A 144,179-nucleotide genomic window follows, 5' to 3' on the forward strand; every position below is an offset into this window, starting at 1 on the left:
GGAAAAGATTTTCTTTAGCCTTTGAAGATTCTTGTGGCTGGTTTAAGAATTAAACTGACAGGAGACTCATTACTTGGAGAAAATCTAATTTAATTTTGTATGTACACAGGAACCCTACATAAATGAGAGATTCATAGACAGAAAGGTAAAATGAGGTATATGCCACCCTAAGCTCAGGAATGGGATAGGTGGCTTAGGACTCAAAGTCCCTGGCCTCACAGTTCCCTCCTCTGCTTCCCTGAAGTTTCACATGTTAAACTTTGAGCTGGGAGGTTGTTTCATGTTATTGAACCAGTCTGTTAGTCCTGATAATAGGTTAGCTTAATCAAACTCATTTCAGGTGAATTCTCAAAGTTAAACCTATGGTTCAAATAATCAGATATTAAATAGGAGGCATTTCTTATGGAAAGAAAAGGTAAAACAATGGCTAATGATCAGATCAAGTGTTAAGCTGGTTTCTGAGTTCTAAGGATAGGCAGTCGAGACTTTTAAGTGTCAGATTCAAACATCTTCAGGTAGAGTGAGGGCAGGTGGTGGCAATCTGACAGACCCTCCTGGTCTATAGTTCAAATGTCTCTGATGTTCTTTGAGTGGCCCGCTAAGCAACAGGAATGGAGATGGTCTATTCGTGAGCTACTGTGGCAATTTCTCTGAAGTTTACATCAAGTCGTTTATATTTAGTTTGTAGGGCAGTTTTAGTTCTCAAATAATTCCAAGTCAGAAAGAAGAGAGAAAAATCAAAATGTTAGGTTGGGGGGCGCCTGGGTGGCTCAGTGGGTTAAGCCTCTGCCTTCAGCTCAGGTCATGATCCCAGGGTCCTGGGATCGAGCCCCATATCAGGCTCTCTGCTCAGCAGGGAGCCTGCTTCTCCGTCTCTCTGCCTGCCTCTCTGCCTACTTGTGATCTCTCTCTCTGTCAAATAAATAAATAAAATCTTAAAAAAAAAAAGTTAGGTTGGAGAATTGTAGCCAGGCATTGGAGGAGACTATAAGAAATCAGGATTTTGTCCATTTTATAATAAATAGTATTAAAATCTAATATCTATAAGCACGTCTTATTGAAGCATATTTTTTTTCCTTATAATCAATCTCATTTTTACCAAAAACAGCCAAATTAACACTAATTTGTCTGCAAAATAAGTTTAGTTTAAAAAGGCGGGGGTGGGCCTGGGTGGCTCAGATGGTTGGGCTTCTGCCTTTGGCTTAGGTCCTGATCTCCAGGTTCTAGGACCGAGCCCCATGTTGGGTCCCCTGCTCAGCAGGGAGTCTGTGTCTCCTTCTCCTTTTGCCTCTCCCCCTGTCTGTGCTCTCTCTGCCTCTCTCTCAGTCTCAAATGAATAAATAAAATCTTAAACTTTTTTTTTTTTTTTTTTTTTTAAGATTTTATTTATTTATTTGACAGACAGAGATCACAAGGAGGCAGAGAGGCAGACAGAGAGAGAGGAGGGAGCAGGCTCCCTGCAGCGCAGAGAGCCCGATGTGGGGCTCGATCCCAGGACCCTGGGGTCATGACCTGAGCCGAAGGCAGAGGCTTAACCCAGTGAGCCACTCAGGTGCCCCGAATAAATAAAATCTTAAAAAAAAAAAAAAAGACTTGGCCTGATTACTTACATAAAAGCAGCAAGAATAATGGTTGACTATATAAACTTTTTAAAACCTGCTTTGCTGGAACTTTTCATTAGAGCTCTAGATTGAACTGTTAACAATCTTGAGACCAGAAGCCAAGCCAAACACTTGTCATCATACTTTGTCTACAATATGAATTTGGTTGAATTCCTTTTTCTTCTTCTTTTTTTTTTTTTTTTAAGATTTTATTTATTTATTTGACAGACAGAGATCACAAGCAGGCAGAGAGGCAGGCAGAGAGAGAGGGGGAAGCAGGTTCCCTGCTGAGCAGAGAGCCCGATGCAGGGCTCGATCCAGGCTCCTGGGATCATGACCCGAGCTGAAGGCAGAGGCTTTAACCCCCTGAGCCACCCAGGTGCCCCTGGTTGAATTCCTTTCTTAAGTTATCCCTAATATCATGAGATTCTTGCATCTGTCAGGAAGTGATCTTTCTTACTTACCTGGTAAGGCTACTGGGAACTCTGTAAACAAAGTATCCAGCTGATATTTCCAAGAGCTTTATTGGCTTTATAAAGTCAGTGTTAGTCACCTAAGGCTGTCTGATCACATCTGAGTCTATGCAGGTCTCTCTCAAATATGACATTCTAGTCAAAGCCTTGGTAATATAACCAACATTTCTGATTGTGTCCTGTCATAAAGAGAACAGATTCTTACTGGCCTTATGTAAATAAATATATTGTCACAAAAATATAAGAATATTCACTGAGAGTTTGTGAATTTTAGAGGGTTAGGGTAGGGAGAAAAGATAAATGTTTCAACTTGTTCACAAAGGTGTATTTTATCAAATTGCTGTGAATCAGTTAAGAGTTTCTTGAATCTGCAAAAAAACCAAAACATTTTAAAAAAAGTCAACAAAAATGTTTCAAATAAGAAGTCATAAAAAGTATAATTATCTTCCTCGATGTATTCAGTCCCCTCCATGTTACTAATTCTTGTTCTGATTGAATCCAATTTTTCTTCTAGTTCTGGAAATTTTTACATAGTTCAGTTTTATAATCTAAGATCTAAAGTTACCCAGAACCCTGTATTCAGTATTTTTTTTCCCATGAGTCTCATAGAAGATGAAGCACATTTTCAGGAAACTTTTATAAAGGCATTTGAATAAAAGTATAACCATCTATAAATGACAAAAGACTTAAAAATGGTCGCAGTTAAAGACCTGGTTAGAGTTTATTACAAAGCAATTGACATGGAAATTTGGTTATTTTTGTGACATACGACCCTTCAAGATAATGACATAATCGGGACATCAGATTTCTAGGTGTTTCATGTAATTTTTACAAACTTATTTTACTAACATATCTATATAAATATTATGTAAGAGAGTTTAATATCACTTATTTGATATACCAAATAAGCTCATTAGCTGAATTTCTCATAAAAAAATTTATTTTTTGAATGTTTCAGGGGCTCACTGGAAAGTTTCAGCTACACTATGGTCAATATACTTCATTTTAGAATTTGATTTTGGGAAGTATGTAAAAGAAATATCAAAAGGTTTGAATATTTAATTAAATAGGATTACAGATCATTATGAAAGAATCATTATCTATTTAACCAAAGTGACAAGGAAAGATTTCAAAGGTAAATGCAGAAGATCACTTAGTTGTGAATAAAATTTGGTTTCTTTAATATGAGACTCAGTTTTCTTAAGAAATCAAAGAGTGGGGCACCTGGGTGGCTCAGTGGGTCAAGCCTCTGCCTTTGGCTCAGGTCATGATCTCAAGGTCCTGGGATAGAGTCCTGCATAGGGCTCTCTGCTTGGCAGGGAGCCTGCATCCTCCTCTCTCTCTGCTTGCCTCTCTGCCTACTTGTGATCTCTCTCTCTGTCAAATAAATAAATAAAAATCTTAAAAAAAAATTAAAGAGCTGATAAACACAGGAAATTATTTTGGCAAACGTAAAATCATTGTTTTTAGGCAGACGACTTAAAAGATAAAGAAAAACTTTTGTTTACAATTTCTTATGAAGAGCAGGTCAATGGTTCCAGAGAAAATTGTACTTTTAACAAAGAGAAAACAAAAACTTTGCATCAGTGTACTTTTGATAATAAGATTCATTTACTTATTTAAATTATCCCAATCTTAGCAAGTACTGAGCACACATAAAATTTCTTTCCAAAGATTTTTTCTCCATAAACCTTCTACAACAGTTTTTTTTTTTACACATTTAGATTGCATCCTAAATTTTCCATCTTTAAATAACCAGTCTTACTTTAGTACAAAACTATTTTTTCCCCTAACAAATATATATTTTTATTCGTTATACTTTCTCCTACCAAAAACATGTATCTTATTTTTCTCACATGCAGAGTTGTTTCCTTTATTATTTCTAATAGTCTTAATTATATTTAGTAGAATTCTTAATGCTTAGCAACTCAATTGCTAGTGAAAACTAATAAATAATTGTGAACCTGGTTACATCAGAATTCTTTAGATTAGCAAATTTATTAATATATTTCATAATTTTGAGAAATGTGTTGTTTTTGTAATACAATCTTTCTTTCTTTCTTCCTTCCTTTTTTTTTTTTTTTTTTTTTTTTTAGGTAGGCTCCACTTCCAGCACGGAGCCCATGGAGGGGCTCGAACTCACTACCCTTAGATCAAGACCTGAGCTGAGATTAAGAGTCAGAGGCTCAACTGACTGAGACACCCAGTCGTCCCAGTGGTACAATCTTTCAATAAAGCATAAAACATGTTTACTAACAAACCCAAATTTCTCTTTAGTTTCTTTATAAGACAAAAGTAGGTAAACATATATTCATTATTTTATCTTCTGTACATCTATTTTAATTAACTTGTTCTTAACAATTATGCTTAGGGGGCGCCTGGGTGGCTCAGTGGGTTAAAGCCTCTGCCTTCGGCTCAGGTCATGATCCCAGGGTCCTGGGATCGAGCCCCACATCAGGCTCTCTGCTCAGCAGGGAGCCTGCTTCCTCCTCTCTCTGCCTGCCTCTCTGCCTGCTTGTGATCTCTACCTGTCAAATAAATTAAAAAAAAATAAAAAATAAAAAATCTTAAACAATTATGCTTAGACCACCCGCAAAACTTCATGAGACATTAGACAAAGTCAACCATTATTCTGGGGGTTTTTTGACAAATTTTGTAACAGAGATACCATGAACTTATGTGACTTTTAAAAAACACAAGCAGAATAAAAGTTTTATATTCAATGCTGATAATTCTACGGACAGGTCTATTTTAATTAAACCAACAACCTTAGATTAGCTTTAATACCAAATATGTTCCCAGATCACGTGAACTTGAAAAACTTTTGGATTAGTTTCCATCTTTCTGAGTTTTAGAATGCCTACCCCTTACAAGTGTGTGCCTTCAAATCAGCTAAATAAAGCTCTTTCACAAATTAATTTTAGCAATACCATCCAGAGGTAGAGAAAATATCTCACATTTATAACATACATGGACACACACATACAATATACACAGACAAGATGTAAAAGAGATCTTAATTTTGTTTCTACTAATATTTCTGGAGAGGACATTGCAGGCCCAGTTTTTAAATACTTTTCTCTTTTTTTCTTCAGTTTCAGGAGATTGTGGGCTGTGTTTACATTTCAAAGATGTGATAAGATTTATAATTTCAAGGGACAGAGAAAGAATGTAAAAACTTTTTTTCTAGAGTTTGCTATTTAAAATTTACTTTTTTTTTAAAAGTAGAGAATGATTTTGTTCCCATACCCTGATCTTTTACAATAGTGACAAACATTTTGAGAGGAATAGTTAAGGTAAGGATAGGTAGGATTTAAGTTTAAGAGTTTCTGGAGTTGTATTCCTGGTTTTGTAGAGATTTGTAAGATAAAGGCCATTGTTTCTAATTCCCCAAAGACCTGGATTACAGCTCAAATATCAAGGATGGCTCATCTTTTTAACTAAATTTGCTCCTTTATATCAGGGAGAATTTTAACTAAAATGGGAACCGAAAGATTTATGCCTTTGTAAAATCTGTTTAAAGCATTTTTAACAAAAGCCTTTTTTCTGGGTACACAATTTAAACTTGGCTTCTATTAGCCCCTGAACATTGGCCTTTTGCCACCATTTCTAGAAGGGCCTAGGAGAAATTGTGGTCATCTATTTCCTCAGGAAAGGGAAGGTTGGAAATATAGTCAAATAATCTTTCTAATTATTCTCTAAATTTGGTAGGGTAAAAGGAGTAAAATGGCTGTATAATTTAAAAGATCTGCTGCTGTCTAGGGGACATAAGTTTTTTGCAGTGGTGATGGGGAGGTCTAGGACAATCCTGCAAGGAACATTGTATAGGGACGTCTAAAACAGGCAGAAGCCAATTACAGAGCTCAAAGGTAGGGGTAAAGCAAACCTTATTACCAATCTTGGATGCTTTGGTTAAATTTATTTTCTGGCTTTCAGCATTTACATGAGCAACCTATATACTTAGAACCTAGAGATAGGCCAGAGTAATCTCTGTAATTCTTGTAGGAAAGGGAAGTTAACACAGGCAGGTGAGTCTGGATTTTTTTTTTTTTTAATTTATGTATTTATTTATTTGAGAGAGACAGAGCATAAGTGGTGGGGGAGCAGGAACAGAGGGACAAGCAGACTCCCCACTGAGCAGGGAGCCTGATGCAGGGCTGAGATCATGACCTGAGCCAAAGTCAGATGCTTAACCAACTGAGCCACCCAGAAGCCCCAGGCTGGATTTTAAGAAGAGGAATTAACATTGGATGTGGATATTTATTTTTGAGTCTTAAGTTTAATTTCTATGTTTTTATCTTGTCAAGGGAGTCCCTAAGTCTAGCTGTTACAAGACAATTGAGAGTTCTTTATAAAAAATATGTATGTAGGGGCACCTGGATGGCTCAGTGGGTTAGGTATCTGACTCTTAATTTTGGCTCAGGTCATGATCTCAGGGTCTGTGTTGATCTCTATGTTTGGAATGGAGACTGCTTAAGATTCTCTCTCTCCCTCTACCCCACCCCCTGCCCCCACCCAGCTCACATGCCCCCCAATCTATATCTATATATCTATATCTATATCTATATCTATATCTATTTAAATACAGCCAATTTAAATGATCGATCATCCGGCCATGACAGATAGGATCTATTAATAGTGACTCAAACCAATAAGCCTTCTAATGGCTTAATCAAAGACAAAAGGAGTGTCCACAAGGACATAGATGATGTAGTCCTCATAATCCAAGAGTTTACTCCCGAGAGTAGTGAAAGCAAAGGTCTTTTTGCACAGACAGTAAGGATGGCGTAGTGAAAATGGTGTCTCTGGTCTCCCATGAAAATACGAGATGCCTCCAGTCATAGGCCCACTCATCTGTGACACTGTACAAATGTTTCTAGAATGAGATGTTCCAGCACTACCAAGCAACACAGGTTGAGACAACAAAAGTTCCCGTGGGCTAGAACCTCTCATGACACACATTCCAGAGAACTGGCACAGCCGGATCCATACTTGGATCCCCAAGTCTATTTGACTGGCCAGCAAGGAGCACCCCAGTAAGTACTCCCGAGTAAGGGCATCTCCACCCAGGTGGTGGAGACCAAAGAGAAATTTCTTGCACAAAGACAAGCTCTCAGGACACAGAACAAGACTAAGAGAAAAATATAACAGTTTTATCTAAGCCTTGGGTCTCTTGGAACCTAAGTAATACCTATGAGTGATTCGCCATGGTTGGGGAATGGGTGTTGCTTTACAATGTACCTCACTGCGTGGAAGTTTTCTCGAAGTTGGCAGGTGACCTAATGTCAATCTAACCCATTCTGTGACAAACTTATCCTACCATAGGAGTCCTCTTGAGGAGGCCAGCACTCTAATAGCTTTTAAGTGTTCAGCCTGTGCCCATGAATTTTGAATTTTGCTGCTTTAACTTCCAAGATGTCCCTTAGCAATGGATGACAAGCAACATGAAAGACACAGACAAAGGAGGGCAAAGGCCATTTCTGGGAGGAAGTGGACCAGTAACTGAAGAGTACGCTAACACATTCAGCCAAAGCACTGTCAGGCCCAAGGATCTAGTGCCACAAATATTTTCTCCTGCAGATTTAAATTTACAAAGAGAAAAAGGACTCTCATCGCTCTTACTCCACTGGACTCGCAGATAGAGATTCTGGGAGGCTGACATGGTAAGAAATCTTACCTTCCACTGGTGGTATGTCCCACATCCCAGGACCTCTCAACTAGAGCAGTACTGGCGCGAGCTATGTCCTGTGACTTAGTGTCTTGCTGAATAGCGTCTTGCTGACGAGGCCAACTGTCAGGAAGCAGGAATTCCTGTCCCCTCAAGGTCTGTCTAGCTGGATGAAGAATCAAATTGACATGAGACAGACTAACAGGAGGAAACGGAACTTGATAGTGCACAGATGGAGAATCCACACAGAGGTGGAAATTCCAAAGACAGTCAGGCAAAATGAGGCCCGTGTGTCATTCTGAACTAAGGAGGAAGGAGCAGTGGTGTGGAATTTTGGAGGAAAGGAATGCCGTTCACAGGGCAGTAAGAAGAGCAGAAGTTTGGTCATTAGATGTTTGCCCTGCCATACAGATGGGTCACTCCGACAAAGCTGATCTCAGCTAATAACACTTACTCTGGGAAAGACCTCCAGTGATGTAGTTTGGAGGGAGTAAAAGTTTCTCTTGAGCCCATGGAGTCTCTATTGCCTTCAGCTCAGAATAATCTTTGTGCCAAAGTGCCCCATCTTGGGGAAGCCTGCCCTCTGCTCCGAGAATAATAGAAATGATCACCTGACTTTATCACAAACTGAGGCTACTGCCATTCGTGTACACTCAGCAGATTCACCGATTTCTCTCTTCCAGGAGACCCTCACCCTGGGAGGACCAGGTCCCTTACGGTGGACCTGCGATCCTGGAGAGCCATTCACAGTGCATCAAGAGGTAACTGCTATTTTACCTGGGGTGCTGCTCCCACGTCTTTGCAGAGATGGGGAAAGTTAGGGTCCTTTCCTTCTTCGTTCATAAAGCTCAATCATGAGAACGCCAGTTCATTGAAGGACTTCAACCAATATGCTTTAAGTGCTCCTCGGTGCCGGACTCTGCTTTAAATTCAGGGTCTGCAGAAATGGTTGCCATCCCAGTCCTCAGCAAACTCACGGCCTAATGGGAGACAAGATCGTTGTCTTCCTAACTACAAAATGATCAGTGGAATCCTAAATTCGTGGTTGGAACAAGATGTTAATTGGAACAATGAGTGGGTAGTAAAACATTTGGGAGGGAAGATAGTGACAGAAAGTTGGGAGGAGGTGATGTGAGCAGCAGGGATTCTGGTTTTACTCTAAAAGCCTTTAGGAAGGGGAGAGCGGAGCTTCTGATGATGTCCCTTGATGAATCCTTCCATGTTTCTGGCTGCTTTCCCCCTGCCTGCGGATTTTTTAAACACTCACGCCACTGGTCTCACCTTAGTTCACCACATTTTCTAATGCAGTGATTCTCAAAGTTTGGTGGGCGGCCCCAGCAAATCATGATTATCCAGGACTCCCTTAGAAATGCACATTGGGGCCCCCAACCTGAGCTGGAAACTGTTGGGATTTCACCTGTCACAGACTCCCTGTTGACCGCCACGGTTCTCACACACGCAGAAGCTTGGTGGGCGAGTGGCGGTGGGGGTGGGTACAGAGGCCGAGAATGACCAGGGCCGTTGCGTGCGTGGGACCTGCAAGGACTGGATGACCCGCTCGGGGTTCCTGCCTTGGCCTCCGGGTCCCAGGTTCCAACCGGACCGGTCGGTCACGTCGCGCTCCCCGGCAGTTTCTAAGGGTCGTTCTGCTCCAGCAAATACGCGCTCCCTCGGGTCCCTGAACTTGACTCTTTCTTCCCCACGAGGCGGTCAGACCGGGAGCTTTAGCTAAGTCAGCAGCCTCGGGCTGGCGGGGGCGACTACCGGCCTCACTGACGCTGCCCCTCCAGCGCTGCAGCGCCCCTGGGGTCGTCGGCGTGGAGCGCCCGGGACAGCAGCCGCTCCCGCGCCTGTGGGGAGGGTTCCTTTGTCCTGACGGCGCGGTCAGGTGACAGCGCCGAGCTTACTTAGCGGGAGACGCGGAAGGGCGCGCGCTGGGAGCCCGGCGCCGACATGAGGCCCCAGGCGCTCCCGGGGCTCGGGCGGGCGGTCCCGCTGCTGCTGCTGCGGCTGCTGCTGTCGCCGCCGCCCGCGCCCGGCGCCGCCCCCCCCGCGCCGCGCTTCGACCCCACCTGGGAGTCCCTGGACGCCCGCCCGCTGCCGGCCTGGTTCGACCGGGCCAAGTTCGGCATCTTCATCCACTGGGGGGTGTTCTCCGTGCCCAGTTTCGGGAGCGAATGGTTCTGGTGAGCGCGCGCCCCCCTCCGTCGGCTCCGACTCCGCTTTTGTGCCCCCCCCTCCCGCGGCCTGCGCCGCCGCCCATTCCCGAGTTGGGGCTGGTTTGTGGCGCCCCCAGGGCTTCGCCTCCCGCGGTTTGGGCGGCGGTCGGCACTTCCGGGTGTTCGGTGCCCAAGTCCCTGCGTAAGTGCCGGGAAGGACAGTGCGTTTCTCCTCCGCGGGGCTGCAGCGTAGTCGGGCGCTTCGGGCAGCCCCGGCTTGCTTCTCAGCGTCTTGGTGGTTGCACGTGTCACGCCGGAGCTCCCGCCCTGGAACCGCCCAGGGACTAAGACGGCAGAAGTGACTCCAGTTGTGTAGGCGTCGGACCAGGAACGGAGAGGCTTGGGCCTAAGCTGGTGTCCATCTCTGTTCAGCCATAAAGTATGGTTAAGACATAAGTTATGAGTCTCTGATGCTTCTGTTCATGTGGACATGCACTGGCTCTTTAGTGTTAAAATGTTACCATGTGTGGCTCTAGGAATTAAAAAGTTTGTAGAGGGGAGCCTGGGTGGCCCAGTTGGTTAAGTCTGATTCTTGATCTCAGCTGGGGCCTTGATCTCATGTGCTGAGTTCAAGCCCCTGTTGAGCTCTGCGCTGCATGGGGAGCAACAACGACAAAAACAACAAACAAAACAACAACAACAAAAGCTTCTAGAATGTTATCCTAAAAAGACTCCCCAATGTTATATGGAAAGCTGCACAAAAAATTGCTCTTTAAACTTTACTGAGATCTATGCCAACATGCGCATGTAATCTCTTGAAACTTTGAACTGTTTTATCTACCTTTCCTGATTAAATACATGAGATATTAAGTTCTTCAAGACAGAAAAGTTACCAAATGTATGCATATATAATGTGCACACATATATAATGTATTCCTGTGTAAAATAAGAAAATAAAGGAGTACTTAACTCTATTTTATACTATACATAATATGCATCAAACTATATACAATATAGAGTAGATATGTCTTTCTACAAAGACATTGACTTTCTGCAAGCAATAACCTTTTTAAATTAAATTAGTCCAACTGATGTAAAAGAATGTGTAGGGTATGGGGCACAATCCATACATTCTTTTGAAATCAACTTGTAAAACAAGGGACTTTTTTCCCATACTGTCTATTACTAGACATATTTACTTCAGGATGTTATAAATCTTTGTTTGCAAGTTTTGTGCCGTAAGGCATTTGAGTTTATTTTTAAAATGTTTCAGATTAGCAGGTACATAAACAGATTTTCTTATCCTCATGTTAGGATGTAATAAATTATATGTTATCATTTTGTTCAACTAGGAATATTAGGTAAATATACATTTGGTGCTAGAAGGGGATTTGATGTTAATTGAGACTAGTGCTGTGCCAAAAATACCTAGTTTTGAGTCCTATTATTCTTTGCAATGGTTAATTTTTCATTTTCTACAAATAAACACAGGGTTGTTTGTTTAACTTAGAAGAATAAAGATACTGCTCATATGGAACTAACTAGAATATATTTCTAATAATATATTTCTAATAATAAGTGCATTAACCCTATAGAAGATTTTTTTTAAGAAAAAATTTTTTTTAAGATTTTATTTATTTATTTGAGAGAGAATGAGTGAGAGAGAGCATGAGAGAGGAGAAGGTCAGAGGGAGAAGCAGACTCCCCAAGGAGCTGGGAGCCCGATGCGGGACTCCATCCTGGAAGTCCAGGATCATGACCTGAGCTAAAGGCAGTCGCTCAACCAACTGAACTGCCCAGGCGCCCTGTAGAAGATTTTTTAAAAAAGATTTTATTTATGTATTTTTTTGAGAGAGAGAGTGCAAGTGGGGGGAGGAGCAGAGGGAAGGCGACTCTGCACTGAGTATGGAGCCCTACACTGGGCTGAGATCATGACCCAAGCCAAAATCAAGAGCTAGACACCCAATGGACTGAGCCACCCAGGCATCCCAGCCCTGTAGAGGATTCTTTAATTATCTGTGGTCTCCCTCTGTCTCCTCTAAACCTCTGGTCCCCACACCATTTTCACTCAGGATAGGCAAACAGTCAACAGTAGAGATGAGTTTATCTGACTGTCCTTAATAGCAATTCAAACCCAGATATAAATGATGGATTCTTTACACTAAGTGCCTCTTTTCATCTCTATTAGTATGGAATTTGAAAAGTAACTCTAAACTATAGTAGAGAATGAAGGTTCAAATTAAACTGTACTGGGGAAAAAGAAATCCCTCATCCTTGTTCAACCTTCTGACTGTCCCAGTTTGTCTTTTGTAGTTCAGTTTTTTTGTTTGTTTGTTTGTTTTTTATTTTTAAATATTTTATTTTATTTATTTGCCAGAGAGAGCACGAGAGAGCCTGTGCACAAGCAGGGGGGTGGCAGGCAGAGGGAGAAGTAGACTCCCTGGCTGAGCAGGGAGTCTGATGCGGACTCAATCCGTGGACCCTGGGGTCATGACCTGAGCCGAAGGCAGAAACCCTTTGACTGAGCCACCCAGGTGTACCTGTAGTTCAGTTTAAAAGGCAGAAATGCATCATGGATTGGTTAGGATACTTTCACTTCAAGGTACAAAAAACCTAAGTAAATGATATAATAATAAGGGTTTGTTACTCAACACAAGAAATGTAGAGGCAGTTGTTTCATTGATGAAATCAAAGAACTAACCTATTTCTGTCATCCTCAGCCTGTTGACTTGTCCTTTCATGGTGACGTGATTGCAGCCAGCCAGGCATTGCTTCACACAACCAAAGGCAGCAAGAATTGCTCAGAATGAATGCATAACAAGTAATCCTTAAAGGCTGAGTCAATATATTAAAATAACAGTATCATTTTAAGATTACTGTTGCCAACTCCCCTGCTTGTTCTTTGCTAGTGAATATAAAAGATGCATGCTGCTTCAGACATGTGATCTCTCTTTTGAAGACTGTCACTTATGTTGCAAAAGACTATGTAAAGATACATACTACATTTTTTTACTTGAAAATGAAAAATTAAGAGCAAATAGGTGGCTGGGTTGTCTAGAATGTTCAGAGGGTTAGATGGAAAGCGAGGAAAGTTTATAGTAAGCTTTCTTTAAGGCTAAGTCAAACTATTGGGGAAGTGAGAAAGAGAATCTGGGTAATATTTGAGTAAGGGGGAATTAGTAAGGGGATCTGGGGCAATTATTTCAAATGTTTATGTGTATGTCATTTATGTATTATTTCTCTTCCTTCCTTTAGGTGGTATTGGCAAGAGAAAAAGATACCGATGTACGTGGAATTTATGAAAAATAATTACCCTCCTAATTTCAAATATGAAGATTTTGGACCACTATTTACAGCAAAGTTTTTTAATGCAAGCCACTGGGCAGATATTTTTCAGGCTTCTGGTGCCAAATACATTGTCTTAACTTCCAAACATCATGAAGGTAAATAAATGCAACATTTGCAAACGCTGACAGTAGTTATGAAATGTAAAGTAGTTCTTTCGGAAGAAGAAACTAAAGCACATGAAATTAATTTTCTCTTAGGAGCAGCAGTTAGTGGTTACTGACTTTTGCCTGTAATTTTAAGGGACCACGTATTGCATCCAGTTGAGAGGCATTAGGTTTGTAGAACGATCAGACACCCCCCCCATGTAAAAACAAACCAAAAAACCCCCAAACAAACAAAAAAGAAAAATAATCACATTTTGTTATGTGCATATTTAACAATATTTCCAAGATTTCATTTTAAGCTATTTGAAGTGAGATGTGGGTTGCAGCTCCAAGTTTATAACTAGAATTGCCTGTTTTTCTTTCTTTCTTTCTTTCTTGATTTTATTTATTCACCTATTGGAGAGAGAGAGAGCAAGCAAGCTCAAGTTAGGGGAAGGGCAGAGACAGAGACTCTGAAGCAGACCCTGTGCCCAGCCCTGAGATCATGACCAAGCTGAAACCAAGGGGCTGATGCTTAACTGACTGAGCCACCAGGCGCCCAGTCTTCTTTGCTTTCATGGCCCCTCTGTAATGCATTCTGGGAAGGCTCCCTCACCATGGGGATTATACTGCTGTAGTTTTGTGTCATTACCCACATACCTTGCTGCCCTTTTGGCCAACTCTTAGGTGGCCAAATGGTGGATGGTTTGCCAGTGATGAAAGAGACACAGATCATCCAGAGGGACAAAGATGATGGGACTGCAATGGTGACCATAAAAGTCAGAGGTGGTGGAAGAATATCTACAAGGAAACACAATGGTTGTATCAGTGAAGCTTCTCCAGAGAAGCAGAACCAAGTGGAAGTATGTTTATATAAGAGATTTATTATTATAAAACACTGGGCCATGCAGTTATGGAGCTGAGAAGTCCAGACCAGGAAAGCTGGCAGTACAGTTCCAGTCTGAGACCAGTGGCCTGAGAACCAGGAGTGTGGATGATGATTTAGGTTCTAATCCAAGTCTGAGTCCAAAGGCAGAAAGTGTGAGCTCAGACAGGCAGAGAGAGTTCTTATTCAGCCTTTTATTCTGTTCAGGTCTTTAACAGATTGGCTGAGGCACACCCACACTGGGGAGAGCTATCTGCTCTACTCAGTCTACCTATTTAAACCTTAATCTCATGCAGAAACACCCCTATGGACACACCCAGAAAATATTTAATCAAATACCTGAGCACCCTGTGGCCCAGTCAAGTTGACACATAAAATTATCCATCACAGGGGTCCTACATTAATAGGATAGTTTCTACCCATTACTGCTCTAGTATCCAGAAGATCAAGGGAATGTCAACAAATTGTTACTATCCCAACCACATTTTAATTCATTTGACAATCTCCTTTGCGTGACCATCTTTGCCTGGTATAAGAAATTTTGCCTCAGTGCTTTCTGCAGAGGTGGGAAGGGGAATAGGAGGAAAGAACCAAAACCAAAAATCTGTAATTATCTTAGAATACTTTTCCCTTTGGCTACATTGTAGTGGCTTAATGACTTTCTCCTGTAGATGTTTCTCCTACTGAGGTAGATATTTAGAAAATGTATTTGCCTGAACATGTTGGTTTCCTGATGTCTAGGAACTCTTTAAGCTGCATGGCACAAAGTATTCCATAGTGAGCTTATTTAAAAGCAAAACAAAATAACTTTTAATCGTACCATGAGGAGAGATAATGAAGCCCACATCTGTAAACTTTCTAGGACTCATGTTTTCATGGCTTTGTGGAAAAAAACCCACTGAGCTTGGTAGGCAGGAAGATCTCTCTGTGAGCTTTTATGGTAGTGATGAAGACCCATGTGGTTTTGGTACTGTCTGGCAACAGAGCCTGTCAACTCAAAACATTTTTTTAAAAAAATATTTTTTCTTATTTTTAAGTAATCTCTACAACCCAACATGGGGCTCAAACCCACAATCTTGAGATCAAAAGTTGCACGCTCTACTGACTGAGCCAGCCAGATACTGCCAACTTGAAACATTTTGCATAGGACTTTAAATATCTACACATTGCTTTGAAGCTTACCACAAACACCTTTGGAACAAGAGCGAGATGTTTTAAACTCTTCCTGAAAAGGAATCCGAAGACCGTGTCCGTCTTAGACTTGTCCTAATTCATGAGAGTAAATAACAGAGTGCCTTATATATGTCTATTCTCAAAGGTTCTTTAGATTTCAGTGGGATAGTAACAATGCATTCCTAGCAACATTCCTAGGCACTAAAATTTTTGAGGCTTTTATATTATTTCACTTTATATAGCATTTCTATTATTTTTACATAGAACAATCTAAATGCAAATTCCTTTTAAAATATGAGTTATTTCAAAGTGCTTATTTAATGGCAGACATTATTTTTCTTACCATTTAATTGGTAGATAATTTCAGTTAGTTTAAAGAGCACCATCTGAATTTATGACTTTAGAGAAGGATGAGATTACAAATCGTGGGAATATTTCAAAGTACAGAGCTACTGGGGAAGCATATCTTTTCCCCTTCTGGTGATAAAGGATGAACGGTGAAGCTCAATGAAGCTCAGGATGTACTGTTAGATATGGATTGCTTGTGTTCTAAGACTCACACCACCTAAAATCATCCCCAACCAGGGAACATACTTTAATCTTTGATTTAGGAGACAAGTAAGAATCTTGCAGGGGTGCATTTCAGGATCTCCATTATAAGTAGTAGCGTCATTGTTAAGGACGGTAGATGTGGAGGAGGTCCCCCTCTTAGCCGTGCTCTGTTTGTGTTGTTGATTTTGTGCTAGATCTTGTGCTAACAGAAGGCTGTAGGCATGATGCTGTCCCTCAAGGAGCTTCTATTCAAGAAGAAAAATACAGGAGTTAGGTCAGACTCCACAGACCTTAAGGAGGCACCCAGAAAGTCACTAAAAAACCCTTTGGTCCCACCTTGTTGAAATTCTCATTTGTTATTCATATAAAAGTAGAATATGTGCTATGAAAAAAAAAACATGCCATAAAACTGTTGTTGTAGACATTTTTATATGTCCCACGTACTATCTAGTTTGTTTTGGCATTATATAGGTAGAAATTTGCTAGAACAAATTCATGTTCTTACAAAGACTCAATATCATTGTGCAGGCTTTACCTTGTGGGGCTCCCAGTACTCCTGGAACTGGAACGCTGTAGATGAGGGGCCGAAGAGGGACCTCGTCAAGGAACTCGAGGTGGCCATTAGGAAGAGGACTGACCTGCGTTTTGGACTGTACTATTCCCTTTTTGAATGGTTTCATCCACTCTTCCTTAAGGATAAATCCAGGTCATTCCAACAGCAGCAGTTTCCAGTTTCTAAGACGCTGCCGGAACTCTACGAGTTAGTAAACAAGTATCAGCCAGAGGTCTTGTGGTCGGATGGTGATGGCGATGCTCCTGACCACTACTGGAACAGCACAGGCTTCCTAGCCTGGCTGTATAACAGAAGGTGTGGGTGCTCTTTAGATTGCTGTCATGACCCTCAGTGTTCCTCATTTGTGTATAGCGTTTTGCTTTGTGAAGTTTCCCTGTCAGGCCCATCTGTGGTGTGGGGTAGGCGGAAATCGTTGTCCATAATGCCTAGTAGATATATCAGTTTTTACTCAGAGTAATCAATGAGCAGGGTTATAACTCAGTAGTCTGATTTTGAAATCACTAAAATCACGAATAATTTAGAATCACTGAGAAAAGATAAAATCACAGAATCAATAACTTTGAAGACATTAATTTTGTGGGTCTCCCTTCTCATCTCCTATTCTGAGACAACAGTTTATCACTCTTTATGATTATGTGCTTTTGAATTCCTCCGATTCCTTCTTTTCATCTTTTGACCCTTTGATAATCTTTGCTGCTCAGGCGCTATCACCCTTGTCTGCCTCCTCCTTTACTTCATCAGCATTCTCGCCACTTCCTGTTCTTTACATGTTGCTTTCTAGCATGTTCCAGACTGCCACATTAGAACAGGGAATTCTGACTGAGCTCCTCTATGAGACTTAAACCATGTGGACCAAATTTACATTGTAACTAGAAAATACTCGGTATTGTGTTCTTTTTTTTTTTTTTTTTTTAAGATTTTATTTATTTATTTGTCAGAGAGAGCACAAGCAGGGGGAGTGGCAGGCATAAGGAGAAGTAGGCTTCCCCATGAGCAAGGAGCCTGACGTGGGACTCGATCCCAAGACCCTGGGACCATGACCTGAGTCGAAGGCAGACCCTTAACGACTGAGCCACCCAGGCATCCCTTGGTATTGCGTTCTGAAGTTCAGGAGTGTTCTATGTGTGTTCCCTGGACACACTTGGGGTGTGCATAAGAACATTCTGGAGAGCTCTTTCTACTTAAAGCAGCAATTTCTCCAGGTACTTCTTCTAGGGGGAAAGACTGGGAACGATCCACTTCAGTTTGGAAAGCAAACTGTCTCTTCTAAGTGGGGAGGGGCAGGAGCTTCACACCAGCTCTGATGATAACATTGTGGGGTTTATTTCGTGCCATTGTAGATTCCATGATGGCAACAGTCCACTTGCCGGAGACTTTTCAACCTCAGACACAACTGTAGGAGGAAGGCTAGAATGTATGTATGAGATTATTCAGTCATAGGTGAGAAGAATATTTTGAGTGTAAATTCAAATCTGGTTATCATTCATAATATGTGGGACAAGGAGCTTCAAATAATAGTATGATAGTCTTATAAGTGCTCTATGTGCTGGTTACTGGGCTAGGTGTTTTACATAAATTATTTCTGTTCTAATAGCAGTTGAGGAAATTGATTCTTCAGAGAAGTTTGGTCCCTTACACTGGGGTAGGGAGCTTAGAAAGTGACAGAGCCAGGATTGCAACCAACCCACATCTATTTGACTTCCAAACCATGGGCTTTGCATTATATTATGCCATGATGATCTTTCAGGAGTGGATTTCAGTTAGACCTCTTTCCAGTGACATTTCCTTTTATGTAAAATATTTTATGTTGTATTTAAACAATTATATTTCAGCCCAGTTCGGGACACAGTTGTGACCAATGACCGTTGGGGATATGGTACCATCTGTAAGCATGGTGGCTATTATACCTGCAGTGATCGGTACAACCCAGGACATCTTTTGCCTCATAAATGGGAAAATTGCATGACAATAGACAAGTTTTCCTGGGGCTACAGGAGAGATGCTGGAATTAATGACTATCTTACAATCGAAGAACTAGTGAAGGTACAGTAAAATGTCTGGTGACTATTAAGGTAATATTCTTAATTGTGTGGGTATGTGAGAATTACATTTTTATAGTTTGTATTTTCTGTGTTTGTTCTTCTGGATGGTGATTACGTATGCAGGTGGAAGCACACAAATACAACTTATTATTAACACACTCACAATGGAATTGTTTCATCTATCTAAGAACTTTATTTATTCTTAACTTTTTAGCAACTTGTAGAAACAGTTTCATGTGGAGGAAATCTTTTGATGAATATCGGGCCCACACATGATGGCACCATTTCTGTAATTTTTGAGGAGCGATTGAGGCAAATGGGGACCTGGCTCAAAGTCAATGGAGAAGCCATTTATGAAACCCACCCTTGGAGGTCCCAGAGTGATGATGTCACCCCGAATGTGTGGTAAGTTCTTCTTGTTACCAAGTACTGTTTGATGGAGGAAGGCATCTAAAATTTCTCGGAGATGTAAAGAGAAAAGTAGGATAAAAAAGGAAATTGGATGCATGCCTATTTATTCAAAGCACTTTCCAGACTTTAGAAGAAGTCAGCATGTATTTGAACACTTGTTTATCAAACTGAGCTTAAATCATCTCTAGAAACTTCATAATAGTGGGGAAATTTTGTGAAAAATAGTTCTTATAAAAATCGTAAGCCATTCAGAAAAATGATAGATGTCGAGTGGTTAATCCAAAAGGAAGACTTATGTTTAGTCATTTAATTCTAATTTTCACAGATGCCCCATCTTATGAAATTAGCAAGAAAGAGGTGCCAAAGGGTAGAAAATATATTTAAAATCAGTCCAAATAATAGCATTATTTTAATTGAAAAAAACCCCAAAACCTTAAAACTTGTTCATGTTATTCTAATAACTCTAAACCTGAAGTTTCCTTAACTTAACTATTTTAACTTGCTAATTTTTCTTTTAACTAGAATCTTCTTTAAAAGCCTTGCTTCATGCTTATGTCAGAGCTTATGTCCAAGCTTTCATATGCCAATGAGTATCTGAACCACACTTTACAAATATGATGGTTTCTGATGTGGGGTCTTAAAATATATAAATAAGAGTAGTATCAGTGAAGCTCTAAAAATTTACCTTTTGTTGTCACCAGGAGAATATAGCCTGATCAAGTATAAGTCAAAAGATTAGACTAAATGTTCTTCTTTGATCTTACTTGACTTATGACTTAAAACTAATTGTCAGCTCACTGAAGAAAATAAAGTAGAACAATCTAGACAGAAGCAACTAACTGTAGAATTTTAAAATGTCTGGGAGAAGCCATAGTGAGAACCTTACTAGCGGTCCTTCATTTTAGAGAGACTAGTTTAAATCTGGTATTGAAATTTGTGTCCAAGCATATATTTGACTACAAGGGGGTCTGATCATGATTTCGCAAGTATTAACCAATATTCCATTAAATTTTATTTCAATAAATAAAATAAAAGCCAAAATATTTAACAAGGCTTGTGAAACCCCTCGTTTGGCTTCTACCAACTTCACCCCACATGGCCCTCCTTCCCCGCCAACCACTGCCACCCCCACAGTAGAAGGTGTTTCCTATACCGTGTGTGCTGCCTGTCCCTGCTGTAGTCATCTGTAGACTCCCTTACAATCCTTCAAGATTTCAGCCCTGGCTGTCACTGTCCCCAGAACTACTTTAAGATCAGTCTTAGTGATTTGAATACCTATATTCACATTTCTTTTAATTTGCTGGCCCCTCAGTTCCTGGACTCTCTCCTCTAGGGACCTCGTCCACTCTCCCTTTGCTAGCCCCCCTTTCGCGTCATGCCTTAGGTCCTACATTACCAATAACCAAACCTCTTCCACACTCTCGGCTTGAAGCATTCTGCTGTGTCCTACCACCTTTTATATCTCAGCTCACTCCACACAGCACTTGGGCTTCTGGAGGGATCTATAATCCATTAAAGATACCATCTGTGACTCGCTCACTTTTTCTCTGTCCCTCAGCCCTCTTCCTGATTCGGGTCAGATTCTGTGGCTCGTCACTCCATTGCATACACTCCTTTTCTCTCTGTCGTACTCACTTGACTTTGATTAAAACCTCAACTTTGGTTAAATTTAGCTCTTACTCCATACCTGCCCTTGGGTAGCCACATGTGACTGAAATACACAGACGTAGAAAGACACACACACTCACAGATATTTCTTGGTGTCCCAGATCCCAACCCTAATTAACCACTCAAAGATATCATTCTAGCAGTTCTCTCCTTTTGCTCCTCATCTTCAATTTTCCCTCTTTAGTAGATCCTTTCCTGTCCACGTGCAAATGTGTTACTTCTTACATCTTAAAACAAACAAACAAAGAGCTCTTTTAACTCTTAGATTTCTGGGCACCTCCCCATTTCTCTTCTCTCTTGTATAGTAAAATATGTTAAAATATTTTATGGTTATTATTTCTTGTTATTATTACTTGTCAATTCCAGTTTCTTGCACCAGTTATCTCATGTACCCACTCTGGTCAGACTTCCACCCCCAGACTTCATAAAATCATTGTTAAAAAGGCCCTTGATATGCTGTCCTTCACCAAATCCAGTGTCATTTCATGGTCCCTATTTTCTGAGTTTATGGCAGCATCTGACTCTGTTGATTGCCCTCTCTTATTTTTCTCCTCCCCCCCTTTTTAAAAAAATATTTTATTTATTTTATTTAAGAGAGAGAGAGAGAGTGTACAAGTGGGGGGAATAGCAGACGGAAAGGGAGATGCTAAGATCTTGACCTGAGCAGAAGGCAGACTTAACTGACTGAGCCACCCAGGCATCCTGACTGCCATTTCTTCTTGTTGGCTGCTCCTTCTTATGTGTCCTTTGCTGGTTCCACTTCCAGTTCCCAAGCACTAAACCTTGAAGTGCCCCAAGGCTTAGGCCTTGGACTTCCATTCTTCCTATTTATTTTTATTCCCCAGGTGATCACATCCGTTTTCACAGATTCAGATGCCACACTGATGACCTCTACAGTGCTGACCTCTTTTCTTGAACTCCAGACTCATAATCAACTTCCTAGTCAACCGCTCCTCATGGAACCATGAGCACCTTAAACCTGGTACTGCCCAAAACTGAGGTCCTCCTAACTTTTAAATTTTGCTCTAAACCAGCTCCATGCAGTCTTCCCAATCTCAGTTAATGGCAGCTTCATCCTTTCAGGTGGTTGCGAGGCCAACACCTTGGAGTCCTTAACTCTCCTTCTACATTTCACAGCCAACCCATCAGCAAATGTCATCATCTTTGTCTTTGAGGTATATCTCGAATCCGACCACTTCTCATCCTCTCTTGTGGCAACTCTCATCTTTTTAGTCTCTTAGTTATCCCTCCCCTGGATTATTTCAGTAGCTTTTTTTTTTTTTAAGCATTTTTTTTTTAAGATTTTATTTATTTATTTGACAGACAGATCACAAGTAGGCAAAAGGCAGGCAGAGAGAGAGAGTATGGGGCTCGATCCCAGGACCCGGGGATCACGACCCGAGCCGAAGGCAGAGGCTTAACCCACTGAGCCACCCAGGTGCCCCATTTCAGTAGCTTTTTGAGTGATCTGTTTCTATCCTTACCCACTTAATCTTTCTGCTATAAAAGCTTTTAAATAATAAAGCCAGGTTATGTCACTCCTATGTTCAAATTCCTCCAGTGGCTTCTAGGCCTAGAGAACGAGCCAGGTCTAATAGAAGTTACAGGGTCCTATAAAAACTGGTTCCTTGGGGCGCCTGGATGGCTCAGTCAGTTAAACACCTGCCTTTGGCTCAGGTCATGATCTCAGGGTCTTGGGATGGAGCCCTGAACAGGTCTTCTTGCTCAGTGGGGAGTTTGCCTCTCCTCCTCCCTCTGTCCTACCCCAACTCATGTGCATACACATACTCTCTCTCTCTCTCAAATAAATTCTTAAAAAACAAAACAAAACAAAACAAAACTGGTTCCTTGCTGTCTCTGATACTGTCTGCCATCCTGCCATCCCTCATTTCTCCTTCTGCTCTCCTTGCTGCTGTGTCAGCAGACTAAGCACATTCTTGCATGGGGACTTCTGTGCTCGCTGCTCTCTCTTCCAGATACTCACATGTCTCTCCCTCCCATTCTTCAGGTCTCCTCAATGTCACCTCCTCAAAGAGGCCTTGCTTGAGTATTAGATTCAAAATAACATCTACACTCCTCCTTTCCAACCTAGCACACTCTGTCCTCACCTGGCTTGTTTTCCCCATAGCACTTAATCATCACCTTATTCTAATTTTTCCCACTACCGTGTGAGTTCCATGAAGACAGGGACTGTGTTCAATACTATGTCTCCAGTTCTAAAAAAGTGATTAGCATTTTAAGATTTCAATAAATATTTGTTGAAAAATTAAGAAAAAGAATGAGAGAGCTCTGTTTCCTTTGTCTAAAGCTTCCACTTCTTACCCTTCTATCTTCTCCTTCATCCTCTAAGCTCGGATGAAATGTCGTTTTCTTAGAGAGGCTTCTTGCTGATGGTCTCATTTAAAGAGATCCCTTTGTTATAATCTTTTAATTTCCTTCTCTTTCATTGTGCTTGTCAAAACCCACACTTTTGACATTATTTGTGAATATTGAACATCAGTCTTCCTCACTCTAGTCTAAGTTCCATAAAAACAAGAACTGTTTTTTTTTTCTTTTTTCCTTGTATCCCTAACACAAGCCTCAGTACTTGGCCTAGCGTTGACACATGCATATCTGTTGGTGAGGGAATATGAAGATTGGAATCAGCAGGTGGAAAGGCATTTACTCTCACAACTTACCTTCTTTGCTGATATTCCCCTGCCTATTTCTAGCTCCATGAGAACTGTCTGATGGAGAGTAATATTAGAAAAATATCTGTTCCTCTTAGTTAGGGGAAGTGGGGGGAGGGAGGTACTAGGATATCATGATTGGCAATAACAAGTATATATTTGGTCTTGTATCCATTTCTGGCACAGAGCTCCTAAAGCTCTTGGAATTTCCTAAGTGATGAGAATCATAAAGATGTCTTTTGTTACGTTACTGAGGTGACTTTTCCACTTCACCAAAGGGTGAGGCTGGTTGCCTGGAGATCCAACCTTGTGACTACAGGGTTAGACCTTTTAGTTCCACTCTCCACCTCCAGGTTGAGGAGAGAGGCTGGAGGCTGAATCAGTCCCCATATGACCAGTGATTTAATCAACCATACCCATGTAATGAAGCCTCCATAAAAACCCAAAAGCATGGGGTTTGGAGAGGTTGAGTGTTGTTGGGAGAGTGTGTGCCTGGAGAGTTCCTGGAAGCTCCAAGCCCTGTCCCCATACCTTGCCCCATGCATCCCTTTTTTATGGCTGTTTCTGAGTTTTATCCTGTTGTAACAGCCTGATAACCCAGTAAGTAAAATGTTTCTGTGAGTTCTGTGAGCTGCTATAGAAAATTAATTGAACCCAAGGAGGACGTCCTTGTAACCTCCCATCTATAGCTTGTGGGTTAGAAGACCAGGAGATAACCTGGACTTGTGACTGGTGTGTGAAGTTGAGAGTGGTGCAGGCAAGCAGTCTTGTAGGATGGAATCCTTGACCTGTGGAAATCTGACACTATCTCCAGGTAGAGTCAGAATTGAAGAATTGTAGGACAACCAGCTGGTGTCTGAGAATTGCTTGGTGGGGTAGGGATCCCCTCCCAGCCCCTAACACACACCCTGGAATTGGGTACCCCTTTTGGGTGCTTTTTATCCTACCATGGAGTTAGTTTTCCTTGCCTCTATTAATGAAGACATTGATAAATATTTACTACATGGAAGTATCTCTGTAAAATAATTCCAAACCTGACCTATAATGAGAAATATTACTATACTTTTTTCCCCTTTTAATCAGGTACACATCCAAACGTAAACAAAAATTGGTCTATGCCATATTTCTTGAATGGCCCACATCAAGGCATCTGTTTCTTAGCCAACCGATAGCTACTCTGGGAGTAACAAAGGTAAGGGGATTTTATTTTTATTTAAATTATCTTTATTTATGTTATTTTATATCTCCTAAGAGTACAGGTTTCTCCTACTTTCTGAAAGCAGAGCATTCCTATGGAGCCTTTTATAAACTGAAACGGTGTAAAGCAAAGATGCAATTATTAATTTACGTGGAAATTTTTTTTGAATAGTTCCAGACCCCAAAAATAACCTTAGGCTCTTCTGAAACCTTAGAACACATCTCGCTAATAGCTGCACAAAATGAACTGCGGACAAAGCACAGGTGCTCACAGACACAGTTGAAAGCTGTGGCAGCTGGATGCTGAGATGCTGAGCGTAGGAAGAAACTTGCTGCTGCCCCGGCTGCTGCTTGGGCTGGGCATGGCCTCTAACCCAGCTCCCTGCAACACAAACACTGACTGCTGGTTTTACTTTTTGCCTTTTTTTGGTAAAAGTGAAAATCCTCTCTAGATTTCTCTCAGTTACAGAAACAGGTACTAACTACTGTAGGTCCTTCATAAAAGTGAAGTGGCATAACACAAACTTTCAAGAAGTGAGGGATACTGTAATTTGAAAATGAACTTCCTCAATGGTAATGTTTGGCCAAAGCTTTGGAAGTTTTAATTTCCCAGAAAACTAAACTTTAAACAGCTATGTTATCTCCCTGCATATCAATGTAAAACAGATATTCTTTCTCACAGTTATTTTGGGTTGTTCAAGTCTGCAAGCATCCAAAATGAATTCTGGAATTCACAAATACATACACATGCAGACATACATAAAATGAATTCAGGTTCTCCCCCAGACATCCCATCCCAGAACACATCTGAATAAAAGTAAGATGTGTGGCGTCACTATTTTAAAGTCATTAAAAAAATGTGGAGAAAGTTAATCTAACAGTTGTAACCAACAGATCTGGCACTGAGTTCATTTTTATATATTTTATAGCTTATTTTTGAGAAACTGACAATTGCCTTGGATGTAAATTTTCCATATGCCTCTCCTTGCATCATTTTCCATGTTTCATTTCTAACAGGCAGATAAGGCAAAAAGACAGAGTTCAAATTTAATGTTTAATTACAGCTTAGTGGCCTGGATATGAGATCAGCTTTTTATTTGATCTGTATTCTGTTTGACTCCCACTAATACTGTTATTTAAAAGTTCATGGGCTTTGTTTATGTGTTGCTCTACATGACAGGCAAAGTTTTCTTATTCAAAACAACTACAGATATGTAGGAAATTAATTATATCTAAATCCACTTAGTGTAAAACTAAGGATATAAAACAATTACAGTAATAATTGATCAGACTTAGGTACTGTTGATTTGTTACTGGAAAATCCGGGGAGGAAGGGTTGCTAGATAAGGGGTTGGGATGGGGGTGGGGGGTGGGGCTTTCTCCAAACATTCTGTGCAAGAACTACACAAGGCCTTATGTTGGGCAGATTGGTTCCAGAGTCCTTTCCCCCAATCCTCTGTTCAGTGTTTTCCCTACTCTGACACTATTCAACCTTATTCTTTTCCAACTCTTAAGTACTTATATATGAGAGGAATACATGAGTAAGATACATGTATGCACTCATTTGGATCAAGGGTTAAAACAGTGTGTGAACCACTAAATAAAACTAAAAGATGAGTCTCCTCTCTACAGTATTTTAAAGAAATACCAGCTACTCTTTCCAAATAAAGTGGGTGAGTCAAAGAGATACATTCGGAGATATTTGTGTGTGCTTTTAATTTCAGATTAAACTGCTGGGACATGGACAGCCACTTAACTGGACTTCTTTGAAGCCAAATGGCTTACTGGTAGAACTGCCACATCTAACCTTGCATCAGATGCCCTGTAAATGGGGCTGGGCTCTAGCATTAACTAAAGTGATCTAATTTGCTGCAGAGAGGTTCATGCTGTAGGTACACTGGAGACTAGAAAATATCAGGTTTCTATAATTGTAGCACTTAGAGAAAACAATTGTAAAACTGGTTAAGGAAAGTCAAGTAATTATTTAGGCAATTCAGACTTTTCCCCTCTTACTCCTTAATGTTTTTCTTAAATTACCCATGTTAACTGTTTTAACTCTACAGTGTACTTTGCCATCAAAGTCTCCTCACATTGAGTTTATTTCCATGTGTGGTTAAGAGGTGGGAATTTTTGTTTTATAGTAGCTAGGAATTGGTGGTGGTAATGACTGACTGAATTGTGTCTCAAATTCATTTGTTGAAGCCCTAACCCACAATGTGCCTATATTTGAAGACGGAGCCTTTGAAGGGGTAGCTAAGGTTAAATAAAGTCCTAAGAGTGAGAATCTAATCCAGTATGACTGGTGTCCTTATAAGCAAAGAAAGAGACACTATGGATGCAAACACACAGAGGAAAGGCCAGGTGAGGACACAGGGAAGAGGCACCATCTGCAAGCCAAGTTAGAGGCCTTAAGACAAACCCAATCTGTCAACACATTGGGCTCTCAGCCTTCGGAATTGTGAGAAAATAAATTACTGGGGTTTAAGTCACGCAGTCTCTGGTATTTTGTTATGGCAGCCTTAACAGACTAATACAGGTGATAGGTATATAATAAATGTGACCTAATACATATTTCCAGTGTACATAGTAATTGTCTTTTTATTAAAAAAAAATCTTTTTTTCCCCTCTTGGTAATAAAACTGATGTATGTTTACTCTAGTATTTTAAAACATACCAAAATGCTCAAAACATGTTAGAAGTGCTAAAGCCATTGTTTAGAACAGCACTGTTAATATTTTAGTACATATTCTTTCAGGGTTTTTGAGGTGGGGTAGAGGGTATATGGGATTGGAGGCATAGGCCAATTTTTGTAGGTGAGCTAATTTGAGCTCCAATTTAAATTAATAAATATGTTTCCTATGTTTGCCTTCAAGCAAATTGGATTTGAAAACCTAGCTGAAAGTTAGGAATTCTACTCAAATCTTACCTAAGAATGAAGCAAAATAATGAAGTAAAACTAATATTGATTTTGATGTAAATTTAAAGAAACATGATTAGAGAACTTGCTGTCCTCAACAAAAGATGTTTAATTGGCCAGATCTTTATTTGAAGTACTGCAGGTTCCATTTGTTACATTAGTCAAATGCAGACATGTCACTGTTTCCAAAAAATGCTTCAAATAGAGAATAAAACCAAAGCACATATTTATTTCCTAAAATCATGCTATCATTGAAAACTTTTAAAAAAATTACTCACTGTTAAAGTTCCTAAAATTACCAAATTTTTGAAACCATGCCAAGGTATTCACATGTATAAATATATTAATAGTTCTAAATTCCAATTAATATTTTATTAGGGATCCAACTTGGACAGATTTATATGATCCCAAACACTATACTAAGAAAAAACAAAAAAAGGAAGTTTAGTTATTTGGTAGCTACGAGGGATCTAAATGACAAAACACAGTTCAGCATTGAACCCAACTATATTAAAAAATACCTGTGATATGAGGACAATAATTATGGTAAGGATAATTAAAAATCGGATCTCTCATTACCTATTTAAGCCAATAATTTTATCCTCCGATCAAATAATCATTTTCCCAGAGTTATTACATAGGTACAAAATGGCCTGATTTGAATTTCAGTAACTTCTGGTTTTCCTTTAATGACTAGAGAAATGTTGAAGGCAAAACAAACTAGATTATTAGACTGAATAATCTAGTCATTGATATTTTAAATATGGATACCACTGTATTAAGATTCTCTCTCTCTTTTTTTATGAGTACCATATTCAAGCAACACAATTATTCTAAAAGGTCAGGCTATTCAACTAAATATGAATCAAGACAACAGAAGACAGGACAGATGTTTTGCCTTCTGTTCATTTCAGTTTTGTAAGTGAAAAAACTCGTTAGATCAAATCTTCTTACTTTCCAAGCAAATAAAATAATGGTCTTATCAAATTTTCATATATACACAGTAACAAACACATTTATACAAGTTTGAAGGAGAAAAAGTAGAAGCAGTTTTAAGTAGTCTCCATTCAGCCAATTTACTGGGTTAACTGATGCTCTCCATCTTCTTGGAAAAGCATACTGATGGTTCCTAGGGCAAGCTACATGCTTTCTGTTAATACACTTCTGTCTGGCACACCCTTCGATTTCTACTTGCTGCAATCAATGCATGTTTCCCAAGCTGAGTTGAGTTTGTTTCTATAGTGGGTTGAATAGTATTTCTCAACAATTCATGTTCACTTGGAAGCCAAGAATGTGATCTTACTTGGAAATGATGTCTTTGCAAATGTAATTGAAGTAACTGTTGAGATAAGATCATACTGTATGTCGGTGGGCCCTAAATGAGAGCATGCTTGTAAGAGATACACAGACACACAGAGAAGGCCATGTGAAGACTGAGACAGAGACTGAAGTTTGCTACTGTAAGACAAGGGACACTTGGGCCACCGGAAGCTGGGAAAGTCAAGAAAGGATTGAAGTCTTCCCTAGAGCCTTCAGAGGGAGCATGGTCCTGCTGACACCTTGATTTTGGACTTCCAAGGAGCAGAAATGGTGAGAGGATAGATTTCTGTTGTTTTAAGTCACTCAATTAGTTATAATTTGTTATAGTGGCTCTAGGAAATTAAAAGTTATCAAACAAACTGATTATGCCAGTTGAACTTTTTATCATGATTATACAAACTGTGATAACGTGAGTTTGAAGAGTTGTAGTCTCTGCAAAAATCAAGCTGAACTTTGGAAAGACTAGATAAAAATGTGTTGCTTTTTTTAGGGGAGTATAGCTGGCTGTCAAAAGAGCACTTGACTCTTGATCTTGGGGTTGTGAGTTCGAGCCCCACGCTGGGTAGAGATTATTTAAAAATAAAATCTTAAAAAAAAAGTATATTGCTTTTAAAAAAAATTAAAGGTATTCATAAATTAATTGTGGGCAAAACAGTTCTAAAAGATTGGAGGAAAATATAGCAAAAATCTACAAAAATTCTGTATCCTGGGTTCCCAACTATAGCATGTAATATGATGTTTGCAATTTGTACAAGAAAGATAATTGGAGGACACCTTTAAGTAGACCTTATACTAAAAAGAAAAGACCTGGGTCCTACATTAAATAACTGACAAAGAATACTTATATTATTAGTTAAAATATGTAAAAATTGTTTTTTTTTTAAAGATTTTATTTTTCTGAGAGAAAGAATGTGTGCACCTGAGTAGGGAGAGGGGCAGAGGGGGAAGCAGACTCTCCACTGAACCGAGAGCCTGATGTAGGGATCTGTCTGACCTGAGCCAAAGGCACATGCTTAACCAACTGAGCAAACCAAGTGCCCCTAAGAATGAGTTTTTGGTGCATGATGCCCTGCTTTAAGTGACCTTTTGGATTAACCAAACAACTAAGGGTCTCCAATAAGAGGGCTCTTACTGTACTAGTTGAAAACAAATTTAGAATGTCTAAGCCCAAATAGCTTCAAATACATGTGGTTTTTACCTTGTCATCTCTAACTGCCACAACTCCACAGATGCAGGACTCCAGGTAAAAATTTTCAGCTGACCAGGTTTTGATTCTTTTAAAAGGCCACATCTGTTCAGTCTAATATTCCTTGAATGAAATCCTGGGTTAATACTGCTGGAAGAGATGCATGCCCTATTACATACACATTCACTAATTTTCTAAAACGCAGTTTTTCAGTTACCCTATTAGAAAATAGTATCACTGTATCCTATCAAATTTCGAAGAGAAGCATTTGCTCTTCTTACCACTTTTACATCTGTTTTTTTCTTTTCTTTTTTTAAAACACTGTAGACATAGAATACCTAGTGGTTGACTTTGGGCCTTGCCTGCCTCTCCTTGGAAGAGACTTCAAAATTAATTTTGTACCTTCTACTACTCAGCTATAATGTTATGCTTGAGGAACATAAGGCTATGTCACTGAAAATATTCTTATATTACTGAAAATGTATCTACTATACTGATGATTCATATATTTCTGTCCTAATTACCCTTATAAATATAGAATATAGATTTAACTAGAGACAATGAAATATTTCTTTTCAGAAGGAAATGTTATTTATTTTTTCTAAACAAAAAAGTTAAAAGAAAGCATCAATTATATTACCAGTTAAAATAAAACTTGAAAACTAGCATATTCTCCCAAAATAAGAGCGAAAAATGCTATGGAATAAATAAAATTAATGGCTGTAAGGTATTAACTCAACAAAACCATATTTTACTAAAATATTTTATTGCAATAAGATATTTACTGTCTCAAAATCAATACAAAGTTATTAAAATTATTTACATAAAAATGAATGAACTATGTAGCTAATAATAGCTGTTGAATAAAGAGCATCAGCACAATTTTAGCCTCTAAATCAATACCTAATTTTCTAGGAATTGTTAACAATAGTAAAAAAAAAAAATTACTGATCACGGTTGTTAAATTCACTGATTTCCATAAAAAGAAAAGTCCTTCATCAGGTTTATTTACAATAAATAATTTATACCTTTGAAGAGTAACTGAAGAAAAGTCTGATTCCCTCATCTATACTTCAGTCCACTGAACTTTATGATTAGTTAAGTACATTTTTTTCTAAACTTCACACTTATTTCTCAAACATATTTTTTTCTCAGTATTAATGTCAATGTATATTACATTTCATATAATAGTAAAAAAGTATCTACACTAGTTTTTAGTCAGTTTGGAATTAATATCCACGGTGTAACAAATATTTGCACTTTGTACACTCAGATATGCCCACAAAAACTAGTCTGTTGGTGACTTGACTTTAAAAAAATATATTAAGATGCCAAATAAAACTCTTTTATTATGAAATGAAGACTTTAAGAATATATTTTTATTAGGCATTTTGGTAACAAATCATTACCCTATATGTAGTTGATTTATTCAGTGTATTTTTAAAAGTAAATGAATTCCATTGTAGTTTTTCTGGAAGCAAAAGAAATCACTTCTCCAGTTGCTGAGGAGTACTAAAAGCTTCATACACATTAGCAGCAAAGTCTTTCACTTGCTCCATCATCAACAGATCCTAGCAAAATGAGAGTAAAACATTACAATTTGTAAGAAGTATAGATCATTTGAATCCATATCTGCAATTTGAGCAATGAATTTATCTCTAAGTTTTATGGCATTAAGGCCAAAAAGAAAATCATTTAAAGAAGGAAATACTTTTTCTTATAATAAAGTCTAGGAGATACTTATTGTTTAGGTTCTTATGTGAATGATGGAATGATAAGTACTCAAGTGTGACTTTGAGAAGAAGACCCAAAACAGTCTACAAATGGACTTTTATATGTGCCAAGGGCTAGATACGTTATCTGTTGAATGAATGATTATAGTACTAATACAAATCTAAAGGTACTTTTGCTAGAAGCTGATGTAACATGGTTGTGAGATATATTACTTTTTTAGAAGATCTAACATAGAATACATGTAGCATGTCATATATTATTGCATATATGTACATAACTGCACATAGACACTTTAGAACAAGGGTTCTTAAGAGATTTGTAAATGTAAGAATAAGAAAAAATTACACATTTTTATTTTCATTAACCTTTAACTAAAACCTAGTATCTTTCAGTTATGAAACTGCCAACCAACTGTGATAGTATTAGCATGGCCTATGACTTTGTCTTCAATAGGAATCAGACATTTTCATGTACAATAGTTGTGGAAGTTGCATGAACTGCTGTTATAGCTTGTTGTTTAATGCATGAACAAAAAAGCAATACTGCTTCTTCATAAATTTGATTTTAAAAAGCATTTTGAAAACTGTTTATAATTGGTTTTCTTTAAAACCCATGTATTTTGTAATACGCATTTATAGATATTTTTCAGAGAAGGGGCCCGTAGGTTTCACCAGATTGTGAAAAGATCCACGACACAGAAGCATTGGAGTGCCCTGGTGAACATCAGAGAAACAGTAAGTGAAACTGTCCTTTGTGTTCTCTCTTAAGTATCAGAAAACCCAAGTGATCTGTAGACAAATCTTGATCTCAATAAATTCATGATTAAATTCTCTGAAGGCAATGTGGCATTTTAACTCACAGAAATTATGGTTAAAAGAACTGGTGGGAGTCTTGTCAATCAATAGTGTGGTATATTAGTTTGATCTACATTCAGTCACACTCAAAAACTTTAAACAATATCAAGGGTGTTTTTATTAGATTGAAATCTTTTGTTTTCATTATAAATTATTCAGATTTTAATTAATGTAGTATATGAATTACTTAAGGATTGAAGCTGGTGGTGGTATATTATGTATGCCTGGTTGTATTTCTCACTTGTTGCCAAGACGAACAGCCTACTGACGAAACTAGAGACTTTTATGAAAGTGGAGAAAGGTAAAGTGAAGGTTTAAATGCCAGAAGTTACAACCTTTTTCTCTCACTGATACTAAAAATTTAAACTAAGTTTTTGATTAAAAAAATTGAGCTGAAATTAAACTTTAAGTGAAAGGAGATCAGTCTCATTCACTCATCCTTCTGCAATCTGAATGTCTAACTGTCACGGGTGAGAAAGATGACACAAAAGACTGAAGAGAACAGTGAGGGAAAATAAGCATGCGAAGGACAAACTGATGAAACTATACACAGAAAGAAAGAAACACAATCTGTGGTCTCAGTGCTTTTCACATTCCCAAGTGGATAGTACAAGGAATATAATCTGACTTGTCTGAGACACAGGTTACTGAGAAGATGCCATCCTGATACTTCAGCCTTAGCGTCTCCTCACTGTCCATTATTGCAGTAGTTTGGAATTGAGGTGTATTGCAAACAAGTTTTACTTTTTTTTTTTTTTCCTTTTAAGTAGTTCCATGACTAGTGTGGAGCCCAACATGGGGCTTGAACTCATGACCTGCAGTCAAGACCTGAGCTGAGATCATGAGTTGGAGGCTTAACTGACTGAGCCACCCAGGCACCCCGCAAACAAGTTTTTACTTCTAATACAAGTTTTAGTCTTTTAAACCAAGTTTTCTAATCCAAGTTTGCAAGTGACTCAGAAAAAAACCCAAAAAACTACGTAGATTCAAAGTTACTATTTCAATAATAGTAGTCTTAATGCATTCCAAAATGCTTTTCTAGGAAAGGATGGAGTTATATGTAGTACTGTCTTATGCCACTTTTCATGAGATTATTGGTACACTATTAACAGTCATATTTATTAAATCTAAAATGTTTTACTTCTCCACAAAATTTTTTTAGTTTTCCTCAAAATTTGTGGAACTGGATTACTGATCTCACAGCTCAATCTTATCACCAATAGTTTAATGCAAAACATTAACACAATAAGTTCAATCGACCACCAGAATGTAAGTGGACTAAAAATGCAGGCTAATTGCTGTTGAACCTAACAAGGAGAAAGGTATTCCCAACCTCATAAATTTGCCATGATACACTATTGCTCTCATGGGGCATTCTACCACACTCTATGTGTGATTTTAGGTTTTTGGTTTCTTTGAACATAAATATCACAGGAGAGAAATGTAATTTTATTTAAGACAAATATAACCACAACCAAAGATACAATTTTTTTTTTATAATACCCCCAAACTTTCTTCTTACCTGAACAAAATGACTAGGTGTTTCACTGCAAACTGAATGGATCTGTCCATTTACTATTGGAATTATCTTAGCTAGTGGCAAGCTGACACTGGAAAGACTGAAAAATCATCATAGTAATAATTATTTTCTGAAATTTTCTTATGGGAACTTAACATTTTAATTATAGTGCAATACAGTCACTGAAGAATACTCACAAAAACATATTAAGAAAATAAAAATCATACATAATTCTACCCCCTAGAAATAACAACTGTAACTGACATCATGGTTAGTTTCTTCCAGTAATTTTTATACATATCTATGCTTTTTTGTGTGTTTTTTAAACACAAGACTGTAACCTCCCCAGCAATATTGTTTTGTATTTTTATTATTATGTCATCAACATTTTTCCATCTTACTAAAAGTTCTTCTAAAGTTTTTATCTAGTTTTTAATGATTATAAAGCTAATTCATCTTCTAGCTGTGACAATTTAGATCTAGCTCTTTGGAGTTGGGTGTTTAAGTTTTTGCCTCATTTTCCTTAAATAGTTTCTTGTATTAACACAGAATTACTGGGTCAAAGGATAGGATTATTTATTTATTTGTTTGAGAGAGAGCAGAAATTGGGGGAGAGACAGAAGGAGAGAGAGTCCAAGCAGCCTCCCACTGAGGGCAGAGCATGAGGTGGGGCTTGGTCTCAGGATCCTGAGATCATGACCTGAGCCCAGATCAAGAGTTGGATGTTTAACTGACTGAGCCACCCAGACGTCTCAAGTGTATGAATATTTTTAAGGTTTATAATATATATTGAAAGATGCCCACTGCTTCTCCAGCAGTGTGTGAGAAAACCTGCTCCATTATGCCTCTTTCTACATCAAGCATTAGTTTTTAAAAAAATCTTGATAAAAAAGTCTTGATATGTCTGATAGATCAAAATAGTATCTTACAGTTTTAGTCTGTGTTTCTCTCAATTACTAGCAATGTTGAATGTTTCTCCTCCCTACTCCAGTGAGCTACACCATTATCTATCTGGCTATATAAGAGGAGACTTAGGCACTTCTCTATCCTGACTATATCAAATCCCTCCACAATCCTAAATATTACCCAAGTGGGTCTACCTCTCCCTACGGCCAAACCTAATCCAGGCTAAGCAGTTTCTCTTGTCTGGACTATAGCAGTGACCTTCTAACTTGTAAGTGCTTAACAATCATTTTTTTGGTGAATAAATGAATGTGTGATTATGGATGATATAGTGACTGTTAAATGATGAAACAATTTGTAAACAATGATGAAATAATTTTTGTGTGTGGGTTACAGACGTAGGTTTATTACATTAAATGAAACACTTCATATATTTATACCTGAGGCTACACTAGAAATTTCCTTTTAAACATCATGAAAATGCTGAAGCTATGTTGTCTGATCAGTATGCTACGCCGAGATTTGAGGCAATGCATAAAAAGAAAAAGCAATGTAGAGATTTATGTGTTCCTGAGAAAATTACACATTATTGTCTTTTATGATAGCATTTTCCCAAGTCTGTCATGTTTTTAACCTGCTTGATGTCTCTCTTTGTACATTAATTTTTCTTCAATAGAAACTGAAGATACCACTATCATACAGGTCTGTGAGATTAGGTAACATGTCTGTTTTACTCACTGTATTATCCCAGTACTTAGTAAAGGGCCTGATGCACAGTATGTGCTCAATATGTACTTGCTGAATCAATTAATAGACGTCTTCATTAATCCACTGCTATATCCCACCCCGATTCTCCTTTCCCACTTCCTTCTCCACAGAGCAATCCAAGTGATCCTACAATGTAAATTCCATCATGTAACCCTCCAGCCACTTCCCTTGTGGTTCCCCAGCACTCTCAGGATGACAACCGTAATCTGTATGTGCTCAATTCTCCAACTTGATCTCACAATTCCCCTTTTCCTATTCACCTGTTCATTTGTTTTTATTGTTTAAACCTCCTGGATTTTTTGGCTATGTGTATAGTACAGAAGGGTCTAAATTTATTATTATTTTACATTAGTCACTATAAAATGACTAATCTTACTGTTTACTAAATAATACATATCTTCCTCACCTTCATCATGTACTAATTTCCTGTATATTTTAGAACCTGTTTCTGGATTTTACATTCTATTCTTTTCTATTGGTTTATCTATTATGAATAACATATTATTCTAATAATTTCACCTTATATGTTTTATAAGGAAAGTATATTTGTTGCTTACTTTTCAATAATTTTTGAGTATTATATATTATGTGCATGTTATATGGGAATATATACATATTAATACACACACACACACATATAATTTGAGTTTGTATTAGCATCACTTTTCAGTTGATTCTCTTAAAGGTTCTAGACCATTTTGTCTCCTTGCCAATAACTGAAAATCTATTTTCTTGACTTACAGTGATGGCTAGAACTTTCACTACATTTTAAATAAAAGGAATAACATAAGGCATAGTGGAAATATTTCTAGTATTGAATTATGGAGTATTAAGTTGATTATTGATACAGAAGAGAAAAAACTTAAGACAGGAGATATATACTGAATACCTAGTGTGTGTAATGAAATATGCAAGGGCATTAGATAATCTCTGACTTTGAGAGAAGCATTAAAATATAACTGAGGAACATGATTCTAGGTGAAAAATGTAGGTTGTATGGGAAAGTAAAATATGGAAAACTGTAGGAGTTTAAAACAACTGTTACAATTCTTTATCCCTACTCAGGAAATAACTAACACCTTGCTAGACAGAGATTACACTGAAGTTTTATTAATTGGAACAACCTGATTTAGGGAGTACACAGGGGCTGAAATTTATTTTTGTATAACTTAAAGAAATCTAAAAAAACTTTAGGGTGATATTTAAATTGTTAAAGAAAATAAATGTTATTGCTCTAAGTATTCCAATTCCTCAATGTTAATTGCAAATTATTCTTTTTTATACAATAAAGAAGGGTTCCAGAGAACTGAGTAAATAATTTCTTACCCTATATATTTATGAATTAAATTGGACATTACATATACATACTGCATATCACTTACTGTTTCTTTTCATTTTAATGGACTAGTTTATAGTCAGTTAACATTGGTTTAGTACTTATTGTTTTCTGAATCTAGTATAAAAATCTACAAAATAGGTTATTAAAAAGTATAAATTCTGCTAGGACACCCAAAATATTCATGCCAAAATAAGAATATAATAAAACCATATGATACATTTTAGCAGTATGACTATATGACTTAGAAATAATTGTGATTAAAATTACTAACAATTGCACTAACTAAATACTCCTGATCCTACAATAAGAGCTAAAAATGAATACATTATATAGTTGTAGAAGTAAGAGATAATTCATCAAATGGGAATTTATAACAAGACTGCTTGGTTATTTTAATGTCCAAACTATTGAATTATGTGGGCCAATTATGGCTTATAGTAATTAAATACATTTTCAGTTTTATATTCTAAAGAATTAAAAAAAAACCAACCCATGAACTGGAACTGGAACTTGGCCTACAGAAAGGTAGTTTCACTATTTATTTCCATATAGTGGCAAAATTTGGGGAAGAAATGAAATTTTTAATATTGAATCCAGAAGGAGCTTCTACAGAGTCATTGGTTTAAGGGAGTTTAATTTGTTGACAAATGATCAATCAAATTTATCCTCTAAGTTTTTTTAATTACCTGGAACAAAAATAAACACATCCAAAGCACTCTTTTTTTAGAATATTCATTAGACACATAACATTTTTTGTCATCTTACCTACTCATGGAGTTGCTATGTTGAAGGTCCTGTTCAGTAGGTCGAAAGAACTCAGCCATATTGTCTAGCAGTCTGCTAAAACCTCGGTTTAAACATGTATTCAAAACTGTACTAAAATCTGGACTATACAAAAGAAGAAGGATAAATTGCTTTTTAGATTCTCAATGGAAAAGGAAATAAATTCAGTAACTATGTTATCTTTGACAGCCACCAATATTTCTAGTTACAAACTACTTTTTATAGCCTAAAACACTGTAAGATTATATCAAGGAGCTAATCTTTAGCAATGAAGCATAAAAAGTGAGATTATTATTTAGCACAACACAATGATTTTATGAATTTTTTTAATATCATCCAGCATTTTGTACAATGCCTTTTTAAAAATATCAATAACAGTATTACTTCTCTTCAGGGAAATTTTTTTTTTAAAGATTTTATTTATTTATTTGACAGGGAAAGAGAGAACATGAGCAGGGGGAAGGGCAGACAGAGGGAGAGGGATAAGCAAGCTCCCCGCTGAGCAGAGTCTAATGTCAAGAGGCTTGATCCCAGGACCCTGAGAGCAGGAGAGCAGGACCCGAGCTGAAGGTAGATGCTTAACTGACTGAGCCACCCAGGCCCTCTTTAGGAAACTCTTGAAGAGGAATCATCTTATAGTCACAGATATTGGTTTGCTTTACATACTGTGTCATGACATCCCAGTGAGACAGAATATTTTATTATCATGTACAGATGAGAAAATGGATACTTAAGAGATGAAGAAATTTGTCCAAAGGTATGTAATTAGTAAATGGGAGAGCTAGAATTTGAACCCAGGCCTTTTTGATCTTAAAGTTCAAGCTCTTTTTGTTACATTATGTAAGTATCTCACAAAACCTCTTTTTTTTTTTTTTTTTTTTTTAAAGTAGGTTCCATGCCCAACTTGGAGCCCAGTGTGGGGACTGAACTTACAACCTTGAGATCATCTATCCAAAAAGGATAGCGAAAGAGCTGAGATCAAGAGTTGGATGCTTAACTTACTGAGCTACCCATGAGCCCCAAAACCTCTTTGATATAAAGAATAATATATATCTGTTATAAAGTTAGAAAATAACCTAGTTGAACAGATTAGTTTGATCTTTGACATCCAGAAATCTCAAGTGCATGGGAGTGTTGGGCAAAGGGCTATATATTTGGGAATTATTAGCATACAGATAGTTGTTAAAGCAATGGGGGAATATGAAATTATTTGGGACATCTGAGGATGAAATAAGAACAAATACCTTAGAAAACTAATGTTTGTAAGAAAGACGGATAAAGAGGAAACTAAGAAGAAATAATCTGAAAATGTGGAGAGAAATCAGGAGATTATGGTCATGGAAGCCACTTGAGAAAAGAATTTTAAGAAAGGCTTGATCAACAGTGTTAATTATCAGAGAATGGCCAAGTAAGATGAACATTTCTGACTGGATTTGGCAAGAGATCAATGATGACCTTTTCTAGAAGAACTTCGTTGAGTGATTTGGTGGAAACTGGAATAAGAAAATATGTGGAAATGGCTATTGCAGAAAATCAAGAGACTAGAACTTGATGAATCATACAGTAGATTCAGTAGCTGAGTTAAACTTCAAATTTGCTGATTTTTGTCATGATCATGAAAATATAAGTAGAGGCTATAATTTCCTCAGAAAATAAAACTAGAGAAAATGGTTCTAAATTATCTTGAGGATAAAAGAAACTTTGATATATTAACCACTTAAGATAAGACTGGTACTACTACTCAGATTCCACAATGATAAAATCACCTCAAAGAGTTTAAGTGGCTCAACCCATGCTGAACAGCTAATGAACAGGAAAACCAAAACAGAATCTAGGTCTTCCAGTCTTCTATTGCATAGTCTGATGCTTTCTCCATTTCTAACACTCTGGTTGTCTTCTGGGTGACTTAAAACAGTAATACTCAATTTGGGGAAGATGTGAAATTTTTATCCCTCAAAGTTTTAGGGACATTATAGTCTATCCTGAGAGGATTAGAGGATTAGGGGGAGTATTCTCAAAACTGAGTGTGTGTGTGTGTTTCCGGGGGGGGGGGAGTATACACACATCGCATATGTGTGCATGTGGTATATATGAGGACTACCTGGAGCTGCCTACCTCTGGCTTGAAAGTGCACTTCTCCCCAACTCCTCAAGTCAGTATCAAGTGATTTCAAGTTGGTAGTCAGAACTGCTGCCGCTACAATTTCAGTTTCTGGTTTGTTTGTTTGTTTTACAGAGCTAGTTGTTAAACATTTACTAATACACTGGGTATATCAGAATCACCCCTGAGAGCTTTTCTCAAAATATAAATACTTACTATCTTCTAGTCCCTCATCTAGTATTTCAGAATCTCTGGGCTAAGGAAGTAGCTTGAGGAAGGCATGGACATCTTGATAAAAATCTGTTTCTCTCATCACTTTAATAAAAGAAACATTAGATAGGAAATCCTACCTAAAGACAGGGAACAGATTCAAAATGTAATTTTAACAAGAGACTACATTGCATATGTCGTTTAAGAAAAGCTAAAAAACAGTCGTAAGTACATTCAAAATAGAAACACATGTTTTCTGTTACATGCAGCATACATACCTTTCCAACATGTCTCTAGTTTCATTGAGTAGTTTAATAGTGGTAACATCTCTAGGAGAAAGCCCGCAGGCCTGTGAAATTAAAATGCTATACTTTAGGGTTTCAAATATTAGCACAAAGTTATGACGAAACTAATCATATTAAAAACCCCAAGAGTTCAGGAAATCTACAAGTCTATGTTTTATTAAAAATCAAGAAATGAGTTTTTTAAACTCAAGAAAACTGTAAAAGTTCATATGTACAGGTGAGTACTATTTAAAGCACGAGTCAGAATCTTGGTTATTGTAAATAATGTTGCAATAAACATAGGAGTGCATATATAAAATTAGTGTTTTTGTTTTCTTTGAGTAAATACTCAATAGTAGAATTACTGACTCATACAATACACACACACACACACACACACACACACACACACACGTGTGGGAATATTACACAGCCATAAAAAAGGATGAGAAGATACAGTTTAAGACAACATAGATAGACGTAGAGGGTATTGTGCTAAGTGAAGTAAGAAAAAAAATACAATATGGTATCACTCATATGTGGAGCACAAAGAAATGAATGAAACAAGAAGCAGAATATGACCTACAAATATAGAGAACAAACTGATGGTTGCAGAGGGGAGGGTTGTGAAGGGCTGAGCAAAACGGGTGAAGGGAGTGGGAGATAAAGCCTCCAGTCATGGAATAAGTAAGTCATGAAAATAAAAAGCACAGCATCAGGAATATAATCAATAATATTATAATAGGGATGTATGGGGACAGATAGAAATTATACTTGTGGTATAGCATAATGTATAGGTTTATGGATCACTATTTTTTTTTAAGATTTTTATTTATTTATTTGACAGATAGAGATTACAAGTATGCAGAGAGGCAGGCAGAGAGAGAGAGGAGGAAGCAGGCTCCCTGCTGAGCAGAGAGCCTGATGTGGGGCTGGGATCACTATTTGTACCTATGAAACTAATGTAACATTGTGTGTCAACTATACTAAAAAAATGAGTCGAAGTAAAGTTATACTTTGTAAGGTCCTTGTTTATTTGGCCCCTCTTGAGCACATTTCTAAAATATATTTACAAAGAAAAAGAGTCCTTTGAGGTTCCAGAGGCCTGGGATTTTTTTTTCTTTAATTGGTAAGACATTTTATCAAAATCTCCGTGTCTTTTTTCATCAAGTCTAGTCTAGTCTGGGGCTCTGTGTGTCCTTTCAGTCTAAAGTTTCAGGGTTTAATTCAGTTCAGGTAAGATTGGGTCTGTCATTCCTTTCTTCACCTGTTCTTTGAACCATTTTCTTTTTCAGTTCCACTGCTGAAATTTAAAATTTGGAAACCGTTTTAGCATTCCATAAAGTTTTTTTAATATTGCATCTTCTTGAGAAGAATTTATAAGTTTTCTCCTTTTTCTTTCATTAATTCTGTTTCATCTATTCGCTTATTCAGTTTAGCCTCCATCCTGTAGGTCATGGGGTTCCCCTAAATGGCTACAACCCTTTTTTTTGGCCTAGTCATGAAGGCAAGGTCTCTGGACACCCAAACAGGACTATCTTTGGGGATGGAAATACAGCTGGGATTGAAAACCATGGTAGTCTTTGTTCTAATGGGGCTTCTAGGACAAAGTATAGTTTAGAAGCCTCTTGGGTTTAAGGTTTCTCCAGTTGTCAAGTGAGATATTCTTCTCTTAACTGTAAAGAATGGTATAACCTGCTTACATATGAAAAAACCCCAATATTTTAAAATGAGATATATAACCTGCAATCTTTGACATTTTTCTTCTTTTTTAAATTTTATTTATTTATCTCTACTCCCAACGTGGGGCTCAACTCATGACCTGAGATCAAGAGCTGCATGTTCCACTGACTGAGCCAGACAGGAGCTCCAACATTTTTCTTATCTTAATCAATGAATAATTTAAATCACAACTGCCCAGGACACACCTGTATGGAGCAACACCATAGTTGATAACTGTTAGATCAGGCCTTATTTGTTTCTCAAGTGTATGACTAAAATTTCCTTTAGTCCATTTTGATATTGCCTTCATTGATTTATTTAAAAAGCAGATTGTGTAATTGTAATATTGGTCTGGTTAAAATTTGTCTTTTTCTATAAATTGAAGTTCATGATCTTGATCATGATCTTGTCCCAGCTATCAGCTCTATCTTCTGCTACTTGGTCTCATATAATGTAGTTTAGCCACATAAACTGAACTTGTCTCATGAGTTCCTCCAAATATAATGAACAGGTTTTATTCATTTTTTATATGAATCATATATCACAGTGTCTTTCACATAACTAATACTCAATAAAAATTTGCTGAAATCTAAAATTATGTTTCTAATTAGAAATCAGTCATAATTGCTGTTTTCTAAATTAATGAAGTTTTATTTAAGTTACTGGAATACAGGCCTTTTATTTTATTTTTCTTTAAAGATTTTATTTATTTATTTGACAGAGAGAGAGACAGCAAGAGAGGGAACACAAGCAGGTGAAGTGGGAGAGGGAGAAGCAGGCTTCTAGCTGAGCAGGGAGCCCGATGCGGGGCTCAATGCGGGGCTCGATCCCAGGACCCTGAGATCATGACCTGAGCTGCAGGCAGATACTTAACGACTGAGCCACCCAGGTGCCCCGGAATAAAGGCCTTTTAATCACAAATCTTTCAAGAACCTCAGAAATCTAAATTTCAAGAGATAGTAGAAAAATTTTTAAAATATAGAATAACTGGTTTGGTTAAATGTTTATGAATTAGTCACCTGAACTGCTAATGGAGTTTCTTCATCTGGCATCATATAATGGCATAATAAAGATTTGGATCCATCTTTATTAATCCAAGAAGAAGATTTATGCTGTTCAACTAGATTTCTGATTTCTTTTAGTTTTTGTTCCAAGTCCAAAAGAGACAAAGAATGTTTAAGAGAAACGCTAGAAACAGAGAAAAGGGAACTGGGATAAATTGAAACTATACAACACATCCTATACACACTCTTTTTTAAACAGATTACTCTCTGAGATCCAGTCAAACCTGAAACTGCTGACTGAAATCACTAGAGTAGATTAAGAAATCAGTCATCAGTTAAGTGTCATTATTACAGAGCCACATCAAGTCTTGCTGTAGATTTCAAAAGAAAATTCCCACTGTAATTATAGATAGTACTAGTATAAATGGAAGATAAAAGGCTCAGAGGCAGATTTTAAAGTAGGTATTTTATGTTATGACCCAAATATTTCTGGTTTGTTTGGAAGTCAATCAATAAACCATTAAACATTAAACCTATTCCCTTAGTATCAAAGGTTAGCACTAATGCAGAAAATGGATACACAATGCAGTATCTCAGGACTGTTTCTATATAAGGTTACAAAGAATTTTACAAACTACCATTTGTCAAATCACCAGCTTCACTAGAACAATTCTAATTTTTCTTTTATTCACCAGAATCAGGAAGTCAGAGAAGCCAAAGCAAAATGCCTTACCTTCCTAAAATCTTCTGCACAGCTTGTTTAATGACTGTGATCAATTCTGTTAGGCCTATTAAAGGAAAAACAAACATAAAAGCCTTGTTCACTTTAAATTCCTCAATAATAAAAATGAACAAATTAAAATTAGTTTCCAGGTCACAAATAATCTCACCATCTCCAAGGAGGTGCTGAATACTTGACAAATATTGCTGTTGGACATCTGGGGGAGCAAGAACTGTCTGTACAAAATAGAAACAAGGTTAATTTATCTAATATTATTAGTAAATAATATTTACTTACTATAAATATATACCAGATAAGTTTACTATAAAGTGTAACTTGAGCTGAGATTTTTCAGGACCTGAAATGATAGAAAAAATAATATTCTTTAACCTAACAAAAAGTCTAGTTTCAAAATATGAAAAATAATGCTAGAAGTTTATATAATCACATGAAATATAAAGATACTTATTTTATAGAAATTATCAGGGTAAGTAATATTCAGTTAAATCCAGTTAAATCTTAATACAAAGGGCATTATGTATGTTAAGTCTATGAAACTTACAGTGCCATTTTTGCCAACTGCTGCATTATCCAGGTAAATATATCCACCAATTATGTTTAACTGGACTCGCAAAAGAACCACCAGCATACAAGTACTGTATACTGCTACGATACTTCTTGTGAAACCTTCACAGAGAAAAGATAACCATTTGGTACTATTATTAAAACAAACAAATACGTAAAATCACAAACTATCCCTATGGTTACTCTTTTTTACAAGATGACTTTAAGAAATACATTTGCAACTGTTTTAAGTACAAAAATATGTCAATTCAAAATATTCATTGTCTATCTCCTTACAACTTGTTTAATGTAAATTAGGTATGATCTCTTAATTGAAACAATAACTAATAAAAGCAATTATCAATATATTGAGTAAAGAGTTATTTATTATTATTAGCTTAGAAAAGAGAACACAAAAAACCTGGGAAACACTGAGATTTGCAGCCTCAGAACTCTGAGCTGTTCAGGAAGCTAGCTGAGAGCTGAGAGTAGAGGGCTGAGCATGGAAGAACTCCAGTTTGCAATAGCAGGTAAAGGAGGCTGAGACCATCTAAGAGCTGGAGAAAAGTACAGATGGGGGACACCCAGAGACTAGCTTCAACAGCAGCCTGGGACAGAGTGTTCAAAACAGAGGAGAAAGCAAAGGTGTTAAATGCTGCCAAGAGGTCTAGAAGGAGGAAAATGTCCGGTAGATTTAGTAACACAGAAGTTACTATTGGTGCTTGTGAGATATATTTGGGTGGAGACACAGAAGTGGGAGTCAGGCTTTAGGGTGTCAAGGAATGAGTGTGAAGGAAGAATGTAGAAGTCTTTGGTATTATATAAGGGGTGGTTGAAATAGAGTACTATAAAGGTTTAATTTATTTTTAAATAGGCAAAGCTAAAGCATGATTTAGTTGATAAGGATCATATGAATGGATGGGAAAATGTAGGAATGCTTGGTAGTATAAAGTACTGAGACCTGTGTGTATAATCTGTATACACTATATACTCTGCCCCTCCTGGTCTCCTCACGCACTCTTTCTCTCCCTCTCTCTCAAAAAAAAAAAAAAAGGGCATAATAGTATAGGTATCAGTACCTAATGTAGGCATATGTGGTCTAGGACAGGTTTACATATCATAATAATAACAACAGTAATACTACCACCACCACTAATATTTCCTGAATACTTTCTAGGACCAGATATTGGTCAACTTGCTTTATGAGAATTATTTAATGTGGACAACTTTATGAGGTAGAAAAGGGTCATCCACATAAAAGAGTGAGTATAAAAATTTTCCTTTATATGTATTTTAAAGATGTGCTGTGACACAAAGTAGGAAGACTTACTTATTATCTTCAGATCCTCCCATATTTCCAACTTGTTTGAAGGCCTAATGAAGAAAATATAAAGAATAGTAATCAGGTGATCTAATAGAAATCTTAGAACTTTATTATCTTTATTATAATTAATTTTATTTTATTACAGGATAACTATAGGAACTATAGGAAACAAAGCTCACAAAATATATTAAGTATAGTAAAAAAGCAACTGTAATTTCAGTAACCAATGATGACAACCATTTTCACAGGGCATCTGAGTATCTCAAAGCGTCTTCCTTCAGCCCAGGCCATGATCGCAGGGTCCTGGGATTGAGCCCAGCACTGGGCTCCCTGCTCAGAGGAGTCTGCTTCTCCTCTACTTCTGCCTCTTCCCTCTGCTTATGCTTGCTCTCTCTGCATCTCTCTCTCAAATAAATAATAAAATATTAAAAAAAACCAAAACCCACAACCATTTTCACTAGTGTATTGGTATATATCCTTCTGGTTTTTATCCTCCTTCTGAGCATATGCATATATACCATAAAATCATATAGGAAAATCAAGAAAAGTGTTTATTTCTTTCCCTCATTTACCATTTCACAAATAATGAAGCATGTCAGTAATCCTTCAAAGGTAAATAATAAAGTATTTTTTGTTTTAAAATATCATTATAAACATAAGAATTTAAATATATACAAATATATATTTAATGTTTGACTCACTGTATTTATTATTCTTATTGGTGTTCAAATTGCCTGTCTTTGACCCAATATTGTGGGTGCTATTTCAGATTGGTTCCTGAATCCTTTTGACATTACCCTACTAGTTTTTGATAGCTTCCTTGCTTATTGATAAGAAAAGTTGTTCTGGGTTCACCTTTTTTTTTTTTTTTTTAAAGATTTATTTATTTATTTTAGAGAGAGAGAGAGTGCATAAGTGGGGAGAGGGAAGGGACAGGGGGACAGGGAGAAAAAGAAATCTCAACCAGATACCCCATTGAGCATGGAGTCCTTTGTGGAGCTAGATCTCAGGACCCTGAGAACATGACCTGAGCCAAAATCAAAAGTTGGACACTCAACCAACTGAGCCACCTACCACTCCATGGGTTCATCTTGTTCAATTTTTGCTACAGACCTGAAATAACCCTTTCTCCAAGAATCCTGCTTCCAGGACGCCTGGGTAGCTCATCAGTTAAGTGTCTGCCCTTGGTTCAGGTCAAGATCCCAGGGTCCTGGGATGGAGTCCTACAGCAGGCAGCCTGCTTCTCCTTTTGCCGGCCACTCCCCCTGCTTGTGCTCCTGCTCTCTCTCTGACAAATAAATAAATAAAATCTTTAAAAAAAAAAAAAAAGAGTCCTGCTTCTTTGTAGCAGAAAATGATAGTCTGTAACTACGATCTCTGATTAAGGATATTAATTGCTACTAAGCCCTTTTGGTAGACTAAGCTAGTAACTGTGTTAAAACTCCAGGGGTTTTTAACTTCATCTCCTTGATCTTACATCTATTTCTTTTTGCCTACACTAGCAATCAATGAAACCAATGTAATTACTAATTTGCTTCATCCTTCCCTCTATGAACAACAGTCTCAGAACAGCAATAGCAATATTGAAGAGTTTTAAGGATTTGGTACCTGGTATAGTTTCTATCTTTGTGGTTCCAACAGCAACTACACATTTAGGTTGGTTTATTTTAACATCTCTTCCTAGACATTGTTTTGTAAACACTAAATATAGTTTTATAAATATATAAAACATTTACATGGTTCCAAAGTCAAATTTACACAGCACAGTATATTCAAGTAAGTCTGTTCATATTCCCTTTTATTCTCTCCCTTCTTCATAGGTGACTATTAAAAATTTTTACTTTTGGGGCACCTGAGTGGCTCAGCGGGTTAAAGCCTCTGCCTTCGACTTGGGTCATGATCCCAGGGTCCTGGGATCGAGTCCCGCATCGGGCTCTCTGCTCAGCGGGGAGCCTGCTTTCTCCTCTCTCTCTGCCTACTTGTGATCTCTGTCTGTCAAATAAATAAATAAAATCTTAAAAAAATTTTTTTTAACTTACCATTGTTTTGCCTTATATATGCAATTTGCCCTCTTAGATAAATGGTAGCATACTATACACATTTTCTTTAGCTTTAAAGTATATATATAACAATATATCCTGGAGATCATTCCATAGGAATACACAGATAATAGCCATCTTTTTTTTTTTTTTTTTTTTAACCATGGCATAGTGCTCCACTGTGTGGATATATCACGTAGATGGAGTTCAGTGCTTTTCAAACCATCTATATGGAAGGACCAGTTTTATTTTTCTTTTTTATTTCCAATCTGTCACAGACTAGCACTTTTGTAAAATACAATAAAAATAAATTAGAAGGAAAATGAAATAAAAAGCCACAAAGATATACAAACTACAAACCCATATTCTTTATTATTATATTTAGACATAAATTTACATTTTAGTAAAAAGTTGAATTACCATTACAATTGTGGCATATAACTAGCTTCTTATCTTTCTTTGCCATTGAACTGACTCTAGAGTTCAGTTATCCCCTTCCTAGATGACACAGGTTCAAGACATATGGTGTACATCCTGCAAGGTCCTTAAATCATGAAATAAGGAAAATCATTTCCTTATTTAAACACGTTTGTAAGGGCTCAAGCCCCTCTTTATGCAAATATTTTTCAAATGGACATTTTTGTCCCAAACTACAAACAGTAATTTTATGTCAAAAGAAAGGCAAGAAAAAAACAGCATTGAGAGACTTAAAAAGGAAACAGTAAATAAGGAATAATAAACTCAGGAATTTAAGAAATTTTGTGTACTAAGAAAAGAGGAACGACACCTCTTCTTGAAAGCTGTCCAGGGTTATCCATCAAAATAAATCCCTTTCTTCTTTAGCCTCCCACATTTTCTGCCCACATTTTGCTTTCACTTTTTATCATAGACTAAACATAATATGTCTTGAATTATGATAATTTGTCATATACTCCCTTCTTTGGGTGACAAAGTCTTAAAGGGAAAACAATCTTAATTATCTCAAATACTCCAAAACATAGGCAACACAGGGCCTTGCAGGAAACCAAGAGGGAAGAATGCTACTATATTTATTATGTCTGTTATTATGTTGCTTTTATAAAGTGCTATTCACTTATTTCATTTGTCTTAGTTTCCTATTAAGACTAAAACTTAAGGCAATTAAAACCTATTTCTGTTCTTTATCTACTTCTTACGTACATTTTTCCTTTTCTTTGAAGATTTATTTATTTGAGACAGACTGAATGGGGGGAGGGGCACAGAGAGAGAGGAAGAGGGGGAGAAGCTAACTCCCTGCTGAGCATGGAGTCCCATGCAGGGTTCCATCTCACCACCTTGAGATCATGACCTGAGCCAAAAATCAAGAGCTGGACACTCAACCAACTGAGCCACTCAGGTGCTCCATGTACATATTTCTTTACCTTCTACTTATGTACCCATAGGTGGTAATTAGGCATTCATTTGACCAAGAGAAATCTGCTTTGATGTTTCTTATGTATATAATTATATGAACTAATTTATAAGCTAAACTTTATAACTATCGAGTGGTGAAAATGCATCATCCTCTACAAATGATAAAATTTGTATGACTAGCATTATACTTTAATCAGATTAAAAAAATCCCAAGTAAACAAATCCATTGTTATTTTGGGAAGAATTCTCTGATAGAGAAAATGCTTTTAAAGAAATTTTGTAGCTTGTTATTTAACCTGAGTAGTAAATTCCTCTCTGCAAAATACAGATGATGATAATATCACAAGGATATTGTGAAAATGAAATGGAAGCATATATATAAGGTGTTTAGTCCTGGGCTCAGCATAGAGAGACCCTCTAGAAATAGTATTTCCTTCTCCCTGGCTATTGGAAGGTAATTACAAGGGAAGTGAATACTTCAGTAAGTTCACAATGATTAAAATTTATTTACTGAAAACATTTCCCTCCATCTTGTTCATTTCTCTTCATCTTGCCATTTCCTTCTGGAAGTCTCCTCAATGAACACAGCATCACACTAAATTACAAAATCCCAACACATGCTGTACTCCATATATAAAGTCCTATGTGTACAAAGTGCTTTGTGTTCAGAGAACTGTGATGGTAAGGTAAATTATTATTATTGTACACTCATGTTATATTTGCACTTCATTTTGTTAATAACATAAAATGTAAATTTATATGTCTTTCTCAAAATGTTCATGTTTTACCTATTATACTGTAAACTCTTTAAGAAGCACAATGTTTAACATAACTTAGCTTCACAACATTTGATTCAGAAACACATTCTTTAGGTACTCAATAATTACATTTCTGAATAAGGCCAAAGTGATAAAAGATCTATTTATATGAAAACCAGAATACACACAAATATTGTTGACCTAAATATATATATTGTTGGCCTCCTTTGTGCACCAAGGTAGAGCAAAAATACATAGACAAAATAGAATGAATTTAGTGACAGAGTCACTAATACTTTATCTAAATGAGTATATTACAAGCACCAATTAGAAAAATAAGGAAACAAAGATGTTTGAAAAATATTTCAGTTCATTCTATAAATTTAAGTGACCTGTATAAACAAAAAATGATGTTAACTTGCATTTACCTGTTTTTTAGCAGAGCGGTTAGGCTCTCAGAATTGAGTTGTTGCATCAAGGCCTCTCTCAGTGTCGGAAGCATGGACAACACTGTGATGCAAACAAAAAATAAAAAAGGTCGCAAGTGATATGACTGCCTTCACTGAGAAACGCACGTTGTTTTAGGCTGTATGACTGGACTAACAACTAGCAAGGGTTGGGAGGGAATGTCAGGGGTAGAGTTTCAAGTTGTTATTATTAAGAATAAGAAAAACTGAGTTTATGCTAATAAATCATTTATCTGCTTACATTAAGTGACAGAATTATATATATACTATGACTATAGCAATGTAAACATACAAGAAAGAATGGGAAAAATTATTCTGAGATGTGAAAAGTGGTGGTCTCTGGATGATGGAATAATAATAATCATCTCTTTTTCTCTTCTTTTCTGTACTCTCCAAATTTTTTTTTAAGATTTTATTTTTTTTATTTATTTGACAGAGAGAGAGATCATAAGTAGGCAGAGAGGCAGGCAGAGAGAGCAGGGGAAGCAGGCTTCCTGCTGAGCAGAGAGCCCGATGCGGGGCTCGATCCCAGGACCCTGGGATCATGACCTGAGCTGAAGGCAGAGGCTTAACCCACTGAGCCACCCAGGCACCCCCAATTTTTTTTACAATGAATTTATTTCTGATATAATAAAATGATCAAAACAACATTTATATCTTTAAACTTTCTGTTTCATATTTTATTTCTATTTTTAGAAAAGTTTATTAAATATTACAAAGCAGTAAGCACGTACTGAAACCTAGACAAAAGTGCATCAGGCTGGGAATTAAGAACCGCTGAGTTGTACTTTGGTTTTGCCAAAAGCTTATTGCCTGTAACTCCCCAAGAATAACATTAAGACATAGTGCTCTATGGAAAAAAAGACTACATGTAATTTATAGAAGTTACTTTATTTATGGTTCCTGCATGGTATAAGAAAAGTTGGAGAAATGAGCATATAATAATTTAAAATGAGTTTCTAACACTAAATAAGTAATGATAAAATGAAAAAATATCAAGAGATCACAAATACCACATTCTAAAAGGGAAAAACTTCAGTGTGTGATTTTTATTTCTTGACTAGGTAAGACATATTAATTACAAAACCCGTATTATTTTTTTCTATAGAACATTTAGCTTTTAGCCTACTCTAGACATCTATTTCAGTGCTGTACTATGGAGTTTCAGTGTATTTCCTCAAGCCGTATGATTAAATCACCTAAGTCATTTAGATTATTAACTAAAGTCACAGCTCAGAGCCAATGTAAAAGGTAGCTTATCTCAGTGTATTTGGTACATATGCCTAGACCAAATGCGATATGTTAGCCAACCAAGAAAAATTAAGGTTTAGAGTCCTACATACAGAAAATGGAGTTAGTAAGGAACAAATTTAAAGATTATGCGGTAAAACAACATGATTTGAGAGGAGTCTCTTCAACAATTCTGAAAGATAAGAGCTTTTCACTTTTCCCTTCAGCCTATTCAACCGAAGACAAGTCAATTCTTTTCTTCCAGGCAGTTTTTTAAAAAACACAGAACAAATATGTTTCTGTACCTAGTTGAATACAGCATTCATGTTTTCCTTTAGCCATCTGGTCTCCATGATAAACACCCCCCAGTCCAACCACAAATCACAAGACAACCCTTCACCAGCTATGAAATCTGTGTGACCCTGAGCAAGTTATTTAACCCCCCAGTGCCTCTGTTTTCTCTGTAAACTAAGGATAACTTTGGATCTATCTTAGAGAATTGTTGTAAGGTTTAATTGAGACATATAAAGCATTTAGAATATTTGCGCATGAGAATGCTCAGTGTCAGCCCCTATTATTATCCTTGTTTGGCCTTTTCTGACACATTCCAGTTTGTATCTTCTTCTTTTTTTTTTTTTATTTAACTTGTTTATTTGAGAGAAAGAGAAAGCATGAGTAGGAGGGGCAGAGCGAGAGAGAGAATCTCAGGAAGACTCTGCACTTAGTGTTGAGCCCTGCCTGGGGCTAGATCTCATGAGGCTGAGGTTATGACCTGAGCTGAAACCAAGTGTTGGGCATTTAACCAACTGTGCCACTCAGGCACCCCTCCAGTTTGTATCTTCTTAACATATGAGAGGCAGAAATGGACATGCACTCTGACGACTCCAGAGCATGATGCAACTACCTGTGATCTGAATCAGATTTTATTTTTGTGGTCTAAGATTAAATTAGTACTTCTAGAAATCATATTAAAGTCTTCATAACCAGTTTGTGCTCAACTAGAACTCCCAAACCTTACTCATATATCCTGCTTGCAAGCAAGCTTAGATAATTGTGTATCTGTACAACCAACTTGTAATGCAGAACAATTCATTTATCCCAGCCTAGCACTGTGTCATATATAAATTTAATAAGTATCTCTTCTGAATATTCAGTAAAAATCACGAAGAAGATAAAGCCACAGGGCAGAATACGGAAACATTTTATTAGATGGTATCTTTCAAGTTGGGGCCAACCTTTTGGGTAAAGAAAACTAGTCATATTTACCTAAAGCTACTAAATTTTTCTAGTATATCCACTGCACCTTATTCAAAAGGATAGAAATGTAATCATATGATTTATAACCCCATTATCAATGCATACCAGAAAGCTAATTTGGAAAGTGTTCCAGTGAACTTCTATTTGGCTCCTACCATATTATTTTTAATTACCTATCTGCAGCCATTTATTCATCTGAGGGTTGTGATGGTCATGGAAATGTGCCACCAAATCTGCTAGGAGGAGCATGGTTGGCTGGTAGCCCAGCTGTGACCCCTTTGGATCCATTACCATGTCTGCACTGCTCCCAGCCAATGAGAGTGGTGTGGTGATACTAACAGAGATCCATTCCAGAGAGCTTTGACTTAAGGACTCCCCACTGGCCTGCCAAAGCTTTCTTGAAACTGTGCTATACGCTGAAACTCTTTTTATCTAATCTTCTTTCCTTCTTCCTTTCCATTCACATGTGAGACTTACACTATGGTCTGAAAGCTTCCCTCGCCTCCTTCTGCTCCCTCCCCTTTGTTCTTTGCAAGTGTTCCCCCCCTCCCCAATATATCTCTTGCACATCTAATCCCATCTTAGCATCTGTTTTCCAGGGAACCCAAACTGACACAAGAGTCCATGTCAAATTGAGATGTATTTGCAGACTCTAGACTACCCTTTTCTATTTTCTGAAAATTTGAGTAATAACCAGAAATGCACTGTACTTATTTTCTAAAAATTTATTAACATGTCCTTGATAGAATCACTTCATTGAATGCTGAATATCAATTTAAAGAATTATGTAACTTTTTTTTTTTTCCCTTTAAAGTAGGCTCCACATCCAGTATGGAGCCCAATGCAGAGCTTGAACTCATGACCCTGAGATCAAGACCTGATCCAAGATCAAAAGTCAGATGCTTAACTGACTGAGCCACTCAGGCACCCCAAGAATTATGTAACTTTTAAAAGTTATCATTTACTGAGTATTTATTACGCACCAAGCACTTTACATGCATTATTTCTTCACATTCTATAAAACATTTATGAAGTGGGTTTTATAATGATCATTTTATAGAAGAGAGAATTGAGATTTAGATTTTCCCAAAGATACAGGGATATTATAAGGAAAACCTAGGAACTCACTGTTTTAAAAAATTTTTTATTTAAATTCAATAATTAATATATAGTGTATTATTAGTTTCAGAGGTAGAGTTCAGTGATTCATCAACTGCATATTAACACCTAGTGTTCATTACATCACATGCCCTCCTAATGTGTTTTATCTGAGTTGTCATTACATGCAGTATTGATGATCACTATTTGCTTTATAGAATGAAGTATTATTATTATACTAAATTTAAAGTCCTTTAAACTCAGAAAAAAATTCTGCTTTCAAAAGTAAATAAAGAGAACCTACCTTTACAAATTCTTTTTAAATTAACTGTTCTTAAAAGAAGTGTTAGAGAAAAGATTAAGCTTTAAATAATAACAAAGAAAAACAGGTTTGACATGTTTGACATGTCAAACCTGTTTGACATGGGTTTGAGAACTAATTCTTTAAGGGGTTATACCGGTTATAAAGCCCATTCCCTTCAAATGTGAGCAGTTGATTTTGTTAGGGCATTCCCCCAGTAGACTTCCAACTCTGGAGGTTAAATAATTACCATTAATTCATGTTGAGTAGTGTATTCTTCTGTGCTGCACTCACGGGTTTGTAGCTGCCTACTGTAAGTTTAACACACTCAGGAATTTTTACTGCAGCTATTAGGCCTAATGAAATCAGGCCTAACTTTACAGCCTTACTTCCCTCTACTCTTACATTGCTCATTCTGCTCTAGCTACATACCCCTTTTGCATTCTTGAGTGTCAAGCCTGTTCCCATTGAAGGCATTCTGCATGGCTCCCTCCATTGAATCATTTGGTTTTCTTCAAATGTCACCTCCTCAAAGAGGCCTGACTCTCCTGATTGCCATTTCTTAAAGAACCGCTCCCTTACACATCTTTATTCTCCTTATAGCAGCCATCACTGCCTTAAGTTATTTATATGTTGTTTATCGTTTGTTATTGTCATTAGCATATAAATTCTAAATGTCAGGGATTTTTTTTTTTAATCATTCTCATTTCCCCAGCGCTAGGTACCCCAAGTATTTGCTGAATGAATAAATAAGTTGAATGAACAAGCATTTATTGTATATTGATTAATACTGATTTTAAAAATCAACATTTAATGATGTATTTCAGTTAAATCATATAAATCCTTTTGCCTTTTCCTCTTTGGTCCTGGAGGTATGCAAATTAATATAAATCATCAAGTAACTTTATATACATGTATAAATATTTCTCTTTGCCTTACCTGTCATATTGCAAGTCCTCTGGTTACTTTCAAAATGATACTGTCGTCTTGCTTGAGCAATGTACTCTGCAGCTTCTCTTTCTTGTATTTCTCTGATTTTCTTTTGTCCATATTTTCCCAGGATATATACTCCTAAAATTATTTTTTAAAACAAACAAGTATGTTAATCTAGTTAATTAGGGTGGTAAAAATTCCAAACAGTATTTTTAACGTGTTTCATCCAAATATAAGGTTTATATCAATGAAGAGTTAAAAATCACAACTTTTAAAAATCTAAATTAAAGACTTACATAGGAATTGTGACCTAAATATAAGGAAAAGGAGATAGGTATTTTAATAGCCAATGGTGGGTACATAAAGCTAGGTCTGAAGAAAACAGAAAGGAATTAATTGTACAAAGTCTGGCAATGCCTTTAATAGTGAAGTGGAGATATTCTAAGTGTCCAGCAATAAGGGATTGTTAAGTAAATTATGCTCTATTCATACAAAAATCTTGTGAAATCTTATATGGCTGTTAAAAATTGCATTGCTAAATTAGCCAACAACTCAAGGAAATATCCATATATATTGTTAGTTTATAAAATAAGATCTCGATGTCCCCCTTTTTAACGTAAGTAGATACATGGAAAAAAACATAAACTATAATTGTTGAACAGTAGGATAGTAGCTGATCTTTTTCTTCTATTTGCTTCTTTCCATCGTCCATATTTTCTTCAGTCAACACACAATACTTTTTTAAAATGTAAGATAAAATATTTATTTATTTATTTAAAGATAAAACGAATACAAGAGGGGCGCCTGGGTGGCTCAGTGCATTAAACCTCTGCCTTCGGCTCAGGTCATGATCCCAGGGTCCTGGGGTCAAGCCCTGTATTGGGCTCTCTGCTCAGCGGGAAGCCTGCTTCCTCCGCTCTCTCTCTGCCTGCCTCTCTGCCTACTTGTAATCTCTATCAAATAAATAAATAAAATCTTTAAAAAAAAAGAATACAAGAAAGGTAGGTAGTCAGACAGACATCAAGAACTAGCACTTTCAGTGGAAAAGGGAGAGGGAAGAAGGTACAGAAATTCCTAAATTATAACACCACAGCATAAAAACATAGGTGGGGTCACGAGGCCTATAATTTTGTTGAACACATTTCAGGATAGACAGATGATATAAATGTGCACATTTTGGTCTATGCCCCAAGCGCAGTCAGTTGTTCTAACTGGGAATGTGAATACCCCTGAGTGGTTGGTTAGCATTTGACCAAAGCCCACTCCAAGGTTTAAGTACTTCAACTAACTTTTATCTAGCATAATGAATATTAGAAATGGATCTCCATAGATTAAATTAGTGGTGTTTAAGATACTGGATTAGCCAAAATGTTTTAGTAATACTCATTTGAGCAAGAATATATGAATCTAGAAAGTCCTTTATCCTTAGGAATGACTTAGTCTTGAATCCTCGGCTGCTACTTAGGAGGATTCTTAGTCAAAGGAGTTAACCAAATGGCCAAGAGAATCCTACAAAGCATCTGCTTCAGGTTTTTTTTTTTTTTTTTTTGAGAGAGAGAAGTGGGTGGGGGAGAGGCAGAGGGAGAAAGCAAATACCAAGGGCTTGACCTCCGCACCTTTTTATGCAAGGTTCTGTTGCAGCATGGGAAGAGGATGCTGGGACTTCAATAAGCTTATAAAACAAGTTATGATACTTAGTCTTATTTATACTGGCTAGCCAGATGCTTTTATGTGTGCCAGCATGTGTTTCATTATAACCTGGCAACAAATTTGTAACAAATTCTCACCTATCTCCAACTGCTTGAGGCCCTCAATATCTATCAAAGAGAACCTAAGAATTGTGCAGGACCTAAATAACTGGAGTTAGTCTGTTTGTCACAAGTGGGGAGGAGATGGCCCTGTAAGAACTGCAAAGAAAACACACATCCTGAAATAGATGAACTGATAACATATTATATATTTTTAAAAATAATAGTTCAGGGGCACCTGGGTGGCTCAGTGGGTTAAAGCCTCTGCCTTCAGCTCAGGTCATGATCCCAGGGTCCTGGGATCGAGCCCGCATCGGCTCTCTGCTTGGCGGGGAGCCTGCTTCCCCCTCTCTCTGTCTCTGTCTGCCTCTCTGCCCACTTGTGATCTCTGTCTGTCAAATAAATAAATAGAATCTTAAAAAAAAATAATAGTTCAGTAAAAGGTATGTCCTGCAAATAATTAGACAGAAATAAATTATGACTGCTGCTATATGCAAATACATGTATTATAATCATGCTTAAAGAGCAAATGAAAGTTATATAAGTGGCTTCAGAGCAATCTTTTTGTAATCCATCCTCAATAAACTGATGACAGTGCCATAACACCAACAGAATGAAGAAACTAACATATTTCACAAAGTAACTCTTTGATAGGCAATTCTTAGGTAACAACTACTTCTCAATGAATTGCTTGTGTTTTAGTTGCACAATAGGCTGCTTAAGGTTATGTGTAAAATGATTACTATTTCTCAAATAAAAATAATAATAATGCAAGGTGAAACACTGCAATGATGACATTTGTGTATCTAAGAATTTTCTGGAATAATAATAAATGATTGATATATGTGTTTTCTGGGAGAAAAGGTATACTGCTTTCATTAGATTCTCAACAGTGTCTGATAAAGAATTTTACGGAGCTACTGTATTTTATAAGTGTTGTATATTCTAACTAAAGCTAAAAGAAAATGAATTATTATGGGTTGAACTATGTCAAACACACCCCTTCCCTCTTCTTAAGTTGAAGTCTCCCTACTTCAGAATGTTACCTTATTTGGAGATAGGGTCTTTACAGAGGTAATCAAGTTGAAAGGAGGTCATTAGGGTGGGCTCTAATCCAACATGAAAGTATTCTGGTATGAGAAAATTTGGACACAGATGTGTGTAGAAGGAAGATGATGTAAAGACACAGAGGAGATAACCATCTACAAACTGAGGAGAGGGGCCTGTAGAAGATCCTTCTCTTATAGCCCTGAGAAGAAACAAATGCTGCAACACATTGATCTTAAGATTTCTGGACTCCAGAACAATGAGACAATACATTTCTGTTGCTTCAGCACTCAGTGTGTGGTACTTCGTTATGGAAACAATAGCAAACTAATACATGAAATTAGGCTAAAATCCCACAACCCATTATTATTTTTTTGAGTTAGCATTGAAGTAAGTTACTATACAAAGGCAAATTTAGCCAAGCTCTCATTCCTAAAATTAATAAATTCTGATTTTTTTTATTACCTAGGAAAATAAGTATGAGGGCACAGAATTTATTAGCTAAAATATGGGATTCAGGATCATTTATACACTCGAGTGGCTGCCTGCATCTGACCTGAAGACAATAGATATTGATGGTTATGGCACCATTTAGGTAGGTAACTTGAAGCAAGTCTCTTCCTCTCTCTGTATCTAATTTTTTTCATCCATAAAATGACAGGCTGGGATTGTAAGGTGCTTTAGAAGTTTCTTCTGTAGGTATGGCTTTATTTATGAATAATGGAAACAATCACTAAATACCTCAAAAAATGGGGGTGCAAGGTAGCTTAGTCTGTTAAGTGTCCAACTCTTGGTTTCAGCCCAGGTCATGACCTCAGGGTTGTAAGATCAAGCCCTGCGTTGGTCTCTGCACTCAGCTTGGACTCTGCTTGAGATTCTCTCTCCCTCCCCCTCCCAGGTCTCTGCCCTCACCCCTGAGCTATCTAAAAACAAAAACAAAAATAATTCTCCCTCCACCCTCCAAATCAATGTAAAATGTTTTGAGATTTCCTTTCGGAACATTGCTGGTAAAGCAAAACATCTTCTAGTCTTTCTACATTATAAATTCAGGTTTGTTTTTTTTTTTTTTTCAAACTGTCTTTTAGTTATTTTCTTTTTCTGGACAAAAATCCCTGGAATACAACTATTTTACCAGATTATTACTAGGTTAATAATTTCAGTAAGAGTTCAAAAATAATCTATTGTCACTGCTCAAAATCTAACAAAACATCAAATCCTGCTAGTCTGATTCTATTTCAGAAATATTTTCTAAATTTTGCCACTTTACTTCAACTTCTTTACCATTGTCTTCATTCAGATTCTGAATAATGCTCTTAAGAACTGGTTTCCAGCTTCCTCCTCTCCTCTTTTCTTCTGGTCTCACACCTTTCCAATCCACCTTTCATATGCCAAGTAATTTTCTAAAATTTAAATCTGACTACATATTCCTGTGATTAGAATTCTTCAACACCCTGCCACCTTTTCTTAACACGGATTCCCTGTTCCACTTAACATCAGAATTACTTGAAGCACCTGTTAAAAACATAGCTTTTAAGGAAGTTCCCTGAAATCATCCCCAAATATCTTGTCTTATACAATACTGCATCCCAATACATAATATTGTTACACAGAGGAAGCTCAATAAATACTTGCTGGATAACTGATGAATAAATGAACTGGTCTGGACCAGAAGAATCAGAATCTGAGAAAGAAAACTATGTTTTTGGATGCCTGGGTGGCTCTGTTGGTTAAGTGGCTGCCTTTGGCTCAGGTCATGATCCCAGGACCCTGCTCAGCAGGGAGCCTGCCTCTCCTTCTGCCTGAGACTTACCCAGTTTGCGTGCACTTTCTGACAAATAAATAAATAAAATCTTAAAAAAGAGAGAAAATTCTATGTTTTTATTAAGCCCCTTAAGTGATTTTTATCATAGCAAATCGAGAAGCACTGGTGCCCAAGATAATGTCCAGATTCAGTAGAATGGCACAATATAGAAGGCCCTTCACAAACTGCACTCAAGCTAGTTTTCCAAATACATCTTTTGCTGCTGCCTATTTATTCCGTTCTTAGCCATAGTGAAATACACTGATTCATCACAAGCAATATATCTGAATCTGTTGAATATCCCTTTTTCCAGCTGTGTCCCATGCTAGCTGTACAACTTGACTCAAGTGAATTCCTGAGTGAAGGCTGCCAGACACCTTCATGTTTATTTCTCTGTCCTCTAAGTCCCCACAGCACCAGCTCTACTATGATACTCTATTATGGTATTATCACTGTACTACTTTTGTTTATTTCCGTTTCTGCTTTCCAGTCAGCACCAAGAGTTCCTCAGAGTCAAGAACTGTCTTATTCCTTTGTATTCCCAGAGCCTGACATAGTGGGAGGAGGCACTCACTCTCACTCAGATATTTGTTGAATGAAAAAATGGAAAACTAAAAAGACCAAAAATTACAGGGATTAAGATATAAATTATAAGTCAATGCTCTGAGATTTTTAGAAATCAGCAAGCTAATAAATATAATCTGGTTATTCTCTGTTCTGCAACATTTTCTCTTGAGTATTGGTTCTCGAAATGTGGCTTGAGTACTCTTGAGGGTGTTCAATACCTTTTCATGGAATCTGCGAGTCAAAACCATTTTTGTAGTTTTTGTCTTTTTCATTCTCATTCTCTCACACAGCAGAGTATTCCAGAGGCTACATGACGTGGTAACAAAACTGATTAGATGCAGAAAGAAAGACAGGAATCCAGCTTTCTTTAATTAAGCCAGACGGTGAAGAGATTAGCAAAAATGTAAAATGATGCCTCTCTTTAAAAAAAAATTTTAAAAAATAATATTTGTGTTACTACGTAAGGGTTTACTATTGTTTAAAAAATTATTTGTTTTAATTTCTAATATGGCAACCATTAATAGATATAATTTTTAAAGGCTGTTTTAGAGTCTTTAATTTTTACAAGTATAAAGGAGACCTCAGACCAAAAAGTTTACATTTCATAAACTGGTCAAATTGTACAAAATGGTCTAAAGCAGGTCCAAAATGTAGGAAATCCCTATGTTTTAGTTTTTTTTCCCACCACTGATAGCCAAACTTCTTTGAGCATATATGTTGATATCGTACCTGGTTTTCAAGCCTGACAAAACATGCCACTTCTTCCATGAAGATCTTTTCTATTTTTTTCCAATTGCACATGGTATCTGCTGGTTTGATCTGTATGCCATATTTTTCCCCAGCTTTCTTATTGTTTTGTATTTTAATTATTTATATACTTGTTATATTCAGAATGTTTGTGTCCCCCCAGAATTCACATGTTGAAATCCTAATGCCTGATGTGATGATATTAGGAGGTGAGGTCTTTGGGAGGTGCTTAGGTCATGAGGGTGGAGCCTTCATGAATGGGATTAGTGTTCTTATAAAAGGGACTTCACAGAGACCTCTACCCTTGTGGCCATGTGATAACACAAAAAGTCTGCAACCCGGAAGCAGGCCCTCACCTAACTTTGCTGGCAGCCTGATCCAGCCTCTAGAATTGGGGGAAATAAATTTCTGTTGTCTACAGTCACACAGTCCATGGTATTTTGTTACAGTAGCCCTAGCAGACTAAGACACTTGTTTTCCATTCCTGGCAGACCATGAAGTCCAGGAAGGCAGAATGGTAAAGTATGCAAAGAGAAAGTGCTTCAGAATCTAACACACCTGGTTTGAATTCTAGTTTCCTTATTATTAACTCTGAGATCCTGGGCAAGTTTCTTCAATTCTTAGGACTCTAATTCCCACATTTTTGAATGGAAATAACAGTAACTACTCTTGTTGTCCTGCCCACTGAACACAAGAGCTTAGTACAGTGCCCACTGGACACCCAGTAAATGGTAGCTATTACTATGAAAAATCTGTAACTCTTGCATTTCCAATCATACTACCATAAACACTACAGGCACTGGATAAATATGTCTTAGATTAACTGAAATGTAACATTTCAAATGTTGTAGGAAGATATAAAACACTTGGATTATTTTCTCTTTCTGTCCCTCTGAACTTTTTTTTTCCTTTCTCATTTCCCTTAATCTGTAATTATAAGCTCTCAAAGATTTTTGAAAAAAATCTATAACTATGTCTTAAGTATACTCTTTAGCTTCCCCTGCGATTATCTCTCATCTACCATTAAGCTGTTCCATAAATCGGAAGGGGTATGCTATTTTGAGATTGCTAGAGAGATTATTTTCCTTACTTCAGTAGAGGCAAAAAACATTTTATTTATACTTCTTCCATCATATGTATATCTTTAACTTTACAAATAAAATGGACTTAGTGGTTTTAGCATAACTGAATTATATAGATAGTCCCTGAATTATACAAATTTTTGACTTTATGATGATGCAGAACTATTACACATTCAGCAGAATCCATACTTTAAATTTTGATCTTTTGCTGGGCTAGCAAATATGCGGTACCATACTTTTGTGATGCTGGGCAGTGGCAGTGAGCCCCAGCTCCCAGTTAGCCATGCAATCTTTGAGAGTGAACAACTCTTACAATCATTCTATTTTTCACTTTCAGTACAGTATTGAATAAATTACAGGAGATATTAACACTATTACAAGACGGGCTTTGTGTTGGATGATTTTGCCCAACTATAGGCTAAACTAAGTGTTCCTAGCACATTTTATGCAGGCTGGGCTAAGCTATGATGTTTGGTAGGTGAGCTAATATTAAATGTACTTTTGACTTATGATATTTTCAACTTTCTATATGTTTATTGGGTCATAACCCCATTGCAAGTTGAGGGAGAGCTGTACATTAGATATCAGTGGCTGAAGATACCGGAGAGTTTATTTGGAAAGGATTTCTCAAAGAATGCTGTAAAAATTCACATAAAAATGTACTGATTTGTGAAAGACCTCAGAGATGAGGAGGACTCTCCTTACCTCATCAATAAGCTGATTTCAAACTTTCCAGAATCAACAGATCTGAGTTACTGATGCCAAAAATATTGTTAATCTCAAACTGTTTGGAGGCAATAGAATATTATCTAATAGTCAGATAAAAGCAACCAAATTCCTTAGAAAACTTCTGTTCTTGTTTTTTAAGAACTTCTGTAACCAAAGCATGTAGTTAGTGATAATATTTCTCAAAAAAATCAAATGCTAAAGATTCTTCTTAACATTCCTATATTTCCTTCTATCTCACAAAGCTTTTTATTCTCTCCTTCAAATCCCTGCGTGTTATGACATGACCACCATATAAGGCAAAGGCTCTCACGATTATCCCACCTGTATCTTACAGTCTTCTCAGCCTAAGCTGACTCAGTTCTGTCAGCCAGACAGACGGGTATTGATCCTAACCTTGAAGATCCAGAGGAAGATAGCACATCTTCCAAACACCTTCTCTCCGCATAACTTGTATTCTCAAGAAGCAGAAACAGAACTAAAATACTGAATTGTGTTTCTCTGTCTAGTACACATCTTCCAGTCCTTTACCTGTGTGCGGTTTAAAAAAAAAAATTAACTTAAAACAACACTGGAAAGGGCAGGCTTTAGGTTCTCCTAGACTATTACGAAACTTCTGAGAAGGGTGAAAAGCCAAACTACCGAGAATGCAATACCAAATCTCACAGGAAAAACAACAACTGAAAAATACGTGTCTGTAAGAGAATGGTATCTTGAAACAGAAACTTAATTGTGGCGGCTTCTCCCAAGGTCCGTGAGAAGAAAGGATAGGAAAAAAGCAGAGTAAGCGGCAGTGTCAGGACAAAAGACAAATCCCACGACTGCAGAGGTGTGAAGAACCTCCGAGGCGGGTCACCCCGCGCCGCGTCCGACGGCTGAGAGACTCTCCTCCGCATATCCGGGACTATGGTCGCCCGGCCTCTGTTTCAGAAGACAGTCACCTCTCTTCCGCCCCTTGCTCCCAAAGACCCTTCCGAGAACGCTGTCACCCACCTCCGAGCACTGTGCCCAGGAAGATGCATTTCTTTTTATGACGTTTTAGAAAATTCCACATAGATCTCAGCATCTCCAGGCCCTACAGGTACGGGCTGCCTAGAGGCGCGGGGGGGGCGGGCAGTTCGCCGAGAAACCGTTTCCTCGTCGCTTGGCCCGAACCACCAGGCAAGACTGCCGTCGTCCCGCTGCGTGCTCTCCAGAAATCACAAACGCGACTTTCCGCAGAGACTGTCACCGGGGCGGGAAGGGGGCGTGGACTACAGCTGAGCAGCTGCGCTTTCTGTTGCTGCCGCCGCGCCGCGGTCCCCGCTCACTGGTCCCGGGCACCCAGGTCCGTCCAGAATTCGTTCCCGAGTGCGTCGCCGTTCGACTTCCCTGGAAACCGTGGCCCGCAGTCGCCGCGTTCCGTTACCCGTGCTCCCCCGCGGGCCCAGCCTCTGGCGCCGAGCCCCGCGGCCCGGGTGGCAGCATGGAGGCGAAAGCGGCAGCCACGCCGGCTCCTGGCGGCGGCGTGTGCTCGGTGACCGCGGAGGAGACCGAAAAGTGGATGGAGGATGCGATGCAGATGGTGAGGGGTGCAGGAGGCGGATGCCGTGGGTGGGAAGTTTCATTAGCCCCCTTCGTGACCCGAGCATTTGAGCAGACGCCCCCGCCCCCGGAATCTCGATGGCGGTCACATTTTCTGGGTAGACAGCTGGCTGAAATTGCCTTTAGTCTCACAGTGTTGTAGGGGAAGGAAGAGAGGAAATACAGAAATCATTTCTTTTTTTCACTGGCGTGTCTGAGCCAAACATCCTCGTTCAGCTGCTGCTGGCACGGAACGTGCTCACGAGTCCCCTTCTTTCCCCCAGACACACGCGCAAATCCGGAAAGTCACATTCTTCTGTATTTATGACCTCTTGAACCTGTCGAGTAGGAGAAAGGACGCTGATAGATCAGGGTAAAAACAAATCCCTGCACAGCCAGATCCTACCAGTCATTCATCCGTCCTCCTGCCCTGTGGCCTTTCCACTTCCTTCCTTCGTTCCCTCCAGGACGGCTGGTCAGTTAGGGCTCTGAGCTGATTTGTGTACAATCCAAGCCGTCCCCATACTTTTGTGTGCCAGCGAGCTCTTTCATGGGGAGAAGAGTGTGTTTGGCATAGGTATGTAAAATGTCCTTCAGTTTCACATTTTTCTAAAGCTGCTGTAAAGGAAATCTTTTTTCATACATGGTTTTGATTGTATTTTCCTAGTGGCCTCTGGTCTCCAGTAGTTAATTGATTGCATAATTATGCACTCCACATTCACTCCACAGATGTTTATGGAGTACACTATGGTTGGCATTGGGAATTCAGCACTGAGACTGATTTTGGTATATTCCTCTCTGTTCTCTGTTCATACTGTTTCCCCTGCATTCATTCACTATTACAGCCAAATATTTTTCTCTAAGCCCGGATGCATGACAGCGTCTATCCATTTGTTTCTGCTACTTACAGAATGTCCCTTTAAACTTGTTTCTCATACTTTTTTGAAAATGACTCAGAGTTAAAAAAGTCTATTTTATATTACAACCCAGTAAATAACACACGTAGCTATCACCGAAACAAAGGTTTCACAGAACAGTACTTAACCTTCCTTTGTACAGGCTTCCTGGTAGTTTCTGGATGGGGGAGGGGTGTGCTTGTATTTCTGACAAATATTCCACATCCGTGATCCTCTCCAGTCAGAAGTGTTTTGGAACGATGCTGTTGGCCTTGGCCAGTCGGAGAATGGAGTCATCTGACTCACCCATCCTGGTAATGGCCCCACAGATAGCTTAGCGTAAACTGCCAGTTGAATCTGCCTGTTATCTGGTCACTCAGCCACGTTCGTCTGAGTGGATGCGTGAGCCGTGGTGCGGATGGTGCGGTTGCTGGCAGAGCATTTCCGCGGCAATTCCAACCAGGTCCACGAACTGGCCAGCATCGCTCTGCAGGTCCAGAGCGTGCCTGCCGCCGCCGCCACCGCCACCACCACCCAGGAGAGAATGCTCTTTCGTCCATTTTTGGGGAAAATGCTGGTCCTGACCCACTAACTTGATTTTATGACCCATTCTTTGAGCTGACTTCATAATTTATTTCCTCCAGTAAACTTACAAGATATATAACGTTCCAATACTTTAATTACTGTTCACATATACATTTAAAAATTAATTTGTAACTTGTCATATGGATTTATTTGTCCTGAACCTCTTTTATGTTACTAAATCCTGTACATTGGCGACAAGGAGTTTGCACGTGATATCAGTATCTCACTCTTCCTTCTCCAAATCATTTCAATAATGTGAATGCTGGTCAGCTTCTTCCTAAATAGTGAAGATGATAGTATATACTCAAAAAGGCTAGAATTCCCTAGAGTAAGCTGCATTCATATCCTTCCACGAGTGAGAGTTCCAGAGGACAGATGATGAGAAGTCAGAATTTATGGGCTCTTCTGTTTATTTTCATTTGCTTCAGGAGCTCTCTCCTCAAAGTATTTATTTGTGGAGGCTGCTTAGGTGAAATTTTCAGAGATGCTACCATGGAGAACTTAATAGTGTTTTGTTTTTTTTTTTAAGATTTTTTTTTTAAAGATTTTTTTAAAAGATTTTTTTTTTAAAGATTTATTTGACAGACAGAGATCACAAGTAGGCAGAGAGGCAGGCAGAGAGAGAAGAGGAAGCAGGCTCCCTGCTAAGCAGGGAGCCTGATGCGGGGCTCGATCCCAGGACTCTGGGATCATGACCTGAGCCGAAGGCAGAGGCTTTACCCACTGAGCCACCCAAGCGCCCCCTTAATAGTGTTTTTGAAAACAGATGATTTTATCAGTCATTGGGCTTTCCTGCTCATGTAGCAGAGCTGGGATTTTTTTTTTTTCCATCCTTTCACATTTGGGGTCTTTATTTTCCTCTAAGTGTCTTTTGGTCATAATATATTGGAATATTTCCTCCATCTATCTCTGCACTGTTCTCTAGACTTCTGGACTAAATACTTAAGTCCTTTTACTACTTTTTGCTGTGAACTTGCACAAGTCATCTCCTAACCCCTTCCCTTCCTACCCTGTAATATGAGATGGTTGTACTCCACATAGTTTCTCAGATCTCTCTGGCTTTGACATTTTTGTATCTTAATTGGATTATATATTTTTTAAGATTTTATTTATTTATTTGACAGAGAGAGAGCAAAGGCAGGGAGGAGAGGGAGAAGGAGAAGGAGAAGCAGGAGAGGGAGAAGCAGGCTAACCGCTGAGCAGAGAGCCCTACGTGGGACTCGATCCCAGGACTCCCAGGATCTGGACCTGAGTGGAAGGCAGATGCTTAACCAACTGAGTCTCCCAGGAGCCCCTCCTAATTGGATTATAAAAACCTAGGGGATGTGATTACCTAGTTAACCTATACCTACATAAGGTCAAGAAGGACCTTAACTTAGCTCTTGTATTTTGGTTTTGGCCTATACATGTTCTTCTAGGTCTTAAAGAAGGGGAAAAGTGCTTGTCATAAATCTTGTGCTTTGTTCAGCCTCTCCCTCCCCACCAAAGAAAATTCAAATCTTGAACTACTTCAAAGATTGTTGAAGTAATTCAAGGTTTACTATGTACTTCTGAGAAGAGTTTAAGATTCGACAAGAAGCATAGCCAGTGCCAAATGTGCTCACCTCTGAGGAATTTGATAGGGAAATATGCAGGGCACATGTAGTAGGGAGGATACTAGCATCTTCATAGCATTTGTGCAGAGTAGACATATGTAAATGGCTGATACAGATAAGTAGAATCTCTGGCTCTGATTGGACCAGCCAAGTCATATAATTTCTGGGTCTCACTGTTTAAAATAAAGGGGTTGTGCTAGAAAATTTCTATCCTAGTCTATGATTTTAATCTACAGACATAAGCCTGAATTATAAAAGAAAGGAAAACAGTTTTTGAGAAAGCTTAAATATCTATTTTTTAAAAATGTTGTCTAAAGTAAGTGAGTCTGAGCAAAAAGCCATACAGCCCTAATAGTTCAACAGGTATAACATTTTTGGAAGGCAACCTGGCATAATATGATTAACAGCCTCAAAAAAAAAGTTCATATCATTTGACATAGTAAGATAAATATGTGGCATTTAGCTTAGGGAAATAGTTTAGAAAGATAAAAGTAATCATTGTCATTTCAGTGTTTCATGTAACGGGGAAAACTAGGAAGCATTTCAAACTTCCGATGAAGGCAAATGGTTAAATTATGGTATATTACTGTGTTGAATAATGTGCTTTTATCAAAACGGTTATGGCTATTAGATAAAAACATGACATTAACTATCACAGCTATATATGATATTCAACATTAAGCAAGCAGAATACAAATTATTTTATACTATACATATACATTTAGAGGTTAGGCGTATGTTCAAACCCTAGAATGGCTACTGACAGCCAGCTAACCTTGACAGGTTCTTAACCTTTCAGCCACAGAGGCCTCTTCTGTAAAATGGGTATGTAGTATCTATGTCACAGGGTTGTATAGATTAAATGTTTGTAAAGTCCCTGACACATTATGCTCAATAAATAAAAGCTGTTTTTTTTTTCTTTATCACATAAACAAAGACTAGAGGAGAACACACACACAAATAATTAGTTAACATGGTAAAGATATGGGGCTTTTTTTTTTTTTTAAGATATGGGTAATTTTAAAGGGATTTTTCACTATGCTTTTTTAGTAAAAATCTAATAAAAAAGATAGCATAAGAAGAATAAAACCAGAAAGGAGCCTGTGGTAAGTAAATAGATGTTAGTGGAATAGAGATGGGTTCTTTATACCATCAAAGGCAGAAAACAGAAGAGAAAGATGGTTGGGTTTTAATTACATAAATATTAAAAACTTCTGCATGTTAAAGGACAAGGTACAAAGTAACAACGCAAATTCACAAAGAAATGATCAGACTTGACCGAAAGTTGGTGGGAGAGTTGGAAAGTATGAGAGGAGATGGATTGAAAACTATGTACATTATTTAATTAATTTAATTCTATTTTGAACTTGACAGCAAAACAAATATGTATTTTATTGAACAGCATTTCACCTAAACCCATTTCCATGGGGTTTTAGGGTTGTTCTCACCACCTCCTCTCTAACCCACCATTCCCAGCTGCTCAACCACTCGCCCTCAGCATGGTGGGCTGGGCTAGTCCTCATTAATAACCTGATTTGCCCCACCGCTCATGTTTTCTCTCTCATTTGGACAGCAGTTGAAGGCTTTTCACAAAAAACGAGTTACTCTAAGCAAATAGGAAGATTATCTTGAGATGTGGGACGTGGAATAAAGGAGCTACATTTGCTGGAAGGAAAAAGAGAGAATCGGAAAGAAAGTTTGAAAGGCACACGTCCAGTCACCTGGGGGCCTGGGTGGAGCAGGAGGCTGCCAGGCTTTTTTCCAGGTGACCTAAGTCAGGACTTGGAAACCCAGTGGGCTCCATAGGTTCTCCCTGTCCTCTGCCACTCCTTCCCCACTGGGCCTTGAATTCCCTTCTACGTGCTTGAGATAGCTACACAGCCACACATAGAATTACCTCTTCAGGAGATAGTTTTACAGAAAATCTGTGTCACGTGTCCCCTTTGTTTCTTGCAGTTTTTTAGCCTTCAACTTTCTAGGTCTCACTCTCCTTTTGTCCCTTGAACTAGGCCTATTTTGAACCCAAAAAGTGACAAAGTAGCTGGTCAGTGGTGACTAGGGTAGAAATTTGAGGCCGAGTGGCCAGGAACCTGCACCTCGTAGGTGTTCCATAAATATTTGTTGAAGAAGTGAATGCCTGAAACAGATTGCCTGGATTTTGGCCTCAGCCTCTCACAGGAGCAAATCCCCTGACAACCCCATGTCTCCATTTACTCACCTGTAAGCTGGGGAAGCTCACTGAATCGATCTCATAGGGTTGTAAGTGAAATGCATTAATAATGATAAAATGCTTAAAATAGTCCTGGGTCAAAGTAAATTTTTCTATAGTTGTAAGCTCTTATAATTTGCAAGTTCAGAATCAGAACAATTGTTATGTAGACATAATAGTCTATGGTAATAGGTAGAAGCTAGAAATTGAACCTGTAGATAGGTCAGTCTTCAAGCCACTGGTTTTCATTTTCACCCTTCCACCAAAATTGCATCTGTGTCACTGACCCTTTTTTCTTGGTCTGTGTCCCTCCCCCGTTCCCCCGCCCTGGATCTTCCCTAATAGCAGACACTTCTGATTTTCTTTTTCTTTCTCCCTCCCTTCCTTCCTTCCTTCCTTCCTCCCTCTCTCCCTCCCTCCCTCCCTCCTTCTCTCTCCCTTTTCTTTCTTGCTTTTTTTCTTTCCTTCTCTTTCTTCCTTCCTTTCTTTCTTTCTCTATAAATATGTTATTTATTTATTTTAGAGAGAGTACACAAGCAGGGGGAGGGGCAGTGGAAGAGGGAGAAGCAGACTCTCTCCTGAGCAGAGCCATCCAGTCGCTCTGACACTCTTGATTTTCCTCCTACCTTCCTAGGCATTTCTTCTTAACCTCCATTGCAAGATATTTCTCGTTTACTCTACCTTTACTATTGTTTTTTAAACTTTTCCTTTTGAAATAATTATAGATTCACAGAAGTTGCAAAAAAAAAAAAGTATATAGGGAAGGCTTATATACCCTTCACCCAGCTTTCCTCTGTGGTAACATCTTAGGTACCTGCCGTGCAATGATCAAACCAGGAGAAGGACATTACTGCAATCCGTAGAGCTTATTCAGATTGAACCGGCTTTGGATGCACACGTGTGTGGAGTTCTGTGCAATTTTGTCATGGTTGGTTTTGTTGACCCACCACCGGAACTGCTCAGTTACCACAAGGCTTCTTTGTGCTACCCTTCATAGCCACTATTTTCTCTCAAGCCTTTAAGCCCCGGCAGGCACTAATCCATTCTTCGTAGCTGTAATTTTTCATTCAGGAATGTTATAAATGTGAATATAGAATCTTCTGGGTGTTGGTTCTTGTCATTCAACATGATTTCCTTGAGGCCCATCCAAATGTTGAGTGAATCAGTAGTCTGTTCCTTTTGTTGTTACGTAGTATTCTATGGGATGGACGTACCATAGTTCAACTATTCATCCTCTGAAGGACATTTGGATCATTTCCAGTTTTTGCCTATTATGAATAAAATACCTACAAACATTTGTGTCTGTATATGAATTTATGTACTGTATGACCGTAAGCTTTTGGTTTCTTGGGATAATGCCTGAGAGTGCAGTTGCTGGGTCATATGTTAACTGCATGTGTTGCTTTTTAAGAAGCTACCAAACTGGTTTCCAGAATGACTGTACCATTTTACAGTCCTACCAGCAGTGTATGAGTAAGTGACCCCATTTTTTTTCAGCCTCACCAGCATTTGGTGTTTTTACTTTTTATTTTAGCCACTGATGGTGTGTAGTGGTAACTCATTGTGGTTATAATTTGCATTTCCCTAATAGCTAATGCTATGAATATCCTTACATGTACTTATTTGCTATCTGTATGCCCTCTTTGGTGAAGTGTCTTTTAATGTCCTTTGCCCATTTTCTAGTCGGATTGTTTTTGGATTTTTTTGTTGTTGAACTTTGAGAGTTCTTTGTATAGTCTTGATAGTAGACCTTTGTGGGATATGCAGTTTGCAAATATTTTCTTTCAGTTTTAGCTTGTCCTTTCTTTTTTGTAACAGTGTATTAGTTTCCTATGGCTTCTGTAACAAGTCACTACAAACTAGGGGGCTTAAAACGACACAAGTTTATTCTCTTACAGCTTCTGGGTGCCAAGTTTTTGAAATTCATTTCATTGGGCCAAACCCAGTGTGCCAGCAATGCTGTGTGCCCTCTGAAGTTTCTAGAGGTGGATATGTTCCCTCAACTTTTCCAGCTTCTGGAGGAACCTTCTTTACTTGACTCATGGCTTCTTTACTTGACTCATGGCTCCTTCCTCTGTCTTCAAAGCCAATGGTATAACGTCTTCAAATCTCTTTCTCTGCCTCTCTTATTAGGAGACTTGTGATTGCATTTAGGGCCACCCGAATAACCCAGGATAATTTTCCTGTCTCAAGATATTCAATAAATATTTTTTGGATGAGTAAATGATTTCTCTTTTGTGTGTGTGTGTGTGTGGGGGGGGGTTCTGTGTACTCCCAGTCTAATTTTAAATGACATTTTTCGTGTGCTGATTGCCTTAACTATGTGGGTACTCAGCATCACCATCCTCCCTAGCTGTCAGTCCTCCTCCTGGCTTTCCTTTCTCTAGTAGGCAATGGTGTATTTGTGTATTTATTTATTATTTGTATATATTCACCAAACCTTGGAACTCTTCAAACTTTTGAATTTTGCATAACCTGGCATGCTTTAGCCATTGTTACAGAACTGAACAGAGCTAGCCTGTGGGTGGTTCATGACCCAGTTCAGAAGAATGCAGTCCTACTGCTTCAGCTACTCTCTCCCTACATCTCTGTAGGCCCTAGCTCTGTCCTGCCACTCTGGAGGAGGAAGGAGAGATACAGTGTGCCATCCCTGTGCTGTGTGCCTCTCCTTTCACCTGTATTGGCCCAAGGACAAGTTAAGTGTCAGTTAAGAGTCTGGTTGAAGTGGCTAAGTAACCCATGTTAGCATGGTGATAGAAAATTATTGCTACTCTAAATATAGCTGGGAATTGGGGCTAGTGCGAGAGGTAGAACATGCAGTCTCAAGCAATATCTTCAACCTTACACTGTGTGTGCCTTAGGCTGTATGTGAGTACCAACATTTAACTGGTAATCTGGTGTTCCAAAGTGTCTTCAGGTCTGTCAAAATAAGAAATGCTGTGCCTTTCTAAAAATAGCTATACTTGGATTTTCTTGACTACAGTGAGTTGGAAATGATTACACACTAGTTCCAGGGTTGTGTTCTTCCTTTGTTCTCTCTCAGCAACAGGATCAAGGAGTATGCAGATATAACCTGCTTGCTTTTGCTCTCTGCCCAAAGAAGTACTCTTTAACTATCTTGGGCCTCGACTGCTGTGGTTCAATCAGCAACAAAGCCCGGAGAAAAACGGACAGCCTCTGATGGAGGAGACTTTGCAAATATAACCAGTGGTTTGCCCTTTCCAGGATGCAGGTGGTGGACATATCCTTAAGCTTAGTTTTCTAATGGATATTTTTCAGTTGAGATGTTCTTTACAGACAATGAAATACACGGCTCTTAGATATGTTGTCCATTCAGTTTCGACTGAGGCAAACATCTGTGTAACCTGCCCCCTTTACAAGATAGTTTTGACCACCCTGGAAAAGTTCCTTGTGTCCCTTTCCAGTCAGTCTATAGATGCCTTTCCAGGAAGAAATTGCTGTCATCGTGTTTAGTTTTGTCTGTTCTAGTACTAAACCTGAAGGGAGCCATACAGTGTGTATGCTTTTGTGTTTGACTTCTTGCACTCAGCATGTCTGACATTCACCCGTGTTGTTGTGCGTATCTCTAGCTTGTTCCTTTCCATCGCTCAGTAGCAGTCCATCGTGCCACTGTGCCGCAGTTTGTTTCCCTGTTCTCTTGTTGGCGCACACCTTTGCCGTTTGCAGATTTGGGCTATTATGAATCAAGCCATTATGAACATTCTTTTACAAGATTTTTTTTTTTTTTTGGTGGACATGTATTCCCTTCTCTTAAATAAATACTTAGGATTAGAATTTGTTCATAGGCTACATGTATGTTTACTTTTTAGAAAAATTTCCCAAGTGTTCTCCAAAGTGGTTGTGCCATTTTAGCATAGAGCGCTCCAAAGCTTTTCTTGTGTTAAAGCAGAAATAGCACAGAGAGACGTCCAGGCTGGTTACCTTCATGCTGTTAGAACTCGAGAGGGTATCTTCTATAATATTTAGTGAAACAAAAAAATGAAGCAAGTAGAATTTCAACAATGAGAGGACTTCAGTAAAATATTTATACATTCTTTTATATATACATAAAAGTTTTATACATTTCTTTTGTACATTTTTTATATATATATAAAAGTATTTATATATTCTTTTCCTTTGCAAGTATGTATGTGATCTCTGAAATGCTGCACAGGCCCCGCCAGCGTAGGAAGAGGCAATAGCATCAGCCTTTTGCTCACCTCTGCTTCCAGTGAGAAGCAAAAGAACCAGGGGCTTGGAACCAGTGAGGGGGGTTTGTTCCCGAGTCTCCCTTAATACAGATAGAACAGAACAGAGGCAGTGAATACTGAACTGTATGTGAGGGAAGGGAAAGCTTAGTTGTATTTCTTTGTTCTGGTGTTTATACATGTGTGCTTTTGCTGCCTGTAGTCTTTTCAAGTATTGAACATTACGTCTTAAATTTTCCACTTTGTCCTTTAGGCCAAGGAAGCCCTAGAAAATACTGAAGTTCCTGTTGGCTGCCTTATGGTCTACAACAATGAAGTTGTGGGGAAGGGACGAAACGAAGTTAATCAAACCAAAAATGTATGTTGATTGAATAGTTTAATTGCAAACATACAACAGTAAGGGTAGGAGTGCACTGAACTTCATCACAGTTGGCAAGAAGGTGGGTCTGTGTCAAGGCCTGTAGGTATGAATGGAAGGGTGGTTTCCCTTAACTTTTATTTTTTTGAATGCCTTCCTCTCTGATTATAAAAGTGATCCATGTTGGTTTTTTAAAATTTGGAAAATACAAAAAAGTTTAATGAAACAATACAATCTTTGGGGCTAATTTTCTATTTCATGGAATTTTACTTTAGCATTGAGTGAAACTCAAGAAGGAATTTTATTACTTTGGAGTGTCAGTATTGAAGAAATGAAGCTAATCTCCATCTTAAGCAAATCTAATACAGAAAAATTCCACTTTACAAAACACATCAATTTAACTCATATCATATTATGTAGTACCTTTAAATGTTCTCCTAATAATGATTAAAAAAATCACCTTTAGTTTCTACCTTTAGAAGTATTAAAGGATTGTGTAGAGGGAACTGTTCATTTACTAGATAATTCAATGGAATAAAGTCTGTACCACCTGCCGTCTCTGTACCTACGTGTGGTATACACTTTATTATTATTTTTTTAAATTTTTATTAATTTTTTTAGAGAGAGAGGGCACACATGCATGAGTGTGGTGGGGAGAGGGAGAGAGAGAATCTTAAGCAAGTTCCACTCCCAGTGCTCGATCTTATGACCCTGAGATCATGACCTGAGCTGAAAACAAGAGTTGGACACTTAACCCAGGCACCCTGATACTACACATTAATAGTTTGTATGCCTTTATGTTATTGTGGTTAGGTTGAGAAGTTCGTGAATTAAGGCAACGCTTCTTGGTATCACAACAGTGTGTCACAGTAAGTATAAATGAATTCCGGTTTTAGGATTATCAGAAATACTAGGTGGACTTACAGCTTATAACCATAACACTGCTCACACAGACTTTGATCTTATCGTTCAGTCGTGGGAACCAGAGAACAGGCTGGGGCTGGTACCGGTGCTATGGGGTATTTAATGTTTATCCATCACATCTATCAAAAAGAAAACACATGCAAAGTAGGAACCCAGATTCACAGAGCAATTATTATTTGGATATCAAAACATTTGTGAGGTAAGTAATAAACGTAATGTAGCAATTATTAAATACGCAGATACTTGTTGGGGAGTAGAATTCTGTATTTTAAGTAATTGCCCTCTCTCCCTATTTTGTGTATTTTGTGGTTTGGGATGATATCTTTAATATCAGAACTTTAAATGCCCTGATGTCCAGCTAACCCCCCAGTGACCTGGGTTTCTTCTGTATCTTGAAATTAACCTGCATTTATTTTGGTTTCTGTACCAGATAGGAGATTGCCCTATAAAATACTATACAAAGACTCTTGACCCCAAATGAGGAAACCTGAGTCCTGCTTTTGGCTCTGATACTACTATCACCTCTCCCGCTGTGTGTTTTTAACATGTCCTAAATTAGCTTCTGGTTCTTCAGCACCAAAAGAGGGGTGGAGGCGTGCCAGGGTGGCTCAGTTGGTTAAGCAGCCAACTCTTGATTTCGGCTCAGGTCATGATCTCAGGGTCCTGGGGATCGAGCCCCAAGGTGGGCTCCGTGCTCAGCGGGGAGTCCGATCCCTCTCCGTTTGCCCCTCCCCCTCCTCTCTCTCTCTCTGTCTTTCTCTCTGATAAATAAATAAATCTTAAAAAAAAAAAAAAAAAAGCCCAAGTGCACCTGGGTGGCTCAGTGGGTTAAAGCCTCTGCCTTCGGCTCAGGTCATGATCCCAGGGTCCTGGGATCGAGTCCCGCATTGGGCTCTCTGCTCAGAGGGGAACCTGCTTCCCCCTCTCTCTCTGCCTGCCCCTCTGCCTGCTACTCTGCCTACTTGTGATCTCTGTCTGTCAAATAAATAAATAAAATCTTAAAAAAAACAACCCCAAAAACAAATAAACAAAAACCCAGCACTTTCTTTACTTGTTTCCAGGACACTACATCACTCTGGATTTTCTAAAAAAGAGAGGTTGGTTGCAGGGATTCAGTTAAACAGTTACTTATTGAGAATTCTGGGCAGATTTGACTCAGTAATTCTGAGGCTGATTGTTAAAAAGCCCCTGAATTGGGGAAACTTTTTTTTAAGCTCCCCAGTTGCTTCTGCTGTGCAGGCAGCTTTGGGAATCTATTCTCTAAAGTCCCTTCCAGCTCTGAGATCGTAACTCAGGACCAGCCTTGCTTCCACCTGTCTGTAGCTTCCATGGCACCTCGGGCCACTGTGCCAGCATCTTTCACACCCTACTCCACACCACAGGTTCATGAGCACTTCCTCTTTGCCCCAACCAGATACTGTACTTGCTGAGGACAGACTTTGTAACCTCATGCAGGATTTAGCATGGTGGCTTGTATGTAGTTTGCAGTCAGCATAAGCTTATTGATAAATGTGATTATCCTGAATATCATTAATAATTATTGCACGGCAGAGCACATAGACCGCAAGGAGCATATGCTTCTTATAATTCAGTGTTTTATGAGGTATAGATGCCAGTGAACCCTGTTTTACATATGGGGGAACCAAGGCTTCAAGAAGTTGTGTAACCTGCCCAAGGCCACATAATAAGCGATGTCACAGTCAGGACTCAGAATCAACTATGGTTATTTCCACACACTGTGATTTCTCCTATAATCTGTGCCACTCAGGAGGTATCTGAGACTGATACCAAATCTGCTTTTCTCTAGAGTCTGCCAGAGTGAAAAATTTCATCCCAAAGAAAATGTAAGTGATGACATCCCACTAACTACCTACGGATTTACCTAGAGTCAAGTGAAGGACGGCCTTGGAAACATCTCGAATGGCCCACATGCTTGTGAAGACTTCAGGCTTCCCCTCGAATATTCACAAGCTCTAGATTACTTTTTTCCTCCCTGAGACTAATATTCTCTATGGCATTTTAACTGAAAGAGGATTTAGTTAAGAGGTACTTAACTAAAAATGCAGCATAATTCTCACGCTATCTCCTGTTTGGTGTCTTTTGTTGGTGAGGTTATGGGACTTGAACTGGGAAACACATTGCCAAGCACTAAGAGCATCCCCAAATGTTTATTCATTAAAACATTGGCAGAAGCATTAGGCCCATTTTTTTGGTATTGGTTTTCATATGTTTGCACAATACAGTTCCATGTTGATGTAATAAGCCTCTCTCTCTCCAGGCTACCCGACATGCAGAAATGGTGGCCATTGACCAGGCCCTAGACTGGTGTCATCAAAGTGGCAAGAATCCTTCTGAAGTATTTGAACACACCGTGCTGTATGTCACCGTGGAGCCCTGTATTATGTGTGCGGCTGCTCTCCGCCTGATGAGTATCCTTTGACTTCGTGAGTTAATGTCGTGTGCCCTTCCTGTAACCTTGAAAATGGTTACACTTAACCTGCTTTTCTCATATGCAAAAACAGATTTATGAAGCAAGTTATGATAGATTGTACCCCTTGGCCAAAAATTTTTAGGAAGGATTTTTAAATCATAAGATTTCTTCATTTTATATCAATAGATGTAAAACTATCAACCAAATAAACTAGAGGAAGAAAAACTAAGAGCTAACAAACTTATGTAAGGATAAGTCACAAATTAAAGTAGATTATAAAACTGCAGAGAAAATGTCTGAAGAATATGTACCTTTGAATAATAGGGTATAGGCGATTTAAAATTTTTCTTTCTCTGTTTATATGTTTTTGTTTGTGTTTTGTTTATATATTTTTGCCAAGAATACCTGTTAAATTGTATGAATAATTTTAAGTCAAAAGTAAGCATAAGGTTAAAAAACAAGTCACTGATGATATTATAATTGTAAATAAATGGGAAATCGAGAAAGTTACATCTCTTTGAATTGTGTCTTTCATAGAGTAAGTGACACAAATACCGAGTGTTAGCAAGTTTGTCTCTAAGATCTTTAAAAAATTACTCGCTTGTTCAAAAACTCAATTTCATAACTTGCACATTTTTTATGTACTTATTTTGCTATGTATATGTGAAAAATTTTTATCACTTTAAAAATAACAGAGGGTTTTGAGTATTACATGTATAGTCTCTACTTTGTGAAGAAGGGGGTTCTGGTCAATTTAGAACTCTCTCCCCATCCTGCCTCACAGGGTGGCTCAACTTTGGTCTGTTTTATATTGGGGCACAATTTATATTTTATTTGGCAAAGGGTTAGGGGACAATCCTATTTTTAAAAGGTGAAAATCCCCAGATTAAATTCCTGCTTCCTTTCTGGCTCCAATTCTCTAAGGACTCAAAGAAAGGGAATTAGGAAAGACAAGAGAGAACACCAAACAATGAACATTTAGCAACTATGTATTTGGTTTTCATAATTTGCAGTTGTGATATGTTAATCTCTAAATCCTTGAAACTTCTTTTGTGTAATGGGATTGTATGATTTTTAAAATTAAGCCTAAACTTAGCTGTTTTTAAAAGTAGCCTGAGTTTGTCTGTCCAGGGTGGCCTGGTTTTGTCACTCTATGCACTTGAGCTGCATACTCTTTTCAAGACCTTAATTCTTTTTCATAAATCCCGCTGGTCGTGTATGGCTGTCAGAACGAACGGTTTGGTGGTTGTGGCTCTGTCCTAAATATTGCCTCTGCTGATTTACCAAATACTGGGAGACCATTTCAGGTAATGTAGCCCATTTATGCCTTTTCTTGCTAATGACTTTGATCTCTTCACGGGCTTGGGAATAGTTCATGTGTGGTCAGTACACCAGAAAGCCATGCTGGGACTAGACAGACCCTGGGACTTCTCGTCAAGTTCATTTGTGCCTCAGTAGAAGACAGGTAATCATTTCCAGGTGAGTACTTGCCGCTCTTAATTAGCAGAATCTCTCCAGAAGGAGAGTCCATGACCTTCTCAGGTATCTCCTGACAGTGTTCACCAGCGCCTTCAGGTATGCTTTGGAGACGCTGTCACTATTGACATTTTCCCTCAGTGAGTGTCCCCCACTCACTGCTGCCCTGCGCTTGTGTGGAGCTGGGCCTCTGTCAGTAGATACTATTTACGGTGCACACACAATATTTTTGCTCAAAGCCCTTTTGCTTTATCTCTATGTACTATTTTTTTTACATTTTTTAAAAAGATTTTATTTATGAGAGAGACAGTGAGAGAGAGATTGTGGATGGGGGAGGAGCAGAGGGAGAGGGACAAGCAGACTCTGCTCTGAGCCTAGAGCTTGACATGGGGCTCAATCTCAAGACCCTAAGATCATGAACTGAGCCAAAACTGAGGGCCACATGCTTAACCAACTGGGCCACCCAGGCATCCCCGTTGCTATGTACTGTTTTTGTGTCTAGCAATGAATACTTGTATTTTCATTATGTTCCCCCCTGTCTTTTTAATATTGAAATTTTCCCCAGACCCAAGAATCCACATTGCTTTCATCTTCTTTTTCTCTCTGTCTCTCTCTCTCTTTTTAAAGATTTTATTTATTTATTTGACGGAGAGAGACAATGAGAGAGGGAACACAAGCAAGGGGAGTGTGAGAGGGAGAATCAGGCTCTCTGCTGAGCAGGGAGCCTCTATCCCAGGACCCTGGGATCATGCCCTGAGCCAAAGGCAGACGCTTAACCAACTGAGCCACCCAGGCACCCCTGCTTTCATCTTCTCTTAAAAATTTTATTTTCCCTTTAATCTTGCCACCTGTCCCTAAGTTTTTATGTTTAAGGCTATGAGCATTAAGAATTGATAGTTCAGAGTTTGGCATACAGACACACAGCATTTTTTGCAAACTGGTTTGATTGTTTTTCCAAGGTTAATCCTGAAATATAATGTTTTTTTTTTTTATTTTTTTTTTAATTTTTTTATTTTAATAAACATATAATGTGTTTTTATCCCCAGGGGTACAGGTCTGTGAATCGTCTGGTTTACACATTTCACAGCACTCATCATAGCCCATACCCTCCCCAATGTCCATTTCCCCACCACCCTCTCCCCTCCCCCTTCCCCCCCGCAACCCTCAGTCTGTTTCTTGAGATTGAGTCTTTTATGGTTTGTCTCCCTCCCAATCCCATCTTTTCATTTTTTCTTTTCCTACCTCCCCCCAAACCCCCCCCACCTTGCATCTCCCCTTCCTCATATCAATGAGATCATATGATAGTTATATTTCTCCGATTGACTTATTTCGCTAAGCATGATACCCTCTAGTTCCATCCACGTCGTCACAAATGGCAAGATTTCATGTCTTTTGATGGCTGCATAGTATTCCATTGTGTATATATACCACATCTTCTTTATCCATTCATCTGTTGATGGACATCTAGGCGCTTTCCACAGTTTGGCTATTGTGGACATTGCTGCTATAAACATTCGGGTGCACGTGCCCCTTCGGAGCACCACGTTTGTATCTTTAGGATATATACCCAGTAGTGCAATTGCTGGGTCGTAGGGTAGCTCTATTTTCAGTTTTTTGAGGAACCTCCACACTGTTTTCCAGAGTGGTTGCACCAGTTTGCATTCCCACCAACAGTGTAGGAGGGTTCCCATCTCTCCGCATCCTCGCCAGCATCTGTCATTTCTTGACTTGTTAATTTTAGCCATTCTGACTGGTGTGAGGTGGTATCTCATTGTGGTTTTGATTTGTATTTCCCTGATGCCGAGTGATGTGGAGCATTTTTTCATGTGTCTGTTGGCCATCTGGATGTCTTCCTTGCAGAAATGTCTGTTCATGTCCTCTGCCCATTTCTTGACTGGATTATTTGTTCTTTGGGTATTGAGTTTGATAAGCTCTTTATAGATTTTGGATACGAGCCCTTTATCTGATATGTTGTTTGCAAATATCTTCTCCCATTCTGTCAGTTGTCTTTTGGTTTTGTTCACTGTTTCCTTTGCTGTGCAAAAGCTTTTGATCTTGATGAAATCCCAATAGTTCATTTTTGCCCTTGCTTCTGTTGCCTTTGGCGATGTTCCTAGGAAGAAGTTGCTGCGGTTGAGGTCAAAGAGGTTGCTGCCTGCATTGTCCTCAAGGATTTTGATAGATTCCTTTCGCACATTGATGTCCTTCATCCACTTTGAGTCTATTTTCGTGTGTGGTGTAAGGAAATAGTCCAATTTCATTTTTCTGCATGTGGCTGTCCAATTTTCCCAGCACCATTTGTTGAAGAGGCTGTCTTTTTTCCATTGGATATTCTTTCCTGCTTTGTCGAAGATTAGTTGACCATACAGTTGAGGGTCTATTTCTGGGCTCTCTATTCTGTTCCATTGATCTATATGTCTGTTTTTGTGCCAGTACCATACTGTCTTGATGATGACAGCTTTGTAATAGAGCTTGAAGTCTGGAATTGTGATGCCAGCGACTTTGGCTTTCTTTTTCAATATTCCTTTGGCTATTCGAGGTCTTTTCTGGTTCCATATAAATTTTAGGATTATTTGTTCTATTTCTTTAAAAAAAATGGATGGGATTTTGATAGGGATTGCATTAAATGTGTAGATTGCTTTAGGTAGAATAGACATTTTCACAATATTTGTTCTTCCAATCCATGAGCATGGAATATTTTTCCATTTCTTTGTGTCTTCCTCAATTTCTTTCATGAGTACTTTATAGTTTTCTGAGTATAGATTCTTTGCCTCTTTGGTTAGATTTATTCCTAGGTATCTTATGGTTTTGGGTACGATTGTAAATGGGACTGACTCCTCAATTTCTCTTTCTTCTGTCTTGTTGTTAGTGTAAAGAAATGCGACTGATTTCTGTGCATTGACTTTATATCCTGACACTTTACTGAATTCCTGTATAAGTTCTAGCAGTTTTGGAGTGGAGCCTTTTGGGTTTTCCACATATAGTATCATATCATCTGCAAAGAGTGATAGTTTGACTTCTTCTTTGCCGATTTGGATGCCTTTAATTTCTTTTTGTTGTCTGATTGCTGAGGCTAGGACTTCTAGTACTATATTGAACAGCAGTGGTGATAACGGACATCCCTGCCGTGTTCCTGACCTTAGCGGAAAAGCTTTCAGTTTTTCTCCATTGAGAATGATATTTGCGGTGGGTTTTTCATAGATGGCTTTGATAATGTTGAGGTATGTGCCTTCTATCCCTACACTTTGAAGAGTTTTAATCAGGAAGGGATGCTGCACTTTGTCAAACGCTTTTTCAGCATCTATTGAGAGTATCATATGGTTCTTACTCTTTCTTTTATTAATGTATTGTATCACATTGATGGATTTGCGGATGTTGAACCAACCTTGCAGCCCTGGAATAAATCCCACTTGGTCGTGGTGAATAATCCTTTTAATGTACTGTTGGATCCTATTGGCCAGTATTTTGGTGAGAATTTTCGCATCTGTGTTCATCAAGGATATTGGTCTGTAATTCTCTTTTTTGGTGGGATCCTTGTCTGGTTTTGGGATCAAGGTGATGCTGGCCTCATAGAATGAGTTTGGAAGTTTTCCTTCCATTTCTATTTTTTGGAACAGTTTCAGGAGAATAGGAATTAATTCTTCTTTAAATGTTTGGTAGAATTCCCCTGGGAAGCCGTCTGGTCCTGGACTTTTGTTTGTTTGGAGATTTTTGATGACTGTTTCAATCTCCTTACTGGTTATGGGTCTGTTCAGGTTATCTATTTCTTCCTGGTTTAGTTGTGGTAGTTTATACATCTCTAGAAATGTATCCATTTCTTCCAGGTTGTCAAATTTGTTGCCATAGAGTTGCTCGTAGTATGTTCTTATAATTGTTTGTATTTCTTTGGTGTTGGTTGTGATCTCTCCTCTTTCATTCATGATTTTATTTATTTGCATCCTTTCTCTTTTCTTTTTGATAAGTCTGGCCAGGGGCTTATCAATCTTATTAATTCTTTCAAAGAACCAGCTCCTAGTTTTGTTGATTTGTTCTATTGTTTTTTTAGTTTCTATTTCATTGATTTCTGCTCTGATCTTTATGATTTCTCTTCTCCTGCTGGGTTTAGGCTTTCTTTGTTGTTCTCTCTCCAGCTCCTTTAGGTGTAGGGTTAGGTTGTGTATTTGAGACCTTTCTTGTTTCTTGAGAAAGGCTTGCACTGCTATATATTTTCCTCTCAGGACTGCCTTTGTTGTGTCCCACAGATTTTGAACTGTTGTGTTTTCATTATCATTTGTTTCCATGAATTTTTTCAATTCTTCTTTAATTTCCTGGTTGACCCATTCATTTTTTAGAAGGATGCTGTTTAGTCTCCATGTATTTGCGTTCTTTCCAAATTTCCTCTTGTGATTGAGTTCGAGCTTCAGAGCATTGTGGTCTGAAAATATGCAGGGAATGATCTCGATCTTTTGGTACCGATTGAGACCTGATTTATGACCCAGGATGTGGTCTATTCTGGAGAATGTTCCATGTGCACTAGAGAAGAATGTATATTCTGTTGCTTTGGGATGGAATGTTCTGAATATATCTGTGATGTCCATCTGGTCCAGTGTGTCATTTAAGGCCTTTATTTCCTTGTTGATCTTTTGCTTAGATGATCTGTCCATTTCAGTGAGGGGAGTGTTAAAGTCCCCTGCTATTATTGTATTACTGTCGATGTATTTCTTTGATTTTGTTATTAATTGGTTTATATAGTTGGCTGCTCCCATGTTAGGGGCATAGATATTTAAGATTGTTAGATCTTCTTGTTGGACAGACCCTTTGAGTATGATATAGTGTCCTTCCTCATCTCTTATTATAGTCTTTGGCTTAAAATCTAATTGATCTGATATAAGGATTGCCACCCCAGCTTTCTTCTGATGTCCATTAGCATGGTACATTGTTTTCCACCCCCTCACTTTAAATCTGGAGGTGTCTTCGGGTCTAAAATGAGTTTCTTGTAGGCAGCATATTGATGGGTTTTGTTTTTTTATCCATTCTGATACCCTATGTCTTTTGATTGGGGCATTTAGCCCATTAACATTCAGGGTAACTATTGAGAGATATGAATTTAGTGCCATTGTATTGCCTGTAAGGTGATTGTTACTGTATATTGTTTCTGTTTCTTTCTGATCTACTACTTTTAGGGTCTCTCTTTGCTTAGAGGACCCCTTTCAATATTTCCTGTAGAGCTGGTTTGGTATTTGCAAATTCTTTCAGCTTTTGTTTGTCCTGGAAGCTCTTTATCTCTCCTTCTATTTTCAATGATAGCCTAGCCGGATATAGTATTCTTGGCTGCATGTTTTTCTCGTTTAGTGCTCTGAATATGTCATGCCAGTTCTTTCTGGCCTGCCAGGTCTCTGTGGATAGGTCCGCTGCCAATCTAATGTTTTTACCCTTGTATGTTACAGACTTCTTTTCCCGGGCTGCTTTCAGGATTTTCTCTTTGTCGCTAAGACTTGTTAATTTTACTATCAGGTGACGAGGTGTGGACCTATTTTTATTGATTTTGAGGGGCGTTCTTAGCATCTCCTGGATTTTGATGTTTGTTCCCTTTGCCATATTAGGGAAATTCTCTCCAATAATTGTCTCCAATATACCTTCTGCTCCCCTCTCTCTTTCTTCTTCTTCTGGAATCCCAATTATTCTAATGTTGTGTCGTCTTATGGTGTCACTTATCTCTCGAATCCTCTCCTCGTGTTCCAGTAGTTGTTTGTCTCTCTTTTGCTCAGCTTCTTTATTCTCTGTCATTTGGTCTTCTATGTCACTAATTCTTTCTTCTGCCTCATTTATCCTGGCAGTGAGAGCTTCCATTTTTGATTGCACCTCATGAATAGCTTTTTTGATTTCAACTTGGTTAGATTTTAGTTCTTTTATTTCTCCAGAAAGGGCTTTTATCTCTCCGGAGAGGGTTTCTCTAATATCTTCTATGCCTTTTTCAAGCCCGGCTAGAACCTTGAGAATTGTCATTCTGAACTCTAGATCTGTCATGCTACCTATGTCTGTATTGATTAGGTCTCCAGCCTTCGGTACGGCCTCTTGTTCTTTTTTTTGAGGTGAGTTTTTCCGCCTTGTCATTTTGTCCAGGTAGGATTTGCTTTCTCCTGCTGTGGAATTCCGCTGTTCTTGGTGACTGAAGTTGGTTTTGGATCGGTTTCTTGTTGATCTTCTGGGGGAGGGGCCTGTTGTAGTGATTCTCAAGTGTTCTTGCCGCAGGCGGAATTGCACCGCCCTTGCCAGGGGCCGGGCTAAGGAATCCGCTCGGGTTTGCTTTCGGGAGCTTTTGTTCCCTGAGCGCTTTCCGTAGAGTTCCAGAGGATGGGAATGAAGATGGCGGCCTCCCAATCTCTCGGCCCGGAGGAGCCGAGAGCTTGGGGTTCCGCTCCTCAGTGCGCTCTCAGAACAAAGCGCCCAACAGTCCCGCCTCCCTGGCTTGTGGTCGCGCCTGGAGGAAAGCAGTCAATTGTTGGAGCTGGAGAAAAGCGCCGGGTCGCTTTTGTCTCTGTGGCCTCCGGCCGCGCTCCGAGCCCACCCAGCCTGCGACCGGCACAAGGTAACCCTGGGCTTAGAGCTCACTCCTCGGCTTTGTCGCAATAGCTGGCTTCCCTGCTCCAATACCTGCGATCTCTGTGGCACTCAGACACCCCCAGTCCTTCTGTGACCCCGCGGGACCTGGGGTTATGCTGACCCCGCCTGGGTTTCCCCCCAGTTTAGCCTCTGGAGCGATGTCTCCCAGTGGAGCCGACTTTTAAAAGTCCCGATTTTGTGCTCCGTCGCTCCGCCGCTTGCCGGGTGCCGGCCCCTCCCCCCGGGGTCTATCTTCCCGTCGCTTTGGATTCACTTCTCCGCAGGTCCTACCTTTCAGAAAGTGATCGATTTTCTGTTTCTGGGATTGTTGCTCTTCTTCTCTTCGATTTCCCGTTGGATTTGTAGGTGTTCACAATGGTTAGATAAGCTGTCTAGCTGATCTCCTGCTACCCGATGTCGTCTCAGCCTGCTACTTCTCCGCCATCTTGACTCCTCCTGAAATATAATGTTTTAAAAAGAAAAGGATTTAATAAATGCTGGACATGGTGGGCGGTTAACTTCAAAGACCTCAGATACTCTTAGGAGAATACTGAGTACCTATGAAGGGCTAAATTTGGCTGAATCCCACTGAGAATAAGTTTTGGAAAACATTCTATTTTGAGTTTTCCCAGCTGAACATTAGCTTTCCTAACAACTTCTGTACATTTTAGAATAGATGACATTTAACATCACATCAGGAAAGAAATTGTCATAAAACGATGGAGAGTTAACAATATAATCAGCTTGACCATTTAAAAAAATCTGCGAAGTGATTTTATTTTGCCAATCACTTATATCAGTAGCTTGAATTTTGATTACCTAATTCTTTGCAAGTGAATTGCTGCTGACTCTGTACTTCATTTATGAGAAAGAGCTAAAGAATTTCTCAAAGTTTCTGGGCAGAACAAGGATGTGCCTTTGGATACCAGGCATGGGTAGAAAATTTCTCTCCAACACCTCAGTGACATTGGTGCATAAACAGTCCTCTCCTATGAGTCTCTGCACAAGCCTGATCTGGCTGAACTGAAGAATAAGTTTGTTTGTAGTGTGTGTTCCTGGCCAAATTGGCTCCAGGGAAATGAATGACCATGGTTTGAAGCCATATCTCCAGGTTTGGTGCCAAATTATGGTTTTTTTTTTTAAGTGTCTGAGATTCTTTTCTTCTTTTCTTTTTTTTTTTTTTTTTAAGATTTTATTTATTTATTTGACAGAGAGAGACAGAGATCACAAGTAGGAAGAGAGGCAGGCAGGGAGAGGGAAGCAGGCTCCCTGCTGAGCAGAGAGCCCGATGTGGGGCTTGATCCCAGGACCCTAAGACCATGACCTGAGCTGAAGGCAGAGGCTTAACCCACTGAGCCACCCAGGTGCCCCAGTGTCTGAGATTCTAAAGAAAACATACCTTAGGTCTCTGGATCCTGTGTTTTCTCCCTTTATTGGACTGGGTTGGGTAGGAGGGTTTGTGGGAGGTGGGATGCTGTTTCTGTACTGCAGAGTCGTAGAGTCATTTAATGCTTCTAAGCAGCATTAAGCTCATAGAGGAGACCTATAGAATTATTCTTTTCCGAGAAGATGGTGATTACCTTATAATACAGATCTGGTCCATTTTTTAAATGTTTATTTTAATAAGAATGTGTGCTTTTTATTAAAGCCACAAATTTGTAGTTATAATGAATAATTGAAAATACTGACTTGGTATCACAGAGTGATGCAGTTTCCTTCTCCATCTATAACTCCAACTGCATATTACAGAGTTTTAGGTGTGGCTGTGGGAGGTCCCCACCTCAGACCAATTGGATAAAAAGGTGAGAGGGTAGAAGAGAATATAGTAATTTTTTTTTCTTTTTTAGTTTTATTTATTTTTCACAAACTCTGTGTCCAGGGCTAACTTTCACTAGATCGCAGGGAGGGAGCCGCTCTGCTACGTGGGAAACCCTTCACCCAGAAGCAGGTTTTCCATAAACATTCATTGATGATGGGTGAGGCGACAGGCCCCTTTATGTGTTCTCCTTGTTTCTCAGGAGAGGGGCTCACCACACCAGACCCTTTCCGAAAGGGACTGTGGGGATGGGGGTGTGGGGTTGCCCAGGCAGCCTTGGGCTGGGACGGCAGGGGGACCAGCTATCGGGGACCAACCAAGGCTCCATGTCACTATCTTATCTTCCACCTGGGGGGGATTCTGACAGAGAGGCGTTCAGCCATAATCCCACAGAGTACCCAGGTGATTCCACTGAGCAGCCAGGGTGGAGGAACACTGTCCTAATTTCATAGGAGAGGAGAGTGCTTTGTGCTAGTTGGTGTTCATGAGAGCACGAGGAGAGGTGGTGCTCTGAGCAGCATGAACACTTAATGTGATGTGAGGAGAAGGGGACTGAACCACCATGGTTAGCATGCTCTGAGAGGGTTGTGAGAACTGAGAAGCCAAGGGAGGAGGGAGCTCTAAAAGGAAGCAAGAATGGTTAGTAGTCTCCACAGCTGCAGAGTATTGAGGAGGTTGGAAAGGGAACCAGTGTTTTGGTCAGTAGGGGCCCGTGGGATATCTGGAAGCAAAGCCAGTGAGGATGAGGTTGAGGAGGAAGTGGGAATCACACAAGCAACAGCGAGGAGTCTGGAATGTTCTCAGGGACCAGCAGGGTAGCAGCTTGCCTGAGGGGCAGGGTGGAAGGAGGGTTATTGGGATCCCCCCCATCAAGCTTTACTGAGCTATAATTGACATATAACGCTGTGTAAGTTTAAGGTATACAATGTGAGGATTTGATAGATGTATAGATTATGAAATATTTACCGCAATAAAGCTAGTTAACACACATCCACCTCACATTATTACTATTTTGTTGTTATGGTGAGAACATTTAAACTCTACTCTCTTAACATAACAGTTTTCAAGAACACAATATAGTATTGTTAACTAGAGCCGCCCTGCTCTACCTTAGATCCTCAGAATTTACCTTAGAACTGAAAGTTTGTATCCTGGGATCAGCTGTCTCTTCATTCCCTCCGACCCCCCACCCCTCCACTCCTGGCAACTACCATTCTACTCTCTGCGTCCATAAAGAAAGTGTTTTATAGCTATATATATCATTATATATATGCAATAGAGTATTCAGCCATAAAAAAGAAGGAAATTCTGCCATTTGAGACAATGTGGATGGACCTTGAGGGTACTATGCCAAGTGAAATAAGTCAAGAGAAACACAAATACGGTATCATCTCACTTACATATGCAGTCTAAAAACATCGAACTCTGAAAGGTTATTTCTTTTAATGGGGAAGGTTTATATCGGCCATAGAGGCTCAGGTAAGAGCTGACTGAAGGCACAAGAGAAAGGGAGGTTCATTCTGACCGACCGACCACCCAGGCCAGGCTCTTGCGTCGGCGCTCATTACCAGCTTCCCCTCCTGTGGCTGCTTCCAGATGTGCCTCCCCGGAATCTCTGTCCATTTTATCATTTCATGCACCTTAGAAGGATGCCATGTATCAAATCCAAATTCCTGTGACACAGCTTCAAAGCCCTGCATATTTTGACCTCATTTTATCTAATTCTTAATCTATAGGTCCCCACCCCTCATTAGTTGGTTTCCTCACAAATCCCAAGCATATTCTTACTCGTTACCTGAAATGCTCTGCTCAGTGTCTTAAAATATTCGTTTTTCTCTTAATTTTTAATTTTTATTTATTCTAGAGAGCACACGTGCACTTGCATGCGAGTTGGGGGATATGGCAGAAGGATAGAGAGAGAGAGAGAGAATCTTAAGCATGCTCAGTGCCCCGGGGGGGAGCCAGTCTCGAGGCTCGATCTCATGATCCTGAGATCATGACCTGTGCCTAAATCAAGAGTAGGACGCATAACTGACTGAGCCACTAGACACCTCAAATATTTGCTATCTTTAAGACAAGTTCAAATTTCATCTTCTTGTAATATTTCATGTAATTTCACTCCTTACCATTATCACAGTTTCTTATTCTTTCACGTGTCGATCTCCTGTCTAGTTAGATAACCGAAGACAGATCAAACTGAACACTTTTTAAAAAAGATTATTTATCTGAGAGAGAGGGAGCACAAGTAGGGAGGGGCAGAGGAAGAGAGAATCTTAAACCAGCTCTGCACTAAACACAGAGCCCCACCCGGGGCCCAACCTCACGACCCCTAGATGGGCCACTAGTAAATAGGAGTAGAGAAAAATAGCTCGTGCTTAACAAACACTGAAGATGTGTGAGGTATGTAACAGGTGTTATTTTTGTAATCTTATTTAATCTTCATGAAATCCCTCTGAGGTAAGTGCTGTAATTACCTACCTTTTACACACGAGAAAGCTGAGGCACAGAGGGTTTAACTGTCATATGGAAGATCACATAGCTAATAATTTAGTACGTGGTTGAGAAAGAGTAGTTGATTGGAGTGATGTTTGAGTCCATACATCTGTTCTTTTGGTAATGTTCTTACTTACCCATATTACTGCTATCCCCAAAGTATATTAATGTTATCTGAAATAAGTTTATGTAATTATGTATATATTGCTGGGTTTATGGGATATAGGCCACATTTTCATATGCAAAAATTCATTCTCAGTTTTCTCATTTCATCAGTGCATTCCCGGATATCGGGCTGAGGAAGCGGTGGAAATGTTAAAGACCTTCTACAAACAGGAAAATCCAAATGGTCAGTTTTCCCCTGTTTGACATAATGTAACCTCACTGGAGACAAGTCAGTGTGAAGAGACTCGACAAGGGCCCACCTGTTCATTTTCTCTTTTCCTTTTCTATTCTTTTCACAGCACCCAAGTCAAAAGTTCGGAAAAAGGAATGTCAGAAACCTTGACTGGCTTTAATGGAAGGCTGATGCCCCTCGATGACATTCTTGGACTGAAAGCTGTTGACATCGTTGAATCATGTTTACAAATGTCCTTAACTCCTGGGAAAATCATCTCTCCCCATTTGCTCTGTTTGATGGAACAAATCAGCACTTTTAAAAAGTCTCCCAGTTGTGAACAATGATTAGCTTTTCTGTAAGCTTAAAGAACATTTTAAGAAGGGGGGAAAAAAAATAAAGATTGAGGTTTTAGAAATTAGTAAGCAGTGCATAACCTTCTTGCGAAAAATCATTGTACCCAGGCCAGGAAGGTACTGAGTTTCAGCGTATGTGCCTCCAGACCCAGTTGGCTGGCATGTGTCTGGACTGGAGTGCACCACGAGGGGGACACCTGCTTTATGCCTGGCTTTTCAGAATCGGATGCTTCATTGTTTGTCGTCCTCTGTTCTCCCAGGGGTTGAGGGCCGTGACTTCCTTGGAATCTGTAGAAGAGTTATGTACATCTAGACTATGAATGTTTGCTCCTCAGAACAGGGTTTTTGTTGTTGTTTCTTGCTTTTATAAAGCAGAGAAAAATGCATATTTTTAAGACAAGTACTTGAGCGTCATTTTTAAATCATAGCATAGTGCTATCATAAAACCATCCTTATGCCTTCTTTAAAAATGAAGATGAATATTTTCTTAAAAATAAAAGGTAAAAGCAGAAATGAGACAGTTCCTTCTTTATTATTGAGCAGCTGTCCTATACCAGACTCTATTCATTAACTGAATCCTCAAACAAAACATGGAGCTGCTGTTGTAGCAGGGGGAGACAGGGATGCCACCTAGATTATATAGTATTTTAGAAGGTGTTAAGAATTAGGACAACAAAAAGAACAGGGTAAAGGGGATAGACATGGCATTTGGGGTTGGGACTGCTGGTTGTGCAAGTAAATAGAATGGTTTGTTTAATCTGAAATAAAATTATTTCTTTTTATAAAAGTCCAGATTTAGAATTAAAAGCTAAAATGCAAAAATGTGCACACGACCCTGGAAAGGGTCTCTGCAGCAGAAGTCCCCAGTACTCAGCCTTCTGACGGCCGCAAGTAAGGGGCCCACGCTGGTGAGCGAGCAAGCTTGCAGAGCCGCACTGGGTTTTGCTGCGTCTGCCCAGAAGGGGGCCTCGCTGTTCCACCAGAAGCCCAGCTCCGGGCCCCTGTTGCATTTCTTCCGCGGATTCATTTCCTTGATGCAAAGCATCTGTATTTGTTGGTTCTGCCATTTGAGCGATGTCTGACTTGTTTGTTTTGAATTACATTACAGGCTGGAATGTAATTGTGGTAAAAGTATTTTTATATTGCTGAGAGTAGCAGCTAATCACAGTTACATGCTTCAGAGGATTTATAATTGCTTGGTTTTGTACGTGTGCGTTTTTAACTGCATTTGAGAAATTTTATGGGGAAGAAGATGCATAATTTTAAATCTATAGTAATGTTACATGTAACTTCTTCTCAATTTCACCTGCTTTAAAAAATTATCTCTTCAGTAAATTTTAGTGCTGTGACTAGTTTATTCCTTTCTGCAGTTGGTCATAATTCATTTCTGGCTCCTTGTGCTTTTCTGCAAGCTGACTTTAGTGCACTTTCTGTCTTCATATCATCGTTTTTTCAGGGATTATTCGTAGACAGAAAACCTGGGACCTTTCCTCTAGTGTCAGTAAGGACCAGTAAGTTTGTCCAGTGCATCTATGGCAAGTAAGTTCTTGGTAAACATTTGTTAAGTAACATTATTGATTGAAGTTTGGAGAAAATAATAAGGGGAATATCTAGGATAAAGAGTCAAAGCCAAAAATAGTATATGGGTATTTTAGCTTAAAAATTGTCAATACTGAAAGGGTGAAGAAAGTAATAAGACAAAACCAGAAAAGATCGAAAGAAAAGACTTACTGATATACATATATTCTGTCTCTGCTTTGTTTTGGGGAATGGGTGCTTCCTAATTTCTAAGCATGGCCAAAAATTTTAATTTTGGTTATGACATTTTTGATTCTCTCTCCAGTGATTGACTGACTTATAGAAAAGTCTCTCCTATATTTTTAGTCTTAGGCAGAGTTTCCTCTTCTGCTTTTGGGGAAAAAATCAGGTCAGACAGCATATGGCAGATTGCCGGTCAGCGCCTCTAGTGCTGAGATGGGAGCATTGTGAGGGCATAGACGTCAGTCAAGGCTACGGGATTCTGAAGGCAGTTTCAAAGCTGTGGTGAGTTGTGGATGTATGATGAGGTAATCCTGCTCCCTGAGCTCCACATTCTCTAGCTACTTAGACATGGCTTAAAATGTTAGGAAGCTCCAGATAGAATCCAACTGATTGACATGGATAGTGCCTGTCTAAGAGACTCGTTGAGAGACTTGCTTGTGCATGGGATGAATCTGGAAGTTGTGGGATGTGAAAGGGTTTTAGAATCACGGCTCTGTTTGGAGGAGTTTGTAGGAAATGATTGCATCTAAGTTGCTAGAGTATCCAGTGTTTGCTGGTTTTTGCAGCGGACTCTGCTGAGAATGGGTGGTGTGTAATGCTTTGGCAGGCTTAGATCACTGATAAAAGATTATGTTAAAATAACTTTGCATTTTCTTGTTACATGGTACAAGTATCTCTTCCTGTGTTGTATTTGGAATATTACAGAAGCAAAATAGATAGCCAAGAATGCCAATGTAGAAAAGAACTCTTAATTTTTCTTTTATTTTTTAAAAAAGATTTTATTTATTTATTTGAGAGAGAGAGAGCACAAGCAGGGGGAGGGGCTGAGGGAGAAGCAGACTTTCCACTGAGCAGGGAACCTGGTGCAGGGCTCGATCCCAGGACCCTGGGATCATGACCTGAGCTGAAGTCATGAGTCCCACGCTTAACCGTCTGAGCCATCCAGGCGCCCAGCTTTTATCTTTTTTCAATAATGATGTGTTCTCATGATTAGATTCAGGTTATACATTTTAGGAGATGTTATGTTCTCAGAATATCACATCTGATGGCACCCAAAGGGCATCAGTTCCTAACTGGTGATGTTAATTTTGGTCACCTGGTTAATTTTGATCACCTTACTTCTATGCGATATAATTATTGTTTTTTTTTTTTCCTCCTTTGCAATGAATAAAGCAGTCTGGGGAGAGAAACTTAAATTTTTAAAGGAAAATATATTTGACATTAGTGGAAAGGAGGAGGAAAAATCAAAGATATAAATTTCAGAGCAACTGTCAGGTTATTCTTCCTCTTTTATTATGTCTGCTGAAATTTACAAATTCTTTTTGTAATAAGAATATTTCAAATAGGGCCGTCTTAATAAAAATGAAAAGGAAGTCTCAAATAAGTTCTTTTTCTCCTCAGCAAAAGTAATACTTACATCAATTTAATTACATCTGATGAGAGAGTTTTGGAAACATAGGTCTGAGATGTTTCTGGTATCACAGATGGCCCACGGTGATCCAGTAGGATGTATAATCTAGGTAGGTAGTCATTGGCCATAAAAGCGGAGTTCTCTTGGGTTTCCATAGAGACATCTAGACTTAAAATGTTTTAAACACTGCTGCTTTTAAAATGAGTGTCAGTAAAAATAGCAAAAACCAAGGCTCTTTAAAAAAATCATTAAAAAATTTTAAAGTAGTAAAGTTCCTGGTTAAAAATCCACGTTGAAGCCAAAGCTTGTCCTTCCTAGTCATTCTTCATCAACTGGCCTTGAATAGCCTTGGGGAGAAGAGGCATCAAGAACTGGTTTCTCTGCCTTTTGGCAAAGGAATGAGACTACACTGACTTCATCTATGAAGACAACTGCCAACTATTTTCTTACTCCGTAAATTGTTAATTGTGTGTGGTGAAGAAAAGGGTGATGGGTGACGTTATTTTTATGGGTAAGCCTGGCATAAGTTCTGGTGAAAGTTTGACATCTTTAGGATCTTATGTTTTTTCAAGTTGAGCTAATAAAAAAGAGGCTCATGGGATTATTTCACACCCAGTTTTTAAGTGAATATTGAGCTAAACACCATGTGTCTGTGACTATTAGGGAGACTTTGTCGTGTGGTTGAAGAAGCATGAATCTTGTGAGTCTAGAACAGAAGTCAGCAAAATATGGCCCTTGGGCCAAACCCAGCCTGCTGCCTCTTTTGGTACCGCTAACAAGTTAAAGATGGTTTTATATTTTGAAATGGTTGAAAAAAAAAATCAAAAGACTTGAGTGACCTGTGAACATTGTATGGAATTCAAATTTCATTGTCCACAGATTGCTTTATTAAAGGGTAGTGCACCCATTTTTGTGTGGTCTGGAGTTGGCCTTTCGCTACTACAGTGGGTGAAGTAGGGGTGACAGGCCAGTGCCTCTCAAAGCCCGAAATATTTCGTGTCCGACTCTTTAGGACACTGTTTGTGCCCCCTGGTCTAAAGAATAGAAAATGTGGAGGTTCAATCTCTAAGGTGCTTGTTGAAGTTCTAGGATGTTGGAACTGAAGAGTGTGGCTCACTGGGCAGCATGGTAAATTGCTTTAGTACCATGATTTTTTTTTTTAAGTTGGTTTATAAATATGAAAGAGAAATCCAAGCTCCTAAAATATTTATTCTGGCTTAGAATATTTGGTTTCCTTACATCCACTTTAAAAGGCAAGGAGAAAAGATCATTTATCAATTTCTTTCGGTAAGAATAAACAATATTTTATTTATGATTTTCACATTAAACATATTATCAAGTATTTATCATCTGTAAAAAGTTACTCTAATGGCAGAAATCTGTTGGATCCTTTTAAAAACCAGGACTCAAATAGAAACTGTTTCCATACCATCCCCATCACTGTGCCTCCCACAGTTCTCTCTGTAACAGGTTTGGTAACTCTTTTTTTTTTTTTTTTTTTTTATTTATTTATTTATTTATTTTTAAGATTTCATTTATTTGACAGACAGAGATCACAAGCAGACAGAGAGGCAGGCTGAGAGAGGAGAAAGCAGGCTCCCCGCGGAGCAGAGAGCCCCATGTGGGGCTCGATCCCAGGATCCTGGGATCATGACCCGAGCTGAAGGCAGAGGCTTTAACCCACTGAGCCACCCAGGCGCCCCTTGGTAACTCTTTGGTACTAGAATTACATACGCTGAGTTTGGAGAAAAGACAAAAAAATAAACATTTATTAGGAAATTTGTTTATTTTACCCAGCATTGAGTTCAGGACAAAGCCTTAGGTCTAACAGACAAATACTATGTCTAAATTTTTAAGTTGCAAAAACAAAGCAAAAAACAAAAAAAACCAAACTCTAAGTTGTATAGTAAAGCAGGATTGGAAGGAGACTTATGAAGAAGGACACCTGCTATGCTCGGAGAGGTGGGTGGGGTTTGGAAGGTAGGTGAGACAGCATGGTAGTGGGGGCTAGAGTAGATGACTGTCATGTGAAGACATAGGGATGGGATGCTTGGGCTGTGTTATCATAAGATCTCCTTTTTTTCTGAGAAAGGGTAATTTTTTGGGCGCCTGGGTGGCTCAGTGGGTTAAGCCTCTGCCTTCGGCTCAGATCATACTCCTGGGGTCCTGGGATCAAGCCCTGCATCGGGCCTCTGCTCAGTGGGGAGCCTGCTACCACCCCCCTCTCTCTCTGCCTGCCTCTCTGCCTACTTGTGATCTCTCTCTCTGTCAAATGAATAAATAAAATCTTTTAAAAAAAAGTGTAATTTCCCCCTTCTTTCTGATGTGCGATTTCCCACTCATTCCTGGAGTATGTGTGTTTTGGGGTGGGGCCTTGCCAGGTTCTGACATCACAGTCACGGTGGTAAGAAGACTGGAACCACACATCACCCGGCAAGATTTGAGCCGTGGTGGGGGGATGGAGTGTGTCGATATTAGACGCTGGTATTCACGTCAAACTTGCCAGATTCTATTCATATGTTACCTTGTTAATCCTCATACTGTTCCCATCTCCCCTTTACTTCAGGGAAACTGAGGCCCAGAGAGATGAAGTACCTTGCAGTTTGCAGAGTACTAAGAGATGGTGTCAGCCGAATCAGCTGGGTTATGCCAAGGTAGTAGCCTTCAGGTTTTCGTGCACTTCGAACAAAGTTTTAATTCCTTCATGCTTCACTTCTTGTCCATCTCAGGTCAGGCCAGGGGTTCAGGTTAAACTCCACTGTCTGGATCGCCATCAGTCACCGCCGTGGCAGGGATCAGAGAAGATGGTGAATACAGCTCTGCGTCTCAGAACAGGGTGGCCTTCATCAACTTGAATGTGCATCTGAATTGCCCAAGGGGCACATTCAATGCACGTTAGTTAGTTCCGGAGGCCAGGAATGGGCCTGCCCTTCTGCATCTCTTGCGAGCCTCCAGGGCATTCCTATAGGGAGCAGGGCCCCCTCATGAGTAAGGAGTGCTTACTGGCTTTTTCCCGGAAGTGACAGGTCATTTCTGGCAGGAGACATAATCTACCATCTATGTCAGAAGGAGGAGAATTGCAATATTTGTTTTTTTTTTTTTTTTAAAGATTTTATTTATTTATTTGTCAGAGAGAGAGAGAGGGAGAGAGAGCGAACGAGCACAGGCAGGCAGAGGCAGAGGGAGAAGCAGGCTCCCTGCTGAGCAAGGAGCCCGATGCGGGACTCGATCCCAGGACGCTGGGATCATGACCTGAGCCAAAGGCAGCTGCTTAACCAACTGAGCCACCCAGGCGTCCCGAATTGCAATATTTGTGAACCATCCAACGAAGAGGAGAAAATGTGAAGTCAGGACTCAAATTCAGACAGGCTGGCCCCGAGTAGGAAGTCTTTATCACCCCATGCAGTCATAGGTGTTGGTCCCTTCCCTGTCGAGAAAGGACAGCGTCATGGCAGCTGCCCTACTTGGTGGCCACCAGTTAGGGTAGCCCTCCCTTGAGACTGACCAGTTGCAGTTGTCTCATGTGACACCGATACTGGGTGTCCCAGGCAGTTTAGTGTCAAAGGCAGCAGTTGTCAACATGATGTTGCAACCCTGTGAAACGTTTCAATTCATTTTTTTCTTAATAATAGGCTGACATCTATGAATTATTTATTCTTATTCAAAGCGTACCTTAGAGCAGATTGGAGCCTTTCCCCATGACTCCCTCTCATCGACTATTCTGTCATGCTTTCCTGTTCTGGACAAGGGGTGTGGTTAGAGCCAGCATTCAGGGAATTGTGCAGGATCCTGGGAATGCCCCTGGGTGTGTGTCCACACAAGCACACCACGCATCACGTATGTGGGCTGCAAAGCTCCAGAGTTGCTGCTCTCAAAGCATCCTAGCTTGCGGTCCATCCCCGGATGGTGGTGGCTGAGAAGCGGCTCTGAGCCTGGAGCCCACCCGCATGACTGCGATCTTCTGATAGGATCATGGGCACCTGAGAACTGGGGGAGTGAGTGGTGGAGTCCAGGCTTCCAAGAGGGTCTCTACAGGGAGCGCGGTGGACTGGGTTCGTCACAGCCCAGGGAACATGGCGCTGCTTTTGACTGGCCTTCCAGGGCCCACAGAAAACCCAGCTCTCCCTTCTACCACAGCCCACTCTGCTGTCGGTTCCTAGGCTGAAGTGTTGACAAAGAATTCAGAAACACAGGTTTCACAGGTCTGTCTGCTTTGTGGAAACCCGGATCTGCAAATGGCCCTTGGAACAGTAGGAGATTGTTCCTCCTCCATTAAAAAACAAAACAAAACAAAACAAAAAAACCCAAAACGCAAAAAAATAAAACTTCCCGAAAAGGAGAAACTGAAATAAAGGTACGTCTGTTTTACGTAATAATTACAGTTGAGATTTCACAGTAACCCCACTACCCTAATTGATTGAATCAACAATTCAGCTAAACATGAGGGAGAAAATGGGCCTTGACAGTGTTTTCTTTGGAAAGTCAGGTTTGCCATGTTGAAAAATGTTTGCGCCCTGGCCCGTCTGTTCTGGCGTCGATCTCCAGAGCTGGATAAACCGGACGGTTCCTCCAGACACACGTTGGTCCTGTAATGCCGAGTTTAATTAAAATACGCAGATGTATGCCAAGTTAATAATTAAGGGAAAATAATAAAACAAAGTAGTAACCATTTTTATTCACTACTCAGACTGAAACCTACAATAGGCCTTTTCCAAATCAATGGCCCAGAATTCTACTGCTTGCCTGTTGTCGTCCTAATCCCAGGAGGTTTTACCAGTGATCCTCCTCGGCTGTTAGTGTCCCTCGGAAGAAGCCCTGTCGCTCCACCAGTGATCCTAACTTCACAGGAAAGTGCTTCCAGCTTTTAATCTCGCCTGTGCTAGCATTGATCGAAAGTCATTTCTTTTAGTGACATTTCTGTATTGGAGGGCTAAATAAATTAAGGATGTCAGTTTGATTCTCACAGGGGCAATGTCACCATCCTGATTCGAATGCTAAACAATTTCAGGAAAGATTAAATTTCTTCTGGATCTGAGAGAAATCCTATCTTCTCAGGCAGAGGCTGTGCTGGCAGGACGCCAAGGGGAGCGCCTTGGGCTGCCTGCTCCCGTAGATGTCCTCCTCAGGTAAGCCCACAATACCACACAGTGTTCTTTTATTATCAACTTCATAAGCCTCTAGCATGATTTTGCTCTCCCCTTCAAAGTCCTGCGTTCTCCATGAAATCTTTTCCAATGACTCTAGCCCACAATGATCGTTTTCTTCAAAACTCCTACTTAGTGTCACATAGTTTAATCTCAATTGGTCTCTAATTATAGTAATTAGATCGTAAGCTCCTCCAAAGCAAGGATTTAGCCCAATGCTAGGCCCAGAGGCGGTTTCAGTAAATGCTTGCCGAGTGATGGATTTGCAGCTCTGGATGGTTTCCAGGAGTCAGGACGAATGGGTGAATTAACACTCCCAAGAGGACACTGTCCAGTCTTCCTGCACGGAACAGACCCGATCTATAAGCATTTTTGCTAAGACCGTCACTGCCAGACAGTGGGGCAGCCAAGGGAGGACGACTGAGATGATTCCGATGTCTTCCTCTAGCTCATCTCTTCTCATTTGGAAACCTACATTTTGGACTCAGGCTTGCGATTTTCCATTTTCAGGTTTGAGAAATCAGGAAGCCGTAGAAGGTCAAGGAGGTTAAAAAATATATATATATATATCTGCCTTCCTAGAAACTACCTTTCTTGTGGAGGGGTAACAAATAAAAGAGAGGACACGTTGCCTATTTCAGAGCAACTCAGATGCTGTGTGGAAATTGATTTATATAACTTTCTTGCTAGATTAGTCCAGAAACTGGATTAATATTTTAATCATATCCCCTGGAGAGGAAAAGGCAGTGGTGAAATTGTTGGAGGTGACATGCCAATCTACATAGAAACCAAGTGTGGTTTGGAGACCACCATGGAAATAGTAACTTCAGTCATTAAGTGGAGAATGAAAGGAAGAAAGAAACCAGATAAGTTTTCCAGGATCAAGAAGTTATTTTTATTATAAACTAACCTTAGGGAGACCATAAGATTTATTATTATTTTAACATTTAAATTCAAATACTGATGGCTTTATCTTTTCATTGCTGATTACTCTTGGCAACAGGGCAAGGAGTGCAATTGAACATCCTTCATCTTTTTCAGTTGCCATTTGTGTATATAAGCTCAGTTGTGCCGACAAATCATGGCAACGAGCACACAGTGGCACGGTTCACGTCTCACTGCAGGATTGCTCTCTCCCTGGGAACTTGACTTCCCAAGACCTGAATTCGAACCTTTGGTATGAATTCACTGGCATCCTGAAATCAGAAGGAAGATGGAGGTCTTTTTCTGGAACTTTTTTTTTTTTTCCTTTGCAGACCTGGATAACACCAGATCTTTACAATGGTCTGTAGTTGGCACTGGCAACAAGTATCTGGAGTGTAACGTGTTAGACTCTGGGAAATGCAATACTCTGCTTGGGAACTGCCCTCAGATGGAAACTGATGTTTAGATTATTACTGGGAATTTGTTTGTGCTTCTGAATTCTGTGGGATTAAGGCTGGTGCTGTGATATTCTCATGTGTTCCGTTGACCTGTAGGTATTTTAGAAAAGAGGGAAATGAGAGTCTGAAGGTTGAAATAATCAGACTTTGGAGGTGCTAAGGCTCCACTCCGATTATATTGGCAGACGGCCCAGGGCGCAGCTGCTGACGAAGGATCCCAGATTCCATCCAAAGGCCCAAATACCACCTCTTCTGTCTGGAACTGAGTCAGTAAAAGGAAATAGGGTAGGGCAGCATTTTGGGCTGAAATTTCTCTGTGGGAGCAACAGATTGAATTGATAATGGGAGAAAGTTTGTATTGTTAACTTTTATAAGGTGACCCAGTAAATTTCATAAGTTTTATAGGACTGGCATATTATTTAGGCCATATTTTCATCTGGTGCTCATTGTTCACCCTGCCTGGTTGGCTAGCGGAGCTGAGCAGGATCCAAGATGAGAAAGAGAAGTGGGGCTGCCTGTGGCATTGGGGCTTAATGTAATGAATGTCGTGACCTGTTTCAGTGGCTTCTGGAGGCCACAACAGAGAGGCACTCATAAAAGCGCCAAGGGGATGAAGTGGCCGTCTCTTTGACAACAAGAAAATGTGGAAAAAGAGAAGGGAAGAGAAGATATGGAGAAAGTGGCTCCAAGAAGAAGAATGTTCTCTCCTGTCCTCCCTTTCTGAGGGGGAAAGCATCACTTGGCATAGAGTGGCTCTGATTAATTTCACTGACTTAATAAGACAAATAGACAACAAGGGAGAATATTGGTGTCTAAGGGAAGGTAAGATACTTCTCTATTCATGCTCTTGGTTAGTTAGGGGAAGAGCGTTGATTTGTGTCCATGTTAATGGACAGAACTACACTGCGAAGTTAGAAGACACTTTGAACTCTCATTGAGGCTGGGAAAGATGGCTTGGAAGCAGCTGGGAAATATTTCTCTTGGCATTTGTCCAAACCCTGTGTCTTCTCTCTCACGAGTGGCTTTTCCTTGCATTGGAATGTAACGTCCAAGATTCAGTTTTCGATTTACATTCAGGGTGGCTATGGGTACTTCCACACCAAAGGTCTGTTTTGAATCAAGGCCTATAAGCTCACCTTACTTAAATAGTATTCTCTGCAATGTAGCCTAGTTAGAAATGAAGCTGACGGATGCTCCTTCATTAGAAGAAGTAGTAGTAGCTAATATTCCTAGCCTCCGTATTGCTGCCAGGCTCAGCTGTTAAGGCTTTGCACCTATTACATGATCCTAGAAGCAAACCTAGGAGGTTCTTATTCTTTTTCCCACTTAAGGAGTGAGTTAACAGAGGTTTATAGGGTTTAATTTGCTCAAGATCACAGACCTAGTCAGAGACAGAACCAGAATTTAAACTCTGGAAGCTCACGTTTCTTAACCATCATAGTAAACTATTTCAAGAAGATTACCCAAATAGGAAAAGAACAAAAAGGGTGCTGAATCTTGTTTCCTGCCCAGCCCTCCACTGAAACAAAACACCATAACTTGGGTTTATTCATGAGGCTAGTTTTTGGCTTCTTTCAGTAGGTAATGAATTTGAATGTCTTTTTCTACTGTGTGTATGTCTTGTATTTAAAAAAAAAAATAATAAAGCAAATCTTCTAGAAGGAAAAGAACTGTTTTACTTGTGAGAACAGATCCCAGGGTACTTATAAAATTAAAAAAATACAATTGGATCATCAGCTTGGTTCTTTTCAAAAGCTGGAAATAAAATTGCATGATTCTGTAAAAAAAAATTCCAGTGAGACAGGTCCTGTTAAGGAAGCATGGATGAAGTACCAATACCTTTGCCTAGTCTGTAATTGTTTCCTCAAAACAACAGCACACGTTTTCACTATTATTGTTATTATTACCATTAGGTATTGTGCTAACCGAGTTACATGTATTCTCACATTAATACTTACGTGATAGGTTTTACCATCATGTATCACTTACCTACTATCACAGCAATGCTGCATAACAAGAACCCACAAAACCTCAGTGGCATACGAAAATAACTATTTATGTTTTTACATCTAGAGTGATTGGCTAAACAGATCTGCCAGTCTTGGCTGGGCTGGCTTACAACACATGGGGTTTGGCTCACTGAGGACTGATCTAGCCTGGACCTGGTTCAGATGAATGGGCAACTCAGCTCCTCCATTTCTTTGTCTCATCCTCCAACAGGCTGGGCTGGGCATGTTCTATTGGTGATGAAAGAGCTGCAAGTTCTGATTGCAAACTCCGAACAAGCCTGATTGCATAAGTGCATTTCAACTTTCTGCTTGCAGTGTCTCTGTTAATATCTCATTGGTCAAAGCAAGTCATGTAGCTAAATATAAGGAGGGGGAATTATGCCCTCCATCCCTTGGGAGAGCATTGGGAAAAAGCATGGCCAAAGGCATGAGTACAGGCAATGCAGAACAACTGGACCCATTTTTATAATCGATCACATATTCCTTTTTTTTTTTTTTAACAGGAGAAGAACTTGAGACATGGAAGTAAGTGGCTTGCCTAGATATTAAATAGCAGAGCTTAAGTTTGACCCGGGTTTATCTTTTCTCAGAGCTGGAACTCTTAATAATGTACTATAAATGCAAGATTTAGAAACTGGTTCTGCCTCCAATTCCTCTCCAGATATGAACAATCTTTTTGCTCCCTTTTTATGCATCTTCACCAATGAAGACAAAATTCAACTGTTGATATTATAGAATGAGAATGCTGTGAGGAGTCATTAATGTTAGCAAATTCTCTGAACAAGTGCTAGGTATTGTGATCAAAGAAATATACAGACTTTTAAATCAGTGCTTGACCTCATTTTACATTTTGCAGTCTTTCAGATCTCTCTCACCTGCCAGAGTTTAGAATTGTACTGGGTATAAAATCTCTTAACGCTCTCACTCCTCCTCTGCAAACCATCCTAGCGGTACCCCCAATCTGCCTATATTAGCAGTAACTATACATGAGAATGATACTTTATACAGATTCCTTTTTCACAAATTCCAGGTGACAGTAGCATCTTTAAGACTGGCCAGAAAGTTGTACATTTGGCAGTTGACAAATGTGGACTCTGAACTGATAGAAAAATCTAGTCTTTGTATCAAGTGCCCTTTCAACAAATGCTTCCTGGCCTGGTTTTGCCTCGTAACTTGCTGCTACTATTGTTATTCCCTTTATTTTTTATTTTATTTTATTTTATTATTTTTTTTGAATTTTGAAGACTTTTTAAAAAATGATTTTATTTATTTATTTGACAAACAGGGACAGCAAGAGAGGGAACACAAGCGGGGGCGGGTGTGGTAGAGGGAGAAGCAGGCTTCCCACTGATCAGGGAGCCCGATGTGGTGCTTATCCCAGGACCTGGAATCATGACCTGAGTTGAAGGCAGACACTTAATGACTGAGCCACCCAGGCATCCCTGCTGTTCCTTTTATTAAGCCAATTTCATGGCACCAGCTTTTGAAGAAAGTTGAAAAGTTTTTTATACTTCTGTTGACCCTGGAAGCAAAACATCAGAAGGACACATTCATACTTGGTGCTTGCCGAAAATGCATTCCTAAAGAAATTCTGTGGTGTACCCTTTGGCTCTCGACCCCCTGGTCCTGTCCTGGAGCACTGACTATAAAACAGACACAACTTTCTGCTTTCAAAAAGTTGAAAGGAAATTTTTAACGGACCTCTGAGGACCACTGAGGGTCCTTCAGGGTCTTCGTGAATGCCTCATGGGTCAGAAAGGTGTTGGGGATCTCCTTAGAAATTCAGAATTTGGAAGGGGACTATAACGAAGAAAGGGGGAAATTTAGAGAGGTGATACTGTAAAGATGAAGGGACATTGACTCTGAAATGAGGGAAAAACCAAGGCTGATCAGTTTCAATCAAGATACAAATGATTGAGAAAGACAGAAATTCAATTCAGATTCTTTGTGATCATAAAAATTTTGGGAACTTGGGTATGTGCTGTGTCTTCTCATCCCAGCACCCACTTCACATATGATGTGGCCCTTACCTGTTCTCCCACAAGACCATAAACATAATGAGAGCAGGGACTGTGTGTGTCTTGACTGGCGTTATTATTATTATTTTTTTATTTCAGAGAGCCACAAGAGAGAGAGAGAACACAAGTGGGGTTGGGAGGGGCAGAGGGAGAGGGAGAAGCAGACTCTGCTGAGCAGGGAGCCCGGTGTGGGACCTGGAATCATCACCTGAGCTGAAGGCAGGAGCTTAACCGACTGAGCTGCCCAGGTGTCTCTTGACTGGCATTATTAACAGAAGGTAGCTCAATGCATTGTACTAGTGTCCACTACATAAATATCTGCTAAACACATGTCCTGGAACCAGCTAGTACTTCTATTGTTTTCCTCTAGCAAAAACTCAGAAACTGCCTTTATCTGGTACAACAAAAGAATAACCTATGAGTTGGATGTAATGTGGGAATTAAATAAAATATAATGCCAGTATTTAATTGTGTCCTGAAGGATGCGTTTCTCATTCCGGTAGAGAGGGAAGGAACATCACTATAAGTCAAGGGACCTGTCTTCTCATTCTCTGGTTTTAATCTTGGCCACATGACCTAACAACAGCTTTCCTATGTATCCAATTGGAATAACAAATAATGCGTTGTATTTGAATGCCTTAAACTTATGAGTAAGGAAAATGCGTTGTATTTGAAAATGCTTCAGAAGTAAAAGTACAAATTAATACTAGGTACTATCATTGTATAAGACACAAGTTAAACTGGAAAGTAGAACTCCAGATACAGGAGCCAGGGAAGGTGACTTGTCTTTTGTTTTTTCATCTTTTTTTTTTTTTAAGATTTTATTTATTTCTTTGATAGAGAGAGAGACAGCAAGAGAGGGAACACAAGCAGGGGGAGGGGGAGAGGGAGAAGCAGGCCTCCTTCTGAGCAGGGACCCTGATGGGGGGCTTGATCCTGGGACTCTGGGATCATGTCCGGAGCCGAAGGCAGATGCTTAACGGCTGACCACCGAGTTGCCCCCATTTTTTTCATTTTGCACACAACTCCTGTGCCCAATTTAGGGGTACTTGGAATGTGTTTATGGAATGAATGAATGATCCTCAACTGCAGCAGAGAATCTAAAGATAATCTTAGGTGGCTATTCTTGTCTCTTTGTGTTTAGATGAGGATTTTCATATATTATTGTCATGCAGTTGAATTGTTAAAAATGTATGTAAGGAATATAGAGTCATAAGACAGAGTTTCTGCCCTTAAGAAATTTTCTACCTCACTGGTTCACAAGACTTCATTAGCTTCTTTCTCCTCAAATTAAACAGTAATAAAAGGAAGTAGGAGGGTCCTGGTTAAGTTTATTTGGATGTAGGGAGGAATATTTACTCTGGCCAACTTAAGGGGGGCAAATGTGTGTCTTACAGAAATGAAGGACATGTGAAGAGCCAAGCCCAGCCAAATCGTGTACCGCTGAGAATCTAGGGGGTTGACGAAGACTCAGCAGGTCTCTGCAGCCTGGCCGGTTGAGCTCCATCCATATTCTCCTTCCATCACTCCATACAAGAGTCACATTCCTTGGAGACAGAGTCCAGTTGGCATGACGAATCATACATGCTCACACAATTTGGCCAAGAAAGAGCAGCTAGGCAAGACTTCGTGAGGAATTGACCATGTAGGTCCCCGAGCACAATTCAGGTGCTCCTCTGAGATGCAGTGAATCCTATACCCGGTATTACAAGAGTTCAGAGAAGGGAGAGTCTGGTGAGACTTCACAGATGCAAAGGGACTCAGCTGGACCTTTAAGGATTGGTAGGCATGAGATAAATGAAGAAGAGGAAAGATTTCAGCCAGAGCCACAAGAGGAACAAAGGTTTAGGGTTAGGACTGAGCCTGATGTGTTCACGAAAGGCAGAACAGGTGGAGACAGAGAAGACAGATGTCAATAAGAGATCCTTGCTTTTATTTCTGTAGTGAAGTAAGGATAGATAGCAGGTTTAAACAATAAACCAACAGTTCAGGCAGAGAAACGGTAAGTGTAGAACTATGGGGTGCCTGGATGACTCAGCGGGTTAAAGCCTCTGCCTTCGGCTCAGGTCATGATCCCAGGGTCCTGGGATGGAGCCCCGCATCGGGCTCTCTGTTCAGCAGGGAGCCTGCTTCCTCCCCCCTCTGCCTACTTGTGATCTATCTGTCCAATAAATAAATAAAATCTTAAAAAAAAAGTGTAGAGCTAATTGTACAGAAAACATTCCCTGGAAAGCATAGGGTAAGCCTATGTATTTTTAAAAGAAAACCAGAAAGCTAAATGGTACGTTGGAAGAAGCTTTGGGTATGAGATTGAGAACACAGGTGAAGGGAAGCGTCTTGAAGAAGGAGAGGGTGATTGGAGCGCCTGGGTGGCTCAGTTGTTAAGTGTTTGCCTTTGGCTCAGGTCATGATCCCAGGATCCTGGGATTGAGTCCTGCATTGGGCTCTTTGCTCAGCAGGGAGCCTGCTTCTCCCTCTACCATTCCCCCTGCTTGTGTTCCCTCTCTCTCTGTGTCTCTCTCTCTATCAAATAAATAAATAAAATCTTAAAAAAAAAAAAAGAAGAAGAAGGAGAGAGTTGCTGCTTGTTCAAAGGCTGAAGGACAGGATGGGGACTAGGTGGGGTTGGAGATACCAGCATAATGCTTTAGATGACACTTGTTCTAAATATACTAAGTCTTAGCAACATGAGGTAGAAATCACTGCTGAGTGAAGGGGAGCAATGTTAGGTGAGACTCGGAAGGAAGATGCTTTAGAATATCCAGTGTGCTCAGGCCACAGTGCTTAGGAATCAGCAAAGGGTCAGTGAATAATTACAAAACAACACCTCTGCTTGGTTAAAGTTAGCATGAATTTGAGCAAAGTTTCCAATGACTGGGTGGAAACTCTTTTTGGTTAGTATTCAAAAGCTAGGGTTTCCAAACCTTTGGAGCAGATTTTAAAGATAAGAGAGTTTATTCAGGAATTTAACTTTTGTTCCTAGACTTAAAGGATTATTGGAAATATTTGGAAGACGACAGATTGGCATATTTTGTGATGATTTGCACCCTTTATTTACATACGGAGCAGTTGCCACAGAAGTCTCTTGGTCTTATATCATTTCATAAAATAAATGTATTACTAGAAACACCAGACGTTTCAGTGTTTGACTTAGCACTGAAATAGCACTGAATAGAATACACTTAGCCATTTTCAACCTTCTTCCGTGCTTCTCCAGTATTTATGCTGGAGTTATCTCAAAAATGGACTCAAGGAGAAAGCATGAACCTACAAGCAATCCTTAACCTCAAATATTTGATCTATGTCATCACATTTAAGTAGTTCAGAATCTGCTTAGAAAAGACAAACCAGGGAGTTTGGCTTCTCTTTACACCTTAGAAAACGTCAAGCTCTAAGGCTTATTGGTGAGCCAGAATCTCCCCACTCCTAAGCCACCCAGCAGTGGCCCCTACTCAGTTTACTTAAGGCAATTTGCTTTATGCCATAGACCTGTTTCTGCAAAAATTAAAATAAGCCAAATGCTATTTGCTCCCCTCAAAAGCCCATGAATCATGTTTTAATAAAAAATAATCACTTATTATGTATCTGTTTAAAATGTCATGTGTTGGATTTACTTACAGTGAGATGCATCAACACTTTAGAAACATAGTCTGGGGGTACATCTCTGGTCTTGAGGGGGCTCATTAGTGCACAGGATATAACCATTCACAAGGAATAGCCTAGTTGTTGATGAGGTTAATCATAATAGTCTCAATAACAACCGCGGAGAATTCTATTAAGTTGAGTTTGTACTGAGTTCTCTACAAATATTGTTTATTGAATATAGATCATCACAATAGGGATAGGAATGTAAATAATCATAATCAATCATAAAAAGTAGGTATTATGACAATCTACTTTACATATTGGTAAACTGAGGCTTAGGAAGATTAGGGCATCACACAATAAGTAACAAGGTCAGAACTGAGGCCACGTGTGGATAGTTCCGGAGCCTATGCTCTCACTGTGCATTATCATTTCCTAACTTCTCAAGTTCTCCCACTTGTGACATTATGCGAGGCTCTCCACCAGCAACCTGTTCCCTTATTGTTGTTTGTCTTTTGTATTTCTTAATTAAAAACTTTTAAACTTTTTATTTTAAATTAATTTTAAACTTAATGATGCTTTACAAATAGTACAAAACAAAAATTCCTGTGAATCCAGAGTCCTCAAATGTTAATCTTCTGTAACCACAGCACAATGACCAAAATCAGGAAATTAACATGGATGCAATTCTATTACATCATCTACAGAACTTACTTGAATTTCCCCAGTTTCCAAACCAGGATGACATGCTGCATTTAGATGTCATGTCTCTTTGGTCTCCTTCAGGGCCAACTCTATGCTGACCTGATCTCAGGGGTGAGCACCTCCCATTTCCCTCTTAGCCCCTTTGCCTGATTCATCCCTTTAAACTAGAACAGTTCCTAGTCTTTCTTTGTCTTTCGTAACCTTAACACTTCAAAAAAGTACTAGCCAGTTATTCTTGCAGAATGTACATCGTTTGGGTTTGCCTGATGTTTCCTCATGAATAAATTTGCATTGTGCATTTTTGGTAAAAATACTATGGAAGTTATGTTGTGTCCTTCTCAGCATCCTATCAAGAGATACATGACTTGTCCCGTCACTGGTGATCTCAACTGTGATCATTTGGCTAAGGTAGTATCTGCTAGATTTCCCCACTGTGAAGTAAATATTTTTCCTCTTTAATTAGTATTTTCTGGGGGAGCTAGTTTGCAACTATGTAAATAGCCGGTTTCTCATAATACTTTAGCCATTAATTTTATCATCCATTGATAATTCTTGCCTAAAACAATGATTATTATAGTCCCTTAAAAATGGTGGCATTCTTTTTCCATCATTATTCACTCATATATTAATTGGAATTCCATCATGAGGAATAGCTTCCTCTTCTTCCCTTCTTATTCAATTATTTATTTATATCAGTATCAACTCATGGATTCTTACTATATATATATATTTTTTTAAAGATTTTATTTATTTATTTGACGGAGATCACAAGTAGGCAGAGAGGCAGGCAGAGAGAGAGGAGGAAGCAGGCTCCCTGCTGAGCAGAGAGCCCGATGTGGGACTCGATCCCAGGACCCTGGGATCATGACCTGAGCCGAAAGCAGAGGCTTTAACCCACTGAGCCACCCAGGTTCCCGGATTCTTACTATATTAATACAGTATATTAATATTATTGGCTATTTTGTTTGTCCAGACTGTCCCCTATTTGGCCGAAAGAGCCCCTTCAAGTTTGGCTGTTAGCCTTTTGACATGTTTCCCATCATTTTGTTTTATTATTTTTATTTTTTTAAGCAAAATTTTTTTATTGGAAAAAAAAAAAAGACTTGCATTTAGAACTTGAAATGGTTGTAAACTGTAATTTCTTGTACAGCAATGTTGATGCTTATGCTGAAGTCCACAGCCCGGACTACTTTGCTGCCTCTAAGTCATAGTTCCGAAGGTTTTAAAACAGAGAGTCCGAGGATATCCTCTTGATAAAGATTTCTTTTTTAAAAATTAGTGTGAATGGCCCGACACCCATTTCACTCTAGCACAACACAGGCAATGCTGAACCCACACACACAGCAGGCCACCAGGATGAGTGACGTCATCACCCAGGGTGGGGGCACCTGGGAGTGGGAGAGGGCTGTCCTGCTAGGTGGGGCAACGTCTAGACAGTTTATCCTTCACCCATGTTTCTGCATAGCACCGTGCAATAAACCAATTTTAAATGCTTGTTTCCAGTAAATCAGCTATGACAGTTCCTATGAACGAATTGAATTAGAACCCATTTAAATAAGTTTTAAATTTGTTTTTTCATTTTTTTTTGTTTTTAATATAAATGCTTGACTGTGCTCCATTGTCAAGATGCATGCAAGAAAAACTAGCCAGCCCAAACAGTGTATTAATCACGAGCAAATGGAGCTGCAAGGAGTCTGCTAAGCATTTCCTTATCATTAAGGTAGGACAAGGGTTTATATTGTAAAACACGTGTAGCTTGATCTTTAGGGCACAGGAACCACCAACCAATACGTGCAGTTTTTGTGGGTGTGCACACAAGGCACTTTTAACGTTCAGTTTTGCTATAAAGAAACAGAATGACTACATGAACTTTTTTTTCCCCTCAAGATCCAGTTCGATTCTTCTAGAGGGGGAAAAGGAGTTGAAAGTAGGTCTTCATTTGGCAGTCATCATCAGTAGGAATTCTTCATAGCTGCCTTGTCCGTGGCTTCTCTGATCATTTCATCTTCTTCATCTGTTAGCTTTTCTCCTAAGTTGGTCATGACCTCACATCGCTCTGCCACACTGATGTCACCATCCTCGTCAGAGACTCCACATGCCTTGTGAATTTCTTCTTCACTGTCTCTTTCATTTTTCTCGCTATCGTAGTCAAAACTTGCAGGAAGTCAATGATGCCATGACCGTCAGCATCCCCCTCGTCAATCAGATGCGGAAATTTGGCTCCTGTTGGGCTCTGATCCAGTGACCTCACAACAGTTCCAAGTTTGTCAAATAGGGAGAAAGCCTCCTTGAACTCAGGGATTTGTCCTTCAGTCAGCTGATCATCCAGGGGGAGAGGAAGGGAGGAAGATCAGAGGGAGCGAGGGCGGCTGCACCGGCACAGGGGGTGTCCCGGGAGTGTTGGGGGCAAACGGTGTCTTGGCGGCCACTCAGGCTCTGGAATGTGCTCAGCACAGAGCCTCCCTTACCCCGGCCCCACCAGGCTGCTGTGAGGACCGGGCAGTGCCCACCAGGCTCCCAGCACCACTGCCCTCCCAACCTTTTGCTTTAAAACACTTACGTTCTGGCATGACAAGATGTTCTAGGCTCCTCTTGGACTTTCTTTGTCTGGCCACGGCATGACCATTTCTCTGAAAAGCTCCGGTTCCTTTTGTTGGAGAATGGTATGCAGAAACCCAGATCTGGGCACTCATTGCTTTGGGTTTCTCCTTTCCTTTCTGTGCGGTTCTGTTCCTGATTTGTTATTATGTAGTGAGGTTGATTTGTTTGGTCTTCTCGCCCGGTCATTCATGTATTGCCCCTCATCCAAATTCACCCTTTGTGACCTACTCACAATAACGGGGCTGGAAATGAAACATTTCTCCTCCCCAGAGAGCATGATTTACCAGTGAAGGGCACTGAGGGGACATTATAGGTGACAGGCGCTTCTCTTCCCCGTTCTAGTGTGCCGCTGTTTTGTCCCCTCACTCCTACCACATGGCTGCCAGCAGTGTGTGGAAAAATCCAGGGCTGCTCGGCCCCAGCTACTCATCCAGACCACATAGTCACTTGGTGAGCTCACAGCCCTGGCCCCCGTCCAGTGACCACCTCACTATGGCGCTCCCACTGTGGACATCACACACTCCGGGCCTCATGCCGCTCTTCTGGTGAGCGGGCTTCCAGTCTCCCAACCCCTTTTGTGTGCCTGTCTGTTGTCTTGGCCACATCTACCCCAGGGGAATGCTTTTGGCTTGCTGGCCTTGGCTGCAATTCCCTCCTGCCAGCTTCTGCCGGCCTGCACCCCACAAGGGTATTTCCTGCTTGCCTGGTGACTGTGGGGCAGCTCTGGGCCAGGCAACCCACTAATTTTCAGCATTCCCTGAATGTCTCCATCTACCACACCCTCTCCAGTGAGATCTGAATCTCCTCCTTGGGGAGAGGCCCTTTCCAAGTTTGTTCATTCCTTGGGCTCTCTGTCTCCGCCTGACAGCATTCTTCAGAGTTCTCTTTACACCTTTCCAGTCATTCCCCTGTGACAGTTTATATTAAATTTCCCTGTTCAAATGACTGTATGATTTCTACTTCCTGATGTGACCCTGATTCATACATACCCCATATTGGATTCCCTTTCCCATCCTTGTTGATCTTGTTTATCTCTCTATCCTCAGTAAGTGAATCACGATGACGGTTGCTTAAAGTCCAAACTATATAAAAAGACTTCCTAGGAAGAGTCATCCCCCTCTCCTCACCGTCCCTCCTGTCCTGCTCTCCTTCCCCCAACGCTTTCCAACTCCTTCCACGTACTCCTTGTTTCTGTCTCACTAGTTTCCAGTTTATCCTTTAGTTCCTTTTGCACTATTGAGGAGACATGTGCATAATTTCTGATTTCCTTTTCCGTAAAATGTAGCATCCTACTGACATCTTTTTACATTTTGCTTTTTTCCCCACGTCACAGTCTATCCTGGTGAGCGTACCATGCCGGTTCACAGGAATCTTTGTCATTCTTTTTACAGCTGTGTAGTACTCCACTGCCTAAGGGTACCAGACTTTACCCAGCCACTCTCTCAAAGATGGATATTTAAGCTGTTTCTGCACAAGGCTGCAGTGAATAATGTGTGCATACATATTTTTTTTTGTATTTTTGGAGATGTATCTTCAGGGTAGATTCCTAGAAGTGGGATTGCTCAGTTGGAAAGTCAGTCCATGAATTGCTTTGTTAGTCATTGCCAAGTTCCCCTTTCAAAGGGCTGTGCCAATTTGTATTCCCACCAGCCATGCATGAAAGTGCCTGCTTTCCGCAGCCTTGCCAACAGGATGTGTTGTCATACTTTAAAATTGTTGCTTATCTGATAGGTGAGAAATGGTGTAGTCCTAACTTGCGTGTCTTTAATTGTGAGCTATTTGAATATCTTTTCACAGGTTTAAATGCCATGTCTATGTTTATAAGTGAATTTTCTGTTCCTGTCTTTTCCCCATTTTTCTGTTGATTTTGGTCCTTTCTCTCTTTTTAAGAACTCTTTAAATATTGAGGGAATTAGCCCCTCGTCTGTGGTGTAAGTTACAGACCTTTTCCCCAGTGTCAGTTGTCTTTTGACTTTGTGTACAGTCCTCCTGCTGTGCAAATGTTTTTATATTTTTATGTAGCCATGTTTATTGATCGATTCTTTTATCTTGTCTGGATTGTGAGTTGTGCTTAGAAAGACCTTCCCTGTACCAAGGTCAAGGAGGAATTTACCCCTGTTCTTCGTAGTTTTTCTATAATTTAAATGTTTATATTTGATTCCTGATCCATTTCAAGTTTATTCTTATGACGGTGTGAGATGCAGATTTCATCTCTTTCCAGTAAGTACCCAGTTTTCTCCATCTTCGCCCCAGCAAATTGAAACGCCCCCTTTATCACACAGTAAGTTTCCATACATATTCGGGTCTCTTTTGGGACTTCTTATTCTCTTCTTCTGGTCTGTTTGCCTGATCATGTGCCATTTCCAGACTGCTTCAGAAAGAGAGGCCCCAGAGCAGCCTTCAGTGCCCGGTAGAGCTAGTTTCCCCTACGGCTGTGCATTTTAATTGATTTCCCAGCGATTTGTGTACGTTTTATTTTTCCATACTAACTTGTCCTTGATAGTTAATATGATTCAATTATGTGATGCCAGCGGAACTGAGGAAGCAATTCAGGGGCTCAGAGGTACGTTTGCTTTAACAGTTAATACTTTAGCCAATGGGAGTCTCTGGCAGAGACCTGGGCCCTGGAAGAAGATTGAGGACCAGGTATTAGCACCCTAGATGGGGTGATATTAGTACCCTAGATGGGGTGAGGAAAGTCATAGAGGTAGGAGGCAAACCCAGGGTCAGAGTGCATCCCGGAAGTCACAGTTGGCTACGGCATCGGAAGTTCCGAAGCAGTGATCAGGCCCGGAAGAGGCTGGGGAATCATGACTTTATACAGCGGGTGGCAGAGAGCCCTTGGGTTCCGTGTGGGAGCCCACCAGTTCCGAGTCTGCAGATGAGATGAGTTTATATGATCTGCTTGGTAGGAAAATCCTCAACTCTCTAATTCCAGCCATCAACAATGTGGCTTTAAAGGGTTTTGGTCAAGTGTATTTATGCCCAACATATTTCTGAAGTAAACTTTGTTTTATTTTGTTCCTGGTATATCTAAGTCCTTTCTTCCAGAGTTCACTAATTTGAAACTAAAAGTTTTAAATGCATTTTAAGCAGCCACTTTCCCTCCCCTACCCACACATTGACGAAAATAAACAGGGCCACCCTACCAGCCGCTCTCTGATTTGCATCACAGCAAGAGCTGATGCAAATTCTCACATTTGGGGCTATTTCAGAGCTTGTGGAGATGGCAAAGGGTTCCTTTCCTTAAATAGCCTTGAGAATGGTACCTTGGATGCGTGCTCTCTAAAGCATTGTTACTGTAAAGTGAAAATCTTTGATGAAATAAAATGATAATGATAAACGAAGCATTTTCGATGGTGTCCGGTTTGATATTTGCAGGAAGAAAACATTGCAGCCCTAAGTGGAGAGTCAGTTTGGGGCCCCGCTGTCGTCTGTGGCTCTGCCCTGGGTCCCACCCTGCTCCCCGTCCCATGGGGGCCCCACCAGTGCTGCCCTCCACACACACATCTCACTTCCCTCCTGCCAAAAAAAGTCAGACGTGAGACCTCTTGGAACTCCCTCCCCTGGAGCATCGTGCGCTGTTTTGCTGCATGGCATTTAGCACATATGGTCATAGATAGGAATACGGTACACCATGGCTTGTCACACTTGGGATAAGACTGGGAAGCGAGCACAGTTTGTCATGGCTATTCTCCTATGGTACCACTCATGCTGCTTCCCTGGCTGGAGGAGCTCAGTGTCCCCAGTTCTGGGTTCCAGTTCAGGGATTGATAATGGCGTGTTAACTGGTAATGGGAATTGGAGGAAGGCAGGGAGGATTAATATCTGCAGAGCAGCTACTCTGTCCAAGATAAAAATTTGTTTACATACCTTCTATCCAATTATTCTAGCTTTCTATGAACTGGGGATTTATTTCTATTTTTTTACAAGCTAGCAAATAAAGGGACGGGATCATTCATCGTGCCCTCTTTGTAAGAACTACTCCAACCAACCAAGTTGTTGATGATGCGGTGTTTCCTATTCGTTCTTTAAAAAAAATTTTTTTTTTCTTGAACTGGATGTTTTTATCCTCATTTTTCACTATCATTAGTTGAGCCAGGATTTTCTGTTACCTCTGCTTAACCCAGAGCCCAAGCTGAATCATGGTGCTTTTTGATTTCCTCAATGCCTAGGACAGTGTCCAGCACATAGCACAAACTTGGGGTTGCTCATGGACTTCTAAAGATTCAAAGCCTGACCCCAAAAGCATAGCTTTCGAAGTTTCGGGCTCTAGCAAGGATACTTTGGTAGATGAAGGCTTTTTTTGGTTTGACCCCTTTGTCCCAGTCATTCGGGTTAGCAGGCTGCCTTGTCTGACCCTGAGTAAGATTCCTCTGACTCCTTCGATTCTGTTTCTTCTCTTTTCTGTGCCTTTGGCTGACCCCAAATTTAGAAAACCTCATAACATAATTTGGCCCTCTAGATTTTTTCAAAAGTAAGTCTGTCCCTAATGACTGAGCTGACTCTACAGCTAAAGTTCCAGCAAAGTCTGACCTCAAAAGCACCGAGTCGGTTTTCTCCTAATTGAGAATGTCATTCACATTTCTTTGAGGATTCGGCCCACCACAGGAGGCTCCTTCTAGGGGCAGCCAAATACAAACGACCGGTAAATATATGTACACATGCTTGACTTCACAAATCATCAGAGGAATGCTAATTAAAATTGAGAAGCCATTATTTTTCATCCAACAGATTACTCCAATCTAAAAGATTGAAAACATCCAAAATCAACATGGATGTGGGAAAACCTATATTTTGATGAGAGATGGACCTCTGTAGATGCCCAGTTAAGAGTGTTGATCAAAATTTGAAATATGCATATTTGCTAGTTTACTTTTGGTTATCTTCTCATCATTTATTTTGAGTTTTAGTGTCTTTTCTTTCTTTCTATAGTAGTCAGGTTTCTCCGGAGAAACAGACCAACAGGAAATTTTATCTATGTCTATATATCTAGATCTACATCTCTATCTCTATCTATATGAGATATAGAGATTTATTATAGGAACTGGTTGACACAGTATTATGGAGACCAAGAAGTCCCACTATCAGCCAGGTGCATTCTGGAGAACGAGCAAAGTCAGTGGGGTGATTCACTCTGAGACCAAAGGTCCAATAACCAGGGAGTCAGAGACTAAGTCTTGGTCAGAATCTGAAGGCCTGAGAGCAGGAGTACTGCTGTCGGAGGGCAGGAGAAGACAGTTGACCCAGCTCAAGCAAAAACAACAAATTTTCCCTTCCTCCTCCTTTTTGTTCTATTCAGGTCCCCAGCAGATTGGATGATGCCAGCTCACATTGGTAAGAGTGGATGTCCTTTACCCAGTCTACCTATTCAAATGCTAATCTTTTCCAGAAACACCCTCACAGACATACCCAGAGATAATGTTTTACCAGCTATCTGGGCATCTCTCAGCCCAGTCACACTGGCATGTAAAATTAATCATCACACTTTCTTCCTTTTTTGTTTTTATCTTTAGAAATCTTGCTGGTTGAAATTTGCTTCCTTAGTCGTGTCTTCTTGTGCTGTAAGCTCTTCACCTGCTTTCCCTGTATTCTCCTTCTGCTCGCCTGCCTAGAGAGGGAGGAGCACCTACGAGCAGGTTATTTTTTACTTCAGGGACTTCACTGAGAGCCACCCTCACTCTTGGAGGCTAAAAATAAATGAGATGTATTACCAAGGAGAGGAATGAGCAGATACAGAGAGATGTGCCCCCCCCCCAGGGCCCCTCCCCCCCCAACACACACAGGGGCTGACTCCATGTGGAGCCGGGTTCCACTCAGACCTTCTCCCCTTCACCCACGGCCTTACTCCCGGACCTTCAGTCTCTAACTGAGGACCCAGGGCTGTCAACGAGCCCACACACGGCCCTGTGTGAATTGCAAGAAGGCATCACTTTGGGTGAGAACAACCCTGTGGGCCCATGGTTGGTGAGCAGATGTTGCCTTTGGGTGATTTGGAAAAAGGATTTATCTCTGTTTGCGGAACAGAGTGTGAGCTTGATTCCAGCTCCTTCCACTCACCGCCTGGGCCAGGCATCCTTTCGTAGGGCACTGCTGGTTTGTCTATCAGATCTGACACCTGGGGAATTGGCATTTTGCCTGAGCCCTAGGGTATGGTCCTCACCCTTCTTCCCCACCTCAGTCCAGGCTTTAGAGTTTTTTGGCATTACGTGCTGTAGTTCTGTTTGGGGCCAGCTCATTTTTTTTGTTTGTTTCAGTGAGTTTTAAGAGAGGAGAGTAAAATAAAATCCCTCCTTCCTTTATCATGTTTAACTGGAAGTTTAATTTCAGAAACATAACATCATAACTTATTTGAATCGTCTTTCATTTTTCACTTCTTCGCACTGCTTACTCACTCCTAGTTGGCTTGTGTTAGTCATCACATTCTCCTCTGAGAGAACCCGTCCTTAGACTGCTACAGAGACACTGTATTGTTCAAAAACAATTTTCCCTTGACTTTTGTGCCTGCACCATATTTCTTAGACTCCTTCAAGTCATGTACGCTCTTCTCTGTGGTTTCTTTTTTTTCCTTTTTTTTTTCTTTTCTTTTTTTTTTTTGCAGTTTTCTCAAGAATGTAGCTACTGGAAAAGCATTCTAATGGGATCAACACTTAGATCATGGAATAATTCACCCATTTCCAGTAAACAACACTAAACCATGCATTGCTTGTTCAGAGCTCCAGTCGACCAGGATGAGTGTTTTAGCTAAACTCTCAGGGGGCAGCAGGGTTGGTGGAATGGTTTCAGTTAGGCTGCGGCTGTTTGTATGTCCATCTTGGAGAGAGGCAGACAGGGGGAGAGAAGCAACTCCTCCATAAAGAATGGTCAATTCTGTTGAAAAGTTGTTTTTTTTTTTTTGTTTTGCTTGTTTTAAATTTTCTTCTTCTTCTTCTTCTTTTTTAAAGATTTAATTAATTTATTTATTTGACAGAGAGATCACAAGTAGGCAGAGAGGCAGGCAGAGAGAGAGAAGGAAGCAGGCTCCCCACTGAGCAGAGAGCCCAATGCGGGACTTGATCCCAGGACCCTGGGATCATGACCTGAGCAGAAGGCAGAGGCTTTAACCCACTAAGCTACCCAGGCACCCCTTAAATTTTCTTCTAATAGACTATTCATTCCAGTAGGAAAATTTGGCCAAATACATAAAGAGTTGAGTGTGGAAATCCAAATTAATCGGCGCCATATTTCTTCTTAATTTTTTTCTGATATCTTACAGATTGCCAACTTTGGCAACTGGTTTTGTTTGTAGGCAGTCACAGTGAGGAGAGCTCTTGAACACCTTTCTTCCCCAGAGGCTGTCTTTGACCTCAGGACAATTGCTGATACATTCTTGACGAAGACCAGACTCCTCTTGGGCATGGAAGCTTCTATTACATACTTAGGCTCTGTGACCCAGCCTCCAGGGTTTGAACAACAGCCCTATTTGTAAATAGCTTCAAAAGAACACCTCAGTATCCCCAGCATTATATTGAGGCATTTCTTCCTGTTTTGCAACTCTGCTTGATGGAGTGCATGATTTCCTCAAGAGAAAGTATTTTCTTTTTTTTTTATTATTAAATTTTTTATTTATTTTCAGCGTAACAGTATTCATTGTTTTTTCACCACACCCAGTGCTCCATGCAATCTGTGCCCTCCCTAAGACCCACCACCTGGTTCTTTTAAATACTTTATTTATTTTTTTTTAAAGATTTTATTTATTTATTTGCCAGAGAGAGAGAGAGAGAGCACACAGGCAGGCAGAGTGGTGGCAGAGGCAGAGGGAGAAGCAGGCTCTCCGCTAAGCAAGGAGCCCGATGTAGGACTCGATCCCAGGACGCTGGGATCATGACCTGAGCCAAAGGCAGCCGCTTAACCAACGGAGCCACCCAGGTGTCCCCTTTTAAATACTTTAAAAAGATGTATGTAATTATTTGAGAGAGAGAGAGAAAGAGAGGGAGCACGTGAGAGCGGGAGGAGATGGGGGGCAGAGGGAGACAGAGAAAAAGAATCTCAAGCATACTCCCCAGTAAGTGTGGAGCCTAACACAGGGCTTGATCCCACGACCCAAGATCATGACCTGAGTCGAAATCAGGAATTAGACGTTTAACTGAATGAGCCACCCAGGCACCCCCAAAATGTTTTCTTTGAAAGAGTCTTTATTTTAAAATAATATCCTTTTGGTGTCCAAATTACTTTTTATGAGGAGAAACCATAAAAACATACTCATTTGTCAGGAGGAGTGGGTAAAGAGAGCATAAAAGCAAGGCACGCTTTAACAAAACAGTAGTGAAAATCCTTTAGCCTAACCAGCATGGTCCAGGACATCAAGGGGATAAAAATCCCAGTAGCCAACAAACCTTTCTTCAAGGCAAGGCAGTTGTGTGTACAGAAGGTATCTGGTTTAAATGGGAAATGTAGAAGAGTCAGGCTGCCCATCCAGGTTTTGCTGAATGCTGCAGCTAGTGCCCGCCCAGTGCTGAGCATGGCCTCAAACACACGCTCACCATCCAGGTCATTTGTAATTTGCATTGAGGTGTAATTGAAACTATTTTCTAAAACTAATGACAGTCCCTCCTGTACAGATCAGGGAGTCAGCCCACGATCTCCTTGGCCTGCTTGGGCGGGATGTTCAGAGGAAGCTAGGGAGAGAGCTAAGAGAAAGGACTGTCCAGAGCACCCTGGCTGTGCGAAACCCTGGGGACATATCTACTGCCGAGGAGTTGTTTGTGTTCACGTGTGTGTTTACACCCTTTCAACAATACGATCGTAACAGTTATTGCCACATTAAATAATAGCCTTGCCCGTGTTGCTAAGATGGGTCACACTTCTCTGTTTCTTCAAAGCATGATGTTTAAGTCAGGGTGGGGGACTTTAAAAGCATTAATTGCTGCACTGAGCGGCTGGGGGAATTTTTTTCAGGGCCTGTGGAGGTTTCGGAGAAAGCCCGGAGATCATCCTTTCTGAATTGTGTGTCTTGCTCTTTTTGGTGTGCTTTGACAAGTGTTGTTTCTTGCTTGGCTCTCTGGGGTGCCTTAGCACTCTATCGGGGCCTGGCCCGTGGCTCCCCGCCCGTCGAAGCTTCCCTTCTCTTTATTTCCTTGCTATTCCCAGTCTTCCGGGAGCTTGAAAAACCTTCAAACAAGCTTGTTAAGGTTATGAAACTGGAGTCCAATTCACTAACAAAGGCCCGAGGGGGCGCCCCATGATCTGCAAGTGTGCACCACAGGGGGCTGGTTTTGCCTCATAGATGCTGGCTAGCTTACTGCCTCCTCTCCAGCGGCGTTGTGCGAAGATGAAGGTTTTGTGTAATTTAATTTAAGACAAAATAGGAATGGTCATAATTTGAAGGAATGAGATGAGTAAAAGTATGGGAAAGGCAATATTGTATTTGGAGTTGGTTTTGTGCTCTGACCACTTAAGGGAGAATACCTATACTCACGTGCTTCACTGTCAGGTGGCCGAGTAGTAGGAGAGCTGTCGCCGAGTCCGGCCATTGGGGGACTGTATATCGGAGCCACTTCGGGGAGCCTGGGTTGAATTGGGTAGAAGAAAATGTGACTTCTTGTTCTGGTTCTGTTGCTAGCTCGAAAGATTAACCATTCACCCTGGATCTATTTCCTTAACAGCAAGTTGAAAGATTTAAAACAGAAAATAAGAGTCTTCTAGCTTAACACTTTTAGGGGTGTGTGTGTGTGTGCGTGTGTGTGTGTGCGCGCGTGTGTTTCTTTAAAATGCTTTAAAATACTGAACTCATGGGTCGCCTGGGTGGCTCAGTCAGTTAAGCATCAGCTCTTGACTTTGGCTCAGGTCATGATCTCAGGGTTGTGAGATCGAGCCCAGCATAGGGCTCACAAGCTGGTTATGGAACCTGCTTAAGATTCTCTCTCTTCCTCTGTTTCTTCACCCTCCATCCCCACCTCCCTTGAGAGAGCACCCATGCTCTCTCTCTCTCTCTTAAAAAAAATTACAGGACTCATGGCAGATGGCCAAATAGCATACCAGATCTAGTGCTGTCCTGAGATCAGATATCAGGACAAGGTGACAGAGCAAATTACCTGGGCCTCTCTCATCAACCCCGACTTGATGGAACCAGGCAGATAAGATTAGAGACGGGACCACTTTTTTGCACAGAAACCTTTTAACCAGCATTCATTATTAGGGTGTCTGCTGGGGCCCAGGACCCATCAAAATCGATGAAGAAGAACAATTATGACACAATCCTGGCAGTTGGGATCTGGTTGGTGTTTGCTTTGCTGTCGGGATTTTATAATCTTCTCATTCTAAAAATGTTAAATCTCATCCTCTATGTTCCCTGATGATGTACATTTAATATTTTTTCTACCCCTTTAGATGTTGCCATCTGCATGCCGATGTGTGAAGGAATATCTCCTTCTGGAAATCTTCAGCAACTTTTCTTTCTAAGCAAACTGCAAAATTCATAAATTTTAAAAGGAAGCAGGAGGGTAAGGAGGCACGTTTTACTTTCAACATGTTGTCAGAAATGAGTGAGATACAGTCTGGAGATAAAATCTTGGCCCTGAAATGGTGACTTCAGACCAGCGACTCTGATCTGTCACAGTGATGAGAACAGACAGATTGGTTCTTCCCAAGGGTCCTGGGGGCCTCCTGAGGATGGAGGCTGGTGTGGAGCACGAGCTAAGATTTCCCTTTCTCCCTTTCTGACTGTGTTCACGGCACATCCGCCAGCCACGGAGTCTCAGCAGAACCACCAAGAACACGGTATGCAATGTGTAGAATTCATTGTATTTTAAAGTTGGATATCATTCACGACCACACACGTGTGTAGGAAATGGAGTATACATATGTTATTTGAACACTCATGGTACTATATATGTACCTGGGAAAATACGTCTATGTAAGGACTAGAGTCTCCTACAAGGTCCAGAAAATCCTGCGTGGATCTGTTCAGTGTGTAGATCCCAAGAACACCCGTGATCCCTAGTCAGGCATCCTTTCACGCATGTCCCAGGTACATGGTGAGCTTCCGGGATTGCCTGCTAAGGTCTAATTCATACACTGTGTTTATAGGTTCAATTATAATTATAAGCTTATTTTACTTAAATCTCCCCCTTGCTTTCCCATGACATACAGTGGCAAGGTCACCGTCCTTGTTATGAGTGATGGTGTTCTGGCCCCTGCTGCATCTCCCACCTCCTCTCCTGTCCTCCTCCTTCCCTATCACTCTCATCAGCTGACCACCTTGACCTTCTTTCTGTTCCTAGCACACACAAATCTCCTGTCCTCACGGCCTTTGTGCTTTCTGTTCCCTCTGCCTGGAATGCACATCTCACTCTGCAAGGTTGGCTGATTCTTGTCATTTAGGTCTCTGCATAAATGTCACAACTGCAGAGAGGTCTTTCCTAACTCCTCTCTCAAATGCTACGCCCACCCATCACTTCATCACTTGAATGCTTTATTTTTCTTGAGACACATTATCACTCTGAGGACTGCCCTCTGTTTATTCACTGGGTATTTACCCATCTCCCACATAGGAATGTGGACTCCATGCCAGCAGGGACAATGCTGGTGTTGGGCCAGGCCCTGTGCCGGCTCTTGGAAGAGGGCATGGCACAGAGGAGTGGCTGGACACCCAGTGTGGACTTGATGAGCACAAGCGCCCTGGCTGCAAAGTGGGCTTTGTTTTGAGCGTCAGAACAGCAAACTCAACTAAAAGAAATAATTCCTCTGAATAACTGTCCCTACCAGGACACTAATCTCTGTTTCCTGGTGGATTCCCATCACTTGCTTTCGAAGAGATAAAAAAAAAAATTGAACTCCCATCAACCCATAGGCTTTCCTGCTTCTGTGGTTCACTTCCATCCTTGTTCCTTTGGAGGCCCCTCTCTGCCTGCCAGCCCCCCACCCCGCTGAGTACCCCCCACCCCGAGGATGTCCTTCTCATCAGCCTGGCCCTCCCATCTCCCTGCACATTTTTAGATGGCATCTGTTGTGTCGATTTGCATTTACTTGTATCCTTTCCTAGAAGAATTACTTCATTCTTTTGGGGGTGTGTGGTGGTGGGGAGGGGAAGGCGAGAGAACTTGGTAATCATATTTTCAGGTATTTGAAAGGAATTTGTGATTTTTTTCTTTTTCCAAACACTTTTTAACTTTATTACCTGATATAAGAAGGAATCTGGATCTTCTATTAAATGGTTCTGCCGTCTTCTTCAGAAAGATAGTTTGTTGCCTGAGAGAAATAACAAAGTTATATTTGTCTACTGCCTAAAATTTAAAATGCCCCATGAGTACTCATTAATGGACTCATACTTTCCAGTAATAAAAACATGCAATTCCATGCTCCTTGACAGTGCAACCTTACGAAGGTTACTCATTCCTGTGAATCCCAGGGTTGAAGGATGTTGGAGGTCTTCTCTGCCAGCCTCCCACCCGGGAGAGTCCCTGTGAAGCCACTCGGTGATGGTGCACAGGCAAAGGATACTAGAGTTAGTCATCTCATCCTGTTTCCTGTCTCTGGGCAACAACACAGCTAACCCAATCTAGTTAAATAGAGAGCTTTTTACAAGACATGCAGTCTCTCTCTGGCATTTCCCAAACAATACCGTGGTGTGGTCACGTGAATTGACAACACAAGAAGTCAGTTGTGGGACCAGGCCAACAGGGGATGCTCAGTTCTCTCTCCCAGGCTCAGAGCCCAGCCCACATTCCTGCTGTTTCCATGGAACCAAAATGTTTGTGTGGGTTTAGTAATCTCCAGGAGAAGCTGGTCATGAGGTGGTGTCCTCCTTCACTAGCGCGGGGAGGATGAACCTGGTGACTCTCTACAGCAGGCGTTCCCCACCTCCCACCCATCCTCCACCTGAATTTCTGAATCAAGCTTGCGTAACTCAACCAGACTCAGAGTGAGGTGTTACCTAATTCAATGGCAAAATGGAGGTACATATTTTACCCTGTTCACACCTGTAGAATTTTGAACTACAAGAAGGAGGAGAAGAGAAAGAACAGAGGCTGGTGAAATCCCATAAATCATTTTCATTTCCCAGCACCCCTGTTTCTGATACCCAAGTGTTTCATCCTGCTACCATGTTCTCTTCACTGAGTCCTCACAGCTCAGGTAGAAAACAGACAAGGAAAGAACCAACGGGCATGATCCAGGGAAAGCATCGTTTGGGAGATAGGGGGCTAGATGGGTTCACACCTCCTGTGTTTGGAGTACAGTGTGTGCCGGCCAGCAGCTCACACCCAGGCTGAGGCCCTCAGCCATGACTGATGGGTCTGTACACACGCGCACACGTGTGTGTGTGTGTGTGTGTGTGTGTGTGTCTGTGCAGGGTGGAGGCCCATGGGATGGGGAGGATAGGAAAAAGCCTCAAAATACAACCTGTAAAGAGGATGTTTTAATTCAAGAGAGTCCCCACCAAGGAACTCTAGTATCACACCAGAGACAAACGCATGCTTTTTCTGAAAGGTGTTGCCAAGAAACATGTTGAGTACTTATGCTTTTCATTCAAACTTAGAGTTAAGTCACATTTATTGTGCTCATCAAGATGGCTAAATAAGGAATCCGGCCAGACCAGAATTATCTAGAGTTCTGCAAGAAGTCTGCCATGTGCTGTCTGTCACTGGTTCGGCTGATGTTGCTGTGTCCCGAGCGTCCCTTTGAACTTGTTCTAGCCAGTGCTTACATTACCTTTCTGCCCTCCAACCCCCAATCAGTCATTTTATTTGAATGATCTCTCATGTGTCTCTTTCAAACAGAAAAGAGGAGGTGTCACTAGTGCTCTACGAGGGAGTGTGGCAGAATCATGGCTGTGGCATCTCAGCAGCACTCCACCAGTGAGCCAAAGTTGTCCCTGCTTTGCTAAATGACAGATTAGGAGGGATACAGAAAGGACTTTTTCCTCAACTTCCGACTGTCTTGTACTTTAATGCATTTTCAGTCAGGTTACCCAGAATTATTAACATTTTATAGCACATTAGAAAAATGATTTCCAGGTCATTTTCTGAAGTCTGAAATTTTATCACCAACTCACCTGTTGACCTGGTGAATAGAACACTTTCAGTTTTCGCATTTAAAAAAAAGGGTAAATGAGGGGCATCTGGGTGGCTCAGTTGCTTAAGGCTCGGGTCATGACCTCAGAGTCCTGGGATTGAGCTTCACCTCAGGCTCCCTGCTCAGCGGGGAGCCTGCCCTCTGGCTCCCTCAGCCCCTCCCCCTAGTTGTGCTCTCTCTTTCTCCCTCTCTCTCTCTTCATCAAATAAATAAAATATTTTAAAAAAAAAGTAGGAAAAAGGGTAAATGAAATTGGCCTTCAGTGTGTGTGCAAGACGACATGATTTTTAGAGTCATTCTGAACAATTTAGAAATGAACACAATTGCTTTTTCTGTCCCTTGGCTGATTAGTAGAGAATAAGGTTTCTCGAGCTAAGATAGGGACTTCTAGAAGAATCACGAGCTCTATAGCTCTGGAGGTCTCCTAGCTGATTTTAATAGGCAGCTCAGGTCTGGGTTGGGATGGATAGCTAAGCCTCAGCTTAGATCAAAAGTGGTGGTGGTGGGTGGGCTGGAAATTCAGGAGGTGGTAAAACAGGACAGGGAAGTTCCAGTTCCAGCCCAACCACTAATGTGCGAACTTGGTCAAGTAATTGAACATCATTCTGGATCAGAATGATAAATAACACCATTACATTATAGTGTTTTTGTCCTATTTAAAATGAACTTGGTCCATTTAAAAAAAAAAAAAAAAAGATTTATTTATTTATTTCAGAGAGATGGCCAGTGAGAGAACACGTGGTTAGGGAGAGGGGCAAGGGCGAGACTTCAAGCAGATTCCTGCTGAGTGATAGGCCCAAGGCAGGGTTTGACAGGACCCGTGAGATCATGACCTGAGCCGAAACCAAGAGTCAGATGCTCAACTGACTGAGCAACCCAAGTGCCTTGAACTTGGTCCATTTTTGAGTTCTTGGATTACACTAAATTTTTTTCAAAAGCTTGGGGGAAGTTCTTACTGAAAATACCCAGGTAAATTCCAGAATTTCAGTAATTTCTTCTCAAAGCACATCCAGAGAAACAACTCTCCAAATTGTTAGATATAAAATAAATAAGGTCTGGGCGCCTGGGTGGCTCAGTGGGTTAAGCCTCTGCCTTCGGCTCAGGAGTTCTGATCTCGGAGTCCTGGGATTGAGCCCCACATTGGGCTCCCTGCTCAGTGGGGAGCCTGCTTCCCTTCTTCTCTCTCTGCCTGCCTCTCTGCCTACTTGTGATCTCTTGTTGGTCAAATAAACAAATAAAATCCTTAAAAAAAAGATGAATAAGTTCTGGAGTCTAATGTATAACATGGCGACTGTAACTGACAAGCACTGTATTATATCACTAAAATTTGCTGAGTAGAACTTAAATGTTCTCACCAAAAAATAAATAAATAAATAAATAAATAAATAAATAACAAATAAAATAAAATAAAAGGAAAGAAAGAAAAGAAAAGGTGGTGACTGTGTTAACTCATTCATTGGGGGCAAGTCTTTCTCAAAGTATATGTATGTCAGATCATCATGCTGTGTACTCTAAATATCTTACAGTTTCACTTGTCAATTATATCTCAATAAGCCTGGGGTAAATAAATAAATAAGAACAAATGATTCTACCTCATCTTGAATGAAAAAAGATCTTCCTTGGCCAACAGGAAGAAATTTCTTTTCCTCACTTCTCTCCTCTACTGTCACTGCAACTCCAAATCAAAATTGTTTAAATTCCCCAACTTTCTTAACAGTAGTCTCCTAATGCTTATTGTTCACCCATGATTGAGCTTCGTTCTCTTCAATTCCTTTCTAAAATTGGAAATTAAACAGGGAACAAAGCACCGGCTCTCTCTGAGTCCAAGGTGTATAGAGGGATAGAAATTTGAATAAGGCTTTCTGCCCCATGGGACAATAGTGACTATGTCTCATCAGTAGCAGCATGTAGAAGGGAAGTCACCAGCCCAAAAAAGCCAGAGGTTCCTCTTTCCAAGTTTTGTCTAGCCCTGGGATCAGAGGAGTGGCTTCTGGGGCCAGTGCTCCCTGCCTGCGTCACCTTGCAAGTTCCATGAGGCAGACCTGGCCCAGGGATCTTGGCCTCTGTTGAAATGGCCCTTCCTCCAAATCCTTCTCCTCCCTCACCTTCTGCTCACCTGGGCTGTCTTGAATTTCCCCAGCATGTCTCCTTCTCTTCACCCTTAATGGCTTTGGCCAGAAGAACAACCCCAGGCCTGATTGTGGGGGTGAATTCAGGACAGGCTTTGCACCATTTCTGAGTTTCCTAGGTTTTGTCAATGGAAGCCAGACTCTTAATGCTATTTTAATGCAGTTGTTTTGTGTGTGAATAATATGCTCTTTTTGCCAAACCTCAAGCCCTGGAACTAAGATCTCATAAAAATGCCTAGAGTCCAAAGCTAATAGCTGTTATTCAGCTGTTATGGGGTAAGGCCCCCAAAGCCTCAGATTGATACTATTCTTACTAGGGCAGTGGGGGGCATGAAGCTACTGAGGGGTGGCTGGGGCTCAGATGTCCAAGGATTGGGAAGAGATGTGCTCCATCAGGCTGTTCCAGTCGCTCCACCTCGTGGAGGTCTCTGGTAGAGATCTCTGTGGTTCATTCCCTCTGCAGCCCCTGGTCACCACTTCCCCTTTTGTGATCCTGAATTCAGTGAAGGGCCTCACTTCCCACCGCTCCCCACAACCCCTGCCCCTTTCACACTTTATGCCTGATCATCACCAACATTCATCCAACAAGAACTTTTTTATTAAATTGTAGCCATCATGCAATGTTACATTCAGGTGTACAACATACTGAGTAGACAATTTTATACATTATGCAATGCTCACCAAGACAAGTGTAGTCCCCATCTGTCAGCATACAACATTATTACAGTAGTGACTATCGTCCCTATGCTGTACTTCTCATCCCCATCACTGACTTATTTCACAATTGGAAGTTTGTACCTATTAATTCCCTTCTTCTGTTTTGCCCATTCTCCCACCTCCTGCTCTCTCTGACAACCACTGGTTTGTTCTCTGTATTGGTGAGTCTGTGTTATTTGTTTGCTCATTTGTTCTGTTTTTTAGATTCCACATATAAATGAAATTATATTGTATTTGTCTTTTGATGTCTGCCTTATTTCACTGAGCGTAATACCCTCTGGGTCCATCTATATTGTTGTGTGTGGGAAGATGGGAAGATTTTATTCTTTTTTATGGCTGAGTAATACTCCAGAATCTATCTATCCATCTTTTTAAAAGTTAATCAATTTATTTGAGAGAGAGAGAGAGAGAGTGAAAGCACAGAGGGAGAGTAAGAAGGAGAAGCAGATTCCCCACTGAGCAGGGGGCCTGGTGTGGGGCTTGATCCTGGGACTCTGAGATCATGACCTGAGCGAAAGGCAGATGCTTAACTGACTGAGCCACCCAGGGGCACCTCAATCTATCTATAATCTATCTATCTATCATCTATCTATCTATCTATCTATCTATCCATCTATCATGTATCTAATCTACCACATCTTCTTTGTCCATTCATATACTGATGGACACTTAGGTTACTTCCATAACCCGGCTATTGTAAATGATACTGCAATAAACATAGCGTTTTTTCCCTCATTTAACAAGAATTTATTGAGGGTCTATTATGTGCTGGGCACTTTGCTAGGTGTGACAATAAAATTCATCATTAAAATTCAGCCTGCTGGTAAGAAGATTCTAGACTCGTGAATGAGTACGGAGTCTGAAGCTGGAGGTCACATGCTGGCTCTCCCACCTGTTAGCTATTAACCCAGTGACCTTGGGCAAGATCTTCCTGTCTACCTATGTACAACAGAGCTAACAATGGCACCGGCTTCACAGTTACTTTTTGCTACATAAATGGGTTAATATGTGTAGTTCAGTGCCCAGCACATGGTAAATACCATGTGAGTGTGTAGGTGAAAAACAAAATAATGGAGAAGAGGTGGGCATCAAGTGCTCCCACAAACATGTGAAGTAACTTCTGGGAGGAAGAAGACAGCAGCCTGTGAGATCTGAGAAGCCTGGGCTGGGTTGGGAAGGACAGGAGGGCATCATGTCCCATGGGCTCCATCTCCTGCCACTCTCTTGGATCAAACCATGGTCACTGTCCTCTCGACCACAGAAATGTCCCCATAAGTGATTGTCCCCCCTGTTCCCCTCCTCTTCAGACTGCAGCCAATGGGGTTTTTCTAAATCTTAAGTGCGACTATATCATTTCCTACATGGCATTCTTCAGTGGCTCCCAAATGCCCGCAGGTTTCTATCCAAAGTCCTCAGCAGGCTTGCAAGGCCCTGCATCATTTTCCTTTCAGCCTTGTCTCTGCCTCCCCCAACTTTCCTCCTCAACACCCAGGATGTTCCCTCACATGCTATCTGCTAATCCTGAGGAACTCCTTTTAGTTCTCTCTGCTGGCCACAGTCTTTCTTCTCTCTAGACCTTTTTTCTTCTTGTGGCCACTATCTGGAATGCCCGTTCCCCCCCACCCCCAACTTTCCTTTGGCAGGTTCCTAGTGGTCTTCAGACCTCCCCCTCAACCCCACTTCCTTGGGGCAGCCTCCCTGGGCTCCATGGCTGGGTTTGGTGCTCCTCGTGTGTTCTCCCATGGCCCCTCCTGAGGCCCTATTGCCACACAGATCACTTAACTGATTGTGTAATTTTGCTTTTCACTCTTCCCTGGACCAAGCTCTGGGAGGGCAGAAACTGCCTTTCATGTTCAAGAGTATGTCCCCAGAAGTCAGCACAGTGCTTGACATGGGGTAAGCTCATCATACATATTCTAGGTTGGATTGTGTCTTCCCAAAAATTCATATGTTGAAGCCCTAGTCTGCAGTACCTCAGAATCTGACCTTATTTGGACATAGAATTATTGTAATGAGTTAGATGTGATGAGTTAAGCTTAGGGTGAGCTTACCCTACTCCAGTGTGACAGGTGGCATTGTAAAAAGAACACCGTGTGAAGGGAAAGACACACACAGAGGGAAGATAATGTGAGGACACACAGGCAGAAGGCAGGCATCTACAAGCCAAAGACAGGAGACTAGATCAGACTCTTCCTTCACAACCCTCAGCAGGAACCAACACTGTCAGTGTCTCAATCCCAGACGTCTAACCTCCAGAACTGGGAGACCATAATTTCTTTTGTTTAAAACATTGACTGTGCGGTATTTTGTTATGGCAGCCCTAGAAAATGAATATAACATATTTCTTCACAGACTGGGTTTCCAACTCTTTTAAATGTGCTCCTATAAGTAAAGACTTTGCATGTACACAAATACACCCTAAATGGCTCCATATTCCACAAATAGATGGATCCACAAGAATGGCAGGCCCAGGTGGCTGTTAGTCATCACAGCAAGCAGCCAATTTTAGCTTTGAATGACCCCCTCTTCCTGGGTATTCCAAGAACTTCACCCAAGTGGGCAGGGGAGGCGCCCCTCTCAGCAAGCCCCCACAGCAGGGGGAATGTGAGATGATGGGCAAGCAGGTGTTTGTTTTTCTCTCCCTGCCAGGAGAAACAGCTGAGAAGGAACCAGGGGGTGGGGGTGGGGGTGGGGGGGTTGGGGCAGGGCAAAGTGCAAGGAAGGGAAATAAGAGCAGGAATGTGGAGCCAGAGCCAGTCCATTTTGGACTCCAGAACCACACCACAGGATGTCAGTACAGTCTGTACAGAAGCCAAGATGTCAGGGAGAAATTTTCCCCCTTCTCAAAAAAAAAAAAAAAAAAGAAGTTCTTCTCCATTTGATTGCAGCCTCTAATAAGCAATTCTTCCAAATTTCTTCTGACTTAAGAAGTTCAGAGTATGTTGAGCTAAAGAAACACTAGGATCATAATTACGGTTATTATAGGGAGTTGTTGTATGCCCATCACCACAGCATCTGGCTGTAATCACATGCTTAATGGAATGCAAGATGATCCTCTGCTCATAATGGGTACTTTCCAAGCCAGGCAGCCACCAAGTGCCCACCCTCCCACTCGGAGGCCCAACAGAACAGATGTTTGCGGAAAGAGAAGATGCTTGTGCCCGTCTGGGGGGCCAGGGATCTCAGGACAGTGCTAGGGAAACCAGTTCCATAACCAGGTCTTGGGGCTTTTATGGTTCTGTCCAGCCAGCAAGGATAAGAAGCTCCCCCCACCCCCACTCTGGGTAGGAAGGAAGAGGTTGGGAGGGGGCTGTCCCAGTGCTCACCTCTGATCACATTGAGCCTCACAGATGGTGGAGAGGCGTGACTATTGGCTGTGGACCCATATTTGCTCCTGATAATGGCAAGCCCTCTGGCCCCATTCTTTAGTAACTTGGATGCCTCAACACATTGGAAATGTACAATGAAAATTCCCCTAAATTTAAATCCCTTTAAACTCCTCTAAAATGTGATTGTCTTGGCTTGTGCTGCCATGGCAGGACACCATAGACTGGGTGACTTAGATAACAACATTTATTTCTCACAGTTCTAGAAATTGGGAAGTCCAACATCAAGATGCTGGCAGATTTGTTTTTTGGTGAGGGCCCTCTTCCCGGCTTCTAAATGGTCACTTTTGCCTGCTCACTGTATTCTTGCGCGGTAGAGGGAAGAGCCTCTAGTGTCTCTTGCCCCAAGGTCACTAATCCCATCATGGGTGTTCCACGGTTACCGACCTCACCTAAACTAATCACTTCTCAAAGGCTCTGCCTCCTAAAACTCTCACGTTGGGGGTTAGGTCCTTAACATATGAATTTGGGTGATGGTGGGGGAGTACAGACATTCTATTAATTAAACTCCTTATCTATTTTGTATGTGTGTGTGTGCTACCCATTTCTTTTTTCACACCTCTGTTTTGAAAACCAAGAAGTCGCAGATGCCTGAGCAGACCTCATACCCTACAGACAGGGCTTCTGACGGCTTTTGGCCTCATCCTGCCACAGTCTACCGGCTATTCCAGATTTTGACTATGGTGGAGTCTTTGCTCATGTCTTTTATGAGTTCCTTTTGATTGGTACTATTAGAAATCCCAAAGCCACTTGATTGTACTGTACCATACATTCTAGGTATCTTTGTTGACTTTCCTTTCCTGAAGCATAAAAACTTATAGTCACGTGGCCTTTCCTATCTCATCATGCTCAGTCTCTATGCTTCTTCCCTTTTATTCTAGTTTTTCACTGCTGTCTTCTTTCTGTGGATCCAATGCAAATAAACTTCCCTATTTCCTTAGCCAATTCCTTATCCAAAAATCTTCCACATGTCCCCCTGGGCATCTCAAATTCAACATGGCTAACGATGGACCTTTAATATCCCCTTGCCCACACTACTCCCTGTAAACCTATGTCTTTGCCATTGACTAGTTCAGTTGGTATTACCACCACCCATCCAGGTGGCTTATACCTTCTTCATTCAAAATCCTATCAACTCCTATAGGGTTTACTCTCAAAATACTACATTTATCAGAATAGAAGAAATACACATTTAGCATACAGCTCCCTGTTTTTTTCAGTTAGAAGATCATCCCCCAAAACCATTTTTAAGGGGGGCTAATTTAATTGATACATAGTCAAATGTCTATCTATATTTTAATTATTAACTTAGCAACATGTGTATATTTAAAATAACATACAAGGGGTGCCTGGGTGGCTCAGTTGCTTAAACCCCTACTCGCAGCTCAGGTCATGATTCCACATGATTCCAGGGTCCTGGGATCGAGCCCCACGTTGGGCTCCCTGCTCAGTGGGGAGTCTGCTTCTCCCTCTTCCTCTGCTGCTCCCCCTGCTTGTACTTGCTTGCTCTCTCTGTCAAATAAATAAAAATAAGGTCTTAAAAATAATAAAATAACATACAAAATACCAGCTATTAGTTTAAAAAGTAATATACTCATACATATTTCATGAAAGAGTTTTATTTAAAGTCCCTGCGTATAATTTTGACATCAGGGTCTTTGTCATCACTGGAGCCACTTGTAGAATTAATATGGTTTTCTAGAGCAAATCATGGTCAATTCTGTGGTGTTTGAGACACAGCATTTTTAGAATCCAGATGTGATTCTGTCTCTGGAAACATTTCCTAAATGTCACAAGAATCCATGAAACAGCTGTTTTTTTCAATTGTGTATTATAATCGTCACTATGTAATCACTTAATATGTTTATTTTAAAGTAACCTTTCAAATGCCTTTTCACAACACCATCTAACACTTGGAATTGTGAGTCATAATCCCAGGAAAAATTAATGCTGCTCTCTTAATTGACTTTGCCTTGAAAATTTTTCTTTCTTTATTTTTTTTAAAATTTTATTTATTTATTTATTTGACAGAGAGAGAGAGAGAGAGAGAGATCACAAGTAGGCAGAGAGACAGGCAGAGAGAGAGAGGGGGAAGCAGGCTCCCCGCTGAGCAGAGAGCCCGATGCGGGGCTCAATCCCAGGACCCTGAGATCATGACCTGAGCCAAAGACAGAGGCTAACCCACTGAGCCACCCAGGCGCCCCTGCCTTGAAAATTTTTCTCAACTGAATCAGTCACAAGACCTAACAACCCAAACCAGCATTGAGTCAAGCCATTTCAGGCCAATGTGCCTTCTCCAAACAGAGGGTCCCAGTTGGCACAGGACAGTCCTAGTTTAACATGTTATTCCTATGTAATTGTCAATAAAACCAGTTTAGACAATTAATCATATCATCAAATACCAGTGTGTTGTACCAATGAAAACACATGAAAGAACTCACCCAATAAGGACTTAAAAGGATTCAGATATGAGGTCCCACTGTGTTTCTGAGGGATATGTGAGGATAGGGAACACTGTCTCACCTTTAGGAATAAACAGCATTTCCCATGAGCTCTCATAGTACCCTCCCAAGTGATTTCTCTGCTTTCAGCATGTCCCCCTCAATCCAGCTTCTACTGTGCTGTCTCTCCCCTGCGTATGACTTACAAGGTTCCCCACTAACTATAGGATTCTTTCCAAGCTCCTGATGTGGCTTACAATGCCCTCCTTTACTGGATTCCCTTTTCTTCCCTAAAACTCTTTTCCTGACATTCGTTATATGCTAGAGTGAATCATAGCCCCCCCAAATATGTCCATGTCTCAATCCTTGGTACCTGTACATATTACCTTATACAAAGGGACTTTGCAGATGTGATTAAATTAAGGATCTTGAGATGGGAAATGATTCTAGAATAATTTAAGTGAGTCTGAGGTAAATACAGTGGTCCTTTGAAGAGGGAGGCAATGCCAGTGAGGAAATAGGAAGTGGGAGGAAAGTCAGAATCATAGGAAGATATGATATGATGACAAAAGGAGAGACTGGAGTCCTTCACTTTGAAATGAGGGAAGGAGCTGAAGATGGAGACAAGGAAACAGATTCTTCCCTTCAGAGCCTCTGGAAGGAGCCAGGACCGCTGACACTTCAACTTTGGCCCAGTAAGACTGAGTGTGGATTTCTGACCTCCAGAACTGTAAAGACAATAGATTTATCACCACCATGTTTAAAGCCCATGTTGGGGGTAATGTGTTACGGCAGCCATAGGAAATACTACATCCAACTTAGTACTTTATATTCCAACAACCTCTGTCTTCCTGACGCTCACCACCAATCATGCTCTTTCCCACTTCTATTTGGCTGCCATCTCTGCTGCCTAGAATGCTCTTTATGCCCCCACTGTCCTTTCTCCCTCTGGCCACCATTTGCTTGACTCACCTTGGATGTTCCCACTGACCTCCACCTAGGAGGGGTCTGTACCCCTCCTCTGGCTCCCACAAACCCATCCGCATTTCTCTAGAATTTCTTTCACCATAGTTTACTAAAATTGTCTGATTGTCATCTCCAACAGTCCAAGAAGGGATTGTGTGAGGGGACTCTGTCTTATTTTTTTTTTCCTATCTCCATCTTCAGTAGGCACTCAATAACTGTTGAATTAGAAAAAAAAGAAATTGAATAACTTAATTAACAAATATTTCTTGAATAAGAAACATTGGGTTATTCCTTGCCCATTTCCAAGTGAATTGAGGAAGAACTACCTATGTTCAATATTGTATTATGTATCATCCTAGAAGTAATTGTGATTTTCTGTCAATTGGAGAGATCCTAGGAATCAAAATGGAAGAATTCCAGGTCTTTTACACCCCCCACTGAGAGGTCTTTCTGGAATCTTGGCCCAGCAATGGATGTTTAGTGTACTAGAGGAAGCTTTCCCCTCAGACGGACTCATTCATCAGGGTCCAGGGGTTCAGGCTCTGAGCTCTATTGGATAATGGGAGCTGACGTTTGAATCTCTCTGTACCAGAAATGTCTCACCTCACACTCTAGCCCAGCTGGACTGTGCTTCTCTTTAGACAGGTCTTCTTGTCTTGACAGCTTTGCTCACTCCCTTTCCTCCTCCTAGAATGCTGTTCTCTCTCAATTTCCATGTGTTTATATTTCAACTTACCCATCTACAGAGGTTCAGCTTCTAAAACTACCTCAAATCCTGGTTGGCCATTTCACAGTTCAGATGAGAGGACATGAGTAAATCAGCCCAATCCCTCACTATCATAAAAGCAACTGAAGGTCAAGGTCCTCCAAGATGGGGCCAACATCTTTCTCTACAAAGGAGAGAATATTTTCAGAGGAAAGCGAGTACGGCTTTAGCATGGTGGTGAAATCTGCCATATAGGCCTTTGAACATTCTCTTGTGTATATTTTGTGGCCCATTATGGTAATTTCTTCTCCTCTTTACCTTCTTTGTAACTGGGCGATTATACTGCCAATCCCTGGGTACTATAATTTGCATTGCAATATGAGGCTCCATTTGATGCTTGCAAATTATGGGCCCAGGGCTGAAGCTCTGATGTGGGAGTTGGTTCCACGTAAGTCAGAAGAAGTTACATATATATGAGTGCAGCTCTGGGAATAAAGAACCTCTTTTCATAATCACAATTTAATATTTAAAAATAAAACCTCAGTTACAGAAAAATAATAGGAGTAGGCCCACCATAAAAGGAAGAGAACTGAAATGAAGTGCTCTCATAAAAGTTTCATAAAATACAACCACACACATATTATACACTGGGGAGAAATGCCATAAAATTTCTACACTGGAAGAGGCAATGTTCCCTCAATCTCCTTTCCTGTTCAACAGGATTTGGCCTGAATTCTTAAGTCCCTATAGGTGAGTGTTGACAGGCATCATGGCATTTCAGAAGAAAAAAGTTACAGTCACTGGCCTGGGAAGATGAGAAAAAAGAAATGAGCTCCATCCAGGGAAATCATAGGGTATTGGTATCAGAGGACAAGGATTTTCATATAGATGTGTTCTTCCTCACTCAGGTTTTAGAAGGATACATAGTTTCTGTTAATTGTGAATTCAGGATAAAGCATATTAGGCTGAGGAGGGCAGTTTCTCTGAAGGCAAGAGAACCTGAATTCTAGTTTCATTTTGCCTCCTAATTGCTCAGCAACCTTTGAACAAGATCTTGGTTTTTTCATCTATTTATTATGGAGATTGAACATGGATATCTTCAAGGTCCCTTCTATGTTTAATATTTTAGTTCTGTCATCCAGTGCTCATGGTATATGAAGACTAGTTTAATCAAGATTACATCATAGCCACCAAGGCAAAAATCTTTACCTGGACAATATTATTCCAGCATTGACCTACATAAGGGAGTTAGTGAGACACCACATCGAGACTCTGGTAGTGGGCCCATCTCTGTTTTATTGGTTTCAGCATCACAGTTTTTTTTTTTTTTTCTGAACCCAAAATCTTCTACAGAGTTAATTTCTCTATAGAAGACACAGATGTGTGTGTGTGTGTGGGGGGGGGGGTGGTGGGGAGAGAAAGACAGAGAGGCAGAGAGAGAGAGACAGAGGAAGAGTGAGTATATTCTCAGAAGTAGTGTTGAAATACATAGAATTGGCAAAACCAAGGGCATACAGGTGAAGAAAATAAGGCTGACTTGAACCAGTCTGTTCACAGAAAAATAACAACAAAAAGGACTGATAGTTGTAAATAACCCTCAGATAATGCTCTGTTCTCTGTACTTTAGCTATTGTCTGTTTAAATATGATTTATTTGGAGAAAAGTAATTTCAGGTCCTAGGAAATTCATTAAATGAAATTATTTATTTAAAAATTGTGTATGTCAAAAGTCTTCTAATTTTCATTTAAGGTCTACTTATTTCAAAAACTATCCAATAGGGGTGCCTGGGTGGCTCAGAGGCTTAAGCCTCTGCCTTCAGCTCAGGTCGTGATCTCAGGGTCCTGGGATCGAGCCCCTCATCAAACCCTGCATCGGGCTCTCTGCTCAGTGGGGAGCCTACTTCTCCCTCTCTCTGCTTGCTTCTCTGCGTACTTGTGATCTCTGTCAAACAAATAAACAAAATCCTTAAAAAACACAAAAAACAAAAAACCCCTATCCAATAAAATAAGTTATGATAAAAATTCCAAGGCTGTTTCCCTTAGGACACAGAGATTCTCTTGACTTTTTTTTTTTTTAAAGATTTTATTTATTTATTTGACAGAGAGAGATCACAAGTAGGCAGAGAGGCAGGCAGAGAGAGTGAGAGGGTAGCAGGCTCCCTGCTGAGCAGAGAGCCTGATGTGGGACTCGATCCCAGGACCCGGAGATCACGACCTGAGCTGAAGGCAGCAGCTTAACCCACTGAGCCACCCAGGCACCCTGATTCTCTTGGCTTTTACTACGAAATTTGACCCATATGGAATTTAATATAAAGCAAACTGGTAAGAACAACCTACAATGACAATTAAATCTTATTTTCTAGTCATTTGACCTATTTAGGAGCAGCACGGTAGAAGGCAAAAAGTTCAGACTTTGTTGCTAGGCAATCCTGAGCTCCAATCCTGACATTGCCACCTTTTTTTTTTTTTTAAATTTTAAGGTTTTATTTATTTATTTTAGAGAGAGAGAGCACACATATGTGGGGTAGGGATGAGTGGAGAGAAGCAGAGGAGAAGGGGAGGGAGGGGGAAAAAATCTCCAGCAGACTCTGAGCTGAGCACAGAGCTGACATGGGGCTCTATCTCATGACCCTGAGATCATGATCTGAGCTGAAACCAAGAGTTGGAAGCCCAACCGACTGAGCCACCCAGGCACCCCTTAGAATTGCCACTTCTTATGTGACCTTGGGTGAGTTCTATAATCTGTCTAAACTTCAGGTTCTTAAGGGATAGTTGTGAAAGTAAGAAATAATGTATTTAAGTACACAGCAAATAGAACTTGATAGGAACTAGAAGATAGTAGCTAATGTTAATCCATGCAGTTGACCTGGCCTGTTGCAGAACTCCCAACTACACATCTACACGCAGGATGAGAAAACACCAATATATCCTGGGTATAGCCATGACAGCAGGCTTTCTCCTTATTGAGGTAGAGGACCATGGAGGAAGCCCTGGTAACATGAACACATGTTCATACATGAATCATATTTAGTTACATGAATTGTAATTAAAACTCTCCCACAGTCACTGCACGCTCATGGGTCACTGGGGTAAGATGGGCTTGTTTACTCCCATTCTAATTCCAATGTCATTGTAAATATTCCTCACCTCCCACCACTTTCTATGTTCCCATTGGAAAGTCTAATGACCACTTCTGAGGAGATTCTTAACTGCGAGAGGTGGGAAGCTGGCCTGGAGCTGTCTAGAATCCCTTCAAACAACACACAGAATTTACAGAGAACACAGTCTGGGAGAAGTGCTGAGAACCTTGCCAAAACAAAAGCCCTGGGCCCTGAAGAGAGGTCCCACCATGCCCCACTCAGAATACTCCAACAGCTTCTTGTCATTTTAAAAAACAACAAAACAAACAAATAGACAAAGAGAAAGAGAAATGAAAATGCCTTAGTCTGGTCTACATAGTCTGAGAGGATCCAGTGTCTGCCTCTTTGCCATCATTCTCTCCTCACTCTGCTCCCGCCCCACGGGTCTTACTTCAGGTCCCTGCATTCCTATTCCTTCTGCTTGCAAAGCTCTTCTCTGGATCTTTGCCTGGCTCACTCTTTCTCTACATTCAGGCATCTTCTTGAAGCGGTTCCCCTGCCACTGTGGGCAAAAGAGCTTCCCCCAGTCCCCGCTCCCCCACCCCCTTCTCTTTCCCTTCTTCCCTACCTTCTTTCCCTTCCTTCCTCCTGTCTCCTTATCTCCTACCCTCTCTTATTCTTGTTATTCATTGCACTTACCATTACTGGGACTTTATTTATTTTTCTTATTTTCTTTTAATTGTCTGTCTTGCCCATATTTTTTTAAGTCTCATGGGCATAGAGGGTTTGTGTCTTGCTCGTGGCTGTATCTTGATTGCTTACAACATCTCCTGGTATGTAGTAGGCACTAAGTCAGTATTGTTATACGGATGACTAAATAAACAGAGAAGCAAGTGTTGGTCATCAAAAAGATGCGACTGCTGGTTGACCCATGAGCTGGACCTGAGTGGCCCAAGGCTCCTCACCTTCTCCCCTATCCTTGGAATCTGGGTTCTGCCTGCCTTTCCTGCTCCCAGAGGTTGTTCCAAGAACACAGTCTTGAGGTAATGATGGGGTGTTGAGAATACCTGCGCAGTACACTTGCCTAAACCCAGTTTAGGCCTCTCTCTGCATAAAAGCATGTAGAAGGCCGATGCAGGGATCCATTCATCTTGCTGTCACCAGGATAAGCCTCATACGTAAGTTCCCTTTGCTTATTAAAACTGCCACCTACAACCTGGAGTGGCCTGCCTCTTTCTCTGGTGTCTCCCTGTACTCTGAACGTGGGGTTCAAGTTCAGATCACACCAGGGAGGCTCCCAAGAGAATTGTAAACCATAAGCAAGAGAAGCAAGAGGCTAGATTCTCTCTCTTACTAGGTCATGACTTTCCAACTCTAGGAGGCTGGAATGTTTTCCAAGCACTATTAGGTTTGGAGTTTTAATGAACTCCTATATTCAGTTTGCAGATTTACCTTGTTTAAGCTGCCATGTGTGTGGTAAAGTGTTACAGCAGCCATAGGAAGTACTACACCCTGCTTGGTACTTTATGCTCCAGCAACGCCTGTCTGCCTGATGGTCCCCAACAAACATGCTCTTTCCTGCTTCTATTTTGCCACCATCCCCGCTGCCTGGAATACCCTCCACGCCCCTCACCTCCTTTCTCTCTCCAAATCCCATTTGCCGATCTGACTCAGCTTGGACATTCCCACTGATCCCCACACTTACATCTACCTAGGAAAGGTTAAGTATCTTTTCCAAAACTACAACAGCTAGTAAATGGCAAAGCCAAGATTTAAGCATAGGTATATGTATTGATGCTATCATATGTGTATTTATTAATGCCATGTAAATTATGTGATAAATCATTCTCTTGTTTATTTTATTTTCAAGAAAGTTTACAATTAAAATATAACCTTTTCTTTTTCCTTATAAAACCCTGGCTTTTGGGAGAAGGGATAACCATCAATGACAGATGTCAACAATTTTTAGAACTAAGAAAGGAGATTTTATTTGTCATAAAATGTAAACACAGGATATTTATTTAATAACAGGTTAATAAAACTATATGAGGATGTTAGGAGAGGGAAAATGTCTGTGGGTGGGAATTGTAAGTGTAAGAGGCCTAATTCCTCATTGCCATAGTAGGAAGTCAATAGGAAAAAATGGGAATATTAAGAAAGAAAGGTTAAAACCTGTGTTAGAAACATGGAAGTAAGTAACAGAAGATATAGGGAAAAGAGTTGAAAGTAATGAGTCGTGTAGCAGGACTTGAAGATGGGGAGGGTTGGAGCCTTATAGTACACTTAATTTCAAAATTCAATTTGAGGATTGTCCTGATGCAAAATAAAATAAAACAAATGCATGCACATTATAGATAACTTAGAAAATACAAATTAGTATAGCAAGAATGAAGGTTATCTCTGAAAATTTCCACCACCCAAATTTAGCCATAATTAATATTTTAGTCTGGATATTGGAGTTTTCCTCCAATAAATATTTTTGTTAAATATACATTATATATGTTCACATACCTATTAAAAAGGATTCTTTAAAAAAATGCTTAATATTGGGGCTCATGGATGGCTCAATTGATTGTGTCCAACTCTTGATTTTGGCTCAGGTCATGATCTCAGGGTTTTGAGATTATGTTCCATGTCAGGCTCCATGCTGGGTGTGGAGCCTATTTAAGATTCCCTCTCTCCTTCCTCTTCTACCTCTCCTCCATCCTTCTCCTTCCCTAAAACAAAAACAAAACAGAAACCCGCCCCCCCCACCACTGCCAACAAAAAACCCTTGATATCAGGTATTTTTTTACGTGCTTAAAACTTTTTCTTTTTTTTTTTTGCTTAATATTCATTTTTATGGATATTACATAATTAACCTATATAATTTTACATAACCTATAAATTTTTCCTACTGTTGGATATTTAACTTTTAAAATGTATTACTTCAAAAAAAGTATTACTTCATTCAGTCATTATAATAGTATTATGAGTTACTTCTCATTATAGTCCTCTTTTTAATAAAAGAGAAGATACCTTGAAAAGATAATATGCTTTTATGGGCTGAGTATGTGACCCCCTTTCATATGTTGAAGTCCCAACCCCCAGCACCTCAGAATGCACGATATTTAGAGAGAGAGCCTTTAATAAGGTAATTAAGTTAAAACAAGGTCACTAAGTGGACCCTAGTCAGTATGACTGCTGTTCTTATAAGAAGAGGAAATCAGGACACATCCAGGAACAAAACGAAGACCACGTGGGGAGAAAGGGAGAAAAAGAATCGTCATCAATAAGGCCTCAAAAGGAACTAAGCCTGGTGACAACTTGATCTCAGACTTCTACCCTCCAGAACTGTAAGAACATAAATTTTTATTGGTTAAGTCACTAAATCTGTGGGATGTTACTTTGGCAGCCCTAGCAAACCCATGCATGTACCCTAAATCTGGGTACAAAACCCATTGTACCCTAAATCTGGGTACAAAATGCAATCTTTTGACTCTGTGCACATGCACACATGCAGATACATGCATTCAGCTTCCCTGATAGTCACACTCACATTGTACACAAGTTGATATTCTCATCTCCTCTGCTTTTATTTCTATTCTTCTCTCTACCTCTTATAATGTTTCCAAATTCTCCTTCTTCTTTTCTTTGTTCTATTCTTTTCTTGGAAATGCTTGGGCAATTTTTCTTCCCATAGACATTGGTTTTGGAACTCACAGACCTACTCTTTATGTCCTGACTTGTAAGTCTCTAACCATCTTATATTCTGTCTCCTCAATTTGTTCTTCAAGCCACATTATGGTTAAGAACATAACGCCACCCGAGCTCTTGGTTGTTTTTAGGGATAGACAGAGCAACAAACTCCATGGTATGACGTAGTCTGGAGTATGACTTAAGGTTTGATGTGATTTAAAAAGAAAAGGAAAGAAAAGAAAAGAAAAGAAAAGAAAAGGAAAGGAAAGGAAAGAAAAGAAAAGAAAAGGAAAGGAAAGAAAAAAGAAAAAAGAAAAGAGAAAGTCATTGGCTTGGGACATACTTGACTAGTAACTATCGTAATTTTTACCTAGTTTCTCTTTGTTATACTCTGAGGCCATTATTCCCCATTCCCTGAAAAAAAATTGTAACTTCTTCTCCAGGATCCTGTAATCAACAAAAATAAGTAACACTTTTTGTTTGGAGCAATTCTTGCCTTTATTTAAACAGATGCTAAATAATTATAGACATACTTAGCATTTAAAGGGTGAATTTCCTTTTAAGTCCTTAAAGCACGTGTTCACATTCATGTTTCCAATGGAAAAACTAGATTTCACAGAGAAGAATCAAAGAGAACAGTAAAATTTGAAAATCTTAAATCTTGACGAGTTCTGGTAAATAGAAATGGGACAGGTGGTTTCATCCTCCTGGAATCAATATTTCATTCCACAGAGAATGGAAGTCACTCTCACTTAGAAATGAGGGTTTGAACCTTTCTTTCTTGAAGTACAGGTGTAAGTTACATATACTTTCTGGATAGTCATACACCGTTGGCAGATGAGTTGACATCCAGAGGTTAGTTGTGCCATGGATCTATTTTCCAGGCTCACAGATTTAATCTTGACAATGGCAGTGGGAATTGATGATTAGGGTTGCTAGACACTGAAGATTTTTTTGGAGTTGCTGTTCTTGTATCCTGGAATCCACTTTCTTGAAAGTCTTCAAAAATTTGATAGGATCTTATATTTCCCCAGTGGTTTTCTAAAGGCAGAGTAGTGGATTTAAATGGTCTCTCAAGATCCCTTTGAGCTCCATTGACTCTGAGTTTCCTACCTATCCTGCTGGCCACCAGATGGTATTAATTAACCACAGGAAGTGCCACAGTCCATGAAAATAGTAATTAATGAAAGCCTTCGCCAAAGTTGTCATGGGATCTGTTATTTTTATATTCTTATTCTCCTCAGGTGTTTTAAATGGGTTAGAATTAAGGTTGAGGAATGTTTACAACATTCAGAGAATTGATCTGCAAAAACTTTAAAGAGAATGTCATTTTCTTTCATCTTTTCATTTGTACAATTTCTAGTAAAGGTAAGTCTGTGGAGATTCACCGATCTGTTCTAAAGAGCTGTAACTGCAAGAGTTTAAACCTCTATAATCTGGAATTTGAACTAAAAATCACCACCAATATAGAAAGGTGCCAATCATCCTTCTTTTAACCATGTAGACAGAGTATAATCCCAGTAGAGATTTTCTTAGAACTCACTGGGATACCTGGAAAAAATAATATAAAGAATCCAAAATGTGTATGGATGCACAAAATAATGAGCATGTTTTTACGTGTTTCAGTTCAG

The 144,179-nt window shown here is 40.0% G+C and overlaps 3 protein-coding genes and 1 pseudogene across 5 annotated transcripts; 2 read left to right on the plus strand and 2 right to left on the minus strand.

Moving 5' to 3' along the window:
* Nucleotides 1–9,632: 9,632 nt before the first annotated feature.
* Nucleotides 9,633–26,993, plus strand: FUCA2 (alpha-L-fucosidase 2). 2 transcript variants are annotated; one of them, XM_080805143.1, is made up of 7 exons: nucleotides 9,633–9,928; nucleotides 13,157–13,344; nucleotides 16,472–16,811; nucleotides 18,350–18,560; nucleotides 18,774–18,964; nucleotides 24,391–24,499; nucleotides 26,229–26,993. In XM_080805143.1, the coding sequence occupies exons 1-7, from the start codon at nucleotides 9,696–9,698 to the stop codon at nucleotides 26,367–26,369; spliced, it is 1,413 nt and encodes a 470-aa protein (XP_080661269.1). In that variant the 5' UTR covers nucleotides 9,633–9,695; the 3' UTR covers nucleotides 26,370–26,993. The 2 variants fall into 2 exon arrangements, with proteins under 2 accessions (XP_080661269.1, XP_080661270.1); XM_080805144.1 differs by lacking the exon at nucleotides 9,633–9,928 and adding an exon at nucleotides 10,090–10,340.
* A 4,265-nt stretch (nucleotides 26,994–31,258) lies between these two features.
* Nucleotides 31,259–64,273, minus strand: PEX3 (peroxisomal biogenesis factor 3). Its single transcript, XM_080805145.1, has 12 exons — nucleotides 63,943–64,273; nucleotides 55,238–55,369; nucleotides 50,374–50,455; nucleotides 45,763–45,806; nucleotides 44,431–44,555; nucleotides 44,038–44,104; nucleotides 43,881–43,935; nucleotides 43,163–43,331; nucleotides 40,416–40,486; nucleotides 37,810–37,932; nucleotides 34,038–34,134; nucleotides 31,259–31,498 (listed from the first exon to the last, which is right to left on the minus strand). The coding sequence occupies exons 1-12, from the start codon at nucleotides 64,013–64,015 to the stop codon at nucleotides 31,415–31,417; spliced, it is 1,122 nt and encodes a 373-aa protein (XP_080661271.1). The 5' UTR covers nucleotides 64,016–64,273; the 3' UTR covers nucleotides 31,259–31,414.
* Nucleotides 64,274–64,382: 109 nt separating this feature from the next.
* On the plus strand, nucleotides 64,383–91,566 carry ADAT2 (adenosine deaminase tRNA specific 2). The gene is made up of 6 exons (XM_080806268.1): nucleotides 64,383–64,513; nucleotides 74,259–74,363; nucleotides 77,566–77,716; nucleotides 78,919–79,025; nucleotides 90,362–90,434; nucleotides 90,550–91,566. Exons 1-6 carry the CDS (start codon nucleotides 64,415–64,417, stop codon nucleotides 90,591–90,593), a joined length of 579 nt encoding a protein of 192 aa, XP_080662394.1. The 5' UTR covers nucleotides 64,383–64,414; the 3' UTR covers nucleotides 90,594–91,566.
* Nucleotides 65,650–66,018, minus strand: LOC308345105 (small ribosomal subunit protein eS21-like; annotated as a pseudogene). Its single transcript has one exon. The product of its transcript is annotated as a small ribosomal subunit protein eS21-like (transcript).
* Nucleotides 91,567–144,179: the final 52,613 nt, after the last annotated feature.

The sequence above is a fragment of the Martes martes genome (assembly GCF_963455335.1).
Source record: "Martes martes genome assembly, chromosome: 6".
Taxonomy (NCBI): domain Eukaryota; kingdom Metazoa; phylum Chordata; class Mammalia; order Carnivora; family Mustelidae; genus Martes; species Martes martes.

Coding starts and splice junctions, on each gene's coding strand:
- ADAT2 (XM_080806268.1), top strand. CDS start 64,415: ATGGAGGCGAAAGCGGCAGCCACGCCGGCTCCTGGCGGCGGCGTGTGC. Junction 74,364..77,565: donor AAGTTAATCAAACCAAAAAT/GTATGTTGATTG, acceptor CTCTCTCTCCAG/GCTACCCGACATGCAGAAAT. Junction 90,435..90,549: donor CAAACAGGAAAATCCAAATG/GTCAGTTTTCCC, acceptor TTCTTTTCACAG/CACCCAAGTCAAAAGTTCGG.
- FUCA2 (XM_080805143.1), top strand. CDS start 9,696: ATGAGGCCCCAGGCGCTCCCGGGGCTCGGGCGGGCGGTCCCGCTGCTG. Junction 13,345..16,471: donor AACTTCCAAACATCATGAAG/GTAAATAAATGC, acceptor ATCATTGTGCAG/GCTTTACCTTGTGGGGCTCC. Junction 18,561..18,773: donor CAATCGAAGAACTAGTGAAG/GTACAGTAAAAT, acceptor TTAACTTTTTAG/CAACTTGTAGAAACAGTTTC.
- PEX3 (XM_080805145.1), bottom strand. CDS start 64,015: ATGCTGAGATCTATGTGGAATTTTCTAAAACGTCATAAAAAGAAATGC. Junction 43,936..44,037: donor TCAGCACCTCCTTGGAGATG/GTGAGATTATTT, acceptor TTCCTTTAATAG/GCCTAACAGAATTGATCACA. Junction 34,135..37,809: donor CATAGCAACTCCATGAGTAG/GTAAGATGACAA, acceptor ATGATTTTTCAG/TCTTTCCAGTGTCAGCTTGC.